The sequence below is a fragment of the Mytilus edulis genome, chromosome 1 (assembly GCF_963676685.1).
Source record: "Mytilus edulis chromosome 1, xbMytEdul2.2, whole genome shotgun sequence".
Classification (NCBI taxonomy): domain Eukaryota; kingdom Metazoa; phylum Mollusca; class Bivalvia; order Mytilida; family Mytilidae; genus Mytilus; species Mytilus edulis.
In genome coordinates, this window is record NC_092344.1 from 103,319,457 (window position 1) to 103,449,000 (window position 129,544).

Below are 129,544 nucleotides of genomic sequence, written 5' to 3' on the forward strand. Positions count from 1 at the left end.
ATGAGATGAAATAACGTTTTTAGTAATAACGTTATAATCTGTACCTATTTTTAATATGGATACATTTTTAATTTTAAATAAATAAAGTGTTTTGGCTATGTTCCTAAAAAAAAATCGGAAAACATTGACTTTATATTTCTATATTCAACAAATAATGAATCACAATTATTTATGTGTTATCAAAACTAAGAATGGAATCTGAACAACCATACACAGTCTCTGAAACATTTGCTTAACTTTTCACGATAACGTGATCTGCGTCTATTTATTAGATATTGCCGAAAAAATTGATTCAAACACTATCATTGAACAAATATTCCCTTTCAGTTTAATGTGTCTTTAATTCTACAATACCGGTATAAATCATTTAAACTGTGTTATCCTTTTGGCTATCCTCTTGTAAATGTTGATTGAACAATAATTGCAGCAATTGGGGTTTTCAACTACAAATCGATCAATTTTTGTATTGCTCTGGCAAACATGTTTTGTCATTAAAGAGTTCAAAAAAGATAACTTTAAAAAATAAAAAGTGTTTGGTAATAGAATATATACACATATATCGTTTTGATCTATGAGTTTGAATATCCCTGTGGTAACTTTCGTCCCTCTTTTATATAGATAACTACTCTAAATATCAACATAACAATGTTAAATCTGCAACATGTTGTTCTTTCCTAGCCGAGAATCGAACTCATGCTATTGGAATATCAAACCAACACCACCTGCCTCATGCACAGGTTAATGTTACAAAAATAGGATCCAGCTTCCCGAACTGCATAAACATATATCACAGACATAAAAAAAAACTGAAAAAAAAACAAAAAAAAACTACAAATTTAATCTAACAAGGACGCTACAAAAAGGTGTAGTAGATAATTGATTTAACAATGTTGTTGGCATACCCTATCAACAAAACACTACCTCGATCAAGTAAAAAAAAGCGAATATAATAACAAGGGCAAACAAAATAGAAACAACACTGTGAAATCCATTTGTGTCCGAATTGAACATCACGCATAACTGCACTAGGAATTGAGCATGAAAACAGGAAATATGTCAAAGTGACAACAACCCGTTCAAAAAACACAAAAAGGTCATCAGCGTAGTCAGAAAATTCAACTGGCCTTTAAACAATGATATTTACATGTTTAATAAAATGAACATCGCACTTAATTCCGAAATACAAATAAACAAAAATTAAAAAAAAAGAGTAAAGGCAAGTATTAAAAATTTAATGAATACTTATTGCATTTTGAAATTAACCTATGATTTTAATGACTGAGTCTATTACATCTTAATTGTCGACTTTTTCCAATTTTATTTTGTATCATGGCAGTATAAAAGCACTGGCTGGCGATCTATTGATAAACTCGGTGAATTTTAATCCCTCAGTATCATCTATGTCATTGGCTTATTAGCACTAATATACAATTATATATCAAATTAATTTGATGTCCCATATGTGCCTTTCTCGTTAGAAGTGCTCGTAACCAAATATACCAAAGCGTTATAGAATACAAAAAGTAGTAAGACGGAAATCAAACTTAAATGTATGCCTAATCCAGCTCAGGAATAGACCACTTTGGTGTTGTGTATTTGTTGGATTTCAAAAATAAACTGTCAATACTGATCGATAACGACATTCGGTCGTCTACACTATTCATTTTGGTATATCTGGATTGGCTTTTTCGTGGATTCGCTTCTACTTGACGGATAGGTTGCAATGTGTCTCAAATGATTGTGTTCACTCGGACAATATAGTTCTGAAACATGGTGGCCCACATGGTGCCATGCTGGGACCAAGACCTTATTTAAATGTTTCCGACAACGGTGAGTGACTTCTGTAAAAGAGGGACGAAAGATACCAAAGGGACAGTCAAACTCATAAATCCAAAACAAACTGACAACGCCATGGCTAAAAATGAAAAAGACAAACAGAAAAACAATAGTACACACGACACAACATAGAAAACTAAAGAATAAACAACACGAACCCCACAAAAAACTAGGGGTGATCTCAGGTGCTCCGAAAGGGTAAGCAGATCCTGCTCCACATGTGTAAGAAGCATGTTATTGCATACCACTGATATGCTAATGATGTACAAATGAACCATGTAATCAAACCACTAGATAACAGTGATGACATCAACAACCGTCTTAAGGTTGTTGTTTTTTTAAATTACCTGTGACGTCACTTTTGTATCGTTATCATCGTGTGACAATACAGGGTTTTTTTTGTGCTGATGTATGTGCTGTCCTATGGGTTTTTACGTGTTCGTTTTTATTCTGTGGTTAGTCACCACTTCGGTGTTAACGTGTACAAGTGTTTGCATGGGTACGAAATATGCTGAATACTACGAATTTTCTTGTCTAAGGTATACAATTTCTAATATGACGTCACTTGGCGTTGAGGTTTAAATTTATTCGGATGTGTTGCATTTTGTCGGGTTATGTAAATGTATTTTAGTTGTTTCCTGTAATTAGCTAATACTTCAGTTTTATCATGTACATCTTGTGTATAGTTATTACATGAAATATACTGTTTGCAAAAGTATAAATTATTCTAAATAATAGGGATGTTCTGGTACCTAACAGAAAACCCTGGCCGTTTTGGGCACAACTTTTTTGAACTTTTGGTCCTCGATGCTGTTCGACTTTGTGCTTGTTTAGGATTTCATACTTTTGTATCTGGGCGTCACTAGTAAGTCTTGTGTGGACATGCACTTCTGGCGTATTAAAAATTTTAAACTTGTTGCCTTTTGTTAGCTATTATTCGTGTGTTTCTTTGTCAATTGTGTTCTCCTATTTATTGATATTGTTGTCCTGTAATGTTGTATTGTCATTTTGGTGTTATATTTCACATGGCCATAAAAGAGGGAGATTTGGCATGCCACAAAACCAGGATTTTGTCTAATGCTTAGTCCGTTTCTGTGTGTTACATTCTAATGTTGTGTCGTTGTTCTCCTCTTATATTTAATGCGTTTCCCTCAGTTTTAGTTTGTTACCCCTATTTTGTTTTTTGTCAATGGATTTATGAGTTTTGAACAGCGGTATACTACTGTTGCCTTTATAGATAAAATTAGCCGTGTTTGGCACAACTTTTTGTAATTTTGGGTCAAAAGTATGCTTTGTTGTGATGTCATAACTGAATAATGGTAATAGTTTAGTGTATAGTGTAAATGCCTCGAATATATCAAAGTTTCAGAATGTTTAGAAAACCGCTGCCACTCAGGAAACACGCAAAAACAAGTGTACACATTTATCTCCAACATCACTTGTTTACATTTTAATTCTGATGTCAGTATAAAAGAGGGACGAAAGATACCAGAGGGACAGTCAAACTCATAAATCGAAAATAAACTTACAACGACTTGGCCAAAAATGAAAAGGACAAGTAGACAAACAATAGTACACATGACACAATATGGAAAACTAAAGAATACACAACACGAACCCCACCAAAAACTAGGGGTGGCCTCATGTGCTCCGGAAGGGTAAGCAGATCCTACTCCACATAAACTGATGATGTACACATTCAAATCCTTTCGTGGACTTGCTCTTTCGTATCTTATAGAACTCGTACTTTTTTTACAAACCGGCATATTCTTTTCGATCTGAACATGGTGCTTTAATTGAGATAAAATATGATGCTTAATATCTTTTTAATATATGCTAGCATTATTATCGATGAGCGATCCATGATATGACAGCAATTCTATTGTTTATTCTACCCTTTGTTAACTTAATATATAGAATGTATGTTATACGTTTGCCTTAGTGTTTAGATTATAATTACGGGACCTGTAACGCAACCTTAAACTAACTCTTTACAGAGTTTATAACAATACTTGGAATATATTAACTAACTGGAGTCTCATTCTCTTGAAATACTAGTGTATGCAATAAATCATATGGTTTGTAGCATTACAGAAATTGCGCCAGATGTTAATTATGCAAACGGCAGGACAAAAAAACATCCATGAAAGTAATAATCTTAAAAAAACCGTAAAGGAATGCAATTATTATCAGCATATGATATATTGGCCTACTTAATATACCAAGGGGAGAACAACATCACACCCTCGCTTATGAAATAAGATTAGTTGTATCATAAAAAAATGAGTAACGATTGAAACTGGAACGGTAATTTGATAATTTTCAAGAATTACATGATAAACAGATTAACAGAAACCGAGGTGTTTACAGGACAATAAACTGTTCACAAACGATTTAAACTAATGTACTTGTTATGTAATAATAAAAAATAAACGCATAAGAGGCAAATGAAGTCCTTACCTTTTTTTTAAATCAACATATCTTGCCATAAGAAACTATACACATATATATCAGAAAGATAGAATTTGAAGAACAAAATGTATTTAAATGAAAAATTGTTATAATTTTTTTTAATTTTTCTTTTGTCAGAAGATTGAAAGTTCTTACACCGGTTTAGGCAACGGAGTTGTAACCTTAGTTTTTACAAAATTCGACACTTGTATAAAGTGGAAATTGATGATTCAAATCCTACAGTAGCTACTGGGCAGATTGTAATGTTTGCAATGTTAATCTTTATTTGTTAGCAGTTGCTTCTATGCAGATTATATCATCTGATGTTCATTATCTATATGCACTGTTATCAAATATCAAATATTTTAATTCGTTGAAAAAATAATCACATGTTTTCTATTTACTTGAATATATCCTCTTAAAACTATCATTGCTAGAATAAAAGTGGTACTGTTACGAACACAAAATCCGTGTGTCAATGCAGTATAGTATTGCAGTTTGATTTCCATAATTTGTATAGTTAAATTCCTTTGAAATTCCAAATAGTTACGACATAAAGGGAATAGTATTTATATAGATTAATTTATAACTGATGCAGAGAATTATAGATATAACGGTTATTAAAACACTGTTGCAAATACATTCACATGTAAAAGATGACACTTTATAATGTTGTTATTACTAAATCTCATTTTGAAATTGTATAATTTTAGTGAGTGTGTAATCGCGTTCCGTTGGGTACATTCGCAGTAGAAGAAGAACCCTTCTTCTTTTGGAATTCATATATTTCCCACAGTTTCTTTTTTTAACCTTAACATAAAAAACACATTTGCAAAGTTTTAAATTTATATTCCTTCTAATAACGGAGAAAATCAAGTGTTTGTAACTTTTTTGGTAGACCTTCTCGAGTCGGTTGTGATGTTTTAGCCCGATGTGTTGAATTCTAGGAAAAAATAAAATCTGTGTAAAGAAGATTGGCAATCCAAAAACCATTACACAAAAAGCTTAGATGAAAAAACTCATCAAAGATGTACGGCTAACAATTGAATACGTCACACATGTGTTTCGTCTGCATACTACTCTTCAAAAGCATACAAATCATTTATATCATCACATTGTGTTAAACATTTTTTGTTTCTCTATTTTGTTTATGTGAATGTTGGCTTATAGTATGTTTAATCTTGGAGGTTGGAAGTCAACTAAGACGCAGAAATGGTTTTTCCAATCCAGAGGAAGAGTAATTACTGGCAAAGTATCTTTATGTATGACATTACCAATTTTCATGTTTTTGTATTTTACTCAAATTCTCACCATAAGCCTCACATGTTACCATATTCCAAATCTAATACTCAATTAAAAACATAAGGAACCTCTCAACAAAATCTTCAGAATTCGCTATTTACAAATTAAAACACTTTCGCAATAAACATTCCATATATCTACAATACTAAGTAAGTGTTATTTACGTGTGCATCATGCATAAGCTTTTTGCATTGAGGGCAACATTTAGCTTAATTAAAATATCATATCCTTTAAATAATAGTTTATATTAATTTACAGATTAAGACGTAAACATGCCTTAAATCCCTTGTAACAAATTATCCGTACATCGTAAATAAAATATGTTCCCCATACAACTTTTTGAGTGCAGTTTATAACAAAATCCTTTAATGAAAGAGATTATTTCAGTTTTTATAGTCTAACAAGAATTTAAGCTGTTTAGACAATATGACCGATATATTCAGAAAGTGCATGGTTCTCTGGAAGTGAGGCATGTGACTGTTATAATCGACTATTAGTATGTTGCTAAAGTTTGATTTTGTTAGTTTTTATGGACTTCCTATTTTGGAATTAACCTTGAAATTTGGTAATTAACCTTGAAATTCGGTAATTTTGTTAAATTGTTTTTAAACAGCTATCATTGCATTATATATTTTCTACAGAGAAAGATGGACACGACTGTTGACAATTTCAAGAGGTTGCAAGAATATAACATTAGAAATTAACAATAAAGCATATCAACTCCAATGATCCTTTAGCAACTTTTCAAAAATAAAAAAAACAATCCGGTAAGAACCTGGTCAGTTTTTCTTTTTTTTTTTTAAAGGCAAAGAAATTTTACGCTTAAATTATAATAATCAAGAGATGACAGCTGTAGAAATAAAAACAGACGACGATGTTGCAAAACATACTCTGTATTAAAATTACAATTAACATAATCATTAACATTCTAGAGTAAAAAAAATAAACAAATAAAATCAAGGTCCAATGTAAATTCAGAAAAGGGGAAGTCCATAAAAATTTTAAGAATCAAACATTAGACTAGCTTTATAAGCCAACTTAACGAACAACACATTCGTAAACTAAACAAACAGTGTTGTGCGTTAATTTACAGATTATATCAACCATCACGAGACCAATATAAAAATATCTAGTGGGGGTTCAGGTGTAGAGAAGATTTATGTGACGAAAACATTGTATTAAATGGCAATTAAGGTTTTTAAATAGATAAGAAAGGGAGATTTTTCTACAAACGGAATTATGCTAATGGCTCCTATTGCCAAAGGAGCCTACAAAATTGATGGCAATAATATCCACCGATCATTAAATCTCGGTTGTAAGCTTTTCCAACTGAGGCCTGTGATGGGTAATTACATTTTCATTCACCCTTCTAATGATATATGCCATTAGCTACAGACTTATGGTTACAAGAGCGCAATTATTTGTTTACATTTTACCGGCAAGTTTTTTACCGGCAAGGTTTTTACCGATGGTACTCAGAATAGAATCCTATACGGCTTCTGATTGGTTGATACAGGATTGGAATTGCATTTAATCGAAAGCTTATCCAATTAGGTTTAAAAATTGCCGAAAATCATATTCACATTTTACGAAGTATAGAAAATATCTTCAATTTCTGCACGTCGGAGCCATTAAAAATATGCCTTTTTCATTAAGCGAAAAAAGTAGACGATTTTTTTCAACTGCATTTTAAGTCAATTTGAGCCGCATGACCCTATATTTTTTTTGGTTGTAATGCAACACTGGCATTTATACTAACAGCAACTGCCACCCGTTTTTCCCTAGTTTGTGTAGTCTTCGAGAAAAAAAATACGGAACACTAGTGGTACCCTATGGAAAATGCATTACGAATAATTGCGCTCTTGTAACCTTATAGTAAGAACACTTTTCAAAGTATTATCTACATCAAAACATGCGACAGACATACAGAAAAAAAGCAAAGTTTCTTAATCCCTACAAGGTTGTCATACTGAGGAGGACATTATTTGAAAGGAGCAAAAAGTAAAATAACAAAAATACTGAACTCCGAGGAAAAATTCAAAACGGATAATCCATAATAAAATGGCAGAACCAAAAGCTAGCTCAAATACTTCAAATAAATGGATAACAGCTGTCATATTCCTGACTTTGTACAGGCAAGTTCTTATGTGGAAATTGGTAGATTAAACCTAGTTGCATAGTTAGCCTAACCTCCCACAGAAAGAGAGATGACCAATTACCAGCTTACCAATAGTATGCTCAACATTTTTTCAATACTGATGCAAAAAGATACGTACAATGCTTAATATATAACCCATAGATATAATGGTCCTTCTCCAATAAAAGCCAATAACATTAACACTTTCCAAAACAGCCGAGACGAGCACACAAAACCAGACTAGCATTAGAAAATGCTTTATTGATAGAACATTGTGTTAAGCATAATTTCGACTCTGCTTACCCTTCCGGAGCATGTGAGATCACCCCTAGTTTTTGGTGGGGTTCCTGTTGTTTATTCTTAAGTTTTCTATGTTGTGTCATGTGTGCTATTGTTTGTCTGTTTGTCTTTTTCATTTTTAGCCATGGCGTTGTCAGTTTATTTTAGATTTCTGAGTTTGACTGTCCCTTTGGTATCTTTTGTTCCTTTTTAAGAGGATTTCTAATGTGCGCTTTTGTAATTTATAAACAGATATGACAATATTGACAGCACTTTTTTCTTTTGTTTAGAAGATCGAATACATTGAAATATGTGGTACTAATGAGAAAATTGCAAAATCTAGTAACAATTGTTTGGGTTTTTTTTTGTAATAGAGGGATATTTCATAGATCTGCTGACATTATTTTTTAACTTAAACATTTGTAAAAAGGCTATAGTTACATGGTTACCTGCGACTGAAACGAGTATGTTTTTAAAGTCATTTACACTTACAAAACAAGGTTTTACCCACCATGTTTTCTTAAAATGTCCTGTACCAAGTCAAGAAAATGGCATTTGTTATTTTATAGTTCGTTTCTGTATGTGTTGCATTGTCGGGTTTTTTTTTTTGTTGCACTTCAGTGTTTCTGTTGTTTCGTTGTTTTCCTCTTATAGTTGATGTGTTTCCCTCGGTTTTAGTTTGTAACCCGAATTTATTTTCTCTCAATCGATTTATGACTTTCGAACAGCGTTATACTAATGTTGTCTCTTTTTATTTTCTACATCAGGGAAAAGGGAGGCGAAAAAACAAACAACATAGTTACACCTTTCACTTCTATTTAAGCCTGTCCACTGTTTTTGTTAACAAGATGGAACTCATTTTTGTATTGATAATTCTATTTTCTCTGAAATGGGTTAAAATAGTTATCAAAGGTTTACATAAGACTTAAAAATCTTGTTCTCTAATGTGCTCTCTGGTGTTCAAACCAACTATTTTTGCAAAATAGTCTCCCACAGATATCTATATTTTTAATAAAAATTACTGTTGTGTATCTGTTATATCGTCAGTTTTCTAGTTCATATCAAAGAAAGTGTTAAGAATATTTTTTTAAGAGCTAGGAAAGCAAAGAAAATACCAAGTCTGTCCATTTGACAAAATACATTAACCTTTCGTACCTTCTGATATCCTATTTGCCCTGAAATACGTAAGCTCTCATCAAAATAACCCTGACCGTCACAACGATACGATTCAATATCCTATAATTAAGGTAAAACTTCTAGCTTTCAATATGTGATGGGATTGTGATTAACACGTTTAAGTTGCCGTGTCCTTCACGTTTCTGCTGTCAGAAATGTAATGCAAAATAAACAATTATCCTGTGTTGCTTTCCAGCAACTGTTTTCTGTGATGTATCAGGTGACAAAATAAACTGTATTATAGCGAACCTTCAATGATATCTTGTTATTTTACAAAATTGTTAATTAACATAGTTAAAAGATATACGATCGTTATGATATGCTAAAAAAATAACGTTATGATATGCTAAAAAAATAACGTTTTGCATTTTTCAGGACTTGTCCTTGTATGCATACACTATATATATTTCTTTTATATCTCTTTTTTTTTAAATTCTTAAGAAAAGGAGGTGTTATCTCCCTTAGGTATAGTTGTCTTTGGATGGCTTTGGCTATTATCTTTATGTCATATTGTTTTGTCATCATATAAGCTACTGACGTTTTCGAGTACTGATACGTCCTTGGTTGTCAATTATTTGGCTTTGAGTTTTCTTGACGATGATAATTCAAGAAAAGCGCAAGGGAAGCAACTAATTTGTAAGTCTTTTTAATTTCGTTTACAAACATAAAGCCGATACTTCTGCTGGTGGTCTAGTAGTCCCTGGGAGTATGATCTTATCATCAGCTCAATATCCAGTGCTTTGGTACACAATTTATACCTCTTTTTAAAAAATCTCCGTTTGCTTATTTAGACTAAGGTTCCAACTACATCCGGTTAATTGGATCTAACATAGATTTGACTATCCTATTAGCCCCTTTTTGATCATACAGAACCTCACGTATAAAAGCACTTATAAATACATCCTTGGCTTTCAATTATTTGGCTATTAACTTTCCAAATGAAGATAAATCCAGAAAAAAAACCCTCTGACGTTACGAATGTATAAAGTATTATTTTTATTTTGGAGTGAGATCCCCCGGTACTAGTCGCAAATCCTGCAATAATGCCAAGTAATCAACGGTATACGTATTGGGTAGTTGCGTAGACGTAATAAACTTTTGTAGTCATCTAGAACTCGCTGAACTCGTTGTTGCATCTGCATATCGAAAAATATACGTAGAATTTATACTTCCAGATATACAACGAATTTTAAAAATTGTGAAATTTGAGTAACACTGATGAACATTGATTACAATGCATTTGTCTTAAATAAAATTAAACTGCTTTGCTGCACACTGTCAGGCGAGCTGAACCCATACAAAGGTGTTGAGTTTATTTTGTAAATAATTCATGTTCGCTTGATGTTATAAATTGGAACATAATCATACTTACAAAAACATTTATACAATGCCAAAATATAAGTATTGACATAATTAAGGGCCATATAAGGGTTCAAAACAGTACAGCAACACACATTTATCAAAAACACATTCAAAGCAAACGACAGTGTTGAATTGATAACCTTTAATTAAAATATAAGTTTATTCAATGGATCATATAGTTTCATGGATAGTACTGTTGGACTTAATAATCAACACGCGATTCCATTATATTATTATATTTTGGTTATTTGGTATTTGCATGTACAGCCAAACTACAATCGTTGAAAGTCAATTGTGGTACCAAAATTCCTGATTTAAAAAGCTACCAGTTATATATAGATAGTTATCAAAGGTACAAGGATTATAATTTAGTACGCCAGACGCGCGTTTCGTCTACATAAGACTCATCAGTGACGCTCATATCAAAATATTTATACAGCCAAACAATTACAAAGTTGAAGAGCATTGAGCATCCAAAATTCCAAAAAGTTGTGCCAAATACGGCTAAGGAAATCTATGCCTGGAATAAGAAAATCCTTAGTTTTTCGAAAAATTTAAACTTTTGTTAACAGGAAATTTATAAAAAAAAAAATGACCACATTATTGATATTCATGTCAACACCGAAGTGTTGAATACTGGGCTGGTGATACCCTCGGGAACGAAACGTCCACCAGCAGTGGCATCGACCCAGTGGTGTAAATAGTTATCAAAGGTACCAGGGTTATAATTTAGTACGCTAGACGTGCGTTTCGTCTACATAAGACTCATCAGTGACGCTCATATCAAAATATTTATACAGCCAAACAATTACAAAGTTGAAGAGCATTGAGGATCCAAAATTCCAAAAAGTTGTGCCAAATACGGCTAAGGAAATCTATGCCTGGAATAAGAAAATCCTTAGTTTTTCGAAAAATTTAAACTTTTGTTAACAGGAAATTTATTAAAAAAAAATGAATATGAATAAGTTAATAAGACTTCACAATAGATACAAGCAAAGCAAACAAGTTGGGAAATATACACACCATTAGAATGGACCAGAAGGGACAGCGTCGTCAAGAAAGAGGAAAAGATTACAACAGCTAGGAACGACTTCGTCTCTTTTGTCGTAAATTGTCATGTGCAAAAAAAAAAAAAAGAATCCGTCACCAGTGTGCGTTAAAACTAATAAAGTGTCTACTTCCCAAAAACTTTCCGAAAATAGTGAGAATCACTGACATGATAAGCGTCTCCCTCTGTCGGATTCCAATTTTTCATCAGTAAAATTTTGAACAGATATATCATGTTAAGGAGGGGTATTTGCGAAAAATACAAGTCGAGAGAATGTTAAATTTCACGAGCCGTAAGGCGAGGGAAATTCATTCTCAAAAATACCCCTCAATAACATGATATATCTGTTTAATTACACCGAATGTTAATGTACTAAAACGCATTGATGATCGTGACGTTACAAGCGTCCAGTCCGATAGAGTATTTTTTGGCAAATACCACGGTAGAGAGGGTTAAAAAGGCATATCCTTTTAGCAAATACCCCGGCGGCGTTAAAAATGAACGATATTCATTTGATAACAGTAAATTGGTGAAAAATACACACCAATCAAAACCCCGGATTCTTACATAAGGTGTAATTATGCATACAACACCAGCCTGAACCTTTTTTTTTTAGGTTGACGACTAGGGTTTAACAATGACAATCAAACATATTTTCTGTGAGTTGAGATAAATGGAAAAATAAAAACTGTGACAGTGATGGTAAAACCTGTCGTTAATTGTCCATCTGCCCCATCAAATTGTAAGTTCATAAGGACTTTTAATCTTTAATATGATGAAGAAAATCGATACAGAAGTTCACTTTCTTTCGAAATAATGAATGGCGTTAATAAATATCAGTATTAATACCCCTTTGAAATGTAATTGGTATGTAGGCGATATGTAGTAGACGTCTTATTATAGTGGTTTGTTGGAAATCAGCAGAAAAACCGCAACAAATTTAAGCTTCATCAAGTTTGAAAATTTTGAAAAACGTTATATTGGTTTTTTTTTTTTTTTTTAAGTTAACAGTACTCTATATGAAACTGCAAAGAAAACGAAATTAGACTGAGGAATCAGAGACAGGAGAAAAAAAGTATAATCACAAAAATACTGAACTCAGAGAAGAATCCAATCGGAAAGTCCATAGTCACATGGCAAAATCAAATTACAAAACACATCAAAAAACGAATGGACAAGAACTGTCATTTTCCTGACTTGGTACAGGCATTTTCATGTAGAAAATGGTGGATTAAACCTGGTTTTAAAGCGCTAAAGCTCTCACTTTGATGACAGTCTCGTATCAAATTCCGTTATATTTACAATGATTCGCGTGTTTGACGTCAGAAAACTTTATACGTCACATAAAGTCGTTCAATGTATATACAAACAATTTTAAAATTTCACATGGGCAATGTTAGCATACAGGGTTAAAAAATCAAAGTATGTAACGATTAATTTCAAAAATACTGAGACCGAGATTTAAAATAGTCCAAAAGTTGTAGGCCTATAGAATTTATAAGAATCCACAAATAGTTCATCCCACTACGCGATTGAATAATTTTGACGTTTGTGGTTCAACGTATTTTCTAATTCATAATAGAAATATATCATAACGACATAAATGGGATTCAGTACAGTAGACTTTCCAACTTTTTATCTCTTTATTTTGAAATGTTCCTAGCAACCATATATTTTTATACCAAAAGAACAACAGGTTAATACATGGAACAATAATCATTTAAAATACTGAATCTCTAGATGATGTAAATACCCCGGATGACTCTTGGACTGATATTTTGTTAAATATAAGTGCGAACGAGAGGCGAAAAATACCAAACTGGCAAGTCGAAAATAAACCGACAACGCCAAGGCAAAAAAGAAATATGAATAGACCAAAACACAACATCAGTATACACAACACAAATTAAAGACTGAGCAACATGGTCTCAAACAAAAGTAGCGAGCGACCACAAGTGCTCCGGAAGGGCAAGCAGAGTCAGCTCCACATATGGACAACTGGTTTGTATCGTTTCTATGAGTATCATCGAATCCGTAATCAAGCAATGTTGTTAAACTGGTGATTTCTTAAACATCAATACCTTAGACATTTTCTGATGACAAAGACATTTATAAAATTTGTTGAATTCTACTTTTTGCTCAGTGTATGTTTACTTCATATTGTTTTATAATTATTGATATATTCGTTTTTAAAAATAAAAATATGTAAAAAGCGGATACTTGAAATTGAAAATTGAACAATGAAATTATAATAAGACCCAGTGGGTTAGGGTTGAAAGATTGAACCCTTGCATTTTGGCGAATTCTCGGACTTATAAATACATATGGAGAAATTGAAATATTACTACTTTGATCTTCTTCCGATCAGTACGCAAATCCTTGTAACAGTGCCCAGGGCGTCCATTTTGGCCCTGCTGGTATACAAGTTCGCAGACACGTCCGGTCAGAATATTTATCAAGTATGGACTTTTGACGAGGTCCATATATATATAACATATTGACTGATTCGTATGTTGAATATGTAAATAGTGTAAGTGAAAAAGATACTATTTCTGAAAATAATATCTACTCATTTTTACTGTAACATGTAGTCAATATGTCAAAATAGTGAAAAAATACAAAACATATATTGCAAAACATATGACCAAAATAAACAATAAGAATTAAACAAGAAAAATCGAACAATGTGTAATATTCCTCAGTTTCCTTTTCCAGTGGCAGTCAATAATGTGCTGACTTTCACACGGACGGTCTCTTTTACAGAACCTGCCTATCATATCAATTGTTGATTTATTTTTTACCAGAAGTTTTTGCCACTGGACGTTAACTAACCAAAAATCAATCAATCAACCACTCTACGTTCATATTAGACTTTTCTTTTAACAGATTTTTATATTGTTGTAAATTAATTTAAGATATGTTATATTTTAACAATTTGTGATTCCATGTTATTGTTTTTGTTCCCTTATAATACGTCTGCACTTTGTCTCCTAAAAAATCTATCTTGAAACATGATAATCATCACGTTAATATGTTTCTATTATATATTTGGAGTATTTGATCTACTACTTTCTTCTGCGTTCCTTCCAAAAGCTTTAATTAAATTCGCCTTCAAATTAATTTACTGTTGTAAACTGTGAGTAATGTTTCAATAAGGGGTTGTTTTCCCGACTTAAACAAAGCATGTGCTAAATAAGCTGTCCGGTTTTTGGTATTTTATTTTGATTAGAATTTTCGTAATCTGTTTATATTGAAGTCGAGATTACATTTTCAGTTTCCATAAAATGTCCATGATTTATTGTTTCTCGTTGTTGTTATATTTATTGTCCTTACTCGAATTTGATTAAAAGGCACAAATTGTATAAGGCTTGATATAAATGCCAATGATTGTTCCTGGCCTAACATGAGAATTTATGCCAATGATTGTTCCTGGCCTAACATGAGAATTTAATTTAAAAGAGGACGATAGTATCATATTTTTTATAATGATTGATTGATTATTGGTTGCTTAACGTTCAGCGGCCGAATTTGTTTTATTTAAGGAACGAAACTTTGACCTACAGTACCCTGTAGTAGGCGTGAATCAAGAAATACTTTAAAAGGAGGGTTTATGTATCATCAAACTTGAGAGGTGGGTTCAACACTATTCTCGTCTTTTTATATATATATATATATATAAAAATATCCAACCCCCGGGGAATCCACTCAAATTGGTCCATCAACTGTCTATAATGTTTCATCAAGTATGCGACTGTATACAGTTATCCATACTCTTTATCTTGTAGGCACCGTACAATAATGAACCTAGCGGAAAGTGAGTTTGATCGTCATAATGTATTGTGCTGAATAATCAATGTTGTATACTAATATAATAAAAGTAATATTATAAAATTACTTTTATGGTTGGATTCGCATTGGTATTGAAAGTGTTTGTTTTTTATTATTATTTTTTTTTTTTTTTTTTTTTTATTCTGTTTACTGGAAAAGAGCAATTAAGAATTGCATATCGTCAACGACTGGTCGAAATAATGGATAACGCGATATGTCAAAACTCATCTCCTTGAGTAAATGTATTACTGATTTAAATGCTAAAAGAGTGCTTTTGAAAATAATTGTACACCAGACACACATCTCAAAAGACCAACAGGCATTTGTAAAAGTGGTAGCTTTCGATATCGTAATCAGATAACAGAGAATAAAGAGATTAAAAAGGTCAAACAGATTATTTTTCTAGGAACAAAACATCAGCCAAAAGTTTTACTTTTAAACCACAGATAATCAATTAGATATGTATAACTAGTTAGTTGTACATTTAAAATAAATTGAGAATGAAAATGTGGAATATGCCAAAGAGATGATATTCAACTTATAAACTGTATAATCATTTGTTACGCCTGTTGTCCTAGATCTTGTTAATGCCAATCTAATATTAAATATTGGCACCGCACAGCATATACCAGTTCGTGTTTAAAAATTAAAACTGTCGGAGAGTATGCTGATTGATAAATCCAATTCTAGAAAAGTGTGAATATAGAATAACCATAGATTGTCTTGAAATATATAGAGTTCATTTCGTAAACAAGACTTTGTAGAAAGCAAAGATTATTGGCCAGTTATACATGTTATAAGAGTTGTCGTATACAGATAGTATCTATACAATGCCTCTGAAAACGTAAAATGTATTTGTACTCCACCGGAAACAGCAAAGCAAAGACTTTACCTGTTTCGATAACCTATGAAAAAGGAATTAAAAAAATTGCATGAGCCAATGCATTGTTGTTCTCTTTACACCGTAAAAATTAGAAGAAAACAAATTGCATTCGCCAAGGAAAATTCAAAACGGAAAGTCCCTAAAGCTCAAACACATCAATCATCAACTATGGATTGTTTGGTCATTTCCAACAGGTCTTGGTTTGATATTTTCTCAGCCCATTTTTGTTCTCGTGCTGGACATGCATGAAATACTTGCAAATGGGCAATAAACATGCAATCATTCTTTTTATGATTAATAAGTTATCATTTCATGTTAACGATGCGCCGGAGACATTAGTAGATACCACAGTAGAGCATTTTAAAATAAAATATATAGTTTTCAACAATGTTGTGCAATCTGTGTTAATATCAAAATATCTCGTGGACGAAATATTTTCCTGCTTCTTGCTACACTTTATTATATGTTCTTCGGCCATATACTCTGCTAATTGGTTCTATGCTTATTCTAGAGCTTCGTGCTTATGATGTTAATTTTAGTTTTCATTCAGCTCATTGGTTTGTTTTATTCACAATTATGTTCGTATTTGACATTTTATCATACTTAGTTTCGAAACAAGTGTAAGGAACTTTTACTATAAACCGCCATCTTGGATTGTAGACTAACAGTAGTTCTCAGTTGACTAACGTCTGCAAATTTTGAGAGAGATTTGCAATTCATTTTTAAGACTGTTTAGTGGTATAAAAGAAATTAATTGATTTATTGAATTATCCAAAATGTTTAAACAAGTACCAAATCATCTGTGTTTTTAATACCAATTTTTCAACTTAGCGATTTTTAAAACTTCCTAGGGCTCTTAATATAGTGAAATTTTGAATTTATACTTGAAGCAAGAAAACAAGTTCAATGACACCATTTTTTACTTTTATTTCTTTAAAGCATTTAGTAATACCTGTCTTCTCATATTTTGTATTATATCACATAGATTTCTTTTTATTCACAACTTGACTCGTTTTTTCATGAACAATCTATGCAAATTTTGGCAATTTTGCATGACTTATAGCAGAAACGGTGCTATATTAAAAACAAAACCGTCGTTAAATATTAATTTTAGCAAAGCATAAAAAAAATCTATCTGCATGAGGTCTGAGGAAATAAATAATGATGATCCACCTTAAAATCCGGAAATATAAGCATGATTGTCCCGATAGTTCCTGGCTTTTTTTTTAAATTTTTTCATTTCCGGTTTGCAGACGATTTTTGCATCAGAAATGTGTTTCAGGATAAAATGACCTATGGTCAAATGGTCAGCCTGTTGAATGTGTTTTGAATCTTACTCGGTCAGTATTTCATGATTTATTGACTTACAAAAATGGTTTTCAATGAACCGCAGTTGTATAATATCTTCAACGTGACTTTTGAATGTTTTTCACTGCCAATGGAATTTTAAAAGTTTTTTAGTTCAATTTTGTGTAACCTTGCAGTAAAACAGAATCAGGTACAACTGTACAATGGAGCACACAATAGGTGAGAGACATTTAACAAGTCAAAAGTAATGAAAGTGAAGAGTTGATCAACCTTGTTGAAGCTTTAAAACACATAGCTATATCAGTATATAGCCGTGGCATTTTTTTTTTATGTATGTGCCTGTCCCAAGTCAGGAGCCTGTAATTCAGTGGTTGTGGTTTGTTTATGTGTTACATATTTGTTTTTTTGTTCATCTTTTTACATAAATAATACCGTTAGTTTTCTCGTTTGAATTGTTTTACATTGTCATATCAGGGCCTTTTATAGCTGACTATGCAGTATGGGCTTTGCTCATTGTTGAACTGTACGGTGACCTATAGTTGTTAATTAATGTCTGTGTCATTTTTGATCTCTTGTGGACAGTTGTCTCATTGGTAATCATACCACATCTTCTTTTTATATGTATACATGTAGGTATCATACATGTATATATTATTTTTATATTGGTTGCATCAGAAATTATTATATGCCGTCTCTGGTTGCATCAGAAAACATTCAATCACCCACCCACCCCTTTTTGCATCTATATAACATATTTTAGCTCTGTAGATCTTTTTTATACCAACATTCAAATGTAGGTTATTACCTAGTCCAAATAATTATGCCATCTTGAAAGGCTTTTGAATAGTTTTTCTATGACGCTAGCTTACATTGCAGGAAGGCGTCAAATCAAAAATTTTAAAAAACCTTCAAGACATCATAATTATTTGGACTAGTCATTACCATGCATGCAAATAAGGACATGTGAAGCAAAAATAATATAAAATTGAAAAAGTACAAAATGTACAAAGTTGAGTACAAAATGGAGTAGTCCAAAAAATAATGACATCTTGAAAGGCTATTTTAACTTTTGTTGTGAAGCAAGCCTTTCTTGCCTCAGCAAAATAATATCATAGCCATTCAAGACATATTACTATGTGTTTCTTTATTTTACATTGGCTAGGTGTATCGCGAGAGGGTTGAGATCTCACAAAACATGTTAAACCCTGCTGCAATTTTGTGTCTTGTCGCAAGTCAGGAACCTTTGGCTTTTGTTAGTCTTGTATGTTTTTTTTTTAAATTTTAGCCAGCCAACAAAGATTGTAGGAAAGGGTCTACAGCATTGCCTTCATCAAGTGCATGGTTGAGGCTTGAACAATACAAAAATTGGGGCTTGAACATATGTTGAACAATACATAAACCAGGTTTATCAATTTAATTGCCCTACTGCAATTTCTGTAAATAAATTATAACAAGCTGAAATATTGAATTGCCCCCTTGCTTTGTTGGTCAATTTATTAAGCAGTTAATTAATGAAGTTGTTATGTACATGTATTAACTATTTTAAAATGTATCAAAACATTGCAGTTTGAACTATTGGTTTCAGGTATTGTTTTCATCATTCATTGTATTATACAGAAATTACAGTAGGGCAATTAAATTGATAAACCTGGTTTTTGTATTTTTATTAAAGAGTCTTAAAGTCGGACAACGAAAATCATCAACCAGCGCCATTAAAAAAGTTGACTCATTTATGGCACTATGCTGTAGTTTCTAATTATTTCTACATGAAATTCAAAATGATAGACACATTGATGTTTATAATCATCGAAATATCCCTGAAACTCCTGGTGCTTTATATCCTATTGTATAAAATTATATGTTTAATTAAATATAAAAGCATAAAATACATTTTTTTTAAATGTAAACAAACAGACAACAAAGACAGATTTTTTTCATCAATTCATATCAATAATGTCCAGCCAGGTGCAATCTTGAAAAAACCTTTTAAGTTTCCAAATGCATATCACTGGTAAAATTACTGTATTTCAGCCACCTAAAGATATTTAATTTATAGGAAGACTGACAGCTTTTTTAACCTACTACTATGCTTTTGTCAAGTCTCGATCCTAGATAAAATAAGAGACTATGAATTTTATTTATAGCCCATTTTGTACAACATAGATACCACTCCCTTTCAAATACAAATCAAATGTAGCTGTTTTATATATAAAAAAAGAGCGTATAATGAATTTGTACTACCAGAAATTTTCTCCTCTTATGGCTGCATGTCTGATTGTCTTCATTATACTTTTTGTAAATCAGAAATAACAAAGTTGTGGGAAATTGTTTGCTCCTTTATGGTGTAATCAGAGAAAAAACTGTTGGAAATTGTATTCTCCCTTATGATGTTTTAAGAAAAAGCAGGAAAAAGAATAAAAATGAACATATTTCAGCAGATAAATGTTAGGGAGGGATAAACATGATAAATCCTACTTTGTAAAAAATCACTCTGATTCAAAAAAAAAATTCTCTGAAACTAATATTATCAAGATGCTTGATTTCTTGATTGACAACATATTTGTTACGTTCGGAGGACGTGTTTTACAACAGACTGTCGGCATTCCAATGGGAACAAACTGTGCCCCTCTACTTGCTGACTTGTTTCTTTATTATTATGAGGCTGACTTCATACAGGAACTTATTAGGAAGAAAGATACATGTAAGAAGTTAGCAATATCCTTTAACTCTACTTTCCGCTATATAGATGATGTTCTTTCACTAAACAATTCAAAATTTGGTGACTGTGGAACGCATCTATCCCATCGAACTAGAGATAAAGGATACTACAGATACAGTTAAGTCGGCCTCATATCTTGACTTACATCTAGAAATTGACAATGGAGGGGTTGAAAACAAAACTTTACGACAAAAGAGATGATTTCAGCTTTCCAATTGTGAACTTTCCATTTCTAAGTAGCAACATTCCAGCAGCACCAGAATACGGAGTATATATCTCCCAATTGATACGATATTCCTGTGCTTGCATTTCCTATCATGATTTTCTTGATAGAGGGTTGCTGCTCACAAGAAAGCTATTAAACCAAGAGTTCCAAATGGTGAAGTTGAAATCATCCCTTCGTAAATTTTACGGACGCCATCATGAGTTGGTTGACCGTTATGGAATAACCGTTTCACAAATGATATCGGATATGTTCCTTACGTCGTAACTACAATCTCCTTCCCTTTCATGAATGTGACCTACCAAATTAGACTATTTACCAGATTTGTAATCACATAAGCAACACGACAGGTGCCACATGTGGAGCAGGATCTGCTTACCCTTCCGGAGCACCTGAGATCACCCCTAGTTTTTGGTGGGGTTCGTGTTGTTTATTCTTTAGTTTTCTATGTTGTGTCATGTTTACTATTGTTTTTTTGTTTGTCTTTTTCAATTTTAGCCATGGCGTTGTCAGTTTGTTTTAGATTTATGAGTTTGACTGTCCCTCTGGTATCTTTCGTCTCTCTTTTAAAGATTTTTGATTCACTGGTTATCATGGTTATGGAAAATAGATTTTTCTTTTTTTTTTTTTATTTTAATTCTGTTTTTGGAACATTGTCCTCTATAAAAAGAGACATGACACAAGAATATAGAAAATTAACATGTTTCATGCCAAATCAATGAGAAAAGAGCACTATAATTCAAATCCCAATAAGGAATAAAAATATCAATGAAACTAGTGCCTGTGTGACATAAAATTTTGTTTATAGGTTAAAGAATGTATGATATACAATAAAAACCCTTGAATTTTGTTTTGAAGGTAAAGATTGCATGAAATGCAATTAAAACCCTTATGCCACGGGCTTGATAGCTATATCTTCCAAGCCTCTGTTAAAAGATGAAACAACGTAAATTTGTAGTGGAGCGAGGTGAACATTCTTTTAAAATTTGCATATCTATAGATATAATGGGTATATGTGCCAATGAGACAACATTCCATCCAAGTTACAATATCTATGCCCATATAAATTCAAGTTACAAAATATGTTGTATTTGTATAGCCATACATGTAGTGATGTACTTGTCTAGAGAATTGTTTTTATTAAGATTACAAACATTTGTGTAAGTTATGCATGATATATGAATCCAACTGTTCTGAAAAAAAGGTTTGAGTTCATCTACAATTATGGCATGTATGGTCAAAGGAATTCAAATATTAGAATGCAGAAAGTCTAAGGAATATACACCATGATATATAGAATAGTTTTTATGATCTGTCAGTAATACTTGATATAGTACTTCCTCAGGTTCTTGCTGAATATTAGGTCAATGAGAATATTTTAAAATAGACAAATTTTAATTAAATCACCAAAATATCAAATACACATTTTATGGTGAAAAACAGCTGGAGATTTTAAAACTATATTTTTTTATTCATATAATCATGATATTAATGGATAGTTTATTAGTTGTCTTTATAATTCACATACTGTACAAACCAGAAGTATTTATAGAATAAAGTTTAATTCACAAGACAAGATTTTTTTTAGGACAGGAACAGAATTCTTTATTAAGTTTCAACACTTGTTGGATACAGATAAAATGTATAACATATTTAATAATGATAATAATGAAAATTTATAGAGCCACTTTGAAGAACCCCTCACTCAATAAAACGTTATGAGGGACCATAAAACAATTTTATATTCAAATGCAATTCAATTACCAGAAGTATCGAATACATTTTCACTTTAATGAATTTTCAGAAAACATCCAAGTTTATCATGGTTATATTACTGTACATTGATGACAATAAAATATAGCCATAGGCTTGTCTCACTGCTACAATGGTAACTCATCAAAAAATTTATTATATATCAGTGTATTTTATTCTCAAATATACATATTTTAATTATATCCTACAAGACATGTTTAATCAGCTTAAACGTACTTTACTGAGATAATTTTGTAGGTCATTCAATAGTACAGATAAAGATATGGAATAACAAAATCTTATCTTCATCTTGGAACTGAACTCAGGAATTGACAAACATTTAAACATGGCACAACTGTTTAAGAAAGTATTCTCCAAATATTTAGTTGTGACCAATACCGTTACTTGTGGCTGTCTGTTAGGAGCTGGTGATCTATTAACACAAAATATAGAACAGAGATTCATGCATAGGAAAACAGATGAAAGTGAAGGTGTTAAAATAAACTGGAGTCGGACAGGTAATATTGATAAATAGAGAAAAGTAGGTAGAAAAACAGGAGTCGATTTCACAAAATAACTTACGACTAATATTAAACGTAAGTATACTGAATTGTTCATGACTTACGATCAATCTTAGTCTTAAGTTTTTTTGTGAAATCAACTCCAGTTCTTTTACTTTATTCTGCTGCTTTTCTTAGATCTGAAAACAATCACAATGGTCATGTTTAGATGAACTTTATACAAAATCAACCAATCAGTTCAAGTGACACACTGGCCATGTTTAGATGAGCTTTATGCAAAATCAACCAATCAGTTCAAGTGACACAATGGCCATGTTTAGATGAGCTTTATGCAAAATCAACCAATCAGTTCAAGTGACACAATGGCCATGTTTAGATGAGCTTTCTGCAAAATCAACCAATCAGTTCAAGTGACACACTGGCCATGTTTAGATGAGCTTTATGCAAAATCAACCAATCAGTTCAAGTGACACACTGGCACTAGTAGTATTACAAATATGTCCATGCAAACATTTACTCACTGAATAAAAATATCACAGTTATTGATATTTTATGGACTTAAATCAGATTGTACAAATTACCAACAGGCAACAATCACTTTTTAATTTTTACATCAAATGTTTTTAATTGTGATGCAATATTTCATGCAGAACTTGACTGTGTGACTAAGTCATGGCATACAAATTGCATAACAGTATAACTACATCTATTTTGATGTAATGATGTGAGTTATAGCAAATATTAAGGTATATTTAAGAAACAAATAAGTTAAAAGAAGTTTAACTAATGTAAGATGATGTACGGAGAAATAGTATGATGGCCAACGATATGACTATTCACAAGAGATCAATGCATTAGAAGGTTAAGAAATAAATTGCTTCAACAGAATGCTCATAATATTTTATTAGATTTATTTTTTGGTTAGTCAAAACATTTTTAAATGATTTTGTGGCTTTATGACAGATGTGACTAAAGTAAGGTGGATTTAGGAGGCATGTATAAGATAAAGTTAATGTCAAACGTTCTTCATGTAGCAGGCAATTCAGAATATCGAAGGGATTACAAGCAGAGAACAAATTTAAATTTATTTTCTGCAGAATTGTTTTGTCGTTTTGTTATCATGTCAATAATATATATTATTTTGCATTTGACTAAAAAAGTCTTGTATTAAAAAATTATATGACTATTATATCATAAAATGGTGTGTTTTTTTCAGGAAGGATGGTTTTAATGGGTGTAAGTTTAGGACCATTAACACATTTATGGTATAGTCATATTATAGAGAGGTTCATTAAAGGAACAGGAAACAAGATGGTGTTCAAGAAGATATTAGCTGACCAGTTAGTAGCTGGTCCTTGGTTTTGTTCTTCATTTTTCTTTGGTAAGTTCAAAACAGAAATAAATATAATACTTATAAAAATTGTATTATGGAAAATCAAGTACTTGACGGAGCAATGTCTGTGGTTCAAGTTAGCTTCAGATCACTTAAGGCTTTAGCCTAATTTCTCCAATATGGCAAGATACAATTTTCACTTGTATTCTCTAAATGAATCGCAAGGTTTAAGCTCAATTGTATTTGAACAAGTTATTTATTACTTATTGGAAGTTGATGATTTTCTCTGTCATATAAAAGACAATTAAATTTGTTAAATTTGCATTGAACTCCAGCAAACATTTAATCTATATGGAAAGAGTTACTTCGTCAGTGGAAAGTAATGCCTCTTTTTAATTTGTCATGTTAGTGTGATAAAACATTGACTTTTCACTTTTACTTGATGTACCACTTCAAAAATATAATCTAAATATATGGAGGTTATATATGTCAAAAACATAAAAACAAAGTTATAAAATGCCTGCAAAAGAAAACTGTAATTAAGAATATTTTTGATTTATGCATGATATGTCAATAAAATTTAATTATTATACATCTCTTCAGTTTTGTATTGTATTGTGTTGCTAATGATAAAATAAAGTTGTGAAGGCAATTTGATATACCACAGCACTGTTATTAAATATAAATAAAATGAAAGAAGAAGAAATTGACATTTTGATTGGTTTGTGTGGGTTTAGAAATTAAATATTCATTTTTTAGTATATTTTTTTAAAGATTTTTTTAATATTTCTATAATATAAATATACACTATTGTTTGAAAATAACAGTCTGATAGATAATATAAAAACAGACAGAAATGTGGGGTCCATTTTGTTTAACTAGTATACACTATAAGGGACTATCTGAAGGCCACTTCCAGGTGTGGGATTTTCTTGTTGCGTTAAAGACTCATAGGGCTATCCTAGATTTACAGGTAGACAGACAGATAGCCTATAAATTGAAGTATTATTGCTTTAATGTCAGGATTTAACTTACAAACTTACCCAGAGTGCCGCAGGTCATGGGTCAAACCCCAACCTGGTCAAACAAAAGACTTGAAAATTAGTATTCTGTGCTTATCTGCTAAACACACAGCATTAGGGAATAAGAGCAAAGACTGGTTGGCTAAGGGTCAGGATAATGTGTTTGGGTAAGAAGATATGTCTTCCTTCAGAATGTTACCTTGTGGACTAGCACGTTAATAATCCTGCACAATGTGTTGGTCTAGTACAAAGCAGGGTTGATATTCATATTGCATTAACTGTTCTCGTTCTGAATATGCATATTGAATTATCACTGGACATTTAGCAGCCATCAATCATCATCATCTTGTTAATGCTTTTGCTTCTACTGTTTATACTGCAACAAGAAGTTCATTTAAAAACTTGCTACATTTAGGAATGGGATTGTTGGAAGGAAGAGGAGTAGAAGGTGCTGTAGGAGAAGTTAAAGAAAATTTCCTTCCGGTTTATTTGGTAAGTGTGTTCATATAATATCTAAACAAGTAGCCTTAGGAAATGTACAGACATATTGTTTAAAACAATGTTAAATTACATGTATTGAATTATGGAAACATGTTTTTTTAGCCAGTATCATCAAACAACTGAACATTTATAAACTACACAGTAGATGACATGAGCTATCTACTTCTCTTTAGTCTAAATCCATTGACAAAATAGAGGTTAAGTGTTAATGGAACAAACCATCAATCCATTTCAATGCAACCTGAGAAACTACACTAGGAATTAGATTCAATTTAGCCCTAAAGGCTCATTGATATAGTTTGATTTTCAACCTTGACTCAAGGAGTCTGGATATATGTGAAAATCCTATAGAAATAGACGATTAGATCTTTGGATGTCATGTTAAATAAATATGATTGTAACTTGGTAGATGTGAAGGGGTGCTTGTATCAACATGAGTTATTTTACTGAAAGTTCATGTTTATGTGAACCAGATCATATAGTTTGCTTAGTACATCAACAGTGTCTGTAAATATTATGTACACATTTTCTGTAACTGGATGAAATTGTCAATTAACAAACATATCTTCTGTTTAAATTTTTTTAAACACTGTCAATTATAAAATGTATCCTTTTCTGACCTTAAATTACAGATTACCATGCTTCTAAGCACAGTTTTGTTTGTTGCTGTTTTAAATATCTGGTATAAGGTTGTGACAAGAATAACTTATTTAAATGAAAAAGAAATGTTTGGAGCCAATGAAAAATAGCATGCATGAATATAAAAGTAAAATTGACAATGTAAGGTATTTTTTTTTAATAAAAAGGGAGGGATACAGATAAAGTCAGTTGAGTTATCTCCCTTTAGTTATAGTTTGGGCCTTATCAAAATTTTTGGTGATTCTACCGAAAAAGATATGTCCATCGTCCCCATATCAATTTTTGTACATGGCAATTTTACAGACTTCTAATTTAATGCCTTCTTCAGTATTCCATGTTGTGCTTTCAATATAAATGCAAAAACTTTTGCTCCTTGCACAGCTGCTCATTTCATTTGCTGCCAGAAGAAACATGAAATATGCACTTATCATAGAAACAACAATTTGGGGACTTTTTCATGATTATTGAAAAAAAAAATTAAGTAGTCAAATAAGGGTTCTGTAGAAGCATATATATGGCTTAATTGTATTAACAAAAACACAAAAATTCAAGGCTCTGATGATGAAAAAAATAACTGGTCAACAAAACTGCAGAGTCTGTTTGCCTCCTGAATTTAAAAACTTTATTTTTGATTATCTTTCCTATATTTCATCACTATAACCTTATTTTTCTCTCCTTATTTTTATTGGTATATCCTTAATTTTCCAACCTTACTTACTATTATTTCTGTCCTAACATATACTGCTGATATCAGTCACTATGGCCAAGATTCCTTCCTTTGTTTGAGTAGTTGTTATTTCTGTCCTTAGATACTGCTATTACCTTTATTTCCTATTAGTTATGTCTACACCATTTGTTTTTCTTAACCTCAAGGGTAAACTGAGGTATACAAATATGACTGGACTAGTTTCATGCAAGGTGCTTAATAAATGAACCTGTTTGCTGTGTGGGACACATTTAAACTCTGCCATGTCTCTTCATAATGGGGATGTTAAATCCAATGTCTTAAGGAGGCTCGAGGGTATAAAATTTCAGAAAAAAAATAAACATTTGTTTTTCATTTCAAATTTTATTTGTTACCTTTTGTAGTTGTTACTTATTATATGGTACAAAAATTATTCAAAACAAACAATTCGTGTTGGCCCCAGATGACTTTTAAAATGTATACATCATTGAAAAAGTTCCAAATTATCTCCCTTTAGTGGAAAAATGCCATTTTTTTACTTTAAAATTGAAATATCTCTTTTAACTCATCGGTGACCTATATTTTTTAATATAATTACCATACAAGCTGTACTTAAACTAAATTATTGTAAAATTTGAGCGATTTCTGTAATAAATTTCTTTCTTTTTTTCTCGATATTACCTTTACTTCTATTACTTCTACAGAAAAAAAACACCTTTACAAAAATGTATGCTTCTTTCGAAGGCAGATTGTGAGCGCAAATGAACGGTGACCCCACTTTTTTATTTTATTTTTCTATTAACTATAAGATAAAGTTCATTTATAGAAAAATATAGAGAAATCCTATATAAATGACTTAGACCCACGAACCCCCTTAAGTAGGGAAAGTGCTCTCTATATATCAAAGAACTCATAACTCTGTCTGAAAGTGACATTTTAAAATACTAATTACCTGTTTATTTAATAGGTAGATTGGTGCTTTTGGCCACCGGCACAGTTCATCAACTTTAAATATGTACCATTGGAGTATAGAGTAGTCTTTGTATGCACACTGACTTTGTGTTGGAACACATTTTTATCATACATGAAACATAGGGTGAGTTATTGTATACATAAGTTTGTTAAATATTAAGGAGAAACAAAATTAAAGCAAACAAAGAGAGAAGCAAAAAAAAATAGAAAAAAAATATGTAAAACAATATAGAAATCATCCTACCATAAACCATGTTGGGCATGCAATTAGACAGCAACCCAATGTCAAAAGATATCTATAGTTTAACAAAGTCTTTTCAAAAGTAATCATTTGTCCTAACAATATGTCCTACGCAATATCATCATACATAGTCTATTCTCATTTAAGTTGGTGCTTGAAAACATTATCTTTTAACACATTCCTGTATTTAAAAGTTATTCCTGTAGGACTTTGTCATTGAAATTATTACTAAAGTATGTCGGAGATAAAATAAAAAAAAGGAAGTTGAAAGTTTGGTGAAGTTACACATATCAATAATTTCTGCTATAGTTAAATCAACTTTGAGAGGAATAGCAGCTCTTGTCAGACTTTACAAATCTAGTTTTCCAGACAATTTCACACCATTTTCTGACATGTTAATAGTATTTTTTTTCAGTTTAGAAGTATGATAAAAAAAAAAGAATGACAAACACTCAAGTGACTAAAATACATTTCTTTTCAGCATGGAGATTATAAAGTTGAAGCCCCAGCAGTCCCTGTTATAGAAAATACTCAGTCTTAGTCATATTTATAGTAAAATCTCAATTTTATAAATTTTTATATTTTCGAATTTCAATGTACTGTTATAAATATTTTTGATTAAACAGAGTCAAGAACACTCTAATAGTTGAGAAATATTTATTGTATCATTATTGTATAGCATTTTGTATTTTGTACAAATTTTTATTGATCTACATATATATTTTACTTTAACAGATTAAGTGGTCTTTTTGAAAATTGATAATAATTATCAAATTTCTGTTTCCCATAATAGAGAAACCATATCATTGAATGATCTCAGTTATTTTGTTGTTTTTACTTACTTTTTGTTAATGAATTGTATCCTACGGGTACTTATATTTCCTACTTTCTAAAAAAAAATCATGTTATCTGTTTTGTCACTCCAAAAATAGTTAGATGCTCAGAGTTGGAAAAATAGTTTTAGTATATATACATGTAGCTTATTGGTCTTAAAGTGTTCACACCATAAATTTAGTATTTGTTTTACTTCCATCTAAAAAAAAACCACTTAAAAGCTGCTTAGTTTGGACAGAGAGCATTTTTTATTGTTAAAATTCATTGTAGTATTTTCATTGTAATTTTTTTTTTATATAATGTTTTATATGATGGTTCAACAGGTTTGAGGTAAAATTTATACTATGTTGGAACCAAAAATAGGGCCTCACTAAGGATCATGACATTTCAAAACATAGTCTGATTTTGAAGAGGTTTTTTACTTGGAATAACTAAGATTCCTGACCTTTTCAGTACTATTTGTGATATATACCTAATAAGGTTTTCAAGCTATAATAGACAAAAGAGACTGGAAGAAGCACTAAATGAAACATAGAATAATTTTTTTCGTTCTGTTTAAATGGATTTTTTAATTCACTTCCTTGTACCCTAAAATTGCTTTTGTCAACATTTTGTAAAGAGCTCATTAAGGTTTCTTTGCTATAAAAGGTCAACAACTGTGGTTTTTCAGTAAATTTTCTATAAAACTTCCTGCTTATTACTGTCAATCAGATGTGTGATGAGAGTTATGAAACCTAAGGCTGATTTTGTAAAAACTAATTTGGAAATACTTTGTTAATTTCAAGCAATAAATAGACAAAAAAATCCCACTTAAACATGGTTCATATAATTAAACTACCATATACAGACAATCACTAGGGCAAACAAATACAACTAATGTATGTTACAATACTGTGTCAATTTTCATATTGTTTATTGCTGAATACTGTGGATACATTTATTTTCTTGGGTAACAATTTTCATGTATTGTTTGAAAACTAGCATTTTCATGGATATGTTTTTTTAAATTTGTTGTTTTGGAAAAGTCTGCATACATTCCTGTAGAAACTTTTACTTGGTTGAACAATTATTTTCAAGGTTCTGTTTTACCTTCGAAATCAACGAACATTGGCATCCAACAAATTATAATGAATCCACAGTAACTTTTTTATTATTATTGATAACAGTGTGTAGCTTAATACACTCATTTCACTAAAATTTACTGTGAAGTAAAATAAAGACTATATAACTCATACTTGAAATTACCAAACATTTCTTAAAACAAAGAATTTGTTGCATTAAAAGATTCAAATCTTTTCTTCAGACTGTCTTGGTTTGAAATAAATTAAATTAAATATCTATAGGAGAATTAAACTTCATGTAATAAACTTTTTGATTTATAGTAAATCCTATTTTGGTGCATATTGTTTTAAACCTTGAGCAATTATTTATTCTTTCACCCCCATAATCAGCTGGCTAATTAAAATAGGAGTTCCAGAAAAAAATCCTGTTGTGTTTTATTTATTTATATTATACAGTTTTAATACAGCAGTAAAACCTGTCCAAATGCTGTATGCATACATGCATTTTCTTATTGAATTTCTATTGTTTTTTCCTGAATAATTTTATTTTGATACTTTCATTAGTATATGCAGGAGTGCCTAATTTCTTATTGTAATAAGGATGTACTTTTAAGTTATTTCTGTACCATAATAGTTATATTTTAGACAATCTGATACAATGCATTGTTGTCGTAAACAACAATTTAATTTGAAGAATGTGTATTTGAAGATCTTATCTGTTTTTGTGAAATTAAGTCTTTCATTATTGGAATAAAATTGAATTATTTATCTCTTTGTTGTTCATTCGTTCTATAGATTTAGCATATTAATTCAATTAGTGACATTCTGTTGATTTATTTATTGGCTTTTAATTCCACTTTATATGCATTCACACACTCGTGTAGCAGCTAGCGTTATTAGTAAAGGAGTGATATGGTAAACTATATACCTTCAGCAAGTACTTGACAAACTTTAACCACCACAATTCAAAAGGTTGCACCATGCTACGGAAGCCTTTTTTTAGCCATGCTAATTTACTTTAATTTGATATAAAAAAATATTCTGTACCATGCCATTCTTAATAGATGACAGTTCTGCTGTTCTTATTATCTCATTTCATGTTATGACTTTTTATTTTTTGATAACTCTAAATCTGTTTCAATTTGTTAATCAATTGAACAGTTCATCAAATTAATTAGCTTAGTCATATTCAAATTAAATCAATGTCCTTTTATTTGTTGATTGATGACCTGCAAGGAACTTTGAATAGGTTTTCTTTTGAACTTCATGTGCAATTTTTAATGCTCAAGGGAGATTACTCCTTTTGTGTGGGAAATTTTCTTATAATTGGTAATTCATTGCCACCATCTTGTGTTTCTTTAACCATACCAAAACTTACTAGGAACAAATTGAAATTAATTTTCCTTCAAGGGATCTCTATCCATATGAAATTTAAGAGGCATATTGGTTCAGTAGTACTTTATTGAAGTGGTTTAGTTTAATCATATTTTATTTCCTCTAGGTCAAAACTGATTGAACACCAGTAAAGCCTTCTTATGAAGTCTTCTCCTTTACAATAGATGTTAAGATACAATACTGAAGTAGGCATGCATTACGTAACATGTGAATCAATAATATTACAAAGCTAAACTAAAGTACAGAATAGGGATTAACAAAAGAATAACAAAAGATAATGGTTTCATTCATTACTTGTGAAATTAGTACAGCTAACAGGCATTTAAAATTAAGATTCTGACATTGACTATAAGGAGATACAAATTAAATAAATTTTTGATCCGTACACCAAACTAGCATAGTCATATTAAAATTTGGTCAACTAACTTAATTTTTTGATTATTGTCTTAAAAAAAAAAAATCAAAGGGAGATAACTATGGTAAATTGAAAAATGAATTGAGTGCTGATAGTATTGGGATTGTTGCTTTACAAGAAATTCTACATACAAATAATGCTATTCAACTTAAAATGTGATTTTCTTTATTTTTTTGTGAAACCTATATATCAAGTCACTATACTGTAAATTCAGAAATTAATGCGAGGTTTTTATTATTGCGAAAAATGCGACTGAGTTATAATCGCAATAATTTAAACTCGCATTTTGAAATAATTTATATGAATTTAACAGGATTTTTCTCAAAATCGTAAAAATTAAAATCGCATTTAAGTCTTAAATGACAAAATCGCAATAATAAATGCACGCAATAATTTCTGAGTTTACAGTATTCAGAATAATACCAACTTCACAAAATTCCAAAATTTACAGTATAGTAAAAAAGACTTGGATTTTCTTTGACTGTTTTATCAACCATACAAAATCTCAAAAAGTAGAACACACTTGTAATGAATAAAATTTAGAATATTTTAAAAATGTCTCTGAAACAGCACTTTACTGTATAAGAAAAAAAATAATAAGACATGTTTTAAATCTGTTGATCATATTCCAGTTGCTGAAGTATTAACTATTTCTAACCAGATTTTCTATGGTTATATGGAACAGTCAAATTGGCTTTTGACATAGATCAAAAGCTCCTTTGACTTTTAAATAAGTTTACATAGAGGATGAATCATTACACTGTTCAAGCCATTTCGATAGAACTGCACCTTGTTCTGTATAAAATTTTATCACACTTATTCTGAACGTTACAATAAAATTTTAAAATTTGATTTCAAATATTATCGTAAACTAGTCATGCTATATCCTTCATAGAATTATGTGTATCACGATTCCATGTTTTATTATTGAAACATTTATAAGTGTTGATGACATAATAGTTCTTCCTTGATACCTCATGATGGCCTGGGGAACAAGGCATTGATGTCAAACCAATAGGAAGTACATATGTCTAGTAATATACACTTCTACTCAAATTATTGTTTGTGTTTATCAAAATATACTATTACATTTTCAACTGTTAAAAGTAGAAAATTTGTGCACATTGTAAAAATCCAAAAAAGAAATTTCAAAACTGATTTTATGAAATGATGGTTGTTGTCAGTGGTAACAAGAAAAGAAATATTTGGTAAGTACAATTTATCAAGAATTTTGTAAAAATAAAACCCAAAAAAATAAAGAATTAAATAGGATAAAAATATAAATTTTGATAATAAAAATATAATGTACTAAATGATTTCAATATAAAAGATATAATAATTTCAATTCTTTTAACAAAGATTTTGATAATAGCTTTAAAATGCAGAAAAAAAATACATTGTGTTTGAATTTTGATCCTTTGTCATCTAATACAAATGTAATATATTGTATTTGATATAATAATTTTCTTTTTTAGATTTATGAGTGAAACACTTTAAAAGATTTGAATTATAAATAACATACCATGGGATTTTGGAAACAATTATGCCTTCTTAGTTGGAAAAATTTTACTCTAAGAAAAAGACAAAAGGTGAGTAAAATTTCTTGGTATTTCACCACATCATTCTAGTGGAACTTTGAGAACTAACATTGCTTGAGCTTGGAATGTTGGAGCAAATAATTGGAAAAAATATAATTTTCAAAAGGATCATCAAATTCTGTCTATATTACAGAAAGACAAAATGTTTTTACAATCCAAATTACTGTTTAACAAAAATAGCTTGTATGTATATATAGATATATATTAATGTGTAAAAAGTATTGCTACAATAGGAGTCATTTTGGTCAATTAATCTTTTGTTCAGCACATTGACCAGGAAGTGTTTTGCTTATTTTTTTTTAGAATTTTAATACTGGAGAAATGGGGATACTCAGGAACTGTATAAAGTGTCACAAAATTTAACCAACTCAGAAGAAAGTCTTTATAAGAACAATTACTTTACAAGGATATGCAATGTACTTTAATATGATACGCTGACTGTATACATCAAAGATTAATATTTGATATTATGCCCTGATTAAATAGTGCATAGGAAAATAATTTTATATACAATGTATCCTATATTTCAATGGTAAGGGTTTTTTTCTGGCTTCTAAAGTTGATGAAAAACTGACAAAGACATGACAGAAAACAAGGACTAACAACAGTATACAAAACACAACATAGACAACCAAACACTGACTGATTTTAAATGTATTAATATGACCAATTTGAATGCCTTTTACTCTTAAAATGTATAAACACAAACTGGTTGTGTTGGCAAGAATTGCCCAATTGCCAATAAATTGATGCCATATCTTTAATAAAGACTAATGCAGATGATCGTCACTTTCATCACATGGGTTACAGTATCCAATATCATACTGGACAACATTGTAGATGATTTGGATCAGATTGGAGAATGAAATGTATATCAATCTTACTAACAGGAATTAGCAATCACAGACATTTTCTTAATTTGACTATTGGGAATTAAAACCTAAGATTTATCATTGTTTATAATTGAATATGTTCAGATATTTGCAATTTTTAAGTATTTTTTTAGGTATTTAAAAAATGATGTGTATTATTATGAGAGTGTTGGCCTGAAGGAAGATAGTGTTTGTACAAAATTTACTAATTGAGCTAACCATCTTAAAAAAAAGATTATTATTATTGATAATGCTTTTTATCTATTTTACAGTACCACTTGTTAGTGGAGTTGATAGCTCCATTGGTTTTATTTCTTATACTGGTTGGAATCAGAACAAGCCCTGGTTTGAAGACTTTTCATCATGAATGTAAGTAACAGAGTAAAATATAGATCTGCATAAGTGTTACTGATATGATTAGAACATAGTAAGTTTGAGAACTTTTATACCTTTGTGTACATGCTACTTGTCCCTTCCTTATTATTTTTTTTCAATCTTGCCCCTTTAACAATTTTACTGCTGTAACTAAGAGATTACCATTATACTGACATCTGCATCTCCATGGGCAATCAGTATATTGGCAGTTTTCAGCAAACATATAAATTAGTAAGAAAAATAAAAGAAAGGGAATTGTAGCAAGTCTATCCTTTGTGTAGTGAAGCTGACTGTACAGTCATCACTTCGTCCCTTAATTTGATAAGCTACACATGCGTATTCAGTTGATTTGTTAACGCATAGTCTGAAACCAGTAATTCAGATATAAATTAACCGAAGGATTAATTGGTGACCTCTTTGAACTAATTCACAAATTATTAGCCTTCTTTTACTTTAAGGGTCCATAAAATGCTTTAGAATAAGGGTTCATTTATGTTTATGGTAATATAAGGGGTTGTTCTATGTTAAGGTTAGGGTTAAATATATTCATACTATATTCAGATTTATTAAGAACATGATATACAGGTGCTTTTCTATCATTTAAGATAATAAGTGGATCTTCAAATACTTAATTTATTGGCTGCTGTTTTATTGACATTAATTGAAAAAGGAAACTAAATGTACATATTCAAATTTTAGGTCATTTTAATGGCAAAGCTATGCCTAGTGCTGGGTTATTTCCCTTTCTTCAATCTTTTTTCTGCAACTTCAACAATACTTGTTACAAGGAGATGACACCAACAGAGTCAATGGGAACTGTAGACAGCTTTAACCAATCGATGTGAGTAGATCATTTACTAAAACAAATCTTTCTTATTCTACAAATACCTGAGCTATTTTGCTTCATTGTTAAGTCTTACAAATAGAATCATATTCAAAACAGTGTAGCTGTGGCCACTGATTGACGACCTTAAATTATCCCAGTGACTGGGGCATATTATGTGAACGTTTATCTGTAACGACCACTGCTCACTACTTACTTATTATAGAATTTAAATTGTGGGGTCACCAAAGGTTCTTAATCTGCCCCAGTCAATGGGATAATGTAAGGTTGTCAATCAATGGCCACAGCTACACTGTTTTGAATATGATTCTAGTATACTAGAAAGAGTTTGATCATATTTGTATAATATATCTTCTTTCTCAGTCAGGTTATATTTGAGGTTTAAAGAGTAATAAATAAAATTGATAATGATAATGGGGAATGTGTCAAAGAGACAAGTACCTGACTAAAGAGCAGAAAACAGCAGAAGGCCACCAATGGGTCTTCAACTCAGTGAGGAAAATCCAGCACCCAAAGTCTTGCTTTAGCTGGCCCTTAAACAAAAATGTGTACTAGTTCAGTGATAACACATTCATGGTTTAGATTACATGTGGAGAAATTCAGTTTGTGTTGACCAGATTTAACATCTTTTTTCAATAATGAAAATATTATTATTTTTTTACAGTTTTACACAGCTAGCAAGTGACATAGAAGATTTGTTTCACAATCATTTAGATAAAGATACAGTTACAGATTTGTACAAAGACATACAGATTGGTTCAACATTACAACACAAAATCAAAAATGGTAGTACGACAGGTATGTAAAGCTTTTGCTTGTTTATTTATGTTATAAAATCAATCAAATCAGTACCTACAAATAGTATTTTTATTATTAACAGCCTATGCATTGACTAGTATGAAAAATACTTTATGTATGGGTTGTGTTTAAAAAACTTACATAAGACCTACACTTGATGATAGATTAGAAAAAGTCAGAATATGAGTTTGAAGTACTTTGAACAAAATCCTATGAAACATACAAGGAACACATAAGATACCTAAGAAATCACTCAGTAATCCATGAAAGGTATTCAATGGGCCTTTTGTGATCTATAGAAAGGTTTTAGATGTTGGGTTAAACTTGTTTGAAGTCCCTAACCTTCCCCTAACCTTGGACAGTGGTGTACCAATGCAACATTAGAACTAATATAAAAATCAGTTGAGAAGGGCTTTACTCATCAGATATCACAAGCATGTATTAGATTATAAATTAATTGAAGCATATTGTTTTTGTAGGTGAAGTTAAGGTGGCTAATTTGTTTACCAACCTAACAACAATCAGAGAAGAGTTAAAAGAGAAAGGGGTACAATTTACTCTGGTAGAGTTTATACAGCTTATGAATGCCTCTATTGATTTTCAGAAGGTGAGAAAAATGCCAAATTATTGCTTCCATTCATTTTTGTCGAGCCTTCGACTTCTGTTGAAAAAGCGAGATATAGCAATCCTACATTCCGTCTGCCTAATAATAGATATACAGATAGTTTGATTATTGTAAAAAAAAAAACCAAAAAAAAAACATGCAACACAGTACTGTTGTTCAAATGATTAATTGTATACTGGGAAATTTTTCAAAATCAGAAAATTAAATGATTTAAAAATGTTGACTGTCATTGTCTATTGTTGTTTCCACTAACAATGGAAATGACATTCAAATAAAAATTGGTGCCACATTTGATATTGCTTTATAATTATAAATGACATAATATCAATTTAAGGAATATTAATATTATTTCATGATATCAAAATAACTATGAATATATTTTATTTTAGGTACATTTATCCAACTTGAACACGGCTCTGAGAAGTTTTGACAGTTGCCCTGGTACAGAATCTTCACTGCAGGATGCGTTATCTGCCATGTCACATTCTACATTATGTTCATCATATGGATTACTGGGAAATCTACAGTTTTATCCTGACTCAGCTAAAGAAAATTTAACATCTAAAATATGTGGATTAACTAATCAACAGAAAACTGATCTGTTAATTGTATTTAGGTCAGGATTTAGTATTCAGAAGTTTGTTTTACAGGTATATATCTATTTACTAATATGATAGTATTGGAAAAATTAGAGTGTGGTGCTCATTTCCGCCATAACTTTCCATGTTTTCTGCAGTTTATGTTCAGGTTTTTATATGTTTTTGAAGTATACTGATATTTCTATATGAAGACAACATCAAAATTAAAATATTCTTAGCTTGAAAAAGTGTTTCTTTAAAAAAAAACATCTGAAAAGTTAGACAAAAGGCTAATTGAAATTTTCTGATGTTTTGTCAAAGGGGGACACATATTCGACATTTTTACACATCAATTTATCTCCAAATAACTGCAGCTTTAAACAATATATATCAAATCAATTTCATTATAGATGAATAGCAGACATTTCAAAGGTGTAAAGAACTGAAATTTAGGGCAATCAATCAAAGAATTACTTAGAAATACTTCTTTGAAATCTTTTTTTCATTCAGGAAATTAGCCGAAAATCATTGTCTGTTTTTTCGTTCCTTTGTGATAAGTGCCCAAATTTTGTCTTAGTTTAAAAAATAAGCATATTTGTTATAATAATATAATTTACCGGCATATTTCTTCCATTTCACCCATCCTTTGAAGTTTTTGCACCTCATAATCATAAAATGGCAAAACTGTGCCCCCAGCGAATATGAGTGCCCCACTCTATGTAAAAATTAAGATAACATGAAGTGTCAAACATGACATATTTGTCACTACCCAACAAGGAGAAAATATATGACAGCTGTAAAGATATAATATTAATTACCATGCATATACGCAATATCAAATTCTGGTGTTTAAAAAAGTTAAGGTTATCAAAATCACAATGTGAGAGAAGAAAATTATTAATCTTACTTCTGTTACAATAACCTGGAAGTGTAAAACTCTATTAAGGGAGGGGAAAGGACCAGAACTAGTCCAATATCAAATCTTCTGCATATTGATATCAGAAAATATTAGCGACAAGCTACACAGTAAAGCTTTTAGCAAGTAAGAACAATGAACAAGCAAAACAGCTTCATATTGTGTGGAAAAGCTGATTTCTTATGATAACTGTAAGCAGACAATCTGATAATCTGTGTAATGTACTTTTTCTGGTCTTTTAAGTAAGCCTGATAAGTTCTGCTCTCAAATTGTGACCTTGCTAAAACTTCTCACAGATTTCGATGTCGTTGATAAATCTTCCCATATCTCAAAGCTGTAAAACAAGAACAACTGAGCAGGAAGTCAAATAATGAATGATAAAAAAGACAATTATTACTTATCAGTAATGTTAACCACTTGTATTTCATGTTTCATTTCATAATTTTTCAACTTTGTCTCTTCTTGCAGATGGTGAAGTTTACATTTATTAATACCAAGCAGTTTCCAAATATAAATAGAATCTTCACTAATCTAAGAAATGTTTATACGTCGGTGAGTATTCAGATTTTAGAGAAACTTTGTTTTTATAAGATGTTACAACTATAAAAATAGTCATAAGATGTTTGTCAATTTTGTACAACTGTATATAATACAGATCATTTGAATTTAAATTTGATGTGCATTTATTTTTTTCAAATTTTGATATCAATATTGCTTTCAATTATGATTTTGGGAGTCTGACATTTAGATAATGAAATTTTTATGTAGAAGAAAATTTCTACAATGCAGTTTTCAGTACAATAATACCTTATGTTAGGTTTGGCTTCCCTATTGAGGCCCTTATTATTTTGATTATCCGAAATCTCAAAAAAGTTTTCCATGTAATATGTTCAATATATTAGTCATATTTATTTTGAATTATTTTTACAGATAAAATCAATGAAAAGTTTGAAACACCCAAAAATAAAAGCAACGTTTGAGAAACTGATCCAGTCCACATTAGACAATGGTTCTTTGAATACTTCCAGTATTGTACAAGCTTTAGGCCAGTTTGTTTGTGGTGACCATTCCTTTCTTCAAGTTCAGAGTGAGAAGCCCAGCGATCTGTTATCCAGATTTATTATTAGTGGAACTAAAGATTACCATGCTGAAGCATCTTATAATGAATATGGACCTAATGGTAAAACATCATTTTATTTCAGTAATGACCAACTTTCACTAAGGGCTATCCCAGAAAAAAATGTATGGGAAGGTTGGAAGGCAGTTTTTGTCAGCACCCGTCACCAAGACAATTGTAATTGAGAATTATAGCGGGTTAAAGTGTGTAAAGTTGCTCTGATACCCATCACCCATGTATTATTAATATAATGTGCCTTCCAACCCCCCCCCCCCCCCCCATAAATTTTTTTCTGGAATAGCCCTAAAATATTTTGGGTCATTATGAGTAAGTATTAATTGCTTAGCATTGTGATCTTGATATGAAACCAGAAATACAATTTTTGTGTAATTCACTTCAATTGTTCTGTTGTCTAATGATAATTGTCTTGCAGGAAACAATAATGTAATGGAGATTTCAAAACAATGAAAATCCCTTGACCTTGAATATTCCCTCACCTTTGTTTTACATATGTATTTATGAACAAGACTTATAAAAAGATATCTCTAAAAAATAAAAAATAAAAGAAATGCAACAAAAAAAATGGCTAAAAAATAAAACCATATATACACATGGAAAAAAGTATTGCAACACCTTGATTTTTTAAAATTTGAAAAATCAGCCTCTTTTTGTGGATGAAATATAATAAAATATTTGTATAATATTATTGAAACATAGTTTATGATAACATTGGCATTGAAACGAACAAAAAATGTTTGAAAAAAAATGATTTATATAACCACAATTTTAATAACAAAATGAAGTGTTTTTTGTACAAAAAAATGCATTTTACAACTTTTACTGTAGTCGAACTTTACAATGTCAGACATTTCAAAATTAATCTTCAGATGACTGTTCACATCATGGTTGATCGTTATACGCCAAAGAATTAGTACTTTGTGTGCAGCCTCCATTCAAAAAGATAACCGCATCTAAACGTCTTCTGATTCCTGCCAAAAATCGACTAATTTGTTGCTAAGGTAGCAACAACCATTTCTGATGAAGGGCATTGTTTTTTTCATGATGTGTTTGAACTGGGTGTCCTTTCGCGCACGTTCCGCCCAATAGTGTCCCATATATGATCGATATGGTTCAAATCCGGGCTACGATCCGTCCAAGGAAGATGAACCGAATTCCCTTGGAACAATGGATCTTCCTCCACGATGCTAATTTTCAACTTTAGCGAGCTCTGCACTACATTGGATACGGAAAACTGTGTGTCTGTTCGTAAGCAAAGGTCTCCGAAATGGTCTGATCGCACGATAACCAGTAGCGATGAGTCGATCTCGAACAGTTCTTGTTAAAAGGCTCCTGTATGCCCACCACTCTCTTTTTAGGATTGTATTGTATGCAATGGGTTTCCTTCTGAGCAACCTTCATTATGCTTGATTTTCCCTAGCAAATGGTATAGGGGGTCTTCTTTATCTCGGAAGGTCTTTAACATCGTTTAGTGCCTTATTTTTATTCTCAAAACGACTTATAGTGGAATGGTGATGACCAAAAATACGTGCAGTTGTTTCAGCGACATCCCTGCTTCTCTCATGCTGATAATCTGCCATCTTGCTGCAGTTAAGAGTTGTTGAATACCCATTACAAGGTGTCAATCACATAACTTTAAAAACTTAGTTATTTAAAGTGTTGAAAACAATGAGGATGAAAACATCTGTTTTGCTGTTTACGGGTACAGTAGCTGCATGTGCAGATAAAAACTTATCGAGTCGATATTTATTGGTTAAACTCAGGTTATACTTAAATAATGTTTAATTAGTTCTATTTTACCAAATTATATCACAAAAAAATAAAAAGTGTTTTTTTAATTTCAATTTCAATTTGGTGTTGCAATACTTTTTTCCATGTGTATATATACAACACAAGACCTTTACTATAGCAGTGTACACTTGCACTTAAGTATCTCAGCCCAAGAAAGGGGATTTTGTAGATGCAATAATGCATTAGATTGACACAATTTTACAGAAAGAACAAAGTTGCTGATATGAATATTTGATTCTATAGATGAGGAAGATAAACATTTAATTTCACTAATATATAGGTTTTTAAGATGAAGAAGTAAGATCTTTAAGATACAACTTGTTTAGAATATTCCATTAGGAACTTGCTATCTAATTTGATACTTGTCCATAAATTCCACTGAAGAAAGTAATGAAATGAATTGAAATGTGATGACACAGACACGTTCTGTTTTTAGCTCCTGTTTGTCGTAAACTGGTGAATGTGATGAACTCTGACCCCAACACTAAGATGCTATGGAGATATCTAAAGGCTGTTGTCTTAGGTAAAATACCATATACACCAGATACTCCTGCTGTTTTAGAGGTGATCAAAATGGTAGGTTTTTACTCTTTTTATGAAATTGTGGGATGGAAAATATGAGCATACGTTTTCTTTTTTGCATTACTAATCTATAAAGGTTTTGCTGATCAATAGTTAAAATTATGTTTGTAAGGAAGAAGTATCATCATTCTGTCAAATGTGTTCAACATGGAGATTTGAGCTGTTTCTTGAAAGATAAATTTGTTAGAATTAAACATGCCTATCACTTCATGTTACATTAGTTTCATAAGCCCCTATATCTGAATAGGAAAAAATACCAGTAGTACATCAAATAAAGCTTTTGATCAAGTTTTAAAGTACAATTTGATGAGGAAGTGAAAATTGATTTGATTAAACGTTTTGATAAATGTCACCATTTTGGTTAAAGTAAAATGCCATAAGAAAGATGATGTAGATTTTTTTTGTCAGATGAATATTGATGTAAAGGATTTGATTACTGTATGAAAAATAGCTATTTTCAATTAAAATCTTTAATGAGTCTTACAATAACTCAAAGTTTTACACCCTTCAGCTACCTTTACAAAGGTTTTCACATGTGTCAATTTAAAAGTTTTAATCTAGGTTAAATAGCATCAGATGTTCAACAAAAATACAGATTATTATGAAAAATAGTAATTATTTACGTTCAAAGAAGCATAAAGAGAAAATATAATTACAAATTTTACAATGGCTTAGTTTTTTTAGGATCTGGCTTAAAAGTTCAGAAGCAATGTGAATTGTATCCATTTTTATGCCCTGCCACATCAGAGGGAGAATTAAGTGTAAACCTTGTACGTCCATATACCAGTCCTACTTATCTCCCAATGGAAGTTTCATTTTTCTAACTTAAGTTTGCCTCAACCAAATGTTGTGAAACTCATTACCACACAACACAGATCAAGTCCGAAATTTTGTTGACATCACCTTTACTATTCTTGAGTTATGCCCCTTTACAATGTTATATGCAAAGGTGGCATCTTCTGATCTGTGTCCAATAGACACATGCTCCATTTATTTTAGTATTAAAAATGTTATTTATAAAGTAAATGTGTATTCTGTTTCAAGGCAAATCGTACCTTTTCTGACTTGGCTGATATAATAGATATAGCAAAGAAATGGGAAAGTTATGTTGATAATCTCCAGGAATATCTCAAACAAAGCCATGGATTTGGACTTATACAGGTAAACATTTGACAACTTTCTCAGAAAAAGTTATCCCACTAAACAGTCCCAAACAGTGATATATTATGTGCACCAATTTGTCTGTTACTGTGTCTATAATTTAAATTAAAGTAAAAGAAAACATATCAGGCAGATTTTTTTGTTGCATCTTTTTTTTTTTCATTTTTAGGATACCTTAGAACTTTCAACTTCGAATTATTATATGCTCCCTACATACTTCCATCTGTCACTTAAATTTTTTGTTTCACCTTTGTAGCTCACCGTTCCGATGGAACTGTGAGCTTTAGCTATCACTTGACGTCCGTCGTCATTGTCCGTCTGGTGTAAACTATTTCAAACATCTTCTCCTCTGAAACTACTGAACCAATTCAAACCAAACTTAAGCTGAATGATCCTTAGGGTGTCAAGAATAAAGTTTGTGTTTAAGTTTCTGGTTCGTCAAAGAACATGGCTGCCATGGCTAAAAATAGGACATAGGGGTAAAATACAGTTTTTGGCTTATACATTTGTATTTCAAAAACCAAAACAGTAAGAGCAAATCTAGCATGGGGTAAAATCGTTCATAAGGTAAAGTTCTATCAGCCCTGAAATTTTCAGATGAATCTTATAACCTATTGTTGGGTTGCTGCCACTAAATTTGTAATTTTAAGGAAATTTTGCAGTTTTTGGTTATTATCTTGAATAGTATTAATGATAAAGATAAACCGTAAAGAGCAAATATGTTCAGCAAAGTAAGATCTACAAATAAGTTTTATATTCATGACCAAAATTGTCAATTGACCCCTTTAAGAGTTATTGCCTTTAAGGACAATTTTACACAATTTGTTTATCATGTTTTCTTACTTTAAAAAATCTTCTTTTCTGAAACCACTGAACTAATTCAAACCATACTTAAGCTGAATGATCCTTAGGGTGTCTAGAATAAAGTTTTTGTTTAATTTTCTGTTTCGTCAAAGAACATGGCTGCCATGGCTAAAAATAGAACATAGGGGTAAAATGTAGTTTTTGGCTTATATTTCAAAAACCAAAGCAGAAAGAGCAAATCTAGCATGGAGTAAAATCGTTCATAAGGTAAAGTTCTATCAGCCCTGAAATTTTCAGATGAATCTTATAACCCATTGTTGGGTTGCTGCCACTAAATTGGTAATTTCAAGGAAATTTTCCAGTTTTTGGTTATTATCTTGTCAATGAATAGTATTAATGATAAAGATAAACTGTAAACCACAAAACTTTTCAGCAAAGTAAATTCACAAAAATTAAAATTAAACTTTGTTTGATTTCATCAAAAATTTAATTCTTAAGGTTCTTTGATATGCTGAATCTAACCAAAAAACCAAGCTACATTGAAATTGGACACTTAAACTCTTAAAGGAAAGATAAAGGCCAAAAAATCATGGTGAGCGATTCTGGCTCCCGAGAGCCTCTTGTTTGAGGAACTACAATTCAGAGTATCATGATAATTTGTACATTTATTTAGCTTCATTTGAGCATGCTTTGCTGTGTGATGCATTTTCAGATTAATTGCTCAACAATTTCTTGTTGATCCACTAGTTTGTATATTCTTACACTATTTGGTTTAGACATTTTTGCAATTTCTCAAAACTACAAAAGAGGGCTTTCTGAAATTTGAAACCAAGCTTCATGCCTGCATGCTATACCTTGCGATGTATTTTCATATACATTGCTTATAAACTTCCTATTTACAAAATACTAAAAGCTGGAGTAACTTTTGTTGGCAGTAGCTTACAGTTTGACTTGTTATAACTATCTATAAATATAGGTTACATTAAATGTTAAGACTTAGGGTTTATCAGGCAAACATCTTTTACCCTAAAGTTTGCTTATGTCTGATACAATGTTTTACTTGTTACTTCAGAGTTTCTCAGGGTCCTGTTTATGTAACTTGATGGAGAGGAAAAGTTTGAAACAAGACGTTACAGAGCAGAACAGTGTGACATGTAAATTTCTAGGGGAATTCTTTACTAACAATAATAATACCGTAAATTTGGACAAAATGTTGGTGTATTCAAAAGCCTTGGCAAAACTTATTGCTGATTATGGTCAGGTAAGATAATTTGATACATTTATTTTTATTATTGGTATTGTTAAAAAATGGATTTTAATGTAATTAATGTTCGTGATGTCAATAAATACCTACAATTAATATAATGCTATAAAAAATTAAGTTATTTTTTTTTGGCAAGACATATCCCATTGCAATGTTTACAACAACAACAACATTGATAGAAAACTAAAGCTTGTCAAATATATTTATCCTTATTGATTTTGGTGTGAAAAAAAAAAATCCCTCAACTTTTTCCTTCTTTAACATATTCAAGATTTCATTACATGATTTAATGTTTTGTTTGGTTACCATCTGACTTATGTATTTCATACATATTGTTTTATTAGAAGATGCCACAAATGGATTTTTAAAACTTCATGCGGTATTTATGTTACTCATCATACTGTCTCATTAATCTATTTATATTTACAGTGTATTGTATTTGACAAATTTGTACCCTATCCATCAGAGAAAGACTTGGTGAAGAGCAGCTTAGGAATGATACAAAATAGGACATTTTTGGCTGGTATGTTTAAGTTTTATATTTGTTTTTTTTTCCAGCTCACCAAGGCAACCATTATTGTCGTAAACCATTTCTAAAATCTTTTCCTCTGAAACAACTGGGCCAAACTACTTCAATCTTTTAACTTAATGTTCCTTAGGGTATCTAGTTTATTAACTATATATCAGAAGTTTTGATCCATCAACAAACATGGCCAACATGGCAAAAAATAGAACATTAGGATTAAATGCAGTTTTTGGCTTTTATCTCAAAAATTAAAGCACTTAGAGTAAATCTGATGGGATAAAAATGTTCAAAAGGTCAAGATCTATCAGCCCAGACAAATCGAACAACCCATTGTTTGGTTGCTACCACTAAATTGGTATTTTATGAAAATTTTTTGTTATTATCGTGAATATTATTATAGATAGAGATAAACTAACTGTAAACAGCCATAATGTTTAGCAAAGTTAGATCTACAGAAAAGTTATGTGACAAAAATTGTCAATCGACCCCTTAAGGAGTCATTGCATTTTAAGGAAAATTTTACACAATTTGTTTATTTTTTCTAACTTTAAAAAATCTTCTCAAATGAATGTAGTACAATGTATAAATTTTGTATTTTATCTCCTTGTTCGTCCAAAAACGTAGCCACTATGATGGCTAAAAATGGAACATATGCGTAGAATGCATTTATTTTTGCCACTTACTTTATATTGAAAAGCAAAAATAATCATTATTGAAAGATTTAAACAAAAAATTACATGTGAGTAATTCAGACTCTTATGAGCCTCTTGTCTAGCTTTTGCATCATTTAAAATGTAGGAAAAAAAACATCCTTTATGAGACAGCTGAAACAAATTATTTCCTCAAAAATGTAATTCATTATAATTGGTGTATGATTTCTTCTGTAGCTGTGGTATTTAATGTAGACAAGAGAACTCCAGACAGACTACCAAAACATGTCAGTTATAAAATCAGAATGGACACAGATAGAGTGGACAATACTAAACAGGTGACTGACAGGTAAGGAATGTAACACATAGAATCAAAATAGACAGGCATAGGAGGCTCCAAAAACTATGGAAATTTTCACTCCAAAACTTATGGAAGTTTGCATTTTGCATTTGATACACATACAAAATTGAAAAAACAAATTCAGTCATTAGTACATAGGTCTCTGATTTTGATTGTTTTTTTAGCTCACCTGGCCCGAAGGGCCAAGTTAGCTTTTCTCATCACTTGGCGCCCGGGACCGGCGTTGTCCGTCGTCCGTCGTCCTTAACTTTTACAAAATCCTTCTCCTCCGAAACTACTGGGCCAAATTTAACCAAACATGGCCAAAATCATTATTAGGGTATCTAGTTTAAAAATTGTGTCTGGTGACCCGCCCAACCAACCAAGATGGCCGCCATGGCTAAAAATAGAACATAGGGGTAAAATGCAGTTTTTGGCTTATAACTCAAAAACCAAGGCATTTAGAGCAAATCTGACAGAGTTAAAATGGTTTATCAGGTCAAGATCTATCTGTCCTGAAATTTTGAGATGAATCAGACAATTCGTTGATAGGTTGCTGCCCCTGAATTGGTAATTTTAAGGAAATTTTGCTGTTTTTGGTTATTATCTTGAATATTATTATAGATAGAGATAAACTGTAAACAGCAAAAATGTTCAGCAAAGTAAGATCTACAAATAAGTCAACATGACCAAAATGGTCAATTGACCCCTTTAGGAGTTATTGTCCTTTATAGTCAATTTTTAACCATTTTTCGTAGTTATCTTTTGCAAAAATCTTCTCCTCTGAAACTACATGACCAAATTAAACCACACTTGGCCACAATCATCATTCGGGTATCTAGTTTAAAAATTGTGTCCGGTGACCTGGCCAACCAACCAAGATGGCCGCCATGGCTACATATAGAACATAGGGGTAAAATGCAGTTTTTGGCTTATCACTCAAAAACCAAAGCATTTAGAGCAAATCTGACATGTGGTAAAATTGTTTATCAGGTCAAGATCTATCTGCACCAACAAAAGAGAGTTTTTAACGACCTCAGCTGGCTATTCAACCCTTGCACAATCAACTGAATTTTGCAGAAATCATGGGGGTTGCGCGACAACAAAACAACTTCACAACTTTCTCATAATAAATTTTTGTAATTTTTCTCTGATAAATTTTACAAAATTCTCACCTGAAACAACTGTCAAATTTAAACAAACTTGGTTTAAATCACCACTAGGATATCCAGGGACCACTGTGTATGATGACCCTGCCTGCCCACATGGCTGAAATAAAACATAGGTTTCAAATGCACTTTTTAGTATTATATCTCTGAAACTAAACGACAGTACAACAGTTGCATTTATCATGCATCAATTGTAAATAAAAATATCAGGTGAGCGACACCGGGTCCTTGGACCCTCTAGTTTAACATATATACCTTTGTACTCAAAACATTTGGTATTTTTTGTTTGTTTGAAGAGTATCCTTGAACAGCATCTGTCAAATACGTAATATTGGTTTCTGACTTTTTTTGTATACTTTATACTTTAGATTCTGGACACCTGGACCTAGAAGTCGACCTGGACCACAGACCAAATATCTCACCTATGGTTTTGCCTACCTACAGGATATGATAGAACAGGCTATTATTAAGATACAGACTGGTATGACTAACAACATAGGACTGGTACTACAACAGTTCCCTTATCCCTGTTATATTGAAGACAGGTAAGTAACTTATGATACAGACTGGTATGACTAACAACATAGGACTGGTACTACAACAGTTCCCTTATCCTTGTTATATTGAAGACAGGTAAGTAACTTATGATACAGACTGGTATGACTAACAACATAGGACTGGTACAACAACAGTTCCCTTATCCCTGTTATATTGAAGACAGGTAAGTAACTTAAGATACAGACTGGTATGACTAACAACATAGGACTGGTACTACAACAGTTCCCTTATCCCTGTTATATTGAAGACAGGTAAGTAACTTAAGATACAGACTGGTATGACTAACAACATAGGACTGGTACTACAACAGTTCCCTTATCCCTGTTATATTAAAGACAGGTAAGTAACTTATGATACAGACTGGTATGACTAAAAACATAGGACTGGTACTACAACAGTTCCTTTTTCCCTGTTATATTGAAGACAGGTAAGTAACTTAAGATACAGAGTGGTATGACTAACAACATAGGACTGGTACTACAACAGTTCCCTTATCCCTGTTATATTGAAGACAGGTAAGTAATTTAAGATACAGACTGGTATGACTAACAACATAGGACTGGTACTACAACAGTTCCCTTATCCCTGTTATATTGAAGACAGGTAAGTAATTTAAGATACAGACTGGTATGACTAACAACATAGGACTGGTACTACAACAGTTCCCTTATCCCTGTTATATTGAAGACAGGTAATTAGTAACTTAAGAGACTAACAACATAGTACAAGTACTACAACAGTTCCCTTATCCCTGTTATATTGAAGACAGGTAATTAGTAACTTAAGAGACTAACAACATAGTACAAGTTCTACAACAGTTCCCTTATCCCTGTCATATTGAAGACAGGTAATTAGTAACTTAAGAGACTAACAACATAGTACAAGTACTACAACAGTTCCCTTATCCCTGTCATATTGAAGACAGGTAATTAGTAACTTAAGAGACTAACAACATAGTACAAGTACTACAACAGTTCCCTTATCCCTGTTATATTGAAGACAGGTAATTAGTAACTTAAGAGACTAACAACATAGTACAAGTTCTACAACAGTTCCCTTATCCCTGTTATATTGAAGACAGGTAATTAGTAACTTAAGAGACTAACAACATAGTACAAGTACTACAACAGTTCCCTTATCCCTGTTATATTGAAGACAGGTAATTAGTAACTTAAGAGACTAACAACATAGTACAAGTACTACAACAGTTCCCTTATCCCTGTTATATTGAAGACAGGTAATTAGTAACTTAAGAGACTAACAACATAGTACAAGTACTACAACAGTTCCCTTATCCTTGTTATATTGAAGACTCGTAAGTTACGCAAATACTTAATAAATTAGAACATTACTAAAGAACTCTTTGTCTCTTTTACCAAGTGAATTTATAATGCACAAAATAATTTTGTTTTATTGTTAAGGTACAGGGTATTGATATGCTACTTCTGTGATTTCTTGTACCAGCCTAGCTGTCCTTAATTGTTGATAAAGACAATGTTTCATTGATGTCTATTTCAGTTTAATGTGTTATAAAAGTAAGACATTTTGAATATTCATGGTGCAAGTCTGACTTGTATGTTCTTGTAGGACAGTTTAGAAAGGATTAACTGATTATAATTTGTATTTTAGTTTTATGTATGGTATAAGTAAGACATTACCGTTATTCCTGGTACTTGCCTGGCTGTTCCCAGTGGCTATGATTTGTAAGAATATTGTGTATGAGAAGGAGATGAGATTGAAGGAAGTTATGAAGATTATGGGACTTGGCAATGGAGTACATTGGTTAGCATGGTTCATCAATGCATTCTCAATCATGTTTCTTACTGTTTGCTTGTTGGTTATAATTCTTAAGGTAACATATTTTGTTTTTATTATTGATAAGTATGATTATATTGATAATTCTTTTTATAGAGTATACGGGTAACACAATTTAAGCTTCCTTGATGCCCTTGATTATGTAATTTGCATAATTTACTTTTAAGAATTAAAATAGTAGATGATAATGGATTAGATGTAGGTTAAAGTACTGTCTTCAACTTAGAGCCTTAGCTCACACCAAATAACAAGCTATAAAGAGCTCCAAAAGTGACTGGTGTTAAACAATTCAAACAGGAAAATCAACAGTCATAATCTGTTTTATTTTGTAGTTAGGAGGAGTAATAGAACACACTGACGCCAGTATATTATTAGTATTCCTAACGGTCTATGGTATCTCTACTATCATGCAGTGTTTTCTAATCACAGTATTTTTCAATCAAGCTAACCTATGTGCTTGTTGTGCCAGCTTTATATACTTTGCTTTATACCTGCCTTATTTGTTAGCCAGACATTGGGAACATTTGATGTCACTTGATCAGAAACTGGCTGTTGTAAGTATAGTATTCTTTTATTCCACTGATGATCTGAAATTATGAAATAGAATAATAGACTTTTAAAACACATGTTATTATCTAATCAACCATGTTTCTAGTTTATAATTTCATAGTTCATTATATCTTTTTGAAAGAAAAATGTAGAAATGTATGATTTTAAGCCATCTTAGTTGGATTTTGACTGCCATGTTTACACAATCTTATAAATCATTTCCTCCAGCATGAAAAAAACTATTTTAAGTTGATGCTAATTGTAAGACCCTGTTCCTTGACAATGCTATAGATATTGGAAAGATGTATGTCTAGGATTTTTAATTTACAGATTCAAAGCATTTAAAAAAATAATAAATACTTGAACTTTTGTTGCTTGTTGTGATAAGTTTTGAACTGTATAGACATATCTAAGCTTATTGTAATGTTAGATTTTGTATCACACAATTTAAAGTACATTGTATAAAGTTAAATTAATGTACATTTATAGAGCCTGTCATCAAATGTAGCATTTGGATTTGGTTGTACCTACATATCTCGGTTTGAGGAACAAGCTGTGGGTATGCAATGGAGTAACATCGATACTAGTCCAGTCCCTGATGATCAATTTAACATGTACCTGTGTATTATGATGATGTTATCAGATGCTGCTATATATGGATTATTGACCTGGTATATTGAGGCTGTATTTCCAGGTACTTTTGTTGTTCACTTGTTTGGTCATCAAATATAATGAGCAGACAATTTTCAATATTTTTCCTTTTTAATCTTGTTGCATATATAAGAAGATATGGTATGAGTGCCAATTAGACAACTCTCCATCCAAGTCACAATTTGTAAAAGTAAACCATTATAGGTCAAAGTACAGTCTTCAACATGGAGCCTTGGCTCACACGGAACAGCAAGCTATAAAAGACCCCAAAAATGACTAGCTTAAAACCATTCAAACAGGAAAACAAACAGTCTAAACTGCATAAAAATATTACACTGGCAACAGAAATAGTAGACACAACTCAGGTTTCAATAGAACATCCTGGATTATTGCAAGGAAATGCTTTATTCTGGTTTTTATTTTTCGCCACTTATGGTGGCTTCTTCATGACAATCCAATAATAGGAAACAAGTGCTGAAGTACATAAAATGCTGATGATATGGGTGACAAAAAGTTCAACAAGAGGCAACACAATTATTAGTCAAATCATGTTTGATTATTTCCATGTTTTAGGTAGTTATGGATTACCCAGACCATGGTATTTCCCATTACAGCCATCATATTGGTGTGGTATAACTGTTTGTAGATCTAATGAGGAGGAAGACCTAAAAAACAACAATGATAAAGGTTTGTTTAAAAGTTTATACCAGGACATTTTGTCATTTATATAACAGAAACCTGTCATTTATAAATGATAAATATCAATTATAGAAAGGTTGTTGCAGAAATAAAACTTTTTTTAACTGTATATTGAATACAGAAACAAGTTTTCCATCACCAATAATAAGATGCATTGCCATATAACAGTAATTGGAGAATCTATGAAAATTAAATATTTTCACTTCAGATGCTCCTAAACTAGAAGAGGAACCACATGATAGACCATTAGGTGTATCCATAAAGAATTTGAAGAAACAATATAAGAAGGGAAAGAAGAATGCAGTTGATGGTTTAAGTGTGAACTTCTATGAAGGACAAATAACATCATTCTTAGGACATAATGGTGCTGGGAAAACTACTACCATGTAAGATCATAGTCTGATTGTTTTATGGATAAAATTATAAATAAGAAAATATGTAATTTTTAAAATAATTTATCCCCTTTTATATTATTTAGTATCTTGGTCTAAGTGGGGACATATCTATTGCAAAAACTTATTTTGAGAAAAAGAATCCATGTCAGTTAGTGAATGGAATAGTATCCTATTTCATTATTGAAACAAACCACAAATGTGATCCCAAGAAAATATCAGGATTTAGGAATTTTTAAAAGAAGCACACAATTGATGCAATTACTACGCAACACATATGCCCTTAGTTTAGCATCCATAGATAAAAGTACTTTTAATGTTGTTTAAGGAAAATACCCTTTCCATATTTACCGGTATATCAGGGGAAACTTTTGGGCTGAATTGGTTTTGGACAGATGACTTGTGTTTCTAATGGAACAATATTGCCTTAGTGTCAAATATGACATAATGAAAATTTTCTTTCAAGTTTTTTGATAGATTTCTAAAAACAAATCTTTAATATTTTTTCTAGGTCAATCTTGACTGGATTATTTCCACCATCTCAAGGTTCTGCCTACATCTATGGACACAACATTCTGACAGACATGGACAAAATCAGGAACAATCTAGGCATGTGTCCACAGTTTAATGTATTGTTTAAATTGTGAGTATTCATTGTCAGAATAATTATTAGAAAACATAAGAATTGAAATCAAATTCCTGGTTTAGAAGTTCTCAAGTTACAGTAAAATTAGTTCATCATACATGTGATGGACTGTAAAATTCAGATCAGGAGATTTGGAAATTTTGGTCAGGAGATTGGACCTCAGATCAGGAGGTTTTTTATCGACATATTTTTCGTCGTAAAACTAACCGTATGATGTTTTTTCTTTCTTCAATCTTCCTTGTGAATGGCATTAGTTAAAGTCTGCATATATTAAGGAATAATTGAGAAGAATCTTTTTTTCTTTTATTTTACGATGAGAATATTTTTTTCTTTTGTTTTACATTGTTGATTGCTGATGAGAATCTTTTTTTCTTTTGTTTTACATTGTTGATTGCTGATGAGAATCTTTTTTTATTTGTTTTTCATTGGCATTAGCTTGAGATATAAGAGAGATTTATGCTATACATTTATTACATAATAAATAAATAATAAATTAACAAACATTGTTGATCTTTGTCAAATATTTCTGTTGTTTTGAAACTGGTGTCTTTGAAGACGGAGATAACTGTCGTTTTGGCATTTTGAACACATAATGGTGTACAAAATAATGAATTTGCTTATATAATTTTTCAGTCAGCTTGTGTAGCAAACAGCTCACATTGAGCTGAAACCATTCCTTTTTCCAGTATTTTCATCTCGAGATTTTCATATACAATAAGTGTTTTTCTTGGCATCAAAAAACTTCCGATAAATTTTTGGACAACAACATTCCATTTTCCATCAATGCCGGTATTTATCGGTATTTGCCTTTAATCATCCTTGGCGTGTGCCATAAACAGAAGCCACATCGAGTAATTGATATATACAAACACCTTATGATTGTTCAATCAAACTATTATCACTTGTTAATTAGCCTTAAGTGAGAAATAAAATCTCCACATGTTGCGTAATCAGGTAATGTCAGTTACACCGGATACGTTCGATAAACCTCCTGTTTTTACGACTTAAAAAATCTCAGGTTTTTACGATCTCAATGATAAATTTTGTAAACAAAATAGTAAAAATGGCGACTGAAAATTATCATTCATGAAATTTTTTCTACACGGGATTTTTTTCTCTTCGACGGGAGGACGGGAGGGGCCTGAAAACGGGAGTTTTGTACTCCCGTCGGGAGGTTCACATGTATGGTTCATATATTAGTCAACATAGCAAAACCAGCTATATTAACTTTGCATTATGAAGTTTAAACATAGGTTTAGAAGAAAAGAAGGTAAATCTTTAATTATTTCAGAAAAATGAAAAATGGATTACTTTTCCTGTTTTTAAGGAGGCTTGAGGGTAAAAAAATTCAGCAAAAATTTAATATTTATTTTTTCATAACAAATTTTTTTTATTACACAATTAGTTGCTACTTTATGATATGGTACAAAAATCAACCTAAAGAAACAAATTTGTTTGGCCCCGATGACTTTTAAAATGTATATATCATTGAAAAGGCTCCAAATTATCTCCCTTTGGGGGGAAAAAATGCAATTTTTTTGCATTAAAGTTGAAATAAGTTTTTTAACTCATCAGTGACCTATATTTTTGATTATTATTTTCAAATAAGCTGTACTTAAACTAAACTATTGCAAATTTTAAGCGATTTCTGTTATTTGGTTATATTTTTTTATTTCGATATTACCTTTTTTTTCTCCCATTTGTTCAACAGAAAAAAAGTACCTTTACAAAAATGCATGCTTCTTTAGAAGGCACATTGTGAGCTTAAATGAACGGTGACCCCATATTTTTATTTTATTTTTCAATTACGTATAGGATAAAGTTTATTTATAGAATTTTTTTAAAAGAAATCTTATATTTAAAAAAAAAATCATTTATACTCGCGAGCCCCCTTAACTATTCATGTTAGTAAATGTATTTGTTGTTTTATTTACCAACAGTTTGACTGTAGAGGAGCATATCTGGTTCTACACCAGCTTAAAAGGAAAACCAAATAAACAGGCTCATGCAGAGTGTGACAGAATGATGAGGGAAACAGGTCTATATCACAGATCACAGGAATTCCCTGATCAATTGTCAGGTAACACTTGTCATTATTACATAGATTTAGAATATTGCATTCACCCTTACCATGCCTTTGTCCCTATGATCCTACAACACAAATTTCCATCACATTTTTCTTTAATGCTACTGGGCAAAATGACTTTATATTTGGTCTACAGCTTAACTGTGATAATTTGTAACCTATAAGCACTTTTGGGATCTACCAGGGTACATGTAAAGGTATTCTAAGCAGGATGCCATACTTGACTACAATATCAGAAACAATCCAATATTAAAATAAATAGGAAAATGTAATCCATAGCTATAAATTCTGATCTGTTTTACAGGTGGAATGAAGAGAAAGCTGTCCATAGCCATAGCATTTGTAGGTGATGCAAAGACAGTGATTCTAGATGAACCTACTGCTGGTGTTGATCCCCAAGCAAGACGAGCTATCTGGGAACTTCTAATTAAATTCAAGAAAAGTAAGTTGATTATCAGACCAAATATAATATGGTTGAAATACCCATTGAATCTACAGATCTTTTTCATGTAATATGAGCCTTTCAAGAATTTAAGATAAAGTATAGGAAGGTCAATAATTCAACCAAAACCATCTTGGAGCTCATCATTTGATTAACAATTGAAATGAAGACGATTCATATAAAAAAAAACTTAAAATTTAATTAATGGGTCAACAAATACAGATAAAAACCAATTTGAATATCAGGGCCAGTATGCATAAAACCACATAAGTTAAGTAATCCAATTGTAGTACTAATTAATGGTTGAACATGTAGAAAAATCCATCTGTTCAGAACAAATCTTAACTTAAGTAGCTTTCTGCATATATAACCCTGAACTACTTCTTCTTATTCAACACTTTGAAATACAACATTTCTTTTCAGTAATTGGTTATATAAATTAGAATAAAAATCTATTTCATTCATATTTTCAGATAGAACAATAATATTATCAACACACCACATGGATGAAGCGGATATTCTTGGTGACAGGATAGCTATTATATCTCAGGGGAGACTACTGTGTTGTGGGTCTAGTTTATATCTCAAGTCACAGTATGGTAATGGATACTATTTGACAATGGTTAAAGATGGCAATCTGGATTCTGATTCATTAGATAGACAGAGAGTTGGATTTAATAGACAGGTAAAAAAAAAAAAACATTGTAATTTTTGTATCATCAACTCCCCCTCTGTAAAAAGATTCTATAAATGAGTGCATATTTATATAACTCAATGTATGTTTCCTTGTATTTAATTTAGTCTATTTTCTGTTCATTGTATTAAGTTGTTTTCAAGCAATCAGTGGTAACTTGATTTATCGATCGTCCAACTGTCTATATCAATCTGCTCAGCTCTTAATAAAACTCCATATCACGGCTTTGTGACGTCGAATACGTTGACCTGGCCTTAATAACTTTGACCCGGACATATCAGCTACGTCATAATGTTTGAACCGACATTGATAAGTTTGACCCGAACTTATCAAGTCAACTTCCAGTTGCTGGTGAAACTAAGACAATACTTCCAAGAGACGCTAATACAGCCCGATAAATCTATTATCAGGTTATCGGCATATTAATATTGTAAAATATCAGCTGCTCGACATAATATGAAGGCTTTTTGATCTCGTTTGCTGCGCTTATTCGACAAAAAGCTTCATATTATGTCTCGCAGCTGATATTTTACGATATCAACATGCAGACAACCTGATAATCGGTACATATTTTGTCTCATGTTAACACTAATCAAACTGCTAACAGTGATATGGGTTTTGAATTTTATGTTTGTTTCAAAATAAGATCACTGTCTCTTCTTTTTAGTTCACCTGGCCCAAAGGGCCAAGTGAGCTTTTCTCATCACTTGGCGTGCGGCGTCCTGCATCTGTAAACTTTTACAAAAATCTTCTCCTCTGAAACTTCTTGGCCAAATTCTACCAAATTTGTTTTCAATTCCTATGTTTTTTAATAATTATTTTGACAATGAATACTCACAATTTAAACAATACATTAAACTGTGGACACATGCCTAGATTGTTCCTGATTTTGTCCATGTCTGTCAGAATGTTGTGTCCATAGATGTAGGCAGAACCTTGAGATGGTGGAAATAATCCAGTCAAGATTGACCTAGAAAAAATATTAACTTATTAATTAACTATTATCAACTTTAAAGAACTATATTTGGTACCTTGTTTCACTCAAATTTAAATATGTAATTAAGAAAAAGCATTTCTTCCTTTTGTTATAGATATCTCTGTTTTATTTTTCAGTTATCAGATATACTTGATGAAGGATTTTTGGAAACAATAGAGAAATCCGAAGGGGAAGCTACTCTTCCTTTACCTGTAAATGGTCCAAGAATAATGAGAGGTAAAAGATCATAAAACCTTGGAAGAAATATTTTTATACGACCGCAAAAAAATGTTTGTGTCGTATAATGGTATCATGTCAGCGTCGTCTGAAGACACATTTAGTTTCCAGGACAACAACTTTAGATGTAGAGAATGGATCTCTATAAATTTTTTCCATAAGGTTAAATACCACTAAAAGGAAGGTTGGAATTGATTTTGGGGGTTATGGTCCCAATAGTTTAGGAATTAGGGGCCAAAAAGGGGCCCAAAATAAGCATGTTTGTAGTTTTCAAACAATTACTTGTGTTTAAGTATATGAATCTCTCTAAAATTATACCACAAGTTTCCATACCATGAAGGGATAATTAGATATGACTTTGGGGGGTTATGGCTCAAAATGGTTTGGAATTAGGGGCAAAAAAAAGGTAAAATTAGGGGCAAAAAAGTGGAAAAACTAGGTTTTCCGGACAATAACTTTAAATTTAGTGGATGGATCACTATAAATTTTTACCAGAAGGTTCAAGACCACTAAAGGAAGGTTTTGATTGGTTTTGGGGGTTATTGTCCCAATAGTTTAGGAATTAGGGGTCCAAAAGGGGGCCCAAAATAAGCATTTTTGTAGTTTTCAAACAATAACTTGTGTTTAAATGGATGAATCTCTCTGAAATTATACCACAAGTTTCCATACCATTAAGGGATGGTTAGTTATGACTTTTGGGGGTTATTGCTCAAAATGTTTTGGAATTAGGGGCAAAAAAAGAGGGGGGAACAAGGTTTTTCTGGTCAATGGACAATTAAGACAATTTAAAAGCAGTGTAAGGGAGGTAATTAAAAAACAGTTAGCATACAATGTTTGGTATGTTCGGATTTACCTCCCTTCCACTACTTGTAAATACTGCATAAAGAAATGTCAGGTTTGGACTTATTGCAAAAAAAGGGTGTGGAATAGTTTTCAATTTTTTTTTCCAAGTTTCTCAAATTCCAAATTTTGAAAAGTTTGAAGAAGAAATCTTTAATTGCACAATATTGCATAATAGATTTGTAAGATCTTGACATTTCTTTGTGTGTCAGAAACTCATATTATGTCAAGAATTTGATGACAATCCAAATTCAGAGCTGTATCAAGCTTGAATGTTGTGTCCATACTTGCCCCAACTGTTCAGGGTTCAACCTCTGCAGTCGTATAAAGCTGAGCCCTGCGGAGCACCTGGTTCTTTGTTTGATTTGTAATTTATTGGAATCTTTTGATATTTGATAACAGTAACCCATTTTATGTTTTAGGAAATAGACATTTTTCTAGAAAAAAAAGTTTTATGTATATTTTAGAAAATATACTTATTATGTTGTCATACTTATTTTCCAGATTAATAATGCTCACTGTTTTTTGTTTAAGGCTATTCAAAGAAGAGAATATTAGCTTTTGTGAAGAAGTATATCAGGAGGGCCAAACTTGTAGAAGATAATTCCACAGAAGTAATATTTCAGCTCCCTCCAGAGTCTGCCAGGGATGGCTACTTTGAGATGTTATTTGAAATGTTAGAAAACTGTCATGAAGACTTAGGAATATCTAGTTATGGTATCTCTGATACTTGTTTAGAAGAGGTATATAATTGTAAAATGGCTACTTTGAGATGTTATTTGAAATGTTAGAAAACTGTCATGAAGACTTAGGAATATCTAGTTATTGTATCTCTGATACTTGTTTAGAAGAGGTATATAATTGTAAAATGGCTACTTTGAGATGTTATTTGAAATGTTAGAAAACTGTCATGAAGACTTAGGAATATCTAGTTATGGTATCTCTGATACTTGCCTAGAAGAGGTATATAATTGTAAAATGGCTACTTTGAGATGTTATTTGAAATGTTAGAAAACTGTCATGAAGACTTAGGAATATCTAGTTATGGTATCTCTGATACTTGCCTAGAAAAGGTATATAATTGTTTTACTTTGTTACTTAAAATGGCTATATTTTACTTGTTTTAAAAAAACATGATTTTGTCCAGACTAAACCTCATAATTTTTTTGAGACAAAATTAGTCACAATGAGAAAATGGTACCATTTATTCCATTCTCAATTTTACCATGTTACTTTAAAGTTAGTTGGTGCAATAATTAAAATCTTGCCATATTGTAAGATAACTTTAAAATATGTTTGATATCAAAATTGTTAAGTGCCACTTGTTGAAAATATATTGTACATTAAACATAAACATCAATGGTTTTTATGCCCCACCTACAATAGTAGAGGGGCATTATGTTTTCTGGTCTGTGCCTCCGTTCGTCCGTCTGTCTGTGCCAGGTTAAAGTTTTTGGTCAAGGTAGTTTTTGATGAAGCTGAAGTCCAATCAACTTAAAACTTAATACACATGTTCCCCATGATATGATCTTTCTAATTTTTATGCCAAATTATAGTTTTGACCCCAATTTCATGGTCCACTGAACATAGAAAATGATAGTGCAAAGTTCAGGTTATAGTTTTTGGTCAAGGTAGTTTTTGATGAAGTTAAAGTTACATCAACTTGAAACTTAGTACACATGTTCCCTATGATATGATCTTTCTAATTTTAATTCTAAATTAAAGTTTTGACCCCAATTTCACGGTCCACTGAACATAGAAAATGATAGTTGGAGTGGCGCATCCGTGTACTATGGACACATTCTTGTTAACATTTCTTTTTGGAGAACAAATATATTTGTTTTGTAAGTTGATTATCTATAACTATTTTGACTTGCTAGGTGTTCCTGAAAGTGGCAGAGGAAGATGATGACCATACTGATGAATTTAAAAGACAAAAGTTAGAGGAAGTCACTGATGGCAAGTTTGTCAAATATTTATATTTTATTGTGAATTTTAAAATGGAAAAAAATAAAGTGGATAAATGGCTTGTTTACGCAGAGAATTTCATGTAATATTTTTTTTAAACTTTAAAAGGAAAAGAAAAATCCTTATAAATCATAAAAACATACGTGAACGATGCAAGTTTAATATATTTCCCCTGTTAATATGAGAGACACATCCCAAAAACTAGACTTCTACATAGATTGAGTCATTATTGATTGTAACAATGATGTTTCTGATATGCAGCGTGAAGGAAGTAGTATGCTTTAAAAGCCTGTTATTTTTGGTAAAATATTCTATGTTGGTGTAAAGTTTCTTACTTGCCTTGTTGTCAGAAATATTTGAATTAAGATGTTTTTTTCTTTCTCTTTTCAATAGGAGGAAGAATTGCCAGGCCAGTAACACAACTTAGCTTTAAAAGAAATAAGAAAAGGTCATTCTTAAGAAGTATTTCTGAAGAAAATAGACTGGGCACTGATGAAATTGAAATAGGTACAGTATTTCTTAAAATTTACATAATAATTCATTACATATATAATAAAGGAACACTAACTCTTGTAAAATCATTTACGAAAAATTATTCTTTTTAAATTTCTATGGGAACAGGTTTACTGAGATAATTTTTTTTTCTACACAAAAGTTGTCTCTTGCTGCCGTATTTTCTAGCTGTGTTAAAGACCCATTCATGGCCTTTGGCTTTTTTCTGCTCATTGTTTCAGGTTGTTGTCTCTTTGACACATTCCCTGTTTTAATTCTCAATTTTAACTTTAATGATTTATATTTATTGTAGAGGTATCAACAGAAACTGAAGAGCCATTTACACATAAACATGATGAGTTAGCCAATGGTTGCTTGTTGTGGTGGAAGCAGATTGGTGCCATCCTTCTTAAAAGATTCCAACATTTCAAAAGAAGTAAAAAGGGTTTTGTTTGTGAGGTACAATAAACCAAAGCAGTAATGATAATAATTAAAAAGGGCCAACAGGAACCCAAAACATAACGCACAATACAACAGATTGCACCCAACTTCCAACACTCTACTCCATAAGAAAACCATTCAAACAGACTCAAGCAACAACAAAAAAACATATGATTCATATAACCTGATTTAGTAAAGGCAATAAATGTAGAGGAGATAGTCCAGTTTTATGTATGAAAAACCTTCCCCTTTTACCTTTCTAGACCAAATGTTGTAAAACTGAATGGTAATTGAAAATGTGAACAGTACAGTTACCAATTGGGTGAGAAATACAAATAGCTACAGCTGATATTGGAATACTGACCCTCGTATACAAAAATTCAGGATTAAAACTGCTCATTTGTCTCATGCAGTCTCATCATAATATGTTATTGAAATCAACAATAATTGTGAAAGGCCAGTAAGTTTTTTGCATGTTGTTGTCTGCTATTGAATGTTGATACAATGCATTGGACCACAAATATAGTACTATATTTTGATTTAGATTGATACAGTGATATAAACAGCTGTTATATATAAGATTATAATACATTATTAACAAAATGATTGATAATGGATTGGTCGAGTTATAGTTCAGGCTGTATTTATTATGGTGAGAGATTTTGTTTACATAACATATTTATATAGAATATCTGAACAATCTTGTATATTTAAACATTTTTATAATCTGTTTATATATTTTACAGGTTGTAATGCCAGCATTATTTATCCTGATTGCCATGTTATTTTCTGAGACGAACCCTCCCTATTCAGACCCTCCACCATTAGAGATCTACCCTTGGCACCTGATACCAAACAAGGGAGATCATCATCTTTACATGTTTTACAGGTAAATAAATGTTAATAAGTAACAAAATTTACTGAGCAAGATGTTTTCTAGTACTATCATAATGCCTACATTCAGAAGCAACTTAGTATGAAATAAGGAGATGTAGGGTATATGTAAACGAGACAGCAACCAAGCAACAAGTAAAAATAAAAGACTTAAATGTACAGCTGAATGATGATACTGCACGACATTTAAATTTGACTTTTGTTATAAAGAGATTTCAGAAAACGCATTGAATAAGAATTCATATTTCATTCAATATTTTCTTATAATTACATTAGATGTATGTTTCATTATAATATTTTATTCTGATTGGCTAACTGCACAACACGTGTTATTCCGTAAGCAGTTGTAATGCTCAATACAACTTTTCATTCATGATAACACGTGCTCCAACAATAAAGTGCACAGGTGAATTAAATAATAAAATATATAAAATTCGTGTTTTCGTGATCATAGCTACAAAATGTAATTATAAGTATTGAATGCTTCTTTTTGTAACTTTATAGGGTTGTAAAAGCGTTGACCGTGCGTACATTTTTAGAATGAAGCGCTTCCGCGCTTCATACCAAATGTACTTCGGTCAACGCTTTTACACCCCAATAAATTTACAAAAAGAAGCATTCAATTCTTAAATGACCATCTCAGAATAACAGATGAGTTTGCATATGCCTCCAGAGTTTTATATATGAATTTCAACTTATAAAATTGAGAATGGAAATGCGGAATGTGTCAAAGAGACAACAACCCGACCATAGAGCAGACAACAGCCAAAGGCCATTTTGATTTACATATTGAACTGCATTTATTTATACACATCTAGCTGTTTAATGCATCAATAAACTTTAACATTGACATAACTTAAGTTACATGTATTTCTCTATTTGAAGTAATGACAGACCAGGCAGCCGTTTAGGAGATAGATCTGAGGATGTTTTGTTATCTAAATATGGAATTGGTAACAGTTGTTTGCAGGACTATCAGTCTAAAAGGTAATTGTAATATGTTGAAGCTGTTGATATACTTGCACACATAAATACTTAGTATAAATAAATGGGGATGTGCATCAGTTGAACAGCCACTAAACAGCAAAAAAATCCAGAAACCTTGAAGGTGGTACATAACACTACAGGGAGATAACTCTGTAAAATCAACTGAACGTTTTAATTACATTATATTTTTTAGAAAATAGGAAGCTTCTCTTTGATCAAAAATAGTGTTTGTCAAACTGCTTTATATCCAACAATTTTTTTCAGATAATGTGTCTGGTTCAAATTTTATGAAATTTTTATATTTTGGCAAAGGGTCAAAATAAATATTTTGTCAAAATTTTATGCAAATTAAACGAGCCAAATTAATCTTAGTCAAGGTGTTAGGTACCAACTTAAAGGCTTTCATGATTGACTTAACTGTCTATGTATTCCATGTGAATGAGTCAAGCTGATCTAATCCAAAGAGGAAAATATGCTTAAGCACCAAAATCAAAAAAATGGACCAAACAAATAAAAACTTTAACTGAGGTTAATTGTTTATGAACTTCATGATTTTTGACATGTACATTAACATGTAGCTTGGTTAAAATAGGTTTTTCAAGAACTCAATCTAACTCTGTTTTACATACTTATTGTTTTGGAGAAAATAAGTATACTCAATATGATGGCAAAAATTGAATTTTGATAAAGATCCAAAGAGGTAGTCGGTCTTTTTCTAGATATATATAAATTTGACTTGATGCTATCGAAGTATTTTATTTACAAATATTTCTATAATTTGTGTATAATTTATTTCTAGCCTTCCATGTGACCAGAATATGAATGTTACAAACTTTATAAGACAGACAATGAATACAAATACAGTAGAATGTTCTTGTTCATCAGGAGTGCAGGAATGTCCAGCTGGTATGTAGGTTTTATCATGTTGACCTACAAATACCTTGATAACTGATATCTCCTAATGGACTAATATTGCAATGACTTCTTTTTTTTTGTTGAGATAAATGTAGAACAAAAAAGCCTCCTCCCTCATCAAAAAACCTTTAAAGATTAAAGATTTTAAAAAATAGAAGCTGAAAATGCTTGTAAATGATTCTAGAACGCTTCATGATTGTTAAAATAAGTTTAAAATCACTTAAAAAACAATTTAGAAACTTGTGTATGTTTAAACAGGAAGTTTGAAAAGCATGTGTAAAAGAAGAAAAAAATGGTGAGAGTCGAAATCCGTACATAATAGATATCACTATAATACCACTTTGAAAGTAAAACAGTCTTTAATTTATCTATCACATTAATATTTGAAGGGTCTTTAGCTAATGCAAACCATATTAGTCAGTATGAAACACCAAAACAGAACGAACAATAACTGATTACGTTTTGTAGTTTACAAATTGTAACCTGGTTAACGGTTGTCTTTTTTTACTATGTTTGTATCTTTTCAATCAAGCAGATACCAGTTCATTTCAACCAATGTATTGAAAAGAAACGAGAAATTTGTAATGAAGGGTTTAGTTTTTAAATTTATCAGTATTAATTTGATATTGAATAGAAATAACTTATTAATATGGATGAGTTAAAATTATTAGTTTAAAAAATGATAAGAGCACCCTCTACAATATCAATAACAAAGATGGCGGAACGTAAACAAACCACCTCGCCCGCGAAATTGAACTTCTTCTCTTATTTCTTGTTTATTGTACACTATAGTCCGCACCCCGTCTGGAAGGTCCAATTTTGGAGAATAAAACTGCAGACTATGCCTTTTAACGGTATATATGTAATATACTGTAGATTCATTAATTTTCATGGATACAAATTTCATGGATTGAGGGAAAATTGCAGTTTCGTGGATATTTGATTTCGTGGTTTTGCCAAAGTCTGTATCAATGCCAATACAAAATTTGTTTTTTTTTTAACATTTAATTTCGTGGTTTACCTATTCCAACGAAATCCACAAAAATTGGAATTCAACGAAAAATAATGTATCCACAGTATTTTTTTACTTGGTTGGTGAACTTTATTTCTGAGTATTCCTATTTCTGTTGTAGAATTACCTGAACCTCCCAAACAAATGTTATATTCCAATGATTATCTATACAACATGACGGGAAGAAATGTTAGCGATTGGCTGGTTAAAACAAATCATAGATACATGTCTAGAAGGTATGACACCTGATACAATAATTTAGCATAAATTTCAAGAATTCTAGAAAAAAAACTATACATTTTAAGGTTTATGATATGGATAGTTTATGACATATTTAAACTATCAGTTTGGATTGCGGAGCAATTATCAAAATTAAATTTTTACCCAAATTTCACAGTCCACTGAACATAGAAATGATAGTTTGAGTGGTGCATCTGTGTACTAAGGACACTTTTTTGTTGTTTTTGTTTTAATGAAATATGATTAATGCAGTGTATAAGAGTCAAGGTTACTGCCACTTAATAATTGTATTTTATTTACAGATATGGAGGTCTATCCTTTGGTTCAGAGATACAAGACATACATAAAAATAGTGAACATGTCTCATCTGTTTTACAATCCCTCCTAGACCTGAATCTCACTGATCATAAACTGGTGTATCAACATACACAGATTTGGTCCAAAGTCATGGAATTGAAGAGCCATTTTAATACAGATAATATCAACAAAGTAAGCTTTATTTGCTAATCTACAATGTAGTTTTAGGAGTTTAATGCTGATTAATAACATGTAAATACAAACTGTTAGTATAAAACAAAATTGTAATTCTTACTAAAACATTTTAGGTTTGGTATAACAACAAAGGCTGGATATCAGTGGTTGCTTACATGAACCTGATGAACAACATTATACTCAGGAGTAATCTGCCTTCAAATGAAGATCCTTCAGAATATGGAATCACAGCGTTCACACATCCTCTGGCTCCAACAAAACAACAGTCACAACATCAAGCACAGTAAGTAGAGTTGTCTCCCCTTAATTTACCTATCTGCAGTACTGGTAATAGTTACTTGAGGAAGAGGTGTAGCAATTTTAAAAGAAATTATCTTATAATTATTGTTTTTCTTGCCCCTCCAAAATTTTGTTTTGACCCTACATTGAAAATAGTGCATTCTGAGGCATTTTCAGACTATTTACATGGCATAAAAAATTAGGTTTCATAGGAATGTTATCTTTTTTTTCAGTTTGTAAGGTCAATCTTGTGATATTGCATATTAAGATCAGATAACTATAAACCTGCAATTTCATCTTTTGAAATGACAACATTCCGCTGGGTGCTGGCTCTTAATGAAAACCCTGGGTAGTGGACAATTTTAATGTATTTTAGAATGTTTGGAAAAGTTGTTTGATAAATGTATCCTACTTATTTTGTATACACAAATAGGAAATATGTTTTATTTTCAGATTTAACAACAAGGCTGATATAGTTGTTGCTATCTGTATTATATTTGCCATGTCCTTCATACCTGCTAGTTTTGTGATGACTTTGATAGAGGAGAGAGCGTCATATTCCAAACATCTACAGTTTATCAGTGGAGTTACACCATTTGTTTACTGGATAACAAACTTTGTATGGGATTTGGTGAGTATATCACAAGTGAATGTAAATTTTTGTTATAACATTATCATCAGTAAGGTATGAGAGTTGTAAAGTAGATAAAAATTTGCATGTATTTTGGTCAGATCAGATTTGCTTTTGAGGTCAGTAAAGAATGTATTGTGATTTAACTAGCTCTTCCTTCATGTTATCCCATATTAATCTATTTATATGTTGCTCCATGGAATACTGGATAAACTCAGTATGGTAATTTATGTACCATCATTAGCTTGTCATTGTGGTTAAGTCATTGCATTTTTATGGTACATCCATCCATCTCTCCTCATTTTTCTTTGTTTAAAGTATTGCTTGTAATTAATTTAAACCAAAAAAATCATTATTAATCTACAAAGTAAAAGGGTATAACTTGTTCATTTGAGATTGTCAAAATTCAGATTATGGTATGTTACATATTTTTTGTGTATTTGAGTTCAGAAGTATGTATTATGATTACATACCTTTATGAAATGATTTACATTTATGGAGTACTAATTTTTTAGGCTTCAGTTGTTCACAAAACCCACAAATTCAATGAAAAAGGACAGTTTTTTTGTCATTTATTGCTTGATAACATTGACATATATAGAGCAACTATGAATGCCCAAGAACAAAAGCTTTTTCTACACTCTTGGAAAAACTGAAATAATCAATAAAAGCATTCACATTACATGTTTAATCTTTTTATTTGCAGATAAATTACACCATTTGTACTTGCTTGTGTTTGTTGATTTTCTTGGCTTTCAAAAGAGAGGCCTACATTGGATTGGATAATCTCCCTTGTCTTGTATCCCTGCTTTTGTTGTATGGGTACGTTGTAATCTATGTATATTATTTACTGCATGTTACAAAATTTAGAATTGTTTTAAAAAGATGTAGAGTATTCCTTATTTCTCTGCATGCTTTCAGCTATAACTGTTTAAAAATTCAAATCAGCAATATGTGACACCATTAGTCTTATTATTATTAAACCCACATTTTACAGTTTTTGTACTTGTAAAACACCTTATTTCATTAACAAATTAGTGGGTTTTTTTATACTTATAAATATTTTTCAGTGAAAAACTAAATGCCAGTTATATTGTTTATTTAAGTTATGCCATGATACCAGTGATGTATCCATTCTCCAGATACTTTAGTGTCCCAAGTACAGCTATGGTCATCCTCAAGTCAGTTAATATTTTCTTAGGAACAACTTCAACTCTAGCCATATTTGTTCTGGAACTTCTGGCAGAAGAAGATCAGGTAATTTATTAATAGTTTTATACTACATCTAGTAGTGAAAGTTATAGAGAATTCACAGAGTTTCACATTTTAACCCAAATTGGAGTCTCTAGTTTAATCTAAACACATTTTGTTTTTGATCTGTGTTATGCTCATTTACCATAACTGTGACTGATACTGTTAATGAAAATATTCTTGTATAATTCTAATATGATTTGCATATCAACAAAAAATGAATGTGATTGGTCCGTTAGAGTTTTTTTCCTAAGTTTACACTTCGATAAACCATGTTGCCGAAACTACTTACGTTGCCTATGGAAACATAACGTTGAAGTATATTCATGCGCTCAGTAGTACACATGAATGGCATTCGGGGATGTAGAGAGAGTTAGAATCAGAAGGAATGATAAATAATGTTCAGATGAATAAATAATGTCCCAAGGACTTTTATGTTCATTTTGTGAGTAAGCGACCCAGTTTACACATCAATAACTTCTAGAAAAAATGTGTTTAATCCTATAAAATATTTCAGCAAAATAGATTACCTTATGTAAAAGATTGCCTTTGGAAGATAAATCATATGAGACTTTTTTTGTGATTGTTTAATTTCAGACTTTAAAGGATATCAATGACAAGCTGCATGAAGCTTTATTATTCCTGCCACAGTTTTGTCTGGGAAGAGGACTTCTGGATCTATCCAGGAATCAGGTGTACAAAGATGCTTTTAAGAAGTTTGGTAATTATATTTAGAGAATTATAACACTGTGAGGTTTATAAGAGTAAAAAGATTGCACTACTGAGGTACTAAAAATAAATTAGTCAATACCAGTTTGGTTTTCGAATCTATGCATTTTCTCATTGATTGATCAGAAAAACTTAAATCTCAAAATGATTACATTTTTTTGTAAAATTTGTAAGTAAATATAACACATTATATTAAATTAGAAAAAAAATCCACTCAGCACAAATTTAGATTAATTTAAAGTAAAATGGTACTCATTTCTATAATCAAGCCTTAGTTAAACTTATATGAATCCTATATAAAGTTAAATAAAAGATGAAGGAATCATAGTATGATGGCCAATGGAACAACTATCCATCAAAGACCTAAAGCATAAAAATAACTTTCCAAAAGGCCAATGATATATAAGATTTCTTACAGTTACTGAAAGTTAGCTAGGTCAAATTTCAACTAATGAATAAACCTATTTTTTTCAAATTTTAAGATATCAAGCAGTACACCTCCAATGGATTTACTGTGAAGACATTTTATTTAAACTTAGAAAAGAATGACCTTGTGTGTAATGCTGAAATATAAAGTATTTACAGGAACAAGGACTTTAAGTTATTATTATACATTTTTAGTTATTTATTTTTTAAACTATCAAAAATAAAATCAATGTTTTTCAGAAAAAGACACAATTCGAAGATCTTTCTATAATTTTGAATAAATAACTTCTATCAATAATTTTATTCTCAAAACCAACAAGTTTTATACTTGAATAATATTTTAATTTACAAACTCTTTAAACATCAAAATAGACCAAATTTGTATGTATTATCAAAGAGTTTTTTTTTAAATGAACAAACACAGATATTCAGTATTTCCAGTATTAACATTTCATGGCAGGACCCAATGAAGATATAAATTAAAAATTTCTCAATTGAAATGACTTATAGTCTAGATGAATATTCTTAAAACTTTTCATTAGTTTATTGTTTAATATTGTGCATCATTTGTACATTACAGATTCTGCAGGAGCTACTATGAAGAATCCATTGGAATGGGATATGTCAGGAAAGAACTTGGTTTCCATGGCTGTCATTGGAACAGCTTTCTTCATCATCAACATCTTGATTGAGTATAGAATATTTTACAAGACCAGGTAGGTAAACAAGTAATGTAAATTAACTTTTTTTTATGAGTACCAATTTTTGTGGATTAAGAAAAAATGACAGGTTCGAGGATATTTAGTTTCATGGTTTTGCCGAAGTTTCCATACAAACCTATGAAATCCATGAAAATTGGTATCCAACCAATAATAATGAAACCACAGTAACCATGGTAACAGGGATCATTGTTGTATCTAATGTTGATATTAATGTAAATAAAACCTTAATTACACATTTGTGAAATTAATGAATGGTCAGTTTTACTTAAATGAACATAGTTAATGAATTAATACCAACTGACCATAAAATACATGAAAGTATATCTTTCTGTAGTCTTGATTTAATATTAGTTTCTTCAAAATGTTGATACATGTAAATGACAAAATGACTGATTGATATATTTTCTTTAGAGAAGTGAAAGCTCGACATGTGGAAACTGATGAGGAAGACGAGGATGTTGCTAAGGAACGTACCAGAGTATTGGCAGGTGGCGCCAGTGATGAAATATTGACTATACAAAATCTAACAAAGGTTGGTTTGATTGTATAAGTATTTTTTATCAAATGTAAATTTGTTCAAAGTTTTCTGTGTAGTCAATCAGAAAACTTATCAATTTTAGGACTATAACTGTACTACATAGTTGGGTGAAAAGAGCAATATAAAGTAGAAATATAAAAACGTTTAAACTAAAAAAAAACATATTTTGCCATAGTCAGGTAATGTTAAGTTACCAAATATTTTTAGGTGTACAAATTAACAGGCAGTAAAGGCAAACATACAGCAGTAGACAGAGTCTGCTTAGGAGTACCAGAGGGCCAGTGTTTTGGCTTGTTAGGTGTAAATGGAGCTGGAAAGACTACTATGTTTAAGATGCTGACAGGTGCCCTCAATATGACAGAAGGAAATGCTTACATCAAAGGAGAAAGGTAAGGGGGATTTTTACTGTGGAATAGTAAGGGAATTTGTATGAAGTAGCCAATGGAAGGACATACAGCAGAGTTTGGTTAGGAGTACCACAGTATCTATGTCATTCGTCTCTTGTGGAGATTTGTCCCATTGGCAATCACACCACATCTATACAGATTGAAATTTGTATCTAAAAGAAAAAAACTTAAGCAAACTTGCATTCTTATACGATAAAGGTTATTCTATTATAAAGCAAAAAGGATTTTAGTTAAGATGCAACTCTCATGCTTATTTTATTATTTTGTTTATGTTATATGCAGAAATATTTGATTTTTTATAAATGAAGTTACTACAGTAGCTTTCTTCTGAATAAAAAGTATATATATATGTTGAGTTTATAACATTTCATCAAACTTACTGTTATTTATCCCTTTCTTTACAGTATAAAATCTAACAAGTTACAGAGAGATATTGGATACTGTCCACAGTTTGATGCTGTTGATTCTTTACTCACAGGAAGAGAAGTTCTCAAATTTTATGCTAGGTTGAGAGGAATACCAGAAAAAGATGTCAAAGAGGTAATTTGAAGCGGAATGAAAATTAAATGTTTTTATTTAAAATTTAATTCAGATGTTTAAAAGCAACACTGAAGGAAAGTTAATGAACTTGTTTGGTAATTTCAATATTGACAATTATCTTGGACTAAAACTTTCTGTCATACATATACATCACTTTTGTCTTTTTTCAGTTTACTTGTTGACTTGTAAAGGCATTTTAAGATAAAAATTACTTTGTTTCTAGGTTGCAGATTGGGGTATAAAGAAGCTTGGCTTGGTCCAATATGCAGACAAACTATGTGGATGTTATTCTGGTGGTAATAAAAGAAAGTTATCAACAGCTATGGCTCTTATAGCCAACCCATCTCTGATATTTTTGGTGAGTTATGAAACAACCTATTAGTGTCCCCCTGACCGAAACAGTTTTTCACATGAAACAAAATTCAATTGTTTTAATCATCTGAACCTTTTTTCGCTGAATTTTGAATTGTTCAAAATTGGGGAAATAGCTGAATATGATTGGGATTATTATTTTTCCAGCATAGATCATGTAGTTGATGTCAGAAAAGAAGTATATTTTCCTTAAATAATTATGATTATGTGCTGTAGTACACACTGATGTCAGTTGAAAGAATGCCAAAAGAAAGTAAAACATGCTGTTATTTAAATAGCATGTTTGTACATAAATTATGAATGAAATTTGGGTTAAACTGGACCACAGATTGAATTTATCAAATACAAAAAAATATCTGACAGGTATAAAGTACATTTTAACGTTTTGATTTCAAATGTGCAGTATATTACATGTGCAGTAGAATTATGCATAGAATTTTATTTTTAAAATTTTGTTTAACTGCTACAGGTACATGTTTGACTTATTTAAATATAAGGATATACAACAAATGATTATTAATCAATTATTTTTATCACAAAAAACAATGTTACTAAGTTTAGAATGAATGATTCATTTTAAAATTTCATTCTTTTTCAGGATGAACCCACTACAGGAATGGACCCTAAAGCTAGAAGATTTTTATGGACCTGTATAAATAACATTGTCAAAGAAGGCAGATCTGTAGTTCTCACTTCTCATAGGTAATACATGTACCTTGTTTCACAATGAAATATTCATAAATAGATATATTAAGGGGAAAGATGAACAAAAGACATCAGTGTCATACTTAGAAGTAAAATAAAGTATCTCTATTATTTTGGGTCAAGAATATTTTTTATGCCCCACCTACGATAGTAGAGGGGCATTATGTTTTCTGGTCTGTGCGTCCGTTCGTCCGTCCGTCTGTTCGTCCGTCTGTCCCGCTTCAGGTTAAAGTTTTTGGTCAAGGTAGTTTTTGATGAAGTTGAAGTCCAATTGACTTCAAACTTGGTACACATGATTCCTATGATATGATCTTTCTAATTTTAATGCCAAATTAGAGATTTTACCCGAATTTCACGGTCCACTGAACATAGAAAATGATAGTGCGAGTGGGGCATTCGTGTACTGAGGACACATTCTTGTTTGAATGTAAGATAGATAACACATGTAAGAACAAATTCCATCTGAACGATGGTGCTTTTACTGTTTCATGAAAATCATAATAAAGCATGAATAATTCAAGCAGTAGGTTTTCAAAATTATCTTAAAAAATATCAAATTTGTACAACATAAAAATCAATTATTAGATAATTATACATAATAGCTTCACTTTCTCTATTGAACCATATTTTGACATGCTTAATTTTAAACTCATAAAATAAGAATTTCTTGTACTTTAACTTATTGAATAGAATTGTTTATATTACAGTATGGAGGAATGTGAGGCTCTGTGTGATAGATTATCTATTATGGTCAATGGTAGATTTAGATGTCTTGGTAGTACACAACATCTCAAAAATAGGTCAGTAGATATATATTCTTCTGTATGATTATTAAGATAGGTCCAAATGTAACCAAAATCTCAAATAAAATTGAGAATGGAAATGGGGAATATGTCAAAGAGACAACAATCCAACCAAAGAGCAGATAACAAGACTTTACATGTGACCAAAATCTCTCAAAATACAAGGAAAGAATTTAAGTTACTGTAAGGTTGAAATATATGCTAAAATGGAAAGGATATTTCAAATTTTTATATAATTTTTAACCACATCATTGCATAAAATAAGGAAAAATCAAAGTCATTTATCTAATGAACAAACACTCTAGAATCTAAATTCGAATCTAAATTCCATTATTGAAAGTGAGTGGTCAGATTTGACATTTTCAGTTGTAACAGAGGAATATATCACATAAAGGAAAACAAAGTTAAGTTTTTATCGAACAATACAAAATTTTATATATAAAAAAGAAGATGTGGTATGATTGCCAACAAGACAACTCTCCACAAGAGACCAAATGACACAGAAATTAACAACTATAGTTCACTGTATGGCCTTCAACAATGTAGATAGCCCATACCACATAAAAGACCCCTATAAAAATGATTCCTTTTAAGATATTGATTTGTATTTTACAGGTTTGGTGATGGATATACTTTATTATTAAGAATATCAGGAGAGGAACCAGATCTAACATCAGTAGAAAACTTCATAACAAAAACATTCTCTAGTGCTATACTGAAGGAATCTCATTATAATATGCTACAATATCAACTTAAATCAGAGATTAAATTGTCCTATGTGTTTGGACAGATAGAATCTGCTAGACAACTACTAAATATAGAAGATTATTCTGTTTCTCAGACCACACTTGATCAGGTATTTAATTTTGTTTTATTGTGAACTCATTATTATTTGTGGGATATCAGTTTTCATGGGTATTTTTTTCGGTTTGTATGCAGACTTAGGCAAAATTATGAAATCAAATATCGACAAAAATGCTCAATCTCCTCATTGCATGAAAATTGATACCCACGAAAATAAATGAATACCGATACCCAATATATCACATCTTTCTCATCAGTCTGCTAAAGCATTTAGAGTTTGTTTTATTACAGCATTTTGATATGAAGATAAGATTTATTTTGATAGCAACAATATTTGAACATAAATTAAAATGTGGTGGTAAATGTCAATGATACAGCAACCCAACAATTAAAAAGTAAAGAGGTCCAGAACACTACTATTACATCAACTTTCATAATCCATCCACATGAAAATATAATGTCTCAGATGGTATTCAAGTAGAACTCTATGTGTAAATAATTTTCTGAACTATCTACATTTGTATTTGATCTGATAAATACATCAGAGAAATAACATGTAATTTCATGCACCTGCTATTCCTAAGTTGTTTCTGTTGATTTTACAAAATTTTAGGCTTTTCGCATAGTATACATGCATGTCACTTTTCCATGAACACATTCTTCTTTCATTTGACAATTGATAGAACAGAAATATCTTAAACAATCTAGGTTGCTGTATGAATAGCTTGGTAAAATTTAAACTTGCTCCAAAACATACAAAGGATATAGACAATGCACAATAAATAGACTTGTCAAAAAAATGCAGCTATGTACAATAAAAGATTTTATGGTTTAATACATAATATTGTTGTGTATTTTCAGGTTTTTATAAATTTTGCCAAAATCCAGACTGATTTATATGATGAAGAGTTTGATTCAGAAAATAAAGGGAAAGGTATTTTTTCTGATATAGTTATTTCATATTGATAATTAGCACTGTAAAAAGTTCTAAAATTCAAGAGAAAAAGTAATGTATGCCCGGTATAAAAATAAGGAAATTTGTTCAAAATTCTTTATGAGACTGCAACTCACCACAAATATGATAAGACCTTCAACAAATGGTCATTCATGCTCTAGTCTAATTTAGTCCCTAACTTCCCTTGAACATTTGAAGGACAACTACAATCTGATATAGCAATTTACTGTTCAAGTAAAAACAGTAGGTTTATTTTAATATGACAAAAAGTAGACATTTTCCTTTGAACAAAAGGAGATATAGGGGTATATGTCAATGAAACAGCCACCCAACAACCAAAATAAACAAGAGGCTCACCTAGGTCTAAGTGCTTCTTCAACCATGGACAATCTCCAACATTGTGGAGTAGAAAATAGTTTATGACAAAAGTCTTTTGTATTGCTGGTAATTTTTTCTGTTGAAGGTTTCTCTCTATCTTCTTTAGTTTTTGCCCAAAACACTAAAGAAAGGTTAAAAAAAGAGTCATTTAGGGACAATCACTCCTAAAAATAGTCTACTAGAGATTTTAATAAAATTTGACTTGCCTTCTTTGCCAGTAGAGTAGACAGATCTCCTCCTTAGGGCTTCTGTGTGAATAAATAAACATTGAGAGAAATCTCATATATAAAAGATTGCTTGCTTCGAATTAAATTTTTACACAACATGGCTTAATTTTGTGACTGATAAGCAACCTAATAGCAAAGTTCATAACAGGGTCAAATAATTAAGTTTCGTTTACATGTTAATGGAGAAAATATCTTGTATGTAAAAAATGTATTAAATCTAAAAGTCATTTTTAAAACAATGTCTCTTTTAGAAAAAGAGATGATAGAACTTCGAACAGTAAGTATTAATAGTGCAGAAGTAAAGACAGGACCTAATGGACATCTTACACTTAAAATGCCAGAAAGTACAACAAAATTGTAAAATGGAGTCTGTAGCCTTGCTGGACTGAAAACCTGGAAATACTTATGGCTTTGTACCCTTGCTGGATTGAAAACCTGAACATTTTAAAGCTTGTAGCCTATTGGACTGAATCTGGAAAGTCTCACAGCTGTGTAGAATTGTTGGATCATAAACCAGGATATTTTAAAGATTTTTAGCCTTACTGGACTGAAATCTTGAAAAGCTGTGTAGCATTGCTGTATTGAAAACCGGGACATTTCTATAGCTGTGTAGCTTTGCTGGATGAAAAAACTTGAACATTTTAATAGCTTGGGCTCTATGGGAATGTAGAAGTTTTTTGTGTATAACTTTTTAAGAATGAGACTGGAATATTTTAGTCTGGAAAATTAAACCAGATGTCTTCATTTTCATGGTATTTTTATAATTTTAAAATATTGTGGATATCTAATTATTCATGGATAGCAACAAATAAACAACTTTATCAGTAGTATTCAATGAAATATATAGTTTTCCATTTCATTTAAAAGTTCCATATGAAAACAGGACAACAATTTGTTAAACCACAAATATTGCTATGCGTGAATTTAAATGACCAAGATGTACAATCGTAGCAAATGCTTATTAATTGAAATCATGTGGGCTACTTTTATAAGTTTACAAAGGTTGATAATTTTATTGAGACAATAGATTTGATATTTTGTTAAGTGCTATATATTTTCTTGTATGAAAAAGTTATATGTTTACTCCTCTGTATTTACACAACTGTTTATGAAAATGCATTTTTAAGACATGTGTATATATGTTTATGAAATAAATTATTTATTTATACTAAAATTTTGTAGTTGTTTGCCATATATAAGTTCAGACTGCTGAATTCATTTTTAAAGATCTGTCTCCTTAGTCAGTTATTCTAATCATTCAGTCTGTAAAACATGATTTATTTATTAGTGTATTGGCTATTAACTAGTTTTGTTGTTGGTTGTTTTATTGTGCTTTTTATGGATCTGATAAATCCAGCCTTTTTCAACTGATTTTTAGTTGTTTTATGTGGTGCTGTTACACCATTGTCATTGGTTAGGGCAAGGGTTGAGCACCCTCAAAATTGTTTAACACCACCACATTCTGTGTGTCCCTAATCAGAAGCCTGTAATTCACTGGATGTCATTGGTTGCTGTATATAGTATTTTTTTCTTCATTGTTTTGCACACACTGAAATATCTCTCCTTCTTTACTAACCATTGATATTATGTTGATAGTCCTAAATATAAAGCTTTACAAAAACTATCACATCAATTTAACAAGAAAATGAGGTCAAGGTAACATAAACCAAATGAAAAATACATATACTCCATACACCAAATATGCTTCAATGCTGACCTATTTCACATTTAAGAAACAAACCTAACCAGGAAAACTTAACATTGATCAAAGAACCATGACAATGAGGCCAAATGTCAGATGAACCCTGCCAGACAGACATATACACCTTAAATTCATGACAAACTTTAAATATAGATGACCTTTTGTATATAGTATCTAAGAAACAAACCAGGAAAACTTTAGATTGACCAATGAACAATGACAATGAGGTTATGATGAGACGATAATTGTTGGACAGACTTATACACCTTACAATCATTCCATACACCAAATATAGTTGACCTATTGCTATATATTTTAGAAAAACAGACAAAAAGACAAATATCTAACAGTGAGCAGTGAATCGCAACAATGAGGTCAAGGTCAAATAAAACATGCCAGACTGATATATATTTTCAAACACCAAATATTGTTGACCTATTGCATACAGTAATAGAAAAACAGACCAAAACAGAAAACCTCAACTTCAACCACTGAACCATGAAAATGAGGTCAAGGTCAGATGACACATGCCAGATGGACATATTCACCAAATATAGTAGACCTTTTGCTTACAGTATCGAAGATACAATCTTAACCACGAAAACTAAACCTTGTTCACTGATCCATGAATAAAAAGTCAAGGGAAACTGTCCGACAGGCATGAGGACCTTTCAAGGTATGAACAAACCAAATATAGTTATACTTTAACTCATAATAAAAGAGAAATTAAGAATACTTAAAATCTTAACTTTGTCAAGTCGTCACTGAACCATGAAAACAAGGTTAAGGACAATGGACATTTGACAGACAGAAACTTCATAACATAAGGCATCTATATACAAGACAAGGTCTTCTTCCTTCAGAATTATTAAGCTTTTAAGAGGTTAGTTAATGCTCCCACCTGATCACTATTCCAATGTCTAGCTTTCTGCGACAGAAGTCGTAGGCTGGACAGAAACAGACTTGTTTTTATGCCCCACCTACGATAGTAGAGGGGCATTATGTTTTCTGGTCTGTGGCTCCGTTCGTTCGTTCGTTCGTTCGTCCGTCCGTTCGTTCGTCCGCAGGTTAAAGTTTTTGGTCAAGGTAGTTTTTGATGAAGCTGAAGTCCAATCAACTAGAAACTTAGTACACTTGTTGCTTATGATATGATCTTTCTAATTTTAAAGCCAAATTAGACTTTTGACCCCAATTTTACGGTCAACTGAACATAGAAAATGAAAACGGAGTTTCAGGTTAAAGTTTTTGGTCAAGGTAGTTTTTGATGAAGCTGAAGTCCAATCAACTTGAAACTTAGTACACTTGCTGCTTATGATATGATCTTTTTAATTTTAAAGCCAAATTAGACTTTTGACCCAATTTCACGGTCCATGGAACATGGAAAATGATAGTGCCAGTGGGGCATCCGTGTACTTTGGACACATTCTTGTTCTCATCTAAATTATTTAACATTTTGTAAAATCTGGAGTTTATTTAGCTTTATGGCCAGTAAAGGTTAACACATTGGCAATGACCTAGAGTACTGACATCCTACTTCTCCTTGTGATGGGCTGTTACTATTAAGGTACTTCCCAATTCTTGATTTATTATTTTGCATAGAAATGTGTTGTACTAATGTTAATACAATTGCAGAGCAAATATCATTGACCTACAATTGACCTACAGTTAGTGGTTCCCTATAAAACTGACTTAATCACAAAATAATAAAGATTGTTGATGCTAGCAGCTTGCCTTAGTCTCACTTTTTCGACTTCGTTGAAGCAAGACAAAAACACAACAGTTAATAGTAAATGTTCTTATAAGTCTGTTAAACTGACAGAAATTGACGTAGATATAAAGCAACAAACTACTTTTTACAACAAAAACAATTTTATTACTCAGAATAATACTATACATCACTTCTTAATGTCTGTACTTAAAACAAGTGCATTTGCCAAATAAAAAGTCAAAGTTTAAAATTATATCTGTATACAAAAACTTTTTGCATGATTGTACACAACTAAAAAAGTTTAACAAAGGTATTCTGCTTTTAAAATTTCTAAAATAACTTATCATGATGTTCTTGTGCTTCATTTTCAAAACCACTATTTTCTTTCTCAATATACAGATTTTTATCAAATAAAACTGATTGAATTCAATTAATGCCCTCGTTCCTACAGCTCACAAATAATAAATTCTGGCAACAATCAAGCTACACGGCATTCAGGACATGGATGAATTTGTACAAATATAATATAAATTTACATCAATGTTTTATAAATATTGCACTCATTCTAGTTTCACATCACAGACAAGGACAAAATAAAATACCTTGCACTGCTGATACCTTTAGAGTGAAACCTCTCATTTCATGCATGTTTTATTTCAAGTTCCCAATGCAATCCAATACCATATATTTAACAGATTTGCCTGATGTACATGTAAAACTAAATATACAATTGTATCCCTGTCATATATTGAAACCAAGTTCATTAAACAGGGACAATAAGTTAAAATTTTCAAGTCACAAAAATGAGTGATTGTTCAATTTATTTGTATGCTATTCAAATACACAACATACAATCAGTAGATGGTTTTGATATTAATTTAGTTGAACAATCAATTTCTCATAACTGGTATAACCTATAACCTATATTACGAGTCAACAGCATGATTTCAATTTTCAACATAAGCCTCAGGCTTTTAATACAGTGGTTGTTAAATCTGTTCTCTTATCAGAGATTATTTACAACTTGAACTCCCCATTGACAGCGTCTAATTTTTGCATAAGGACTTGTGCTCCTTTGAATGTCATTTTTTTCAAAGCGTTTCGTACACCAATTAACTGTGCTGTGACTAGGTCTGTTACTTCTGGATGATCCAACTCCAATAAACTGTAAAATAAATAAACAAGGGAATAATGTTTATTTCTTTTCTTTTTTCAAACTGTTGATGTCATTAACTTGTAGTAAGTTTAGAGTGTGAACTACCTGTTAAAGGCCTAATGTAAACTTATGATGCAAAACATCAATAAAAGTTATGTTCCTTGGCTTTTATAGGTTTATAGAACAATGTAATGTTTTGTGTCTAGAATTCATACACCATATTTTTTTCTTCAATTTTACAACCTAGATGTAAACAACTTAGATATCATACTGTGTTTACAAGTAAACAACTTAGATTTCATACTGTGTTTAACTTAGATATCATACTGTGTTTATAAGTAAACAACTTAGATATCATACTGTGTTTACAAGTAAACAACTTAGATATCATACTGTGTTTACAAGTAAACAACTTAGATATCATACTGTGTTTACAAGTAAACAACTTAGATTTCATACTGTGTTTAACTTAGATATCATACTGTGTTTATAAGTAAACAACTTAGATATCATACTGTGTTTAAAAGTAAACAACTTAGATATCATACTGTGTTTATAAGTAAACAACTTAGATATCATACTGTGTTTACAAGTAAACAACTTAGATATCATACTGTGTTTACAAGTAAACAACTTAGATATCATACTGTGTTTACAAGTAAACAACTTAGATTTCATACTGTGTTTAACTTAGATAACATGCTGTGTTTACAAGTAAACAACTTGATATCATACTGTGTTTAATTTAGATATCATACTGTGTTTACAAGCTAATAATTCTCAATCTACATCCAACAAACTGTTTTAATGAATCTCAGTGTTTGAGATATAAAGTTTTGTAAGTGATAGTGTATTTAAGTTGCAAACTTTTTAAATAATAAAAACTAGATATCATTGAGATGGGAGCCATCTCTGTGGGCCCCGCTGTGAATAATGTGCATTAAAAAATTGTATCTTTACCATAGGACATGGGTTTGTCAACTGAAATCAAAGTTTTGACCTTTAACTTTGCCCTAGGCAGTCGTTCATAAATTATGACACACCCTCTGGTGTTGGTTCATATACATGTCAAGTATAAACTTTGAAATCATAACGGTTCTCAAAATATAGAGCGGACACGATCTTCACCACAGGACACAGGGTTGTCAACTGAAACCAAAGTTTTTTTACCTTGACCTTTGACCTAGGAAGTTGTACATACATCATGACACGCCCTCTGGTGGTGGTTAATAAACATGTAAAGTATAAAGTATGAAATCATAATGGTTCTCTAGATATGAAGCGGACACAAAGTTAAAGTGTTACGGACGGACGGACGGACAGACTGATCACTATAGGGCGACCGTCCTTTGACCTCGGAAGTTGTACATACATCATGACACGCCCACTGGTGGTGGTTAATAAACATGTAAAGTATAAAGTATGAAATCATAATGGTTCTCTAGATATGGAGCGGACACAAAGTTAAAGTGTTACGGACGGACGGAGCCCTAATTATGTTAATTATGAGATCATTGACCAATTAAACAGTTGCTTACATCCACACAATTTTGTCTCTGTTAGACAGTTAGTTGTGTCATTGGCAATCATACCACATCTACTGATAAACACAGTACTTACAATGCTAATGTAAAACATCCTCTGTTACAAGCTGCCCAAGATTTCAAACCTCCATCTGGTAGTGTCTGTAATAATATCTGGGAAAACAGCACTGCAAAATAGATATCAGTAATTATTTACAATGTGCTTTAAGCTAGATTTATAAAAAAAAAAAACACAAAAAGCAACTAGACTGTTAAAGTTTATTAAAATTTATGTCTTCCCTTTAAGTATAAAGAAATCAATCCAGGAAAATCACCTGAAGGTCATGATAATATGCAACACAAAATATCAATGAAAAAGTCAATTTAAAGTTTTATTTTAAAGTTTCGACCCGTTGTTTGATTGATTGGTTGGTGTTTAACGACACTTTCAAAAATATTATGCTATTTTTTTTATTGGTGGAAGATGCAGGAGTGCCTGAAGGGAACCCCTGATTTGATGGCGGAAAACTGACAATCCAGGTCAATTAAGATTTTGGAGTTGAGTGCACCTGCCCCTTGTGTAATTCCAAATCACAACCTAGTGTGGACAGGCTAGTTATACTGTAGCTTGACTACATAGACCACTCGTCCACCGAGGCACCGCTTAACCCATTGAAATTAAAATGAGATTCGAAAGAAGAAATACTAATGAAATTTTTTTTTTTGAAAAGGGAGATATAATAATTAAAAAAAGATAGATAGGATTTATTCATTTGAATTGAACAGTTAACACCATTACATCAATAAGGGCTGTTCCAGATTTTTAATATATATATATTTGGGAAATACTTTTTATAGACCCCAACCACCAATTATACACAACTTGCTTTCTTATAAAGTTCTAAAAAAAAACTTTGCGCAATTTATTGATTAGTGTCTTCTATCCCCCAATTGGTTTAAATCTGGAATAGACCAAAGTAAATACCCAAACACAATACAAGTGTTCTCTTAGCATTCAATGAGTAATATCTTAATTGTTTGGTAAAACAGAATGTAAGGATTATTTAAACATAGAACACACAACTATTTTGTACCTGATTTTCCCTCTTGAATCCTCTCTTTGTCAGACTGTATTAACTTCTTTAGTGCCATGTGACCAGCACTATGTTCCACAATATGCATATTTTGTAAACTTCCAGCTACAAATGGCTCTGATGCTAACTTAGCTATTGCTGTCATAGCTGCTGTTGGATCTCCTGTAATACAAAAAAAGAAAAGATTAAGTTTCTTTAACTTTTCTGATCTCCAGAAAGTGCAGGGGACTATAGCTTTTCAAGGAATAAGCTTTAAATTTGACTTGAGGGGTCAACTGACAAAATGTGAAAAATTTGTATTGACCATATGATTATATTCTGTAAAATGTTTATAAGGCCCAGCCAAATTGTTTGTAGCATTGGCTACTGGCCCCCTGTAAAGATAATTCCCTGTGTTTTCATGCTTTCAACTTTATGCTTGTTATAATTGTTAAAATGTTGGAATAATTATGGGTTTCTTAGAAATGGATACAGTCACTGGTATAAAATGTAGGATTAGATGACAAAATGATTCTGAACTACATGCATCTTGTATGTACAAGTTTAAAGTTATATCCTATATCTTCATTGATTGCAAGCCGTAGACACATTATCTAATATCAACAAGAAAATATTGTACAATATAAGTTTCAGTTGGTAGGATAGAAATTAATACATAGTAACAAATTTTTAGATGCAGTTAAGAAATGATTGAATGGAAAGGAAGTTTGAATTATCTTTGTAAAGGGTGTGAAATTATAGCAATAATACTTTTGAAAGTTGGTATGGTAACAAAACAAAAACTTACCCAAAGAATGTGTAATGATGGCTGATAAAAACAGTAGTGATGTATTGTCCATTACAAGTTCTCTAGTATAATCCGCTATGTACTTTAACAATGGTTCTGACACAAATTCTAACAGTTCTCTGTGACGTATTGATTTCTGTTTTTTACTGAAATGTAGAAATTGCCATTATTTAAAGTCATAAGAAACCTCAAATTAAATAAAATGCATATGTTTTTTTATAACTCATTGGATAGTTTTCATTATAAAACTTATGTACATATACTTTTTTCTGAAGAAAATTCTTTAATATGTTCATATTTAGAAGAAGTTTACTTTATTTTAATTGCTTCCAGGAAGCAATTTCCACGACATATTTTCCGTATGCAAAGTGACCTCAGTGTGACCCATCTCTTAAAAGTCCGGTGGTCACAATACGCATGGATCTGTCATTAAAATAAACTATTATCTGATTGTACATGTTAAACACATGCTCAATACCCATACCTTTTTTGTTTATTGTTGACAAACAGGTAACAATCGCTAAACTTCGGCTTCAAAACTTGAACTTTAATTACCTGCCATATTTTCACAACAGTGACCGATTAAAAAAAAAATTGACGATTATACGAAATTTAGGCAAAAAAAATAATAAAATCATCCACAGAAGACTAAGCTTATATGTTTGTATGCCTCTGGTTGCGGGAATTTCTCGTTGCATTGAAGACCTGTTGGTGACCTTCTGCTGTTGTCTGCTCTATGGTCGGGTTGTTGTCTCTTAGGCACATTCCCCATTTCCATTCTCAATTTTATTGGTTTAAGAATTAGAATAACATTATTTTTCACCGGTCACTTGTTTATTATGACTTTAAGAATGTATATTGAAATGATGTATGGTTGTTGTCTTTATACTGAAACTCTAACAAGTCTCCACTCAAATCAATTTTTACATGATCCATGAAAAATAAATGAATCTGCAGTAATTGATGTAGTTCTTATTTTTCATATCCAAATTTGTTTGAAGGTAATTCTAAAAGAATTGTTCTATATTTAGCTATTTTTATGTTGGTTTCATGCTCAACAAGATAAAAATTGACGAGTTAATTGACCCATTAGTCTGCTTTCCGGTAAATTAGAATTCGACATTACCTAGTAGTACTAAGATCAGCCTCTTGTAAGATCTTTACAACATCTGGGTGGAAGAAACGTGGATCTCTTGGGCATAGTAAATACAACAGAACTTTCTTTCCATATTGATTTTTAGCTAGTTGAGGTACATTCTTTATTACATCCTAAAATGAAAACTAACCTTCTCAACAATCCATGAAAGAATATATTGTATATCTTATAAAATTCTCTCAAAACTGGTATCAAAACAAACATATATCAAAATTAAATGTTTAATTCTAAGATTTAAGTATATATAGAATGATCAAAATTTCTGTCAATTATTTTTTCAATTCATAAAATGGAGACCATAAAATTCTCTTGCTGTTGTATGAATATTAATAAGGTTGTAAATCAATACACTAGGTTTTTTATGTTATTAATGATGAAGATGATGAATATCACACTACAAGTATTCTTCGTCCAAACAGAATGGAATGAAATGTATGAATAAATATTTTTCTAAGAATGAAGAATACATATTTGAAAGAGTTTAAGAGAAATCTTACATCTAGAATAGCTTTCTGTACAAGTTTTGTGTCATCAACCCCATCAAACATGGCTAACATCACTAAGTGTCCATATTCCTCACAGCAGATCTTCATCACATGTGTCTTTAAACTTTTAATCATTATTTTTCTGTCCTGTAATGGTCAATATAATAAAATGTAGTGTACAAATATTTTATTCATATGGTTTTTTATGTGATTATTAATTATAGTTTTAAACCAGCAACAAAAGGAATTCACAAAATATTACAAGTCAGGGAATCTTAAATAAAAGTGCAGGAAGGTGTGGACTGAAAGATTTTATAGAGAACTTGTCACTAGTAAGAGTGACGTTGTATAAATGTTTGAAAATAGACAATTATGAAATATGCACAAAAAACAGGAATTGTTTTGAAGTTTTTTTGTTTTGCACAAATTTCGACACTTTAACACACTATCTGTGGTGGTCAGTTTTATTTGAGAAAGAAACCATAGTGCCCAGGATACACAGATGATATGCAACAGACAAATCAAACAATTACCAGATTGTGAACTCTATCTTGTATCCAGCATGGCAGCAAGATATTGTAGTGATTTATATAGTGTCAGTCAACAAATCCAAACACTGTGAATACATGACCTGTTCACTATTAATCAATTAAAAATCTAAATTCTCTAGATTTAATATTATTCTTCAATTCATAAATGAAACCAATCCTTACTAAATAGACTCATCATAAATAATAGGATTAATTTTTTTTTCAAATTAGGCTAGATTTTAAAGATAGAATACTAACCTTAGCATTACCATACCAGAAACAGTACATAGCTACTCTTGATCCATCTCTTGTGTGTATCATATGCATTAAAGATTCTCTCAAGGCTTCAATCATGTCCTACAGAACCCAAAAAAAAACATTTGAAATTCAGTGTGAAAATTTGTAATTTGTACAAGTCTTATTATATCAAACTTTGAATATATATTAGAAATTTTATGTGTACTTGTTTTATAAGAAAAACTGAAACAACAACAAAAACTAGTGTTTTTTTAAATCTATCGTTTGAACATAAACCACCAACATAAAAAGAAAAGCAAGTTATCCCCCTTTCAAACTTTTACAAATTGCCGGATACAAATAAAGACTATATCACAACATAAATTGGCTCAGGTTGAAAATTCTTGTAGAAATAAATTCAAAACATAAATTGTTTGTGCCCATGCAAATTTATTTTTTTCAACTTGACAGATCTGTACATATATTATATGGCTCTTGTCCAATGTATCATTTTCCATCCTATTTTTCCTCAGATTTCATTGATTTGAAGAAGGAAAAAAATGTAAGTGGTCAATCATATGTTGATGATTAAACAGTAATGATTGGTATTATTAAATCAACTTAATATAAGTATACATACTGATCTCATTTTGTCTGATGCATGAACAAAAAATTCAAAGAAAATTCTGTGTACCATGGAATGTACTAAAATAGTCCTGAAATAAAAATAAGCAAGTCATTTATAAGTTTAACAAGAGTGCACACGCTGAAATGTCTCGCCTTCTATACTAATCATTCATATTATATTGATAGTCCTAAGTATAAAGCTAAGCTTTATTACAACAGTCACATAAACTTAACATTAACCAAGATAACTAAACAAAGACCAACGAACCTTGAAAAAGAGGTCCAGGTCAGATGAACCATGCCAGGCACACATGTACAGCTAACAATGCTTCTATACAACATATATAGTTGACACATTACTTATAGTTTAAGAAAAATAGACCAAAACACAAAAACTTAACACTGTGCAATGAACCGTGAAAATGAGGTCACGGTTAAATAAAACCTGCTCGACTGACATAAAGATCATAAAATATTTCCATACACCAAATATAGTTGACCTATGGCATATAGCATTAGATAAAAAGACCAAAACTCAAAAACTTAACTTTGACCACTGAACCATGAAAATGAGGTCAAGGTCACATGACATCTGCCCGCTAGACATGTACACTTAACAATCATTCCATACAACAAATATAGTAGACCTATTGCATATGGTATGAGAAAAACAGACCAAAACACAAAAATTTAACTATAACCATTGAACCATGAAAATGAGGTCAAGGTCAGATGACACCTGCTAGTTGGACATGTACACCTTACAGTCCTTCCATACACCGAATATACTAGCCCTATTGCTTATAGTATCTGAGATATGGACTTGACCACCAAAACTTAACCTTGTTCACTGATCCATGAAATGAGGTCGAGGTCAAGTGAAAACTGTCTGACAGACACGAGGACCTTGCAAGGTACGCACATATCAAATATAGTTATCCTATTACTTATAATAAGAGAGAATTCAACATTACAAAAAATTTGAACTTTTTTTTCAAGTGGTCACTGAACCATCAAAATGAGGTCAAGGACATTGGACATGTGACTGACGGAAACTTTGTAACATGAAGCATCTATATACAAAGTATGAAGCATCCAGGTCTTCCCCCTTCTAAAATATAAAGCTTTTAAGAAGTGAGCTAACGTCGCCGCCGTAGCCGCCGCCGCCGGATCACTATCCCTATGTCGAGCTTTCTGCAACAAAAGTTGCAGGCTCGACAAAAATGTTAACTCATTAAAAATGCATAAAAAGTGATATTAATAAATTATTCCATTATTAGATACTGCAAATCATAACTACTGTAAATTCAGAAATTATTGCGATGTTTTTATTATTGCGAAAAATGCGAGAGGGTTATAATCGCAATAATTTAAACTCGCATTTGGATTTTTTTTAATATGAATTCAACAGAATTATTCTCAATAACGCAAAAATTAATATCGCAGTTTAGTCTAAAATGACAAAATCGTAATAATAAATTCACGCAATAATTTCTGAATTTACAGTATTACATTCACAATAAAACATGTAACATTTATGTTTTTTATATTAAGTAAAAGCAGACAATTTATAAATTTCACTTGTTTCAGTTACAAATAAATATTTAGTTGTATTTCTGTATGTATTACTGTTCAAATTCAACACCATTAGTCAGTTATAACTGCATTGTATGTCATTGTCAAAAGTAAAGATTTTTGGTTATATGTTTCTTTAAGATAATGATTTTGTTTGTTGTTAATTTCTACACAGGTGAAATAAGGCTAAACAGAGATGTCTTTAGATATATAAAGTTTTGAGTATAAATTTTGATCGTTCATTATCAAGCTTAACTACATGTCTTTAATGTGTTAGATTCACAATTCCTTTATCTTTAGGATTTTTTTTAAGGGCTATTCCAGAAAAAAATGTATTGGGGGGGGGGGGGGGGGGGGGGGGGTGGGTGTCAGCATCCGCCACCCAGACAATTGTAATTGAGAATTATAGTGCATTATAGTGTGAAAAGTTACTCTGATACCAATCACCCATGTATTATTAATACAATGTGCCTTCCAACCTCCACCATACATTTTTTTCTGGAATAGCCCTAATCAAAAATGTTTCTTATTGATCACACCAATACATTTGTCTGCATTATGGAAATAATATTCTGTCAAAAGAATGAAATATTTGACAAGTTTGATTATTCAGATTTGTAACATAAATCTATTTACTTATCAATAAGCGGCAGTAAAGCTTCCTTCATGTTGCTGAGAATCATATCTTTTTTATCTGGTTGTAACATCAACATCTGATCCAGGCATCTCATGTCAGGAGTCTATAAATAGTTCAATAAATTAAATTCTGCATTTACAGTGAGATTAAAAAGGGAGATTACTTAAATGTGAATAAACTTTAACAAAACCCTCTGTCACATTTGGCAGTTTCATAACAACATTGCATCATTTTTTTAATGTAATATACTATATTTGTTTATTTTACATATAATTAATGTATTTTGTTTTGGAATGGAAAATGTAATACGGTATACATATTTATCTTAATAGTTTTGAAAGTATTGCGTTTTTTATTCAATTTTGTAGAATACAAATAATAAATTTCGTATTAGAATGTCTTCCACAGATAAATAGTATTATAATTCTGATTATTGAAAGTACAACTTAATTACTAACATTTAAAGAGATTATACGTTTTGAGAACTTTGACAAAGATCCATTCATATCGAAAATTCTAAATTTTTGCCTTCAGTGTTACTTATTTATTGAAAATAAGATCACATAAAAATCGTTTACCTTGAATAAAATAAAGCTTGGACCATAAAAATCTTCCAATAATGAGAGTCTCTGTGGTGCATTTGCATATTCATTATATGCAAATTCTACTAAATCTGAGGCTTCCTGAAAAATAAAAATTGTAATTAAATTTAAAAATTGACACATGGCCTGGGCTGTGATATTCGAATTTTAAACAGAGCGTTAGCGAGGGTTAAAATTAACGAATATCAAGGCCCAGGCCATTTGTCAATTTCCAACAAATCTATGGCTTCCATATATTATTTTGATTCTGATAAGACACATATGGTCATTAAAAAACTGAAGGGAGAGTGGGTATGCATTATGTGAAGCTGTTCTTTTTTATTCCCTGTTTGATAAAGCTATTTTTGATTTACATATTTTTTTCGTAAGCTACCGTCAAATCCAAACAGTTGATATTTCATAACTAAGGATCTGCCATGTTGACTTTCTGAATAGAATAGAAAACAACACAAAACCTACCTCAAAAATGCATTTTAATGCAATACTATTGGAATTTTAAAGGGCCACATAATGGGAAATCCTTCATCTTTAGCGTTTTTATTAGTATGACGTCATGTTTTGAAAGGACTTAAATTTGCAAAAAGCATTAATTGACTTTCGCTGAATTTTATTCTGTATATTTTTCCAAGCACTTGTGCATAAACTCTTTTTATTATGCATCTGAATGAAAATGAAAGTTCTGAATTTTTTTTTAATTGCAATTTTTAAAACATATAACCGGCATAGCGTTTGCAAATAGGTTCCAATACATGTGGATTTACGTGGGAGGTATATTGTAACATCCATAATTATGTATATCTCTGAGTATAGTCTGCACTAAGTATAGATATATCGAGAATTTTATCACAGCGTTGTTCACAAAGTGAAAGAAGCATGTCATATTAGAATAATATATATATATCTATATTTACCCTGTGTCTAACCAGTTTTCTAACATTTCCATGGAAACTCTTGAAGACATGATTCTTGTGTTGTTTTGATCTGTAAGTATCCAAATCAATAAAATGTCAGCTGACAGTCTGAACAGTAAGAGTTGTATTTTTATTTTAGAGTAAATGAGCAAAAGACTTTCCAATAAAATTTGTGTCATTATAAGGTTGTTAATGTAAAAACTGATATCATTTAGAATTTTTTAAAAGTAAACTGCTGTAATGTTTTTAATATACATTTGTTCTTCAAATAATATACATGAATTGTTTTTCCTGTAAATTTTTATATTGAAGCAGTGAATCACTGAACTAAGATCTAATCTTAATCCAAACAAGATTCTCTCGTCATATTGAACAATAGAATGTCAAAGGCATGATATTTGAGTCGACATTAACTTCATTAACTTATATATATGTGATGCCTTGTAAACTAGTCTATGTTACACTATAAACTTACCCATAAACAATTAATTTCTTCACCAAGAACTTAGCATACTTTGATCTGGCCATCAAACATATCTGATCTGTAATAATTAAGATATTTTCTTGATCAATTCAACATTCTCACAACATTGAATAAAATCATATACAGCTATAGTCAGAATATCACATATCAGCAAAAACAAATCAAATCTACATGTGAATAACAGGAACTGCAGGGTATATATGTGCCAGCAACACAACAACAGAAACAAATCTTTATCAAAAAATTTATTGACAATTTGTTTATGAAGAGATCATTTTATTTGGATGTAAAAGCGTTGACCAAATCACAATATGTATGAGTGCATAAGTGTCTCATATTATAAATGTGTGCATGACCAACTCTTTCACAACCCTATGAAGTTATAAAGTCTTATTATTACATTTTTATGCTACTGTCAAGCTTTTGATTTGTTTTTCTATGCACTGTTCTAACATTGTCACTGATAGCACATGCAATCATAGCTGTAGTATTTTATATGGGATATTATGGATGCTAATGAAACTTGCACATTGTGTAATTATTTCATTTTAATTTGCCCCGATTAGAAAAAATCATTCATTAACTGACCAACAGCAACATTTTTTTATAATCACTGTTAAATTTCTTGGAAACAATTAAAGGGAAACTTCGCAAAAAATCAAAAATTGATATTATGTTCATTCTGTATAAAAATGCTCAAATTCATAGATATTAAAGTTTTATTCTGCTAGATAAGAGATCACCATCGATTTTAAATTTAGAGTATCAATTCTCTGCGGTCAGCCATTTTGTCACCTTCTCCGATTTGCCCCACGATATGTCTAAGGACCAAAACTACAGTAACCCGATGTAGTCGTAATTGCGTGTCGATATCTTGTCAATCGTACGGTTGTTTTATCCGACTAGTTAACTAAGTTGATACGGAAAATTTTCTTATCTTTTTTTTTTGATAACCATGATCGACGTCATGATCTGTTATTTATAACAATAATGATAATATTGGAATTAGTTAAAAAGTAAAAATTTCAATAAATAATTAGTGGTCCGTGAAACTTGAATTGTTTTTGGAAATCTAATAAGTTCATAATTCTTTTATGTAATAAATTTTATTCAAATAAATTAGGATCTTCGCTCCACTGATCACCCGCATGGCTAAAGGTATTACTCCCAAAGGTATTGCAGGGGGTGTGAGGTGACACGTCCAGGTATTCAAGCGATTTCCTGTCGAGCTTGCAAATTCATCATCGTTTCACTTCGTAGGGTATTGATCAGTGTACACGGCCGATAACTTAAAACTTTCCATTTTGAACTATTCGGTGTATAATATGCATCTCTATCTTGCGTGTCCGACAGTGATATAATATACTAGTCATTACTAAACTCATACGCTTGTTTATGAATAACATTTCTGGTGTAAAGAAAATTATTTATAAAAATATCTCAGAAAAATATAAATAATACCTAAAAATAAACAACAGATTTGATGAAATAAAAATCTATATACATATTTTTTCCAAGGGTAAATTTGGTAAAATGTAATTTATACTCGTTGTCAATGGTGAAGGACAGATCGGACCATACCAGAAATATTGATTTAAAAAAATGTACGCACTTGTCGACCATTCGTATATACGCCTGGATAATAAGTTTCGGAACTATAGCGCAAATTCAAATATATACATGTATACATTGTACATAAGAAAGAAACATACATTTTGTGTAAATTGGGGTAAAAGTTTTTTTAATTGACTAGTCCACGTATGCCAACAGTATGTAATCATCAAATGTTGTATACCAAAAGAAGAAGAAGAAGAAGAAGAGATTTAAATACAGGTCGATATATAACTTTCTTTGGCTCATCCAAGTCATGGACATTTATATATCAATTAGATTGTTCTCGAATAAAGGAAGAAATTCGTCATCATCACAATTGTTCCGACATGCATGTAATATGTACGCAACTGGACGTACACTAATAATCCCTAAGGGATGTGAATATTTTTTAAGAAAACTATAGAGTATCAAAGTTTCAAATCAATTTCAGGATTTATTTTCTTTCTTGATATTCAATGACAGCAATTTAAAGAACAAACTGCTTGTCCGCTTTAGTGGTATTCTTGCCAGTTGAAACAGACTTATAATTACATTAAACAATAGGGAAAGATGACATTAAATTCGTTCTGGTTTTTTTTATACATCGTTGGTCAAATAGCTAAAGTATTATATATAGTTGGGCCCGATATAGTTACGGTGTGAGACGAAGACTATTTTGTTAAGGACATTCCCGATTATGTATAAATTTTGTTGAAGTTTTTCACACTTGAAAAGCAAATATGTTCGTAAATTTCGATTCCATTCCAAAAAGATTCTTAAATTTTCTGTCAATTTTTTAAAGCATTTTTTTCAAATATCTGAAGTATTCGTGCGTTGTGAGGTTTGAAATATTTTGATGAGAACATTAATTCCCAAAAAGGTAATTAAAGATAGCTTTGGATGGACCAAATTATATAATTGCAATTGTTAATGATCTGTTTGAAATATTTAAGGCTGCCGATCCTAATCTAAAATAGTACAATTTTTAGTTCATACACTCGTGATTAGAAGGCTGTTTTTATTTATGAATTTATACTTCAATTAAAATAATTAAGTATTTTATCGTTACTGAATTAATCAAAAGTCATAATTCATTTAAAAGTGATTTTAGCATGCTTATACAAAATATAAAAATATACAACAGCTATCCAGTTATTGTGCGACACTATTATTCCCGTTAATTAATTTTAATTATTTTTTTTACATTTCTGTGTCTAAAACTGACTGACTCTCGTTTACAATTCATACGAAATGTTGTTCACACCTGCAATGCCAGTAAACCGTGACACCTAGATTTCACTGAATGAGGATCAAAGGATTAGAATTACATAATGGTAATCTTTTAATTACCTTGAGTTAACCTACGCATTCAACATTCTTTAGGTGTCACAAAACAATACACATTTTATTTCCACCGTACAAGCAAGTGAAAATGTTTGATGGAATGAAGCAAAAAGGTCAGACTACAAACATGTATTTTTAATACATTATTGATCATGTCAATTTCATATGTTTGTTTAAAGTATTTGTAGAAAAAAAATCATAAAAAATTTCTATTGTATGAATTAATTTTATTATTAAAATTTGTTTTAAAATATCCACACGATCTAATTTTAAAAGTTGCATGGCTATCACTTATTTTTCGTTGGTTAATAGCTACACCAAATGTCGTCGATGCGCTTTAAATCGCGTTATTAGATGGTTAACGAACAAGACTTAAATGAGATATTTTCACTCCCGGCATGCATCAAAGACTTAAACTACGTCACATAAGTCAGGAAGTTTCAAAAAATAAAATTAATAATTCCCAATTTTCTTCTTTATTAGATTTCATATCAAAATAAAACTTGGTGAATATGTTTTTTATGGTATTATGAACATAATAAGATGAAAAGTGAAAAATCGCGAATTATCCCTTTAATGAAGAATGAAGATTTATAGTGAAAGTATAAGCGAGTAATTGAGAGACAAGACAGGTTGGACTGGTGTACAATGGTATATCACAAAAGTTAGAAAAGTATACTGGTGATCATTTTTATAAAGGCAATGTCTCCTAAGTACTTTGCAAATACACTATAGCTCCTAATTTTTATATAAAAACTACATAGTTAATTATATATATCTATCTCACATACCTTTTACTTCTTCAAACACCTCATCTTTCTGACCAGGTGATCCATGCTGTACAAGACACTGTAAAACTCTCGCTGTGTCATGAGCAAATGCAAACTATAGAAAAAGTAACAGGATATATAGGTTTTATAAAATTAGCATGAATGCATGTTACTTAAAGTAGCCCTTATCAAAAATAACACGTTTTGTTTGATACAAAAATAAAGTTCTGACAAATTGGTGATTTTCTTCTTTTGTTACTTTGTTAGATTTTCTAATGTTGATCATGAATCTAATTTTTTGTTAAATTACTGAAATTTTCAGTAACAGACCTTCATATGAAAATAAATACAATCGCATGACACAGGTTATGTTCTTCTCATATATTTTTTGATAGTATGATACTTAACCCCTATTAGGAGGGATTGTGCCTGATATTCATATGATGAAGATATAATCTTTCAGTCAGTTTAATTGAAGTCTGGAGCTGGCATGTCAGTTAACTGCTAGTAGTCTGATGTTATTTATGTATTATTGTCATTTTATTTATTTTCTTTTGTTACATCTTCTGGCATCTGACTCAGACTTCTCTTTAACTGAATTTTAATGTGCGTATTGTTATGCGTTTACTTTTCTACATTGGCTAGAGGTATAGGGGGAGGGTTAAGATCTCATAAACATGTTTAACCACGCCGCAATTTTGCGCCTGTTCCAAGTCAGGAGCCTCTGACCTTTGTTAGTCTTGTATGATTTTTAATTTTAGTTTCTTGTGTATAATTTAGAGTTTAGTATGACGTCCATTATCACTGCACTAGTATACATATTTTTTAAGGGTCCAGCTGAAGGACGCCTACGGGTGCAGGAGTTTCTCGCTACATTGAAGACCCATTGGTGGCCTTCGGCTGTTTTCTGCTCTATGGTTGGGTTGTTGTCGCTTTGACACATTCCCCATTTCCTTTATCAATTTTATAATCTATACTTTATCTATTAAGTTAATGTCACAAACCTCTTTCATGTTTCCTTTAACAAATCCCATTAATTCTGTACATAGCTCATGTTTTTTACTTTCCTTAACATCATGTCTATAACGAAAATATACAACTATAAATCTGATATTATGTTATGAATCTATTTATTTTTTTAACAATGTATGATTTATTAGAAAACACTTAGAGACAACTTCTATTATAAACCAGTTTTTTCAAGCATGCAACAATGTAATAATTTAAATCCTTGCTCAATTCTAATAGTTTAAAAGAATACATTGATACATGATTATACTTTGACTCAGGCTGATACATGTTTAATGCTTCTAGAGAAAAAGAATCAAAAGTTTTGAAATAATGGACTATTTTGCTCATTTTTACTTGCACTGAAACATACTGTAAAATGCCCATTCTTAAATAAATTATTTCAATTTTTTTTTTTTATTACCTTCTTAATTCTTCCCATATTTTCTTTGATCTTTGAATCATGTTAAAATTATTCTTCAACATTTTACGAACTTTCTTTCTTTCCTTGAATGGAAGCTCTTTTAATTTAGTCTTCTTAGATTCTGAAATGACATAGCATCTTATCTTGCTGAGATAGAAACATACATTTATTTAATTTTTTTTAGGGTTTCATAATACATTTAAGATCTTGAGAAAATCAAATCCAATTTCTTGCCAACAGATTTTAAAGTTAACTTGGGGTATAAAGCATCTATGAGCAAGCAAGCAGATAAAACAAGTTAATCTAAACAGGCATTCAGCTGTCAGCCTTCCACAATAGGCATTTTTTCATCAAGTACTTCTGTAATTTAGATTGTCTTATCTTTGAAAGCAATTAGTGAAAACTTGTCAGTGGTTTTCAATGTCATAATCAATTAATGCTTTTATTTTTTTTTATTTTGAGAATTTGGAGTTGATGGAATATTTTTGATAATGCCCTTTTAATTTAATTCAATCTTTTTTAAGACTTTAAGCAATTTAGAGCTTAACATTGTATAGACACCTGTCTATTTTTTAAGAGTGTATGCTGATGTTTTTTTGTTATTTGTGTTGGGTTGTTTGGCAGCTGGCTCATTGATATATACCTCAAATCTCCATTTGTTTGTATGTTTTCTTCATCAATGTTTTCTTAATTGAAAATATTTGACAAAATTTTGTATGCAGAGGAATTAGAATTGAAAACGTGCTTTCTACATTATTAAACCTATTATAAACTAGAGGCTCTCAAGAGCCTGTGTCGCTCACCTGTTAATGTGTTTACTGATGTCGGCCATCTTTGTTGGTAGGCGGGGTCATTAGACACTCTTTTTAAAAATAGATACCCTAGTATTATGATTGTGGCCAAGTTTGGTTAAATTTGGCCAAGTAGTTTTAGAAAAGATTTTTATACAAGTTACAAAAATGAGGAAAAGTTGTTTAATATTGACTCTAAAGGGCAATAACTCCTTAGGGGGTCCTCTAACAATTTTGATCATGCTGACTTATTTGTAGATCTTACTTTGCTGAACATTATTGCTGTTTACAGTTTATCTCTATCTATAATAGTATTCAAGATAATAACCAAAAAATGCAAAATTTTCTTAAAATAACCAATTTAAGGGCAGCAACCCAACAGGTTGTCCGATTCAACTGAAAATTTGTGAGGGGATATATCTTATTCTGATGGACATTAAAATCTTGAAAGATTTGCCCTAAATGTCTTGGTTTTAAAGATATAAAGCAAAAACTGCATTTTACCACTATGTTCTAATTTTAGCCATGTCGGCCATTTTGTTTGGTAGGCTGGGTCATCGGACACATTTTTTAAACTATAAACCACAATGATAATTGTCGCCAAGTTTGATTAAATTTGGCAAAGTAGTTTTAGAGAAGAAGATTTTTAGAAAAGTTACAAAAAATGATGAAAAGTTGTTAAAAATTGACTATAAAGGGCAATAAGGCCGAGAAAAAAAAGATCCGTGTTTCCGGTAACCCGACCGACCCTGTTTTTTAGCCCCGACCCTAACTTTTTTATTGGATCTTCCAAAAAAAAAAAAAAAAAATTTATCAACCGACCCTGTTTTTGACACAGGCTTCTGATAGATGACATAATATTTTTTCTCTCTTGCTTCCTCTTGCATAGAAAGCCAGTAAAACATTTTATTAATGTCAAAAGGTATTCCAAATAGGTTAAAATCCAAGAAATTTGCACAGCAGGTGCTTCAAAAACATTGCAAATGGCACACTTCCGGTTTTTGAAACTAATTACGGATCCGGAATTGGAAAAAACATGATAATTTTCCGGATTTCATTTACGATGTCAAAAAAAAAAAAAAAAAAAAAAAAGAATTCCGACCTACCGACCCTATTTTTCAAAATGATGTTACCGGAAACACATATCTTTTTTTTTTAGGCCTAACTCCTTAAGGGGTCGACTGGCAATTTTGGTCATGTTGACTTATTTGTAGGTCTTACTTTGCTGAACATTATTGCTGTTTACAGTTTATCTCTATCTATAATAGTATTCAAGATAATAACCAAAAACTGCAAAATTTCCTTAAAATAACCATTTCAGGGGCAGCAACCCAATAACAGGTTATCCCATTCGTCTGAAAATTTCAGGGCAGATAGATCTTCACCTGATAAACAATTTTACCCCATGTCAGATTTGCTCTAAATGCTTTGGTTTTTGAGTTATAAGCCAAAAACTGCATTTTACCCCTATGTTCTATTTTTAGCCATGGCGGCCATCTTGGTTGGTTTGACGGGTCACGCCACACATTTTTTAAACTAGATATCCCAAGGATGATTATGGCCAAGTTTGGTAGAATTTGGCCCAGTAGTTTCAGAGGAGAAGATTTTTGTAAAAGTTTACGGACGACGGACGACGGACGACAAGTGATGAGAAAAGCTCACTTGACCTTTCAGGTCAGGTGAGCTAACTAGTAGGTATGCTACAGAATTTCAATAGGTCATTGGTATGTTCCTTTGACCTTGATTTCATCCCATGTTTGACTATACAGTACTGCTATATGACATCTTTTTCTATTTTGAATGTATAGCTTTCATAAAAATAAATTACCTGATGTTTCTTCCAGTTGTGAATCTTCCATTTTACACTTGGCAATTAGTCTACTTTCACTAAGCTGAACCTTCTTTCCTTTTAATGATTTCAGTTTCCCTGCTGCATTACTGGCTGCTCGTTTCAATTTTACCTGATAAAATAAGTTTAAAAATTTGAAATCCAAAACAACATGGTACTTTTAATGCATTTTAATCCAGACCTGGATTTCCAAGTATATTCATGAAATTGGGATTAAATCTCATCTTTTGTTCCTATTTTGACTAGTTAAAACAGAGGCAGTCCAATATAGAATATTTATTGTTCCTGTAACATATTAAGAAATATTAGTAGGATAAGTAATTTAAATTTTAGAAATTTTACATGCTTTAAGATTGAACATGTTGAAGGAATCTCTTAACTAAAAATCTTATTTGTGCATTTCTACATAAATATCTGACAATCCTGACAATGCTACTGTACATGATAATCATGATAATGTTACAATAAAAAATTCTATTAGTATATGTATCACATTTATAGTAAGTCACCTTCATTGATTTCCTTCTTTCAAACTGTTGTGGACCAGGTGATGCAGGTTCATCTTCTACACAAACTTCCTGTGTAGAACTATCTGATGTTCTCCCCTCTGCAGCCTCTCTCACAGTCGACAATCTCGGTTGAAGTATGGATTTACTTGCTTTCTTTTGATGAAAAGACCTTTCTGCACCATCTGGTTGGCCTCTGGCCTTTTGAACTGCCTTTTCTAACGTGATATCTGCTCTTCCTTTTGGCTTTCTCATACGGGAGAATGTTGTTTGCATGGACACATCAGAACAAGGCATTATAGAGCTAATCTGACTCAATGTGTCAGGTGTATCTGTCTGATCTAGCGATGACAGGTCAGTATCACTGTACATCTGTAGATGGCGCTTTGTTGGTTTACGCTGAACATTCTCCAGTGGATCTGGATTTATGTGTGTTTTTCTTTTCTTTGAAGGAGATATTACATCAAATGAAGAGTCATTATCACTGTTTGGAGGAGCTCTTAGCTTTCCTTTTTCTTTTCCCAAGATACTGTCACCTTCTGGGTTACCACGAACACCTTTCTGTTTACCACTCTTTGGTTTACGTCTAGGTCTTTGATAAAATTCATCTTCAAAGGACGAATCTGCCTCCATTGCTATTCTCATCTGAAAGCAAAATACACTCTTTAGTTGATTTATTTTCATAACAAGAAATATTAATAGACAAAAAGTATATTTCAGGAAGAGCTATCTAATGATTAAACATCTGCAGGGGATGGTTGAAAACTCAATAAACATGTTTAACCCTGCCACATATTTGCCACTGTCCCAAGTCAGGAACCTCTAGTCATAGTTAGTGGTGTCAGTTTTTTGAATTATAGTTTTAATTTATCATGTTTATAATTTTGGAGTTAGTGTGACGTCCATTTTTATTGAACTAGTAAACATTTTGGGTTGAGATTTTCTCAATGTGTTGAAAACCTATTGGTAACCCTCTGCTATCTTCTGCTCTCTGTTTGGGTTGTTGTCTCTTTGACACATTCCCCATTTCTATTCTCAATTTCATCACTTGATAGTAATCATGGTGATAGATAATATTTAAATTAGACATTCTTGTCCAATGTCCATACATTCATGACATTTGAAGGATACATTTTTTATTTCTCATTATTTTGCCCAAAATATTTCGAAAAGATAACCAACATGACCAAGAATGTGTTATTCTGTAACAGGGATATTCTCAAGGTACATTTTGTACATAAAATATGTTTAATTGTTAAGATATCAATGATCAGCAGACTGATGTGTGTTTATTGAAGAGAATTCACAGAAATGCAAGGGAATGTTAAAAAATATTGGCTGAACCCAACGCTTAATAAATATTTGTTAGCTACATTTGTACCTTGTGAAAATTCGTTCAAGTGTGGATACATGAAGTTAACCCCCCAATGACAGAAACAAGTGCTGGTGCTTGTATCACTAGTAAAATATCACTCGTTTGAAAAATAGTTACACATTTAGGAGCATTATTTACTATTTAGAGGGTTGTCCCAAACCTAATAAATATATGCAATTTATTTAAATTTTATATTTCTTTTAAAAAACTGTCTTTTAATTTTTTTTTATCTAGAACACATACATTATACCATGGTCTGACCAAGCCCAATGGTCATGATAGTCCAGTTGTTAAAAAAGTTTTTGACACAGACTAATACTGACTGCATTTTTGCACCTGTCTCCAGTCAGGAACCTCCAGCCATTGTTAGTCTTGTGTGTGTGTTTTTTTAATTATTGGTTCATTAGTATCGATTTTTTTATAATAACAAATTTGTTAAATTTTATTGTACATATATCATTATATGTCCTCACAAAGCAATGCGCAGAACAAGTGACATAAACTTCAGCATGTTCAGGTTATTACAACAGTACAAAGTAGAAGAAGTCTCAGTGTTTATCATGTTTAATGTGCAGTCCATTTCACTAAACCTGTATAAAATTGATGAAGATCCCTCAGATGCAGAATTTTCTCACTTGTTGAAGACTCATTGGGGGCCTTTGCCTAGGTAGTCAAAATAGTTATGACGTCTTGAAAGGCTTTTATACATTTTGCTTTGACACTTTACAGCCATGTAAGGCATCAAAGAAATAAGAGTATAATAGCCTTTTACCCTCTTGCTGCCGGAGGGACACATAGATATCCATGGTTAAATCTATGAAAGCTTCTTATCAATTCTGTATCTCTTTCAATCAAAAGACCGAAGATTAAACAGTGAAGTGTTTTTCTTCAATGGGTCCCAACTCCCAAATGTAACTGTCATTATGTTGTGACATCATACATGTATATCGAATGACGCCATTGTTTGGCATGCTACTTCACAGACATCGGGCTGTCGTATTTTCCAGGATATGAAATGTAACTTTGAAAAATGGTCGACAGCAAGAGGGTAAAAGACTTCATAATAATTTTAACTGGGCCCTTGGCTGATTTGGCAGGTTATTCGCTTTTTGACACATTTCCAGTTTCCATTCTCTATTTTACAATTATCTGATTATCCTTAATTATTATGTAGAACCCCAATATACAAAAGTATATATATATATTGATGTGAGAGTGCATTCTGATTAAAAGCTCTACACCGTTGAAAAAGAAATAACATGGTGGTGTAAAAGCGGTGCAAAAATAACAGACCGATATTATTGGCTAAAATCAAATTTACAACAGAAAATCTTAGAACTAGGACCAATATGGATATATGTCTGGTTAGGCACTTGTGACCTAACAGCATACAACAAGAAATATATATCAATTAACGCACACAACGACGAAACAATAAACCACCTTGTAGAATATTACAACAAAATAATCGAAGTGACAAAGCAATACGAAAATTGCAAAATAACCATCCTAGAAACACCAGTCTATTCCATCTACCACTGGAACTGCCATCGAAAACATAAAACACCAGAAGAGTTTCTAGAACAAGACACAGTACTAGCAGACCAAATCATCAAAGTCAACTACAAAGTCAAAGAAATCAACGATAGCATAACCAGCCATTCACCAAAATTCTCAAACGACCTTCAGATAAAATCAAAATACAAAAAAGGAGACAACAGAACATCAGCCACAAGAACACAATACAACTTCAAACTATACGCAGACGGTATCCACCCAGATAATTTGTTGGCTAAAACCTGGCTAAAGAAAATCACAGACCAAGCACAAATAAATTGTTGGAACTAAACTGTCTTTGTTTTCAGTCAGCACGGGCTCTTCCGAGCTATACTGATAACATCCACAGTTAAAAACCAACAAACGAGCAGCTTGGAACCACATAAACAGACTTAACCAGAAAATGAAGATAAAACTTTTTCACTCGATTATACTTGTGACACTCTTATACCACATAGGTAATTCCATCACCAGTGAAAAATCATGGGACCATCAACACTTAATAACCAGCCTATTAAACAACAAATGGACATCAGCTGGGCGTAGACCCATAACATTACCAACAAAACCAAATAAAGATCACTCAATGCTAATATTGATCCTCCTACTTGCAGGAGATATTGAACTTAACCCAGGACCAAGAACGAAACAACAAAGCGTATATCCATGTGGATTATGTGAACATCCAGTTACATGGAACTGCGAAGGGGTATGCTGTGATGACTGCAGCATCTGGCATCACAAATCATGCATAGAACTATGCTCCACAGATTATGATTTATTACAAAGATCAAATGTACAGTGGTTGTGCTGCAAATGCGAGACCATCAATGTATCAACCTTCACTTTTCACAGCTATGAGCTCAACACTTCAAACTATTATGAACCTCTTACACACAACATTACTTTCGAATCCATCACATCAAATGTTTTTAGCCCACTTAAAACCAGCAGCCCAAAAGGAAATAACTCCACAAACACCTCATCACCAAAAAGCAGTAAAAGCAAAAACAGAACCACCAGCAGTAACGTATTCAACATTGAAACAAAGCGTAACCTAAGAATACTAACACTAAACTGCAGAAGCATCAAAGACAAGACTTCTGAATTTACAGCAGCTGTAAACTACATCAAACCGGACATCATCTGCGGCACAGAATCTTGGCTAAAAGGAGTTAAACCAGGAAAAAACCCGACGCAAGACGCAATAAAATCAAGCGAAGTATTCCCTGAAAACTATGTAGCATATCGGAACGACAGGGGTACACTAGGGGGAGGAGTATTTGTCCTTGTACAAAACGACATAGTAGCAGTAGAAAAACCAGAACTAGTAACAAAGTGCGAGATTGAATGGGTGAAAATACAACTGAAAGACCAAAAAGAATTAACAATAGGCTCATTTTATATGCCTCATAGAAACATGGATGATATAAAAGAACTTGATAAATCACTAGACAAGATCTCCAATAAAAATACTAATTTCATACTTACTGGAGACTTCAACTGTCCAGATATTGATTGGAACACAATGTCAATAAACCCAAACGCACAAGATAAAGAAATACAAAAAGCCCTTATTGAAGTCCTAATGTCACACTCGATCACTCAGATTCATGAAACGCCAACAAGAGGAGAAAATCTACTGGACATAGTGTTAACCACCAACCCATCACTCATCAAAACATCAACAAATGCTCCAGGTATATCTGACCATGACATGATCATAACAGACTGTGATACAAAACCACACTACCAGAGTAAACGGCCACGTAAATGCTACATTTACTCGAAAGCAAAATGGGAAGATCTCCATGAAGAACTGGATACATTATCCAACAAAATCAGGGATATGAACCATAACAATGCCACAGTCCAAGAATTATGGGACACATTTAAATACGAACTCTACGTAAATTTGGACAAGAACATACCATCAAAACTCATCCGCTCTAAAGCAAGCTTACCCTGGATAAATCACAAAATTAGGAAAATGTTCAAAAAGAAAACCAGGCTATACCATCAAGCAAAGAGAACAAAGAACTGGTCAAACTACAGGCACTTTCAAAAAGAATGTAAAAGACAAGTCAGGAAAGCTGAATGGGAATACATCAACAACACCATAATGGAGGGACTGGAAAACAACAATCCAAAGCCTTTTTGGAAGTACATAAAATCTAGGAAACAAGACAACATTGGAGTATCACCTTTGAAAAGCAATGGCCAATTAGTGAATGATAGTAAAGGAAAGGCTGAATTACTGATACAACAATTTAAATCAGTATTTACAAGGGACAACGACAAAACATTGCCGAAAACAACAAAGCACATAAAGATCTCAATCCCATTCCTTGAAATAAAACATGAAGGAGTCGAAAAACTACTCAGGCAACTAAATCCATCAAAAGCTTCAGGACCAGACGGTATACCTAATAGAATCCTCAAGGAGTGCTCAAAACAACTTGCACCAGGACTCTCAATAATATACCAAAAGTCAATAAATACTGGAGAACTGCCAAGAGACTGGTTAAACGCTAACATCTCGAGCGTCTTTAAAAAAGGAGATAAACATGCACCAGAAAATTATAGACCTGTATCACTAACATCTGTGCCGTGCAAAGTACTTGAACATATCATCTGTAAGCACATACTAAACCATCTAGACAAGCACAGGGTACTAACATCACTCAACCATGGATTCAGATCCGGATACTCGTGTGAGACACAGCTACTAGTCACACTGCACGACTTCATGAAATCACATGATGCTGGAAACCAAATTGATGTTGCTATCCTGGACTTTTCAAAAGCATTTGACACAGTGCCACACAACAAACTCCTACACAAACTAGACGAATATGGTGTGAGAGGACCACTGAATAAATGGCTAGAAATGTTTCTAACTCAGAGAAGGATGAAGGTTGTCATTGATGGAGAGGAATCGGAAGAAGTTACAGTGGACTCAGGAGTGCCACAAGGAACCGTACTCGGACCCCTTCTCTTCCTCTGTCATATCAATGATCTCCCGGACTCAGTAAAATCAACTGTTAGACTTTTTGCTGATGATTGTCTGCTATACAGAAATATAAAAACTCAACAAGACCACACACTGTTACAACAAGATCTGGTTAGCCTAGAAAAATGGGCCAAAGACTGGGGTATGCGCTTCAACGCAAAGAAATGTTACATCTTGAGCATTAAGAACAAAAGTCAGAAGTTCTATACCCTTGATGGACACATACTCCAACAGGTCAAACACAACCCATACCTGGGACTACAGATATCGGACGATCTGAAATGGACCACCCACATTTCAAATGTAACTAAGAAAGCGAATTCTACATTAGGCTTTCTTAGACGCAACCTAAGATTTTGCCCAAAAGACTGCAAGAAAACAGCATACATTTCATTGGTGCGATCTACGATGGAATATGGGGCAATTGTATGGGACCCTTATACATCAAACAACATCAACCAATTAGAAAGAATCCAAAGAAGAGCAGCCCGTTTCATCACAGGGGATTATAAATCAAGAGAAGAGGGATCGGTCACCAAAATGCTAACAGTGCTGGAACTTGAAAACCTACAGTCCAGAAGAACAAGCCAAAGACTGGTATTTCTGTACAAAGTGGTTGAGGGTTTGGTCCCAGCTATCAAACCTGACGAATTTTTGGTAAAAAGCAAAACCAAAAGGACAATCAAACCTACACGCTTTGTAGACTTTGAGAGCACAAACATAGTTACCAACTCAGTTAAAAACAACTCAAAGGCAATTGATACTACAAACTGTAAAACTGAACAATTTAAGAACTCGTTCTTTGTCAAGACTGTTATTCATTGGAACCAACTGGAAGAAGCAGTAGTGTGCGCCAAGTCAGTTGAGAGCTTCAAAACAGCTCTCCAACGCCGTCAATAGGCGCTCTCTCTCCCGTCGAGTAAAAGCCAGTATTGGTACCTTCGACGTAACGATACAGATAACGATACAGATAAAAGCATATGTTGTGATGTTGTATACATGTATGTTTGTAGACGTTGACTTGTGTTGAAAATTTATTATAACAGATTTGTTTTATATAAAATGAACATCAGTAGTGAAAAATTCAATTTGAATACAAAACAAATGTCGTCTTCAATGTTTTTTTCACATATCAAGGGCGTTTATCTGTGATATTAAAACGATTTTCTATTAATTCATTACCTTGAAATATTGCTTCAAATTTTCAAATTTTTCCTCGTGGGTATTTTTATCAACAATAGGTTAAAGCAGGTGTCGTAAAATTTATTGCGCAAGATACGAATAAATTCTACGAATTGTTAATATTTGAGTATCTTTAAACATGAAATTATCGATTTGCATATTTTCAAAAAATATTTATAGTTAATTTGTTATATCTATGTTAAATGTATCTTTACAATTTACGACAAACTATCGCAAACCCTGTGAGGTCAAAATATATGACGTTTGACTTGTGGGTTATCACGAATCAATGACAATTACTGTTACTTTAACACATTTAATAACACGAACAACCAAATGATTTCAAAAATATTTAGAGCAGTTATAATGGGCCCTCCTGGTTCAGGCAAGGGAACCATATCAACAAGAATTGTCAAAGATTTCAACTTGAAACATTTATCAAGTGGTGACTTGTTAAGATCTCAGATTTTAAATAAAACTAGTGAGTTCTTTTGAAAGTCGATATAGTACTTATAAGCTACATTACATCTCATTCTAGTCCACTAGTGCAATGCCATTATGCACATTCATAAGGTGCAGAACTTCAATGCTATAGACATATTTACACTTGTATGCAAAGTCCGCCATTACCTAAAATCAAACAGGTTCCCGTAAACTTTGACATCATAATTTAAAATATTTGACGTCACAATCTAAAATTGATTGTTGCTTGACGTCAAAAGGTGATTCGGAGTCGATCTTAGGTCATTCGGAGGCAAGATACAGCTAAATACCAAAAGTGTAAATATGTTTATTGCTTTACCATGTTTACTGTACATGTTTAAATAAAACCTTGACACCTTGTGGGTATATTAAAATATGAAAAAAATGGAGTATTTAATTACTTGCAAAAACATAATGTTTGTTATGGGTGCCGAAGGTAACTACCTGGGTTCTGAATTTACTATACCCATGTATACCAGGTGCTTAGAATAATAAGATACGTGTATTCGACCAGGTGCCAAAGTGACTAGAATTCATTTGATCCATATCTGTATGAGTACAGTGTATAACAATAGGACAGATAATAAAGGTTGTCCTTATTTTGGCGATATAATGTCAATCTGATGTCTTCAATGCTCCAGATGACATATATATGGTATAAGAGAAAACTCCTAAATTGTAACTTCATAAAAGGAAATGCCTAATGGGGAATGTGTCAAAGCGACAACAACCCAACCATATTCAGCATTTTAGTGTTTTCTTTAAGTAATTATGAAATCAAAGGATTCATTATCATATTGAGTTTTGCCAAGTCATTTTAATTTTTGCCAAGTCAATAACTAATTCCCTTGGGATATTGTGCCTGTTTATGTTGATCCTTAGTAGATTTAAATAAAAGAATGAACATTTTAAATTTTCAGCCTGGTACTACATGTAGCTCATCCATTCACTGATTTTTTTAACTGAATATTCTACCGTTTTAAGTGTTGTCACTAATTGACTCTTATTTCCAGCAATATTTCTAATATTCAAAGACATATTTTAAACTGATTATATCATTTCAGCTGCCGGCCAGTTAGCTAAAGATTATATTGACCATGGGAAGTTGGTTCCTGACAATGTCATGGTGGACTTGATTTTGAATGAATTACAGAACATGAAATCTCACAGTTGGCTGTTAGATGGTAAATTTTACAAAAAAAATCACCAGCTCATGTATTAAAAGTGGACCAATTTGCCAGTGGGGAGAGTTGTCATGAATTCATATCTATATTTTCTTACAAATGATCAAACTTATTTTGCTTTCTGTAAGGCTGTTTAAAAAAATAACAAATATGACATCAAGTGATAGAAAATGGAGACTCCTTGGGTAAACTGTTCAACCATACCAATTTTTATTCTAGAGTTTTCAACTACCTCTGATATATTTGGGGCCGGTTTGATAAGTATAAAAATATGTGACACACTAGGTAACAGTAGCTAGATGTTCTCAGAGAAAAGTGATAGAAAAATTTGATATTTCCTTTTTATGCTGCAATATGACATTGTTACATACATATCTGAGTTAATATTTTTTTAGGATTTCCCAGGACAGTTACTCAGGCTGGTGCTCTACTGAAGAAGGAACCAATAGATTTGGTTGTCAATTTAAATGTTCCTTTTGAGGTTATTATTGATAGAATTAAAGGAAGATGGACTCATGCACCTAGTGGTAGAATATACCATACAGAGTTCAATCCCCCAAAAGTTCAGGTAAATATAATATCAGGTACCAATATATACTATACAAAGTTTAATTCTCAAAAAGTTCATGTCAATATATTTGATGACTGAATTTATCAAACTGAGTTCAATTCTCCAAAAGTCAGGTTAATATGTCCATGATGTAATGGAATTTTGTTAGTTGAATTATCTCGTGAAAATCTAATTTGATAAGATTGATTCACAAATTGCTAAATTTTGCTTTATAAGGGGAGATAACTTAGATTATTAAGTTTTTTTAGTACGTAATTTTGCACATCATGAAGCTTGATAAAAACTCAATAGCACTTCTTTTTACTACAATGTATATTAAAGAAAAAAATGATCACTATAAAAACCCTTGATTTTGTATAAAGGTCTTAGGATACACAAATTCTATCATTTTTTTAACATCAATAATGATAATTTCGGTTTCAAAAACACCAGAGCAGAATATGTTTAGGTTCTTAGTAGTCATATGCTATTTCATAATTCATTTGCTAACAAATAAAAGACTGAACAAAAATTTTAAATAATTTTTCATATGTATCTTTGGTCAGTTTTAATCTTTGATGTTAATTGTAGCGGAGGGTAGGGAGGGTCCTGATCCCAAAATACTAAGCTTAAAAACACGGAATCCTGAGGTCCAGATTTAAATAAATTTAAATCCTGACATCCTGAAATTCGTAAAAAGAATTCCTGTATCCTGAAAGGGTTAATCCTGAAATCCTGAGATGAAAATCCTGGAGTCCTGATAAAGGTCCTGTACCCCCTCTTTGTGCATTTTCTGATAGGAGTACTCAATACTCATATCATGTATATGTATTATCTGCAGGGTAAAGATGATGTAACAGGAGAAGACTTAATACAAAGGGATGATGATAAACCAGAAACTGTCAGAAAACGACTAGAAACATATCAAAATAATACACAACCTGTACTGCAGTATTTTAGGTAATAATACACATATACTATAAAACTAAACCTTTACTGCAGATTTTTTGGTAATGATACACACATATACTATAATACACAACCTGTACTGTAGTATTTGAGTGTTCCAACGATCTACAGAAAAGAGCGACGATTTACAGAAAAGAACCTAAAAGTACTGAAAAGGACCAAAAAGAACTGAAAAGGAACTGAAAAGAGCATACATATATTTATTTTATAATCAAGGATTTGTATAGCTTTAAAAATCCTTGTTATAATCAATGTATATTTATACACAAACTTTTGATTTTGTTAACAATTCCTCTTAATAAATGAATACATACATCAAAATAATATTGACATTTATAGGGATTTGTGGACACATAAAAAAAAGAGAAAATTACTTGATTTTAGTAATATTTTTTTAATAAATATATATGATAAATTACCATTTATTTCATTATCGAGGATTTTAATCTTATCATAAAAATATTTGTTTTTAAGCATATTATATTTTTTATATATATAGTCATATCTTTATAGATTTGGCGGTAAAGATAAATGAAAATCAAATACTATTTAACTCTAAATAAAATTGGGAATGTGTCAAAGAGACAACGGCAAAAGGTCACCAACAGGTCTTGAATGCAGCGAGAAATTACCACACCCGGAGGCCTCCTTCAGCTGGCCCCTAAACAAATATATATTCTAAATGTTTATCTAAACATTAAAAAGAATTATTTTCGATTGTTTATATGATGATATTGTTATATTGCCTGGTGACAAGTAAGCATCACCATTTCCTTTCAGATTTAAATGTTAAATGCACACAGAGATTGAAATTTGATTAAATCTACAAATTGAGGAGGCCAAATCTGCCAGATAAGGAAAGGGAAGATATTGCAGTCAATGCAGTTAAATTTTCTAATAAAACCAAGACATAAAGAAATGTATGAGCTTTTTTACAAAACATATTTGAAAAGTCCTTACCTGTAGTATATAAGATAGGTATCCGACCCTACCTGTAATTTTTCACATGTAATTTAAGTAGTCCGGTCCCAATAAGTTTCAAAAAGTAATGAGAAACTTTTGGGAAAAATATCTCAATATTTATAGACTTCAATGTTTGCAATTTGCTAGTCCCCTTTGATTACCAAAAAAATTTCAATTTTCTAGTACCCCTTCAATTAACCAAAAAAAAAACAATGGTCCTTTTCAGTCCCTTTTGGTTCTTTTCTGCAAATCATTGCTCTTTTCTGTAAGTCGTTAGACCTGTATTTGAGGTAATGATAGACACATATACTATAATACACAACCTGTAATGCAGTATTTTAGGTAATTATACATACATATACCTATTTATGTGATACAGTCCATACAGCCTATAGGTTATATTGAGCAATTGGTGTCCTTCTTCAATAAAGTCATCTGCCTTGAAAATTTAGAAATAATGGCTTTGAACCCAATTTAACAATGTCCTTGCTAAACACTGTTAAATAAAATAAATATTGCAGTACATTTGGTCAACAATAGGCAAATCATATTTGTTTGTTGAAATCATGTTAACATATCACCTCCATAGAATTGCTTCAATTCATGCTCTGGTCATTTGCTAAAAATTGCTTTAACAGGGCACAATTGGTAATCAAAGGAATATGTATAACCAATTTAATGCATCATGTTCTTTTTCATATGCTCAGAATGATTTATACTAAAGAGCTTTAAAAGCGTACTTCAAAATATGTAATGATTTTTTAGTGCATAATCCTACTGTTAAAAATGCAATTCATGTTTTTGACCGTACAATAAAGCCTATACTTTTATATGGGTGTGAAATTTGGGGATATTTTAATCCCTTTACTGCTTCATCCCAAAATTACCACTATATCAATTATTTATTTGTGTTACAGAGATCATGGACTGTTAGAAGAATTTGCTGGGAGATATTCCAATGAAATATGGCCAAAAGTACATTCCTTTTTATCCACAAAGACAGAACCATTACAGTATACGCATTATGGAGAATGATTAGAAATATTAGTTGTAGTTATCTCCCTTGGTATGAACACATTTGTGCAAAGATTATCTCATGTTCCATACAATTTTTTGCTTGTTGAAATATCTGGCTTGGAAACCTCAATATTACATAATGTACCTATTATATATGGATGCCCATTATGAAAAAGAAGACCTGTATGAAACAACAATTACTTGGACCTAAATTGTATGAAACAACAATTACTTGGACCTAAATGCAAAGTTTACATGAACTTGTCAAGAGAAAAACATAAATCATGACAAAACTATGCTTTAACCAGTACATCATTTCAGAAACGTCTGCCAAGTGTTATATTTCTCCAGTGATTACCACTATGGTCTGGAAATGTGTTGAGACTATTATAAGTATGCAGTAATAAAATATCATTGATTTCCCATGATTTCCCTACAGCATACCCAATTGTTAAACATTTTAATAATACTTTTTGAATTTGTTTTGTATTATAAAAAGATAGCTGTAGTCATAGGAAAGAACTCATAGTAATATTCCAATGAACTTTCTATGACTACAGTTATAAAAGTATTATAATGCTTTTTTGTATTTTTAACTTTTTTAATAATGATGACAATCCTGTTTTGATGTGTGTTACAGTTTTTAATGGTTTTTTTTTCAATAATTTATTTTATTTTACTATATTATAGGATTTTTTGTGTATTTAAATGCAGACTAATAATAGTATACTGAAATACTGCCAGTGCCATTATTTCAGTATTTCTTAATTTGGCCCTACTACTTTATCTAGGAGGTTTTTGTTACCTGTCACTATCATGACTATATAATGTAATACTGAGTATTTCTAAAATTTTGTTCAAACTTTAGTGGTGTGCTCCTAATTGTGTATATAGATAAAGTGAATCAAATATTTACTCCAACCGGTTGTGGTTTGAATATAACCAAGTGCTAGTCATTGTTATAAGTCTATCAAATATGTTGTTATATATTTGGTATCTGTACAAATGTATTTTGTAGCATTTTATTATTCATGTTCAGAATAGAAATTTTCATTAACAAAATTTCAATATTTTATAAATCTTTGATGTCATATTATGAAAATAAAAATAGAAATGATTTGCAAAAATGAGTTGTTTTTATCATGGTTATACTATATGTCAGAGCAAATGAATTTTTTTAAAGCATTGATAAATTCTTTATTAGATTACATTGTATCTAGTTGTAAACAACTTTCCTAAGATAAAGTACAACAAATCTTTATAGGTTTATTCTGGTGTATTAGATTTTTCTTTATAGTACATTGTACCATGATAATAATTTTGTTATTAATTTCAAAGCCTTAGGAAAGTGGGTGGACTTCAGTGTAATTAATTTCAAGTAAATGTTGCAGTTTTCTGGTAGAATCACTGGAATGCTCATATTAAAGGGCATGCTCCCATTTAGCACAGAAGGATTTATTTGTTTCTCGTCTTTTTTGGATTTTGTATTCACCTTATCTCTATTTGTTAGCCATTACTGCACATTGCAAACTTTCCTGTAAAAATCCTGTCACAATAGAAAATATCTGATGCCACAATAGAAAAGTGCTTGTTGTATGAAGTCAAAAGCTCAACCAACAGAGGAATAGATCTCCAAATAGCTATAAGGTGTATTAGAAGTCTTTGCTTTCTGCATGCTAAGAAATCTTTTGATTTTTGTCTGTAGAAAGATAGTTAATTAGTTAGTCTGTATAAGTATTTTTTTTTGAATGGGGTGCAATTTAGTGTAGGTAATATAATAATGGGTAGAAATTCTGTTAATATGCTGTAAAATCTGTGTACTAATTTTTTTTTTGTCTTAAAGTATGAATATCCAATTTGGTTAACATCTTAAGATTTCCTAGATTGTACTTCTAACATCTGGGGAAATATATCAATGGGTAATTCGAAAAATTCAGTCCTTCCCATAATTGATCTCTCCTATGTGCGATGTAACCATAATATCTCAGCAAAATATTACAACTGAATTATTTGGGTTATTTTGCTATGATATATGAATGGATAGGTATTTTCCTGTACAACAATATATGAATGAGGGTTTGAAACAAAATTAAATCCCAGCTATAAATATGTACTCAAATTTGATAATTTATCAAAAAGTGGTATTACACATCCAGGCTTATGGAAAATAGAACATATTGGGAAAATGCATTTTTTGTCTATTATCTTGAAAACCACTTTAGACACAGTATCTTGCAGTGATAGAAATATTGAGATCTGCCAATTAAGCATTTACATAAAATCTATCAAAGGAATTTGAGTTATTGCCCTTATGTGATGATTTATACCATTTTTTTTTCATTTTTGCTTATTTTATAACAGATATTGGAAAACTTTTATTAGCAAAAATGATCAGCAACACCTTATTGGAGTTTTTGTCCTTGGATGACATTGTTGACTATTTTTTATGCTTTTTGTTTTATTTCTCGAACACTTTAAGTACAGGTGGCATTTTTTAATAGTAAGTTTATTTTTATTGTATTGACATGTGAAATAATTGTTTAACAAAATACAAATATATTACATAAACAATAAAATACATCGACCTATACCATCTATAAGTCACTTCCAAAATCATAAAATGTATTTCTTATATCATTGATTTCAAACAAAATAATGAAAAAGGATTATTAAGCTAAATTCAAAATGATTAATTCATAATGAAGAATTGAAAATTAAATAGAAATGAAATAATCAAAAGATCAACTTAGTAAATGTCCAGTTGAATGAATAATTAATTAATATTTATAATAAAGATTGACCATGAAGTTATCTTTTTACATTTTAATATATAAATTCATAACTGTCAACTACATGATTAAAATTGAAATTGCAATATACTGTTTATCAAGCTTTTCAAGTATATAACACTGCATGTCTTTGTTAGAATAAATAAGAAAAAAAGATCTTCAAGACAGGATCTACAGATAAGTCAGAAAGGTCAAAATCTTCAGTCAACTCCTTATTGGAACTTTTGCCCTTTTAGATTCGCTTTGATGAAAAATCGAGACTTAGGTGTGCTGTTTCTATTATAGGAGGCATCAGTGTCAGCAATGTATGAGTTTGTGATAAGGTCATGTTTGTGTTGAACCACTAGTGGAAGGTCAATGATATTTGGTATGCAATTATACTAGCATAGGCACATCTCATTTCCACAGAGATTATTTGACCGAGTCCCCTTAGTCATGGTCTATTGACTTTGAAACTTTAGCTTAGTTTACATGTATTAGTTTACATCATGAAACTTTTAACGTCATAGGAACACTGTTAGTACCTAAAATTTCAAATAAAAATAGACCTATACAGTCATTGCATTGTCTTAACTATGATACATTGTGATAGTGAAATTTTAGCCAAAATAGGGGTCATATTTGAGTATTATCAAACTTATTCCTCTGGCACCCAAAGAAAAATATTCATCGTCATTAGTTATAATTGTTCACTTTTTAGGATTTATCTAGCACTGATTTCACAAGATATGAAAATTAGAGTCAAGGATATTCATGTATTCACATATATTTTCAGCACCCCTTTGATACATTGAACCAGAAAAAATGATCACTTAATAAGTAATTCATTTCATATACATGTATCAAAGTTATGTGGAGTATCTTCATTTAGAAATTAAGAAAAGAAACTAACAATTAAAATTTTACCAAGAGTAAAAATCTTAGATTATGTGCTTTTCAGATATTATTATGGAATATTTCATTTTCATAAATTGAAAATAAATATGATAAGTTTTAACAAAAAATAAGATTTTATCACCAATTTAAATCACTCTTTTTCTTTCAAGATTTAAAATTCAATACTAACTGACTACATGTATTTACATAAAGATCATGAAGTTCAGATATATAAAATGAATTGACAATTCTTTACAGTCTACAAATATCTGATCAACCAAAGTAAAATGTGTTAATAATTGAAGTTATGTAATCTGAATAGTTTGAAAAAGCACTCTGGTGAGAACTTAGAAGATAGAAATAAGAAGATGTGGTAAATCGTATGATTGCCTATGAGAAAACTATCTACCATAGCCCAACATGATGTAGAAGTAAGCAACTGTATAAAAATAAGGAGATGTGATATTATTGCCAATGAGACAACTATACATCAAAGTTCAAATGAATGTAAACAATTCCATTCCATTTTAGCCTCATTTTATGAGAGTCCTCAAAAAGATTTCCATCGATATCAAATTTATCATAAGAGTTAGTTTATTGTGAAAAATATCATTTATAAATAACAAAATCATTGAAATCAATATGATATAGAGTATTATTCTTTGGCATTTTAAAAAAAACTTTTTGTGACAATGAAATGTATGTAACCATTGACCTGACAGACATATTAATGATTTCTTTAAATGGCTATTGTATTCTTTTACAATGTTTTATTTGCACATAAACATATAATTCATACATTTTATGCATAATATCTAAATATTTATAGAGATAAATATTGTTCAAAGACGAAAGACATACAGTTATTTAAACAACTTACTAAAGACAAGCTCATGAAACAACTTTCACTAATTCTTTGAAAAGTAGGACGAATGTTCTTTTTTTGGAAAACTTATACACATCTTTATCTAATATATTACGCTGGTGGTTGTAATGCCAATAAAGGATTTTGGGGATTCATCAGCTATCTGCCCTACACATATTTTTCTATGTAGAAGTATGTGTCTTCATATTTTTTCAGGACAGTTGTATGTTATGTATCCATTACTGCTAATAAATTTGTTAAAATCATATTTTTTGGTCATATCAAATCAAACAAAATCAAAATTCAAATTCAAATGTTCAACTTATTCTTTTTCTGTATTTTTATGAATCCAGAAGTATTAATTCCCATAGTCTAGATGTATATGAACTAGACCAGAAAATATATTCTGACTTCACACATCATCCAAAACTGCATGCATTAGTGTTTTGCAGCTTGATCTTGAACAGGAAATACTTTTTCCATAAAATTCTTATTTTTTTCTTTATAGAAGCCAATGTATTTTTGGTGTTTTGTAACATAAAAGGCAATTATAATTTGTACATTGTGTTGACAATTTAACATGCAACCTTTTATTTTAAATATTAATACATGTAGTATATTTGAAATATCAATCATATCTTTCATTTTTTTTATATAAATGAGGCCGTAAGTTTTCTTGTTTGAATTGTTTTACATAGTCTTATCGAGGGCTTTTATAGCTGACTATGCGGTATGGGCTTTGCTCATTGTTGAAGGATGTACGGTGACCTATAGTTGTTAATGTCTGTGTCATTTTGGTCTTTTGTGGATAGTTGTCTCATTGGCAATCATACCACATCTTCTTTTTTATACTTTAAGTCTATTGGAGGTTTAAAAATAAATTATAATTGAAGGCATCATTTGACATTTTACCTTCTCTAAATTATTAAAGCATATGAGATACATACTTCGAATATGTTTTTTATTACAGAAATGACACCTAGATATGAAAGTAAATTAATTTGATATTGCATATGCATCATTAAGTTTTTCACAAATCAGGAATTTCCATTATTCATTCAAAATGTAATTCAGCCACACGTCTGTTACTATCCAATCTTGGTAAAAAATAAAATTGATTCCTAATCAACTTTTTTCAAGGGCCTAGCGATTGCAATTTCAAAATATTTATGTTTTAAAAATATATCTATAAAAAAAGTATAAGCTTCACAAGTTTTGAATTAGTCTTTCTCATCCTTTTAATCCACATTAATTTCAAACCTTTAATGTGAATATTCAATGCTTATTATTAAAGACCTCATGTACAGTGTAGTTGTGACAAAATGTCTATTCTTACTTTATCTAGTTTCTTATTCCATATAAAGTCGAATATTTTGTCAATAAGTGTTTGAGTATTATTTTATTTGGACTAAGTATTGAATGGGAATACATGATTTCTTTTCGATATTATTAGTGATTTAATAACTTATTTTTCAATGGGGATAGTATTTCGTTTGTTCAAATTTTGATTGTATTTTCAATCTCTGTAATCTTAGTTCATATTTTAAATTTTCAATTTCAGTAAGATCAATAGAGACATTTATCCCAAGTAGAGTTAAATCTACAGGAATCCCATTCTCATTGCTTTTACACATTTAAATTTTGTGACTGATAATTCGTATGACTTAAAGGTATTATAATTTTTAAATTTATTGAATTATATATTTGTATCTTTAATTACATTTGTTTTTGTTGTCACCATTGTCAAGAAGTAGCTAAGGTTTATATAGTTTTTCATCTTTCATTTGAGAAGAAATTCAAAAAATGACACTCGTCACTTTGACCTTCATATCATGAGTTTTTATCATCATACATTATCAGTCAGTATGTTAGTAATTGTGTTCGTGTTCATCATTGTTTAGTTATTTACTTAAGGATGTCATACATTATCGGTATGTTCACTCCCAGGTTATTGAGTGGGTTCGTGTTCATCATTGTTTAGTTATTTACTTAAGGATGTCATACATTATCGGTATGTTCACTCCCAGGTTATTGAGTGGGTTCGTGTTGTTCATTGTTTAGTTTTTGACTTTAGGATGTCATACATTATCGGTATGTTCACTCCCAGGTTATTGGCTGGGTTCGTGTTGTTCATTGTTTAGTTTTTTACTTAAGGATGTCATACATTATCGGTATGTTCACTCCCCGGTTATTAGTTGGGTTCGTGTTGTTCATTGTTTAGTTTTTGACTTTAGGATGTCATACATTATCGGTATGTTCACTCCAAGGTTATTGAGTGGGTTCGTGTTGTTCATTGTTTAGTTTTTGACTTTAGGATGTCATACATTATCGGTATGTTCACTCCCAGGTTATTGGCTGGGTTCGTGTTGTTCATTGTTTAGTTTTTGACTTAAGGATGTCATACATTATCGGTATGTTCACTCCCAGGTTATTGGCTGGGTTCGTGTTGTTCATTGTTTAGTTTCTGACTTTAGGATGTCATACATTATCGGTATGTTCACTCCCAGGTTATTGGATGGGTTCGTGTTGTTCATTGTTTAGTTTTTGACTTAAGGATGTCATACATTATCGGTATGTTCACTCCCAGGTTATTGAGTGGGTTCGTGTTGTTCATTGTTTAGTTTTTGACTTTAGGATGTCATACATTATCGGTATGTTCACTCCCAGGTTATTGGCTGGGTTCGTGTTGTTCATTGTTTAGTTTTTGACTTAAGGATGTCATACATTATCGGTATGTTCACTCCCAGGTTATTGAGTGGGTTCGTGTTGTTCATTGTTTAGTTTTTGACTTTAGGATGTCATACATTATCGGTATGTTCACTCCCAGGTTATTGGATGGGTTCGTGTTGTTCATTGTTTAGTTTTTGACTTAAGGATGTCATACATTATCGGTATGTTCACTCCCAGGTTATTGAGTGGGTTCGTGTTCATCATTGTTTAGTTTTTGACTTAAGGATGTCATACATGTTTGGTATGTTCACTATCTGGTTATTGAGTGGGTTCGTGTTGTTCATTGTTTAGTTTTTGACTTGAGGATGTCATACATTATCGGTATGTTCACTCCCCGGTTATTGAGTGGGTTCGTGTTGCTCTGTCTTTAGTTTTTGACTTTAGGATGTCATACATTATCGGTATGTTCACTCCCCGGTTATTGGTTGGGTTCGTGTTGCTCTGTCTTTAGTTTTTGACTTTAAGATGTCATACATTATCGGTATGTTCACTCCCAGGTTATTGAGTGGGTTCGTGTTGTTCATTGTTAAGTTTTTGACTTTAGGATCTCATACATTATCGGTATGTTCACTCCCAGGTTATTGGCTGGGTTCGTGTTGTTCATTGTTTAGTTTTTTACTTAAGGATGTCATACATTATCGGTATGTTCACTCCCCGGTTATTAGTTGGGTTCGTGTTGTTCATTGTTTAGTTTTTGACTTTAGGATGTCATACATTATCGGTATGTTCACTCCAAGGTTATTGAGTGGGTTCGTGTTGTTCATTGTTTAGTTTTTGACTTTAGGATGTCATACATTATCGGTATGTTCACTCCCAGGTTATTGGCTGGGTTCGTGTTGTTCATTGTTTAGTTTTTGACTTAAGGATGTCATACATTATCGGTATGTTCACTCCCAGGTTATTGGCTGGGTTCGTGTTGTTCATTGTTTAGTTTCTGACTTTAGGATGTCATACATTATCGGTATGTTCACTCCCAGGTTATTGGATGGGTTCGTGTTGTTCATTGTTTAGTTTTTGACTTAAGGATGTCATACATTATCGGTATGTTCACTCCCAGGTTATTGAGTGGGTTCGTGTTGTTCATTGTTTAGTTTTTGACTTTAGGATGTCATACATTATCGGTATGTTCACTCCCAGGTTATTGGATGGGTTCGTGTTGTTCATTGTTTAGTTTTTGACTTAAGGATGTCATACATTATCGGTATGTTCACTCCCAGGTTATTGAGTGGGTTCGTGTTGTTCATTGTTTAGTTTTTGACTTTAGGATGTCATACATTATCGGTATGTTCACTCCCAGGTTATTGGATGGGTTCGTGTTGTTCATTGTTTAGTTTTTGACTTAAGGATGTCATACATTATCGGTATGTTCACTCCCAGGTTATTGGCTGGGTTCGTGTTGTTCATTGTTTAGTTTTTGACTTAAGGATGTCATACATTATCGGTATGTTCACTCCCACGTTATTGGCTGGGTTCGTGTTGTTCATTGTTTAGTTTCTGACTTTAGGATGTCATACATTATCGGTATGTTCACTCCCAGGTTATTGGATGGGTTCGTGTTGTTCATTGTTTAGTTTTTGACTTAAGGATGTCATACATTATCGGTATGTTCACTCCCAGGTTATTGAGTGGGTTCGTGTTGTTCATTGTTTAGTTTTTGACTTTAGGATGTCATACATTATCGGTATGTTCACTCCCAGGTTATTGGATGGGTTCGTGTTGTTCATTGTTTAGTTTTTGACTTAAGGATGTCATACATTATCGGTATGTTCACTCCCAGGTTATTGAGTGGGTTCGTGTTGTTCATTGTTTAGTTTTTGACTTTAGGATGTCATACATTATCGGTATGTTCACTCCCAGGTTATTGGATGGGTTCGTGTTGTTCATTGTTTAGTTTTTGACTTAAGGATGTCATACATTATCGGTATGTTCACTCCCAGGTTATTGAGTGGGTTCGTGTTCATCATTGTTTAGTTTTTGACTTAAGGATGTCATACATGTTTGGTATGTTCACTATCTGGTTATTGAGTGGGTTCGTGTTGTTCATTGTTTAGTTTTTGACTTGAGGATGTCATACATTATCGGTATGTTCACTCCCCGGTTATTGAGTGGGTTCGTGTTGCTCTGTCTTTAGTTTTTGACTTTAGGATGTCATACATTATCGGTATGTTCACTCCCCGGTTATTGGTTGGGTTCGTGTTGCTCTGTCTTTAGTTTTTGACTTTAAGATGTCATACATTATCGGTATGTTCACTCCCAGGTTATTGAGTGGGTTCGTGTTGTTCATTGTTAAGTTTTTGACTTTAGGATGTCATACATTATCGGTATGTTCACTCCCAGGTTATTGGCTGGGTTCGTGTTGTTCATTGTTTAGTTTTTCACTTAAGGATGTCATACATGTTTGGTATGTTCACTCCCAGGTTATTAGCTAGGTTCGTGTTGTTCATTGTTTAGTTTTTGACTTTAGGATGTCATACATTATCGGTATGTTCACTCCCAGGCTATTGGCTGGGTTCGTGTTGTTCATTGTTTAGTTTTTGACTTAAGGATGTCATACATTATCGGTATGTTCACTCCCCGGTTATTAGTTGGGTTCGTGTTGTTCATTGTTTAGTTTTTGACTTGAGGATGTCATACATTATCGGTATGTTCACTCCCCGGTTATTGAGTGGGTTCGTGTTGCTCTGTCTTTAGTTTTTGACTTTAGGATGTCATACATTATCGGTATGTTCACTCCCAGGTTATTGGCTGGGTTCGTGTTGTTCATTGTTTAGTTTTTGACTTAAGGATGTCATACATTATCGGTATGTTCACTCCCAGGTTATTGGCTGGGTTCGTGTTGTTCATTGTTTAGTTTCTGACTTTAGGATGTCATACATTATCGGTATGTTCACTCCCAGGTTATTGGATGGGTTCGTGTTGTTCATTGTTTAGTTTTTGACTTAAGGATGTCATACATTATCGGTATGTTCACTCCCAGGTTATTGAGTGGGTTCGTGTTGTTCATTGTTTAGTTTTTGACTTTAGGATGTCATACATTATCGGTATGTTCACTCCCAGGTTATTGGATGGGTTCGTGTTGTTCATTGTTTAGTTTTTGACTTAAGGATGTCATACATTATCGGTATGTTCACTCCCAGGTTATTGAGTGGGTTCGTGTTGTTCATTGTTTAGTTTTTGACTTTAGGATGTCATACATTATCGGTATGTTCACTCCCAGGTTATTGGATGGGTTCGTGTTGTTCATTGTTTAGTTTTTGACTTAAGGATGTCATACATTATCGGTATGTTCACTCCCAGGTTATTGGCTGGGTTCGTGTTGTTCATTGTTTAGTTTTTGACTTAAGGATGTCATACATTATCGGTATGTTCACTCCCAGGTTATTGGCTGGGTTCGTGTTGTTCATTGTTTAGTTTCTGACTTTAGGATGTCATACATTATCGGTATGTTCACTCCCAGGTTATTGGATGGGTTCGTGTTGTTCATTGTTTAGTTTTTGACTTAAGGATGTCATACATTATCGGTATGTTCACTCCCAGGTTATTGAGTGGGTTCGTGTTGTTCATTGTTTAGTTTTTGACTTTAGGATGTCATACATTATCGGTATGTTCACTCCCAGGTTATTGGATGGGTTCGTGTTGTTCATTGTTTAGTTTTTGACTTAAGGATGTCATACATTATCGGTATGTTCACTCCCAGGTTATTGAGTGGGTTCGTGTTGTTCATTGTTTAGTTTTTGACTTTAGGATGTCATACATTATCGGTATGATCACTCCCAGGTTATTGGATGGGTTCGTGTTGTTCATTGTTTAGTTTTTGACTTAAGGATGTCATACATTATCGGTATGTTCACTCCCAGGTTATTGAGTGGGTTCGTGTTGTTCATTGTTTAGTTTTTGACTTAAGGATGTCATACATGTTTGGTATGTTCACTATCTGGTTATTGAGTGGGTTCGTGTTGTTCATTGTTTAGTTTTTGACTTGAGGATGTCATACATTATCGGTATGTTCACTCCCCGGTTATTGAGTGGGTTCGTGTTGCTCTGTCTTTAGTTTTTGACTTTAGGATGTCATACATTATCGGTATGTTCACTCCCCGGTTATTGGTTGGGTTCGTGTTGCTCTGTCTTTAGTTTTTGACTTTAAGATGTCATACATTATCGGTATGTTCACTCCCAGGTTATTGAGTGGGTTCGTGTTGTTCATTGTTAAGTTTTTGACTTTAGGATGTCATACATTATCGGTATGTTCACTCCCAGGTTATTGGCTGGGTTCGTGTTGTTCATTGTTTAGTTTTTCACTTAAGGATGTCATACATGTTTGGTATGTTCACTCCCAGGTTATTAGCTAGGTTCGTGTTGTTCATTGTTTAGTTTTTGACTTTAGGATGTCATACATTATCGGTATGTTCACTCCCAGGCTATTGGCTGGGTTCGTGTTGTTCATTGTTTAGTTTTTGACTTAAGGATGTCATACATTATCGGTATGTTCACTCCCAGGTTATTGGCTGGGTTCGTGTTGTTCATTGTTTAGTTTTTCACTTAAGGATGTCATACATGTTTGGTATGTTCACTCCCAGGTTATTAGCTAGGTTCGTGTTGTTCATTGTTTAGTTTTTGACTTTAGGATGTCATACATTATCGGTATGTTCACTCCCGGGTTATTGAGTGAGTTTGTGTTGCTCTGTCTTTAGTTTTTGACTTTAGGATGTCATACATTATCGGTATGTTCACTCCCCGGTTATTGAGTGGGTTCGTGTTGCTCAGTCTTTAGTTTTTTACTTAAGGATGTCATACATTATCGGTATGTTCACTCCCAGGTTATTGAGTGGGTTCGTGTTGTTCATTGTTTAGTTTTTGACTTTAGGATGTCATACATTATCGGTATGTTCACTCCCCGGTTATTGGCTGGGTTCGTGTTGCTCTGCTTTTAGTTTTTTACTTAAGGATGTCATACATTATCGGTATGTTCACTCCAAGGTTATTGGCTGGGTTCGTGTTGTTCATTGTTTAGTTTTTGACTTAAGGATGTCATACATGTTTGGTATGTTCACTCCCAGGTTATTAGCTGGGTTCGTGTTGTTCATTGTTTAGTTTTTGACTTTAGGATGTCATACATTATCGGTATGTTCACTCCCGGGTTATTGAGTGGGTTCGTGTTGCTCTGTCTTTAGTTTTTGACTTTAGGATGTCATACATTATCGGTATGTTCACTCCCAGGTTATTGAGTGGGTTCGTGTTGCTCAGTCTTTAGTTTTTTACTTAAGGATGTCATACATTATCGGTATGTTCACTCCCAGGTTATTGAGTGGGTTCGTGTTGTTCATTGTTTAGTTTTTGACATTAGGATGTCATACATTATCGGTATGTTCACTCCCCGGTTATTGGTTGGTTTCGTGTTGCTCTGCTTTTAGTTTTTTACTTAAGGATGTCATACATTATCGGTATGTTCACTCCAAGGTTATTGGCTGGGTTCGTGTTGTTCATTGTTTAGTTTTTGACTTAAGGATGTCATACATTATCGGTATGTTCACTCCCAGGTTATTGAGTGGGTTCGTGTTGTTCATTGTTTAGTTTTTGACTTAAGGATGTCATACATGTTTGGTATGTTCACTATCTGGTTATTGAGTGGGTTCGTGTTGTTCATTGTTTAGTTTTTGACTTGAGGATGTCATACATTATCGGTATGTTCACTCCCCGGTTATTGAGTGGGTTCGTGTTGCTCTGTCTTTAGTTTTTGACTTTAGGATGTCATACATTATCGGTATGTTCACTCCCCGGTTATTGGTTGGGTTCGTGTTGCTCTGTCTTTAGTTTTTGACTTTAAGATGTCATACATTATCGGTATGTTCACTCCCAGGTTATTGAGTGGGTTCGTGTTGTTCATTGTTAAGTTTTTGACTTTAGGATGTCATACATTATCGGTATGTTCACTCCCAGGTTATTGGCTGGGTTCGTGTTGTTCATTGTTTAGTTTTTCACTTAAGGATGTCATACATGTTTGGTATGTTCACTCCCAGGTTATTAGCTAGGTTCGTGTTGTTCATTGTTTAGTTTTTGACTTTAGGATGTCATACATTATCGGTATGTTCACTCCCAGGCTATTGGCTGGGTTCGTGTTGTTCATTGTTTAGTTTTTGACTTAAGGATGTCATACATTATCGGTATGTTCACTCCCCGGTTATTAGTTGGGTTCGTGTTGTTCATTGTTTAGTTTTTGACTTGAGGATGTCATACATTATCGGTATGTTCACTCCCCGGTTATTGAGTGGGTTCGTGTTGCTCTGTCTTTAGTTTTTAACTTTAGGATGTCATACATTATCGGTATGTTCACTCCCAGGTTATTGGCTGGGTTCGTGTTGTTCATTGTTTAGTTTCTGACTTTAGGATGTCATACATTATCGGTATGTTCACTCCCAGGTTATTGGATGGGTTCGTGTTGTTCATTGTTTAGTTTTTGACTTAAGGATGTCATACATTATCGGTATGTTCACTCCCAGGTTATTGAGTGGGTTCGTGTTGTTCATTGTTTAGTTTTTGACTTTAGGATGTCATACATTATCGGTATGTTCACTCCCAGGTTATTGGATGGGTTCGTGTTGTTCATTGTTTAGTTTTTGACTTAAGGATGTCATACATTATCGGTATGTTCACTCCCAGGTTATTGGCTGGGTTCGTGTTGTTCATTGTTTAGTTTCTGACTTTAGGATGTCATACATTATCGGTATGTTCACTCCCAGGTTATTGGATGGGTTCGTGTTGTTCATTGTTTAGTTTTTGACTTAAGGATGTCATACATTATCGGTATGTTCACTCCCAGGTTATTGAGTGGGTTCGTGTTGTTCATTGTTTAGTTTTTGACTTTAGGATGTCATACATTATCGGTATGTTCACTCCCAGGTTATTGGATGGGTTCGTGTTGTTCATTGTTTAGTTTTTGACTTAAGGATGTCATACATTATCGGTATGTTCACTCCCAGGTTATTGAGTGGGTTCGTGTTGTTCATTGTTTAGTTTTTGACTTTAGGATGTCATACATTATCGGTATGTTCACTCCCAGGTTATTGGATGGGTTCGTGTTGTTCATTGTTTAGTTTTTGACTTAAGGATGTCATACATTATCGGTATGTTCACTCCCAGGTTATTGGCTGGGTTCGTGTTGTTCATTGTTTAGTTTTTGACTTAAGGATGTCATACATTATCGGTATGTTCACTCCCACGTTATTGGCTGGGTTCGTGTTGTTCATTGTTTAGTTTCTGACTTTAGGATGTCATACATTATCGGTATGTTCACTCCCAGGTTATTGGATGGGTTCGTGTTGTTCATTGTTTAGTTTTTGACTTAAGGATGTCATACATTATCGGTATGTTCACTCCCCGGTTATTGGTTGGGTTCGTGTTGCTCTGTCTTTAGTTTTTGACTTTAAGATGTCATACATTATCGGTATGTTCACTCCCAGGTTATTGAGTGGGTTCGTGTTGTTCATTGTTAAGTTTTTGACTTTAGGATGTCATACATTATCGGTATGTTCACTCCCAGGTTATTGGCTGGGTTCGTGTTGTTCATTGTTTAGTTTTTCACTTAAGGATGTCATACATGTTTGGTATGTTCACTCCCAGGTTATTAGCTAGGTTCGTGTTGTTCATTGTTTAGTTTTTGACTTTAGGATGTCATACTTTATCGGTATGTTCACTCCCAGGCTATTGGCTGGGTTCGTGTTGTTCATTGTTTAGTTTTTGACTTAAGGATGTCATACATTATCGGTATGTTCACTCCCAGGTTATTGGCTGGGTTCGTGTTGTTCATTGTTTAGTTTTTCACTTAAGGATGTCATACATGTTTGGTATGTTCACTCCCAGGTTATTAGCTAGGTTCGTGTTGTTCATTGTTTAGTTTTTGACTTTAGGATGTCATACATTATCGGTATGTTCACTCCCGGGTTATTGAGTGAGTTTGTGTTGCTCTGTCTTTAGTTTTTGACTTTAGGATGTCATACATTATCGGTATGTTCACTCCCCGGTTATTGAGTTGGTTCGTGTTGCTCAGTCTTTAGTTTTTTACTTAAGGATGTCATACATTATCGGTATGTTCACTCCCAGGTTATTGAGTGGGTTCGTGTTGTTCATTGTTTAGTTTTTGACTTTAGGATGTCATACATTATCGGTATGTTCACTCCCCGGTTATTGGCTGGGTTCGTGTTGCTCTGCTTTTAGTTTTTTACTTAAGGATGTCATACATTATCGGTATGTTCACTCCAAGGTTATTGGCTGGGTTCGTGTTGTTCATTGTTTAGTTTTTGACTTAAGGATGTCATACATGCTTGGTATGTTCACTCCCAGGTTATTAGCTGGGTTCGTGTTGTTCATTGTTTAGTTTTTGACTTTAGGATGTCATACATTATCGGTATGTTCACTCCCGGGTTATTGAGTGGGTTCGTGTTGCTCTGTCTTTAGTTTTTGACTTTAGGATGTCATACATTATCGGTATGTTCACTCCCAGGTTATTGAGTGGGTTCGTGTTGCTCAGTCTTTAGTTTTTTACTTAAGGATGTCATACATTATCGGTATGTTCACTCCCAGGTTATTGAGTGGGTTCGTGTTGTTCATTGTTTAGTTTTTGACTTTAGGATGTCATACATTATCGGTATGTTCACTCCCCGGTTATTGGTTGGTTTCGTGTTGCTCTGCTTTTAGTTTTTTACTTAAGGATGTCATACATTATCGGTATGTTCACTCCAAGGTTATTGGCTGGGTTCGTGTTGTTCATTGTTTAGTTTTTGACTTAAGGATGTCATACATGTTTGGTATGTTCACTCCCAGGTTATTAGCTGGGTTCGTGTTGTTCATTGTTTAGTTTTTGACTTTAGGATGTCATACATTATCGGTATGTTCACTCCCGGGTTATTGAGTGGGTTCGTGTTGCTCTGTCTTTAGTTTTTGACTTTAGGATGTCATACATTATCGGTATGTTCACTCCCAGGTTATTGAGTGGGTTCGTGTTGCTCAGTCTTTAGTTTTTGACTTAAGGATGTCATACATTATCGGTATGTTCACTCCCAGGTTATTGAGTGGGTTCGTGTTGTTCATTGTTTAGTTTTTGACTTTAGGATGTCATACATTATCGGTATGTTCACTCCCAGGTTATTGAATGGGTTCGTGTTGTTCATTGTTTAGTTTTTGACTTTAGGATGTCATACATTATCGGTATGTTCACTCCCAGGTTATTGGCTGGGTTCGTGTTGTTCATTGTTTAGTTTTTGACTTTAGGATGTCATACATTATCGGTATGTTCACTCCCAGGTTATTGAGTGGGTTCGTGTTGCTCTGTCTTTAGTTTTTGATTTTAGGATGTCATACATTATCGGTATGTTCACTACCAGGTTATTGAGTGGGTTCGTGTTGTTCATTGTTTAGTTTTTGACTTTAGGATGTCATACATGTTTGGTATGTTCACTCCCAGGTTATTGAGTGGGTTCGTGTTGTTCATTGTTTAGTTTTTGACTTTAGGATGTCATACATGTTTGGTATGTTCACTCCCAGGTTATTGAGTGGGTTCGTGTTGTTCATTGTTTAGTTTTTGACTTTAGGATGTCATACATTATCGGTATGTTCACTCCCAGGTTATTGGCTGGGTTCGTGTTGTTCATTGTTTAGTTTTTGACTTTAGGATGTCATACATTATCGGTATGTTCACTCCCTGGTTATTGAGTGGGTTCGTGTTGTTCATTTTTTAGTTTTTGACTTTAGGATGTCATACATTATCGGTATGTTCATTCCCCGGTTATTGAGTGTGTTCGTGTTGCTCTGTCTTTAGTTTTTGACTGAAGGATGTCATACATTATCGGTATGTTCACTCCCAGGTTATTGAGTGGGTTCGTGTTCATCATTGTTTAGTTTTTGACTTAAGGATATCATATAATAAAATTGAGAAAGGAAATGGTGAATATGTCAAAGCGACAACCACCCGACCATAGAGCAAACAACAGCCGAAGGCAACCAATGGGTCTTCAATGTAGCGAGAATTCCCGCACCCGTAGGTGTCCTTCAGCTGGCCCCTAAAATATGCATAATAGTACAGTGATAATGGACGTCATACTAAACTCCGAATTATACACAAGAAACTAAAATTTTAAAATCATACAAGACTAACAAAGGCCAGAGGCTCCTGACTTGGGACAGGCGCAAAATTGCGGCGGGGTTAAACATGTTTATGAGATCTCAACCCTCCCCCTATACCTCTAGCCAATGTAGAAAAGTAAAAGAATAACAATACGCACATTAAAATTCAGTTCAAGAGAAGTCCGAGTCTGATGTCAAAAGATGTAACAAAAGAAAATAAATAAAATGACAATAATACATAAATAACAACAGACTACTAGCAGTTAACTGACATGCCAGCTCCAGACCTCAATTAAACTGATTGAAAGATTATGTCTTCATCATATGAATATCAGGTACAATCCCTCCCGTTAGGGGTTTAGTATCATACTATCATAAAATATATGAGAAGAACATAACCCGTGTCATGCCAACAACTGTTTTTTTAGAAATAAATGTGTTTAGTTCCGATGCAAAGACCCTATCAGTGAATCAATGTTAAATCCAAAATATGCAATCTTTAATGACCTGACAACAGTATCGTAACTATATCCCCTTTTAATAAGTCTATTTAAAGGTTTTGTTAGTTTCTGAGGAGAATACTGACATTTTTGTGCTTTATAAAGAATATTTCCATAAAATTTTGGATGTGA

At 31.9% G+C, this 129,544-nt stretch overlaps 4 protein-coding genes across 6 annotated transcripts; 3 read left to right on the forward strand and 1 right to left on the reverse strand.

Annotated features, from left to right (window-relative positions):
- The first annotated feature begins 17,521 nt into the window (after window positions 1–17,521).
- Window positions 17,522–30,881, forward strand: LOC139516573 (mpv17-like protein 2). Of its 3 annotated transcripts, none has more exons than XM_071306755.1 (6): window positions 17,522–17,642; window positions 22,563–22,822; window positions 24,042–24,206; window positions 25,596–25,672; window positions 27,973–28,101; window positions 28,700–30,881. In XM_071306755.1, the coding sequence occupies exons 2-6, from the start codon at window positions 22,651–22,653 to the stop codon at window positions 28,757–28,759; spliced, it is 603 nt and encodes a 200-aa protein (XP_071162856.1). In that variant the 5' UTR covers window positions 17,522–17,642; window positions 22,563–22,650; the 3' UTR covers window positions 28,760–30,881. The 3 variants fall into 3 exon arrangements, with proteins under 3 accessions (XP_071162856.1, XP_071162864.1, XP_071162874.1); XM_071306763.1 differs by having other exon boundaries at window positions 17,542–17,829; XM_071306773.1 differs by lacking the exon at window positions 17,522–17,642 and adding an exon at window positions 18,343–18,407.
- A 2,141-nt stretch (window positions 30,882–33,022) lies between these two features.
- Window positions 33,023–76,918, forward strand: LOC139516589 (phospholipid-transporting ATPase ABCA1-like). The gene is made up of 49 exons (XM_071306784.1): window positions 33,023–33,131; window positions 33,399–33,512; window positions 34,666–34,762; window positions 35,468–35,609; window positions 36,277–36,410; window positions 36,890–37,017; window positions 37,425–37,685; window positions 38,998–39,081; window positions 39,460–39,709; window positions 41,892–42,031; window positions 43,082–43,198; window positions 45,075–45,263; window positions 45,696–45,789; window positions 46,680–46,791; window positions 48,320–48,496; window positions 50,139–50,361; window positions 50,657–50,878; window positions 51,363–51,567; window positions 52,098–52,211; window positions 52,432–52,609; window positions 53,127–53,258; window positions 55,202–55,341; window positions 55,652–55,789; window positions 56,263–56,474; window positions 57,597–57,696; window positions 59,071–59,279; window positions 60,417–60,495; window positions 60,898–61,011; window positions 61,310–61,455; window positions 62,184–62,326; window positions 63,217–63,318; window positions 64,118–64,224; window positions 65,367–65,481; window positions 65,788–65,974; window positions 66,091–66,260; window positions 66,710–66,887; window positions 67,594–67,709; window positions 67,994–68,144; window positions 68,736–68,859; window positions 69,874–70,009; window positions 70,427–70,547; window positions 70,761–70,942; window positions 71,365–71,500; window positions 71,724–71,858; window positions 72,471–72,574; window positions 73,285–73,377; window positions 73,996–74,236; window positions 75,046–75,118; window positions 75,996–76,918. Exons 2-49 carry the CDS (start codon window positions 33,447–33,449, stop codon window positions 76,103–76,105), a joined length of 6,927 nt encoding a protein of 2,308 aa, XP_071162885.1. The 5' UTR covers window positions 33,023–33,131; window positions 33,399–33,446; the 3' UTR covers window positions 76,106–76,918.
- Window positions 76,919–79,296: 2,378 nt separating this feature from the next.
- LOC139516598 (pumilio homolog 3-like) lies at window positions 79,297–106,451 on the reverse strand. Its single transcript, XM_071306796.1, has 18 exons — window positions 106,371–106,451; window positions 99,247–99,888; window positions 98,717–98,849; window positions 96,098–96,218; window positions 95,670–95,745; window positions 94,687–94,780; window positions 90,950–91,016; window positions 90,475–90,544; window positions 89,540–89,644; window positions 88,961–89,064; window positions 86,763–86,838; window positions 86,144–86,242; window positions 85,368–85,502; window positions 84,841–84,983; window positions 83,715–83,860; window positions 82,928–83,089; window positions 81,931–82,021; window positions 79,297–80,319 (listed from the first exon to the last, which is right to left on the reverse strand). Exons 2-18 carry the CDS (start codon window positions 99,886–99,888, stop codon window positions 80,172–80,174), a joined length of 2,412 nt encoding a protein of 803 aa, XP_071162897.1. The 5' UTR covers window positions 106,371–106,451; the 3' UTR covers window positions 79,297–80,171.
- Window positions 106,452–106,595: 144 nt separating this feature from the next.
- LOC139516608 (GTP:AMP phosphotransferase AK3, mitochondrial-like) lies at window positions 106,596–112,663 on the forward strand. Its single transcript, XM_071306806.1, has 5 exons — window positions 106,596–106,851; window positions 107,918–108,037; window positions 108,433–108,605; window positions 109,429–109,547; window positions 111,437–112,663. The coding sequence occupies exons 1-5, from the start codon at window positions 106,707–106,709 to the stop codon at window positions 111,552–111,554; spliced, it is 675 nt and encodes a 224-aa protein (XP_071162907.1). The 5' UTR covers window positions 106,596–106,706; the 3' UTR covers window positions 111,555–112,663.
- The last annotated feature ends 16,881 nt before the right edge of the window (window positions 112,664–129,544 follow it).

Bases quoted from the DNA above. Each gene is read 5' to 3' on its own strand.
- LOC139516598 (XM_071306796.1), bottom strand. From the start codon at position 99,888: ATGAGAATAGCAATGGAGGCAGATTCGTCCTTTGAAGATGAATTTTAT. The intron at 95,746-96,097 runs GTAATAAAAAAA...TTTTCGTTATAG, and splicing joins ATATGGGAAGAATTAAGAAG to ACATGATGTTAAGGAAAGTA. The intron at 86,243-86,762 runs GTATGTATACTT...TGGGTTCTGTAG, and splicing joins CATCAGACAAAATGAGATCA to GACATGATTGAAGCCTTGAG.
- LOC139516608 (XM_071306806.1), top strand. From the start codon at position 106,707: ATGATTTCAAAAATATTTAGAGCAGTTATAATGGGCCCTCCTGGTTCA. The intron at 106,852-107,917 runs GTGAGTTCTTTT...ATATCATTTCAG, and splicing joins TCAGATTTTAAATAAAACTA to CTGCCGGCCAGTTAGCTAAA. The intron at 109,548-111,436 runs GTAATAATACAC...TTTGTGTTACAG, and splicing joins CCTGTACTGCAGTATTTTAG to AGATCATGGACTGTTAGAAG.
- LOC139516589 (XM_071306784.1), top strand. From the start codon at position 33,447: ATGGGATTTTGGAAACAATTATGCCTTCTTAGTTGGAAAAATTTTACT. The intron at 50,879-51,362 runs GTAAGTATAGTA...GTACATTTATAG, and splicing joins TTGATCAGAAACTGGCTGTT to AGCCTGTCATCAAATGTAGC. The intron at 53,259-55,201 runs GTGAGTATTCAT...ATTTACCAACAG, and splicing joins TTTAATGTATTGTTTAAATT to TTTGACTGTAGAGGAGCATA.
- LOC139516573 (XM_071306755.1), top strand. From the start codon at position 22,651: ATGGCACAACTGTTTAAGAAAGTATTCTCCAAATATTTAGTTGTGACC. The intron at 22,823-24,041 runs GTAATATTGATA...TGTTTTTTTCAG, and splicing joins AATAAACTGGAGTCGGACAG to GAAGGATGGTTTTAATGGGT. The intron at 25,673-27,972 runs GTAAGTGTGTTC...TTTATTTAATAG, and splicing joins ATTTCCTTCCGGTTTATTTG to GTAGATTGGTGCTTTTGGCC.